Below are 133435 nucleotides of genomic sequence, written 5' to 3'. Positions count from 1 at the left end.
CACAGAACCCAGCAAGGTCCACCCTCTGGCTACTGGACTCCGTAGTAATAGCTGGCACTTCCTATGTGCCATACGCTGTTTCGAGGGCTTTCCGTGTATCAGTCCATCATGTAGGTTTTCAGACAATATTGCCAACGTCAGTCTCCTGTCTCCCATGATGCAACTCTCCTCCAAACAGACAAAACACGCCCACTCTCTCCCCAACACTAGCCATTCAAAGTCTTACCCTTCTCCAGGGAGTGTCCCTTCCATCTCTAATTCGAGCAGATACATGCACCCCAATGTTCATAGCAGCACTATTTACAAGAGCCAAGACATGGAAGCCACCCAAACGTCCATCAACTGTTAATGGATAAAGAAGATGTGGTATATATGCATATATACCATGGAATATTACTCAGCCATAAAAAAGGATGAAATAATACCATTTGTAGCAACATGGATGGACCTAGATATTGTCATACTAAGTGAAGTAAGTCAGACACAGAAAGACAAATATCATATGCCATCACTCATACGTGGAATCGTAAAAAAATGGTACAAATGAACTCATATACAAGACAGAAATAGAGTCCCAGATGTAGAAAACAAACTTATGGTTACCAGGGGGGTAAGCAGGGGCGGGGGGCGGGGAGGGATAAACTGGGAGATTGGGATTGACAGATACACACTACTATATATAAAATAGATAACTAGTAAGGACCTACTGTATAGCACAGGCAACTCTACTGAATACTCTGTAATGACCTATTTGGGAAAAGAATCTAAAATGAGTAGATATATGTATATGTATAACTGATTCACTTTGCTGTACACCTGAAACTAACGCAACATTGTAAATCAGCTATACTCCAATAACAATTGTTTGAAAAAACCATCATCGGACGTATCATTTGCAAATATTTTCTTCCATTCAGTAGGTGGCCTTTTTGTTTTGTTGATGGTTTTCTTTGCTGTGGAAAATCTTTTAAGTTTGAGTAGGTCTCATTTGTTTATTTTTGCTTTTATTTCCATTTCCTGAGGTGTCTCAGGGCACCTGTCCTGTTCAGGATGCCTTGTGTTACTGAGTGCTTGGTTGTTTTTGAACTGTCTACTGCCCATTGTCCTTAAGAAGGACTATTCTACTCTCTGTTTCTATAGGTTCCACCTTTTTACATTCCACATATAAGTGAGATTATACGGTACAGTACTTGCCCCTCTCTGTCTGACTTATTTCTGTTAGCATAATGCCCTGACGATTCATCCATGTTGTAGCAAATGGCACAATTTCCTTCCATTTTATGGCTGAATAATATTCCATTGTGTGTGTGTATGTGTGTGTGTGTGTGTGTGTGTGTGTGTGTGTGTGTGTGTGTGTGTGTGTATGTGTGTGTGTGTGTATCACATCTTCTAATTGATTCAGTCTTCTTACTGTTACCGGTCTTTTCATATTTTCTATTTCTTCATGATTCAGTCTTGGTAAGTTGTATGTTTCTAGGAATTTATTCATTTCCTCTAGGTTATCCAATTTGTTGGCATATAGTCGTTTCCAGCAGTCTCTTATGACCCTATGGATTTCTGTGGTATCAGTTGTAATGTCTCCTCTTTCACTCATAATTTGATTTGAGTCTTATCTCTTTCCTTATGGTTAGGCCAGCCAAAAGTTTTTCAATTTGGTTTCCCATATTTTATGTAGGCTTTCTTCAAGCTTTTTCGTTCTTTGTTTCTTTGTTCTCTTCTGACTGGATAACCTCAAGTGACCTGGCTTCTACTTCACAGACTCTTTCTTTTGCTTGATAAAGTTTGCTGTTGACATTCTGTATTGCATTTTTCATTTCATTCATTGTATTCGTCAGCTCCAGGATTTCTGTTTGGTTCTTTTTTTATGATTTCTATCTCTCTGTTAAACTTCTCATTTTGTTCATGTATTTTTCTCCTGATTTTGTTGAATTGTCTTTCTGTGTTTCCTGGCAACTCACTGAGCTTCCTGAAAACAACTGTTTTGAATTCTTTATTGGGCAAATTGCAGGTCTCCATGCTTTGGCGTCAGTTATTGGAAGATTATTGTGTTCCTTTGGTGGTGTCATGTTTCCTTGGTTCTTCATGCCTTGCACCGATGTCTTCACATTTGAAGAAGTAGTCACCTCCTTCAGTCTTTACTGACTGGCTTCAGGAGAGAAATACATTTCATCAACCCTGTTAGGGATTCTGAGGTTTTCTCAAACCTTTTCTGTAGATACTCCTGATCCACACCTCTTGTTTCCTCTTGGGGGGAATTACTAAGATTGATGACTTCTCACAAAAGCCACACTGGGTGCTGACACTCTTTTGTTTGTTTTCCCTAGGGCAATGCTAAATGCTCAATCTTGCATGCTTTCCCTCAATCCCACAGAGCCTGGCCAGCTTTCTGTGCATGCTCCCTAGCTGTCTACAAAGGCTCACACTTGCTGCCCTCAGGTGCATGCCCAGGGAGCTAAACACGGGGTGGGATGTGTGTGGGTGAGGTCAGCAGAGCATTGGGGGTGCCCATGGGTCACTTGGGGGTGTCCACAAGTGAGGCATCCCTAGAGGCTCACGGGCTGGCTTCCTGATTGAGTCTCTGATGTGTTGAGTAGGTTCCACATCCCTATTATGCCTTCCAAGAACCCTGGGTACTGTTGCTCCCTGCTCCCCAGTCATGCGGCACACTCCGTATTCTGGACGGGATGAGAAAGAAGTGGGGCTCTTTGGCAGTGTCACACACAGCTGGAGAAGCCAGGTCCTCACTCACACGTTCCCACTTTTCCCTGTGGGAGAAATCACTGGCTGACATGGTTTCTCATGGCACCGAGCTGTGCTGCCTTGGGAGAGGAGAGACACAGGCAAAGTGAAAGGTTCCTCTTACCCTCGTCAGTGCATCCAATCTTGGATTTCTTTTGCTCCAACAGCATGCTGAAACGTCTCTGCTGGACTCCAGGACTTCTGCAAAGGTATTCTTGCCTGTGGATGCATGTCAAAATGTATGTTCTTAAGGCGGGGAGACAGTAGAAAACTCCTATTTCACCATTTTCATGACATCACTCCCTTCGTTTCTGATCTTACAGGAAAAACATTCTGTTTTTCACTCTTAAATATGATGCTAGGGCTTCCCTGGTGGCGCAGTGGTTAAGAATCCGCCTGCCAATGCAGGGGACACGGGTTCGAGCCCTGGTCCGGGAAGATCCCACATGCCGCGGAGCAACGAAGCCCGCACGCCGCAACTACTGAGCCCGTGTGCTACAACTACTGAAGCCCACGCACCTAGAGCCCATGCTCTGCAACAAAAGAAGCCACCGCAATGAGAAGCCCACACACCGCAACAAAGAGTAGCCCCCGCTCGCCGCAACTAGAGGAAGCCCACGTGCAGCAACGAAGACCCAACGCAGCCAAAAATAAATAAATTAAAGAAATAAATTTATTAAAAAAAATATGATGCTAGCTATAGTGTTGGGAAAGCAGTCTCATGCATGCAGCCTTTTGACCCCCACTCAGCTGCATAATAATGGGCCTTTGTCCTGGAACACTTTCTTAGCAGATGAGATGGGGAAGATGATGTAGGGCACACTTGGGTGGATAGAAGTAAAAGGAGATCATTTTCTAGGAGTCTGCCTGAATGCTTTTACCAAAACAAATTTAATGAGGCAGGATGCAGAGGGAACAAGTTGCCTAAAACTGTCCAACGTAGTTGGAGAGTTCTCTGAACCTTGAGGCTGCTCTTAGCACAGCAGAGTCTACAGACGGAACTGGGTGCTAAAAGTGTCCCCAGTTCAAACAGTGGGACACCCTGTGAGGAACTCTGCATTTTGGAGGGTCTCTGGGGCTAATCTCAACTTCACAGTGTCATCAGCTTTTTCACTCTCAGGTCTTTATCTGACAGAGCGGCAGGCACGTTTGCCAAAGAGTATATGCACCCTGGGAGGTGCAGCTTGGAGTAGGAGGGTTCAGGATAGGGACACTAACATCACAGCTTACCTTAACCCATTTCTGGCTCCCAGTGAGGAGGAACTCCTGGCTTGAATTATGCCATAGACTGAGTGTTTGTGTCCCCTCAAAATTCATGTGTTGAAATCCTAACCTGCAAAATGGGGCCTTTGGGAGATGATTTAGGTCATGAAGGTGGAGCCCTCATGAATGGGATTAGTGCCCTTACAAAAGAGACCCCAAAGAGCTCATCACCCCTTCTGCCATGTGAGGACACAGTGAGAAGATGGCTGTCTACAAAGCACAAGTGGGCCCTCACCAGACACCAAATCTGCCGGTACCTTGATCTTGGACTTCCAACCTGTATGTTGGCAGCAGCCGTTCATCCACGTGGTTCTGAGAAATCAGTCCCCACCTCGCCCCCAGACCCACAATGCTCAGAACCAATGGAACCAGTGGAATTCACAGAACCGTTCCATCCCTGGGTCTCCCTCCTTCCAGACCCGCCAGGACCTACCACACTTGCCCTGCGCTTTGCTCCACCAAGGATGTGGTAGCATCAGCTGCTGCTTGCCCACCCCCAACATGCACACCCCCCTCTGTGGGGGGTTCACCTCTGAATGACTCTAGAGAAAGCAGCCTCTAGGGAAAGGACAGAGTGGGGTCACCTGCATCATGAGACCAAGGCAGACAGTCCCCTGTTCTCTTCCGCCCTGTGGTTAGTGCACATGGCACCACCTGTCCAATGGTCATCTGTCAAACAGAGCTTTGGGAAAGGTGTAAATATTTTTCTGTATCTTCATTTGCATTTTCAAAGGAGCTTATAGGATGCTGCACAGGGCTCTTGGACAACATTTTTTATAACGGCTTTATTGAGATAAACTCACACACCATACAATCCAGCCGTCTAAAGTGCACAGTCAAGCGGGTTTTAGTATATTCATAGACTTTTGCAGCCATCACCACAACCAATTTCCGAATCTTCTTATCATCCCTGTACCCACTAGCAGTCACTTCCCAATTCCCCCAGCTCCTGCAGCCTAGCAGCCGCCAAGTGACTTTCCTTAAAATTTCCTTAAAATTTATATTCACAATAGTTATAATCTAAAGGAAAATCCAGTTTTTTGGCATGGCCTGAACTGGAATTGCCTTCATGGTTTTCCCTTCTACCTTTGGTTTTTTTGTTGTTGTTTTGTTTTGTTCTGTTTTTTTGGCTGCGTTGGGTCTTCGTTGCTCTGCGCGGGCTTTCTCTAGTTGCGGTGAGCAGGGGTTATTCTTCGTTGCGGTGCGCGGGCTTCTCATTGCGGTGGCTTCTCTTGTTGCGGAGCACAGGCTCTAGGTGCACGAGCTTCAGTAGTTGCAGCTCGTGGGCTCAGTAGTTGTGGCTTGCGGGCTCTAGAGCACAGGCTCAGTCGTTGTGGCGCACGGGCTTAGTTGCTCCGCGGCATGTGGGATCCTCCCGGACCAGGGCTCGAACCTGTGTCCCGTGTATTGGCAGGTGGATTCTTAACCACTGCGCCACCAGGGAAATCCCTTGCCTTCTACCTTTGGTTGGGCACTACTCTAAGTGTGTTGCATGCATCATCTCATTAGTAACTCTGAAGTAACCAGGTGGCATTCTGCCCTTTTTACAAATGGGGAAACTACAGCTCAGAGAGATTAAATAAGGGGCAGATGGGCTTCCCTGGTGGCGCAGTGGTTGAGAATCCGCCTGCCAATGCAGGGGACACTGGTTCGAGCCCTGGTCTGGGAAGATCCCACATGCCGCGGAGCAACTAGGCCCATGAGCCACAACTACTGAGCCTGCGCGTCTGGAGCTTGTGCTCCGCAACAAGAGAGGCCGCGATAGTGAGAGGCCCGCGCACCGCGATGAGGAGTGGCCCCCGCTTGCCACAACTAGAGAAAGCCCTCGCACAGAAATGAACACCCAACACAGCCAAAAATAAATATAAAAATAAATTAAAAAATAAAAGATTACTATAAAATAAAATAAGGGGCAGTGCTGTGACTTGTCCAGGTGACCCCAGGGTCTGTGTTCCTGCCTGTACATGGCCAACATGATCTACCCATTCGTGTTCCAGAAAAATATCAATAAAAAATACAGATGCTTATAAGAGGCCCACCCAAGTTAAGTCACATGCTCCCTAAAAGAGGTTTTCTGTGTGATCATCTCTAGCACATTAATACACATTTCTGTCAAGTACCATTTATCGGGATGGGGTGATGTCTGCAAAAATATGGACAGAGGGATACTGATGGGGCTTCAAGGCAAGCTCACGCCTTCTATATGCACACTGTTCCAGGGGATTCTGCCCTCTAGTGGAGAGAGATGGAAAACAAACCAGAAAAGATGGGGAATTCAAACAGGGCAATGGATTTAGGATGGAGACTATAGATGAAGGAGGTGATGTTTCAACTTCAAGCTGAACAACAAAAGAGAAACCAGCCATGCAAAGATTTGGAAAAGGGCATTCCCCGCGAGGGGGTGGGGAGGCCAGCAGGGACAAAGGCCTAAAGACACAGTTGAGGAAGGGGAAGAGGGTGACGTTGAGAACTACAAGAACTCTTGGCAGGAACATTCCATTCAACCCCTGGCACTCAGGGGTGGCAAACACTGTCTGGCTTCTTGCAGCCTAAGCTCACGACCCTGGGCCGGCCCAGCCCCCTTTTGAGTTCCTGTCTGAGAAAAGAGGGCTGGCAAAAGAATGTACTGTTTGTTCCAGCCAACACCTGACCTAGCCCCCCACCATCCTCAGAGCCTTTCCTAAGAGGGCTCCCAACTTGTGAATCCTTCCTCTGTCCCTTTGAGACAACCCAGGAGTCTTTCTCGGGGACCTGAGAGCCATTCCTCTGAAACGGAATCCTCAGGAAGGATAGGGCCTCGGTCTGCCCGTGTCTGCGCGGGATGGAATGCTAACTTCCAGAACTGACTGCCGGGGTGGATGCCGCTGACCTCACCGCACTGGCACTGAGCCACCCCACGTGGGTTTTCACTTGAGCCCCTGCTCGCTGCCCCCACCTCACTCTCCCTTCAAATCGCCAGCACCTCTGTGCCCATCAGAAGGGTGCTCGGCACCTTCCCCTGCTGTCGGTAGTTACCAAACAAAACCTGTTTTTACCCCTTTACCTAACGGCCGGCTGAGCCACTCTTTGCATGTCCTACGCTGCTGACACAGGAGAGAGATGAGGACTGAGAGGGTGGGAGATGGGGTTAGTGTCTAACGGGGAGAGAGCTGCAGTTTGGGAGAATGAAAAAGTTCCGGGGATGGATGGTGGGGATGGTTGCACAACGCTGTGCAGGTGCTTCATGCCACTGAACTGTGCACTTAAAAATGGTTAAGATGGTAAATCTTACGTGTATTTTACTACAACTTATAAAAACACCCACATCACGAAGTGTTTGGAGAACACCTTTGAAAATAAAATTTTAAAATCAGCTTTTTAAGTTTTCGACAAAATTCAACACCCATTTATGATAAAAACCCTCCAGAAAGTCGGCATAGAGGGAACTTACCTCAACATAATAAAGGCCATATATGACAAACCCACAGCCAACATCGTTCTCAATGGTAAAAAACTGAAACCATTTCCTCTAAGATCAGGAAGAAGACAAGGATGTCCACTCTCACCACTATTACTCAACCTAGTTTTGGAAGTTTTAGCTACAGCAATTAGAGAAGAAAAAGAAATAAAAGTAATCCAAATAGGAAAAGAAGAAATAAAGCTGTCACTGTTTGCAGATGACATGATACTATACATAAAGAATCCTAAAGATGCTACCAGAAAACTACTAGAGCTAATCAATGAATTTGGTAAAGTAGTGGGATACAAAATTAATGCACAGAAATCTCTTGCATTCCTATACACTCATGATGAAAAATCTGAGAGAAATTAAGGAAACCCTCCCATTTACCTTTGCAACAGAAAGAATAAAATACCTAGGAATAAACCTACCTAAGGAGACAAAAGACCTGTATGCAGAAAACTATAAGACTCTGATAAAAGAAATTAAAGTTGATACAAACAGATGGAGAGATATACCATGTTCTTGGATTGGAAGAATCAACATTGTGAAAATGACTATACTACCCAAAGCAATCTACAGATTCAATGCAATCCCTATCAAACTACCAATGGCATTCTTCACAGAACTAGAACAAAAAATTTCACAATTTGTATGGAAACACAAAAGACCCCGAATAACCAAAGCAATCTTGAGAAAGAAAAACGGAGCTGGGGGAATCAGGCGCCCTGACTTCAGACTATACTACAAAGCAACAGTCATCAAGACAGTATGCTACTGGCACAAAAACAGACATATAGATGAATGGAACAGGATAGAAAGCCCAGAGATAAACCCACACACTTATGGTCACCTTATCTTTGATAAAGGAGGCAAGAACATACAATGGAGAAAAGACAGCCTCTTCAATAAGTGGTGCTGGGAACACTGGACAGCTACATGTAAAAGAATGAAATTAGAACACTCCCTAACACCATACACAAAAATAAACTCAAAGTGGATTAAAGACCTAAATGTAATGCCAGACACTATAAAACTCTTAGAGGAAAACATAGGCAGAACACTCCATGACATAAATCACAGCAAGATCCTTTTTGACCCACCTCCTAGAGAAATGGAAGTAAAAACAAAAATAAACAAACGGGACTTAATGAAACTTAAAAGCTTTTGCACAACAAAGGAAACCATAAACAAGATGAGAAGACAACCCTCAGAATGGGAGAAAATATCTGCAAATGAAGCAACGGACAAAGGATTAATCTCCAAAATATACAAGCAGCTCATGCAGCTCAATATCAAAAAAACAAACAACCCAATCCAAAAATGGGCAGAAGCCCTAAATAGACATTTCTCTGATGAAAATATACAGATTTCCAACAAACACATGAAAGGATGCTCAACATCACTAATCATTAGAGAAATCCAAATCAAAACTGCAATGAGGTATCACCTCACACCAGTCAGAATGGCCATCATCAAAATATCTACAAACAATAAATGCTGGAGAGGGTGTGGAGAAAAGGGAACCTTCTTGCACTGTTGGTGGGAATGTAAATTGATACAGCCACTATGGAGAACAGTATGGAGGTTCCTCAAAAAACTAAAAATAAAACTACCATATGACCCAGCAATCTCACTACTGGGCATATACCCTGAGAAAACCATAATTCAAAAAGAGTCATGTACCACAATGTTCACTGCAGGTCTATTCACAATAGCCAGGACATGGAAGCAACCTAAGTGTCCATCGACAGATGAATGGATAAAGAAGATGTGTCACATATATACAATGGAATATTAGTCAGCCATAAAAAGAAATGAAATTGAGTTATTTGTAGTGAGGTACCTAGAGTCTGCCATACAGAGTGAAGTAAGTCAGAAAGAGAAAAACAAATACCATATGCTAACACATATATATGGAATCTAAAAAGAAAAATGGTTCTGAAGAACCTAGGGGCAGGACAGGAATAAAGACGCAGGACTAGAGAATGGGCTTGAGGACACAGGGAGGGGGAAGGGTAAGCTGGGACAAAGTGAGAGAGTGGCATGGATATATATACACTACCAAATGTAAAATAGCTAGCTAGTGGGAAGCAGCCGCATAGCACAGGGAGATCAGCTCGGTGCTTTGTGACCACCTAGAGGGGTGGGGTAGGGAGGGTGGGAGGGAGACGCAAGAGGGAGGGGATATGGGGATATATGTATATGTATAACTGATTCAGTTTGTTATACAGCAGAAACTAACACAACAATGTAAAGCGATTATACTCCAATAAAGATGTTTTAAAAAATCAGCTTTTTAAAAATGCATTACCAGTTTGGAATTCTGTGCTCTTAGGTTTCCATTATGTTTGAAGTTGCTTTGGGAGCACAAGTGGACAGCAGTGCAGACACCTCGATGTCTCACTTGGGCAGGCCAGGGATCAACGAAGAGTTAGCAGTCAGTGTGTTTGTGTGTGTGTGTGTGTGTGTGTGTGTGTGTGTCTGGTTTGTTGTGAGCAACACCATGCAGTTGCTGGGGATGTGCTCAGAGAAGCCCAGCTGTTAGGAAGTCAGTGCTTGCCAGCAACTGGGTAACAGAAGCACTTATGTAACAAACCCCCGGGTCTGTCAGCAGTTCATAAGCTGTGTTACCACACTCGAGAATCAGGCTTAGATGCGCTGTTTACTTCTTCCTGATTTCCTAAAGCAGCAGCTCCTCATGCCTGAGTGAAACACGGGCTTGGCCACCCCTGTGGTTAGCAGAGCAGCTAATCCAACCAAGAACACCGGAACCTCTGCCGTGGAGCACCGCGTTTACAACAACTGTGTCAGCCCAACAGTCCCGCTATGTTCTTATGAAATCAGTTTTGCTTCCCACCCTATGTTCAGTTGGTTGCACTTAACTGCTCTCAGATGTCAGGGTCAGCGGGAAAGGTACAAGCACGGGTCAGTGTGCAGCTATCTGTCCGAGCACGTTTTCTCATTCCATTTCTGAATATCTACACACTGGTTACCTTGATGGGGCTAGAGAGGTCTTTTGCAAATAAATGAGGAAACACAGTGAAGGCTCACGACCGTGCCCACCCAGCTGACCTCACAGATGCGGCAGTAGCATGCTCCCCATTTTACACAACGGATTTGGGGACATTCCGCCACCCACCCACCCATGGTGCAGTGCGCAGTTTGACTGTAGGTTGAGATGTCCGCTTCGGAGGCTTGTGGTTTGTACCTGAGCCACAGTTCAGCTCTGCCTTGGCCAAGGTTGTTCAAGAGCCGCCCTTGCCATGGCTTCACCACCACTAAGGCATGAGACTCTCCAATAAGTAAGGGATGAGGTCGCAGACACCATGAAGCAGCCACACCCCACACTGCCCACCCGCAAAGTGCTGCTACTGCAGTGCTATTTCGTTTCCTCTTCTCCATCCACCATGCACGAACAGTGTGCGAAGGACAACCTGCTCAAATGGAAGTCAGTACTTGGATGGTCCCATTTTATGGATGAGGAGCCTGAGGCTCAGAGAGGTAAAATCACCAGGCCACCATCAAACAGCAGACGGGCCCAGGGAGACGTCGTCCGGGCCCGTCTCCTCCCCAAGGAGCCGCTGCTGCTCTCTGCTCCTCAGCAAAGCCCGCACAGGGGCGCGTCAGCTCTGTCCGTTCAGACGGGCAACATCCTGCTGCGGCCAAGGGAACCTGCTCAGCCCCGTCCCCTTTCTAACGTGTCAGTGGTCGGCTGGCAACCAAAGGCATCCAACTCGCAATGCAGGCAGAGCTGCATTTTCTAACAGAAAATAGCAGACTCGTTGCTGTCTCGGGCCTCCTATAAAACACGGCTGGGTGCCCCACGTGCTATGGGTTGAAATGTGTCCCCCCAAAGAAGATACATGGGCGCCCTCACCCGCAGGACATGAGAATGCCACTGCATTTGGAGACAGGGTCTTTACAGAGGTGATCGAGTTAAAGTGAGGTCACTGGGGTGGGTCCTCATCCAATGGGACTGGTGTCCTTATAAAAAGGGGACATTTGGAGACACACACACGCACAGAGGAGAGACGACGTGAAGACACAAGGAGCAGACGGCAACTCCAAGCCCGGGAGAGAGGCCTGGAACAGACCCTCCCTCACGGTCCCCAGAAGGAACTGCCCCTGCCCACGCCCCTGGATCTTGGCCTCCCGGCCTGCACAACTGGGAGACGATACGTCTCTGCCGTTTGCCCCATCCAGTGTGTGCAGCATGGAAGCGTCAAGTCGGCCCTCACACCATCTGCTGCCAGCCACCTGCAGTCAAACCTCCCTGCTGCACCCGCCCCAGGGCAGTAACGTACATCCTCTATGTATCAAACTCATACATGCAAATGATAGGCATCTAGAAAATACATACATAAGGAAAACTTAATCACTGGTAATCCTACCACCACATCCATCCAAATGGTAGCCGGGTGTGCACGGCAGCTTTTACTCTTTTATTGGGGGTCGCACTTTATACGTAATTGTGTCTATGGGCTTTTTCACACCAAGGTGCTACAGAGCATGTTCCAGGTGATGAGGGGTCCGCAGCGCTGGCTGCACAGGCCCAAGTCGTCACCCCGCCTGACTGGCCCCCACGGAAGGGGGTCCCTGCGCCTTGTCAGCAGGGCACTGGAAGTCTTCGTTTGCTGCTATTTTGACATCACGTTTTGTGGTCTGAGTCTGTGTTGTTTTAGTCTCTCGTGACGGAGAAAACCTTAGTTTATGGCTCATCTGCATTCCTCTTGAGCAGGCAACAAAGTGGGGCGTGTGGGAATGACAACAGGGATGTGCTTCTGTCTGTCTGTCTGTCTGTCTCTACCTCCCGAACCCAGGGTCATGAGTATCAAGGGGCCACAGCTAATCCTACAGGCGGGCTGCTTCCCTCACGGGAGGAATCCAGCCACTTGTTCCGGAAGCCAGAGAGTGGAAGCCCTGGTTTAAAACCCTCGGTCTCTCAGGTCCAGTCAGCCCTACAGGAGGAATCAGGCTCCCTAACTATATTCCAAAGTTACAGTAATCAAGACAGCCTCCAGGAAGAGAAGATTCCGAAGAGCAGTGGTTCCCGGCCGGCGCCTGGTCCCATCCCAGCCCCGACTCAGCCGGTCCGGGGCGCAGGCAGCACGTGTGTCAAGCTCTCGCCGCTGCCGCCGTGCAGCCTGCATGGGGGTCACCACCGAGCCGCAGGCGCACTCCTGGGGGGGAGAACGTCCGCCTCGCGCCACTCCAGGGTCTCCCCTTCTTCCAACCCCCTTTCAGAAAAGGGAGCTGATCAGAGAAGGGCTCCTGTGCGCCCCTGTCACCCTGTTAGAAGCACGAAGCCAATCCCTACACAGCCAGGAGCCAGCACAGGTTGCAGGTGGTCCAACGGCGCTGCCCCCTTTTCCCGGCCACGTCCGTCGGCCCCAGCAGCGGTGTCCAGCTGGAGACAAGACGTCCTAAGGATCGACACTCCCCAAGCCTGCAAGGGCCCACCCACCCCCAACTCCAGCTTTCCTCACCACCATCACCCTGGGGAACAAGCCCTCCGACAGAGCTGCAGCTCCTGGAGACGCCTGCCTTTGACTGCGTTTGTCCTAATCTGTGGGCTCCAGAAGACGGCCCTGTGCTGGGCTGAATGGTGGCCAAGAGAGATATACGTGTCCTGACCCCCAGAACTTGCGACTGTGATCTTATTTGGAAAAAGGGTCTTTGGTGATGTGATGAAAGTAAGGATCTACAGATGAGGTCATCCTGGATGACACAGGTGGGCCCCAAGTCCAATGACAAGTAGCCTTAGAAGAAAGAGGACACAGACAGAAGCGGAGAAGACTAAGCCACCAAGTTTGTAGCCATTTGTTACAGCAGCAACAGGAAACTAACAAACACATTCCCCCCAAAACAGAAAGTGCTCTTGTAGAAAAATTGCAGGATGTGGACTGAAACGCAGCACCCATGAGCAGAGAACCTATCTGTGCCTTTAACGTGTTCCCGAAGGACCATCTGCGACCACATACTTGGGCTTCAGGAAGTGGGTCAGCCCCTCCCACCCCTGCAGATGCCAAGAAAGCCCCCAGCCAAGGCTTGTTTTTGGAACAGGATGCTGGCTGGGCCGTCTCCCAGCAGGAGACTTATACGCTGATCCTAGCCCACCCTGTCACTGCCACACAGCAGCGAGGCCTGGACAAAACCCAGGGACGGATCTGTGACATCCCATTCCCAACCAGGGCAGCCCACGGGGTGCAGGAAGAGGCTGGGCACTGAGGAATAAACCACAGTTGCAGGGGTAGTGCCCACAGCTTTGACATCCTCGGAAATATCCAGAATCTTGCAAAACAACAAGGAAGAGTCCTCTGGTGCTGGTAATCTGCCCAAGATTGCTGAGTGGCTTCTGCTGGCCAGGCCGGGGCATTTGCGGCTGGCGTGGGGAACGGCATCACTAACTTTTGGAACGTGACGACATACGGCCGCCACTCCTCACGCTGGGTGGCAACGCGCTTGGGGAGGACAAGTACGCACTGCAGTGTCAGGGCAAGGACTGGGAAAGTGTACGTGTGGGACGCGCCCCTCACCAGACCAACAAGTGGTCACAACAACTCCAAACCCAAAGCCGTGAAGGAGCAGTGGATAAACGTGACTACAAAGATGACAAGCTCCAGTCCAAACACACCGGTACCAAGCCAGGAGGAAAAGATAACCGAAATTTCTATCACACACAAGAGCTGATCCCACTAATGACCAAAGAGCTCCTGTAAGTCAAGGAACAAAAGACTTACAGCCCAATAGAAAAATGGGCAAAAAATACAAACAAGCTGTGTACACCAGAAGAACTGAAAAGGACCCTTCAAGCTCTGAAGAGATGCTCAAGCTCTCTCTTAACAGAGAACGGCTCGCCTGGTGGATGGCAGAAGCCCACGGGTTGGACACCCGTCATCTGCGGCAGGGCTATGGGGAGTGAGGGGGAAGCGGGAAAGCACGCCCAGGGGAGGGGAGCGCCGGCACTGTCTACCCCCTGCTCGATGGTGCCGCTCCTGCGGGATCCAACCCAAAGGTACATATGATGGATGCACAAGGATTTTCACCGTGGTGTTGTTTATGACAGTAAAAAGACCAGTAACAGCCCAAACGTCCATTAGCAGCAGACAAGTTCGATCCACAGTGGTGCAGCCGCCAGTGGAACAGCACACAGCCCATGAGAGCAGTGCCGCACTGTGCCAGGCAGCTGGGACGAAAGGTTCTGCCTGTCTCAGCCTGGGAAGCAGTTGTCTGGGAGCCCTGGCCTTGGCTCTTGACTTCCCCAGCACAGGTGGAAGAAGAGCGAACTCCGGAGACAAGCAGTTCAAGCAGACAGAACGAACAAAAAAAGCAGAGCATCGGGCCTATCTGGGGTTCCGTGTGCCCTAAAAGAGGTGAACCAGCGGACGGGGGCACAGAAGCGTAAGGCCCTGTGGCTAGCTCTCGGGGCTCAGAGAAGGGGCCCACCCTCTGTCACCCAGCCCCTAATTCAGGACCAGGCAGACAGGAGAGGAAAGCAACAGATTGCACTGTCCTGGGCTGGGTGTCGGCAGGCAGCCCTACTCGATGCACTCCATGACGTGTATCTGCAGGGTGTCCATGTCAGGAGCCTGATACTGGCACTTGGGGCAGCAGAAGTTGGGCGGCTCCTCGGGGGGGCTTCTCCTCTGGCTGGGCAGGGCCAGGTGAAAGGAGTGATGAGCTGGGGAAAGAGAATAGGCACCAGTGGGGGCGGGCTTCTTGTGTGTCCCCTTGCACAAACTGCAGGGAAGGGCCAAGGCAGAAAGTGCTGAGACACCTTGGTTCCAGTGACCTGGGTCCCCACCGCTAGCGCCTCCCCTTTAGCCCCGCCCCCAGGGGCGGTACCGCTGGAGAAGAGGGGCCAGGGGCTGGTGCGAGCTCCCTGGAGCTCCCTCCGCTGGGCTCCACGGTCCTCAGCACCTCCTCCCAGCACCCTGCCCTCCCCAGCCCTCCCCCTGCAGCTCCCTCACCTGGGGCAGGGGCTAAGGGGGGCTGGGAGACCTCTACATGCCGCTTCCTCATGTCTTCGATCCTTTGAGAAAAGAAAGCGTCCAATCAATACGTATGAGTCAATCTCCAGCACGTAGAAAGCTGGTGGAAGGGCGGGGCGCGAGGCGGGGAGCGGGAGGCCAGCTCCCCCTGACCTGACGGGCCCAGTGCCCGGTGCCACCCCCCGCGGGCCCCGCGCCACAAGGCCCACCTGGCCGACTCCTGACAGCTGCTCTTCAGCCTGCTGTACTCCCGCTGCAGCTGCTCTAGCTGCTCCTGCACGAGCTCCTTCTTCTCAGCCAGCTTCTCCCGGGCCTGCCTCTCGGCCTGGAAATCCGCCTTGTAGATGTCCGCCTGGCAAAGCCAAGACAGGGGCAGTGCCCACACTCCGTCAGCCACGCACTGGACACTCCATGCCAGCCACGGGGGGCCGGGGGAAGGCAGAGCCCGCTCCTGCTCTCCCAGAGCCCACGGCATGAGGACGGTCACCCCAAAGGCATTGAGAGTTCAAGGAACATGGCGAGGGACTCAAAGAGCTTCCGAGAAGCCACTGCAAGATGACGCCAGAGACCTGCCAGGCCCCGGCGCCCGTGGCCCGATCTGCTCACCCACACGCAGGCCACAGAGGAGAGCCCTCACCTGGGCTTTCAGCACCGGAACCGTCTCCATCACAATCTTGTGCTGCTCAGCCTCTTCCTTCAGTTTGTCGATCAGTTCCTGTTTGGCCACCAGGGCCTCCTCGGCCTGCTTGAGCTGCTGCTTGAGCTCTTCCAGCTGCAATCCCTAGATGTGGGCGACGGGGAGCTGACGGAGCCCGATCTGGCTCAGCCTTGGGGTCAGGCTGCCCCCAGGCCGGCTGCTGCTCCAGGAAAGCAGAACCAAGAGGAACGAGAGATCGGGCCCAGCCAGCCCATGCTGTGCAGGGCCCAGGAAAGGCGGAGGCTGGAGGGGACCTCTGAGGTCATCTGGCACGACCGCCCCCCAGGCTGACATTCCCTTCCCAACTGGACAGTCCTCCAACCCCTCAAAGGACAGGGGCCACACTCCCTCCTGAGGCCATGTGCTCCACACTGAGCCAGTCTCATTCACTAATGCTCCACCACGTGCCCGCTAAGCCGAGGCCCATCGGTCCTTCCGCTCTGCCACCTGGTCGAGGGTCTGCTGGTCCCTCACGGATGCCCCGCCCCCCCCACCCCACCCCCACACACAGACGCACACACACACCACCAAGCCTTCCCTCTGGAGATCAAAGGGCCACGCTGTCATAACTAACTCTTCCTCATGTGACCCACTTTCAGGCTTTACCCTTAAAAGTCTCTTCCAGGTATGTTCAGGTTTGACTACATCCTTCTTAAAATGTGATCACTAGAAACTGCACTCAGTATAAGTCTGATGAGGACAAACTAGAAAAGGGGTATCGGCCACCTTCAACACTGGTATGGAAACATTCCCAAGGAAATCTGCGGACGCCTGGCAGGGGGGACCAGCTGCGGAGACAAGCGTGGTCCTGCCCGCAGGCGGAGCATCTGGAGGCGCCGCCCAGTCCAACATGGGCTGCAGACAACACAGCCCAAGCGTCCCCGTCTCCCCACTGCCTGTCCTGAGCCATCACCCCACAGCCGTGACAAAGCTCTAGGTCGAATCGAGTGTCCGTCTCCAAAGCCAACTCTGTGAGTCTGTTAAGGTAGGGCCTTGAGTTCCAATATCCCTGAACTGAGGGGAGCCAGCCCCAGGCTGACGGCCCAGAAGACGCCTCCACCACACTCACTCGGCTCCGCTCGCTGCTCACCACGCTGCTCTTGATGTGGCTGTCGTACTCCTGGAAGAGCTGGTGATAGGCCACCTGCAGCTGGGCCAGCTTCCTCCTAAGGAAAAGGAGCTTAGGCTGCAGAAAGCACCTCGTCCTGACCCAGCCACAGCTCTTACTGCTTCCAACTCCACCCTCTTCCTTCTCGTCACGGCCACAGACCAGAATGTGGCTTTCAGGGCGCCTGTGTGCCTTGAAGGCCGTCAGCTCTGAGGCAGGCTTTGCTACCTATTTCATATCATTTTCCATCAATCTGGCATTTCAAAATGTACACAAAGAAATGTTTATAATAAAACGGAGCTGTCCTGTACTGTTCAAAAAAGTCAAGTTCAAGAAAAACAGAGAAAAGCAGGAGGACTGTTCTAGATTAAAGAAGACTCAAAAGACACGCCAGCAAGGAGAAGGTAGGATCCCAGATGGGACGCTGTTAACATGTGGACCGGAGAGCGAATAACGTCACCCGCTGAAAGCCGGATTGTTGGGGTGTGACAACGGTAAGGGACAGCTTTGGGCCCTCCCCCACGGCCGGCCCCTGGAAGGGCTCCCAGCAGGCAGCGGGCCACTCACTTCTCCTCCGAGGCAGCCTGGCGCTCCATGCGCAGGGCGGCGTCCACGCTCTGGTTCTGCAGGCGCAGCTGGTCCACCTGCACGCTGTGCTGCTGCTGCAGCGCTTCGCGCTCATTCTCCAGCTGCCGGGCCTGCTCGCTGGCGGCCCGGACCCTGGCGAGGGCATGGGAGGTCACGGAGGGCCCACAGCAGGACCCTCCTGTGCTCCCAGCATCCCTGCCACGCTGCGCAGAGGCAGGGACAAGTCACAGAGCAGTGGGACCAAGGGCGTCCTCCAGGCGTCACGGTGGACGCACTATCACTGGAAACAGGGACAACTGCAGGGCAGCCGAATGGGGGCAGGTTTGGGCTGATGGCGGCCCCCACAGAAGCCCTTTTGAAGGTGAAGGAGGTGGTCCCAGGGGAGAGGAGCCCCAGGGAACTGCCCATTGGGTTGGGACACGTGGGTGCTGGGGCCCCTGGCCAGAGCCATCTCAGTGGATGGGTTGGGAGGGACTGGGAGGAAAGCAGGTGGAGACAGCCAGCAAAGACAGCCTTTCTGGAAGCCGGAGAGGGAGAAGGTGAGAAATGGGGCAGGGCGGGGGGAGGGGGAGGGCAGGCAGGGGCAGTGCTCAGAGGCTCTTTGCCGACCAGTCACTGCTCCAGAAGTGGCGAGGAGGCGCAGGCCCGTCTGGACCCCGGGGTCCACACCTGCACGAAGAGCCTCGCACCTGCCCACCCAGGAGATAGCAGCAGCCTCAGCAGAGAATTCCCGGTGCCCTGCGCCATGGCGCCGTGACGGCTCGGCTCTCCTCAGCTACATCCGCCCCAGCCCGCGATCTCCCGACTCGACATCCCTATGTCCACACAGCTCCCTGCGGGGCGACAGCGGCTGCTTCTCAGTGGGGGAGGATACTGGGGATGGTCTCTGGTCTCACCGTGTGCGCGCGCCTCTGTGCACGCACCTATCCAAATCTACTGAACACAGCTCCCCATCTGTGAGCCGACAAAATTTAGCGGCTGCCACTGTCATCAGCATGTGACAGGCCAGGGCTCAAAGGGCAGCCACGTGCATTAAGTCTGAGGCCACTTAAATGGCCACGCTGAATGATGCGAGATGCAGGCAGGCTTCCTGCCCCGAGCCGTCCAGCTCAGCACGTACATGCTCAGCCACGGAGACGGGGGCGGGGGACAGGAAAGGAGGGTGCCCAAGAGCCTACAGTTGCTGGAGTAACGCCCCTGCAGGGTCATTAAGTGACCAAAGTCGGCTTCTTTCATGTGCATAGAAAAAAGATAGGCGGGGAAGACCCAAAAGTGCCCTAAAAATTACACGTGCCTTTTCGAAGCCCGGAGGGACAGAAGCGTGTACGGGAAACAGCAGAATGCGAAGAGCCCGGGGTCAGCAGGCTCAGCCTTCTGCGGCCTCCCTTTCGCCGTCTTCTTTCTAGAGGGCAGCGCGCTCACACGCTGTCACCCCTGCCTGCTCCTCCAGCCTCCTTCACAAAGGCGCCCCCGACACCGCCCAGGGCACCCCGATCACCTCCCGTGCTGGGAGAGCTGGGGCCACCTCTGTCGCCTGGACCCGTCTTTCTGGACGGCAGCGGCCCGGCGGCTTGAGAACCACTGAAACATCCGTGCCCTTTGACCCAATGACACCACTTACAGGAACCTCCCTCTGCAGGAGAGAGCGACTGGCGGGCCTGAGGCTGCCAGCTTCGGAAGGGCCAGCTGGCAAGGCTGCCCCTGGGGTGGTGCCCGGGCAGTGGGCTGGTGCGAGTGCCCTGCATCGACGAGACACTTTCCCTACTGATAAGGGTGGTCCCTGTGCCTGGACTCTGGCACCACAGGGTGGTTTATGGGGCACACCTGCTTTCCCCTGGGAACCGGGAAGTTTGGCACGTGCCGGGCTGCGACCAGCCCTCAATGAAACCCGGGGCGCTGAGTCTCGAGTGGGCTCCCTGGGTCCCCAGGGCGGCATCTGTGACTGCCGGGGAAGGGAGAGTGCTCGGCTGGCCCCTCACGGGAGGGAGAGAGGAAGCCGAAGGGGTGGGGCTCTCCACCCCCGACCCGTGTCTTCTGTCCTTGGGGGTGCTGGCGTGTGCCCTTTCCCTGCCATCAACCTCAGCCAGGAGGGCACCGGAGTGCTTTCCTGCAGATCACGGGGGTGCTCTTCCCCGCTGCCCGGCAAATGCCCCCTCAGGAAATAATCCAAACTCCAGCAAAAGGTCAGAGAGGCCAGAAGTGCCGCTGGGACTCAGGTCCTGGACACCCAGTCCGCAGCCCCACCACACACCTGCCCCACGACCGTGTGCTCCCGTCCATCCCGTCACAGAGGAACTCTCTGGAAGCCCCTGAATGGCCTCATTCTTCTCGGGCACCCTGACAACGGCCTCCAGGCTGGTTTTCCCTCCCTACTCACCTGCCCTCCAAAGCCTGCCGCTCCTTGGTGGCGGCCTCCAAGCGACTCTGGCTCTCCTGCAGCTCCCCCAGCAAGGATGTCACCTGGGCTTTCACTGAGGCCTTGTCCTCGGCCATCTGCTGCATGAAAAAAAGCCACTTCCTGTCGGCGATGCTTCCTTACCAGCTGCTCACCCCTGGCAGCCCCAAGCCCCAGGGCAGCTGAAAGCACTGAGACGGGTCCCCCGAGGGTCTCCCCTCGAGCCCTCAGCACCCTCACTCATCTCACCTCTCACCTCTGGAAGCTTCCCCCCCCCCCAGCGAGGCAACTGAAGTGGTGGAAAGGGATCGAGTCCCATGAGCCCCCACTCCCAGCCCCTCCTCATCCCTGCAGATGGGGCAACAGGAGACCCAGGGACACGGGAGCACAGAGGTGCCTCGAGTCTCACAAGGCTGACAACCAGGCCACGAGGGCTGAGCCCAGCAGGAGTCTGTGTGCCTCCGTCATCAAACTGTCCAGATCCCGGTCCCCTGAGACCTCAGGCTGCTCAAGCCCAGGGTGCAGCGCCGGTCCTCTGCATACCCGGCCCCTCCGCAGTAACCCCTCGGTAGTAACCAGCACCCCTGTGCTCCCGGCCACACACACGGCCCCGCCCACCATCCTTCTCAAGGGCAGTCTCAGGGCCGCGTCTCCTCTCCAGCTACGCGCGCACGACGATGACCTGCTCCGTCTCAAGGCTTTCAGTACCCTCCACGGGCTGAGGGCTTCCAGATTCCTCCCTCCAGGACAGACTTCTCTCCGGCACCCCAGCTTAGCTACCCAACTGCCTGCCCAGCTTCTCCACATCGAGGCCCGGAGGCTGCAATAAGCTTTCCCCAAAAGGACCACAAAGCAGGGGGCTTAAGACAACAGAAACGGATTGCCTTCTAGAGGCCGGGAGTCCAAGAGTAAGGTGTCGGCGGGGCTGGTTCCTCCTGAGGGCCCTTGGCTGTAGCAGCCTCCATCGTCACGTGACCATCTTCCCTGGGTGTCTGTTTCTCTTCTTTTAAAGATACCAGTCATTGGATTTAGGCCCGTCCTAAGCCAGTGTGACCTCATCTTAACTTGATTACAGCTGCAAACACCCCATTTCTAAATAAGGTCACATTCTGAGGTACCAGGGGTTAGGATACGGGCATTTCTTTTGGGGGAACATAATTCAACCCATAACACCCCCTACACTAGACAGGAATCCAGATAATGTCTCACACTAGCACAGCACCCTCCCACGGCTCCTGTCACACTCAGGATCAAAGCCCAAATCCTTCACTGGCTTACTAATCCCACATGATTAGCCCCACCATGACTCTGCCCTCCTCAGCGCCTATCCACTCTGCCCCAGCCATGTCTGCCTCTTCGGTCTTCCCTGAACATCACAGGCATGCTCCTGCCTCAGGACCTTTGCACATGCTTTCCCCACCTCTAAAACAGTCTTTCCCCAGATACCCACATGTATTCCAGTCCTGACTAGATGGCACCCCAGTGAGGCCTTCCCCATCTAATCCATCCTCCAGTTAGCAGCACAAAACCTTGCAGTCTTCTCTGCCTCTCACAGCTCACGTCGGATCCACCAGGAAATCCTGTCAAAATGTATCTTAGAATCTATTTGATGACACTAAGCAGGTAACGGTAACTACTTCAGGTGTGATGGTGGTATTGTTCCTATGTTTCTTAGAGATGCACACTGAAATATTTACAGATGAAATTATACGGTGTCTGGAATTTGGTTCAAAATAATGGGGGAACTCCTAGGTATCTACCTGAAAGAAATGAAAACCCATGTCCACACAGGAATGTTCACAGCAGCATTACTCCTAACAGCCAGAGTGGAAACGACCCAAATGTCCATCAAATGACGACTGGATAAACAAAACGTAGTCTCTCCATACACTGGAATATCATCCAGCCATAAAGTGAAATGAGGTACTTGGACAGACTACAGCATGGATGAACCTCAAAAATATGATGCTGGGACTTCCCTGGTAGCGCAGTGGTTAGGACTCTGAGGTCCCAATGCAGGGAGCTCAGGTTCGATCCCTGGTCAGGGAACTAGATCCCACAGGCATGTTGCAAGTAAGAATTCGCATGCCAATAGGGAGGGTGGGAGGGAGGGAGATTCAAGAGGGAAGAGATATGGGGACGTATGTATATGTATAACTGATTCACTTTGTTATACAGTAGAAACCAACACACCATTGTAAAGCAATTATACTCCAATAAAGATGTTTAAAAAAAAAAAAGAATTCGCATGCCATGACTAAGGAGCCCACCTGCCACAACTAAGACCTGGTGCAACCAAATAAATAAACAAATAAATATTATTTAAAAAAAACAAAAAACGTGATGCTGAGTGAAAGCAGCCAGACATGAGAGCCACACGGTGGATTCCACTCACAGGAGATGCCCAGAACAGGCCAACACAGCCAGGAAGATGAGCGTGCGCCCGGGGCTGGGGGGGGCGGGACTGGGGAGTGACTGCTCGTGGGGACGGGGTTTCTCCTTGGGATGGTGACAATGTTTTGGAAGCAGATGGAGGTGATGGTTGGACAACTCTATGACTATACTAAAAACTACTGAATTCTACACTTTCAAGGGGTGAATTTCATGGTATGTTGAGTTTTATCCCGGAAAAGCTGTTGGAAAAAACTCCAGCCTGTGGCTCTACCACTTTCTCCAGGGACGGGCACTCAGCTATGCCCAGGTTTTTGCTGGGGTCACCGTCTTATCCCCATCACCTGTTGTCCGTGTGCAAGAGTTTCTCTTACGTATACCTGGGGTGCAACTGATGAGTTGGGGGTGACCTAAATTTTCAACTTGAAGAGAAAATGCCAAATAGTTTTTCAAAGCAGTGGCACCAACTGATGCTGCCACCAGCAACATGAAGCCATGGCCCCTCCAATACCCGCTACTGTCAGACTTGTCAGCTAGAAATCGGGCTTTGGCAGTGGCTCTGATCGCTACCGTGAAGCCAGCATCCCATCACATGAGCACGGGGCAAGCGGATGCTCTGAAGGCAGCCTGAGAACAGCAGCCTTCTCCTTCTCACTTCTGCGCCGAGTTCAGGATTGCAGTGGCTTTACCGATGGCCCCAAAGTGACGTGGCCACGGCCTAACCCCCAGTACCTGTAAATGGGACCTGATTTAGAGACAGGGTCTCTCCAGATGTGACCAACTTAAGATGAGATCGTTCTGGAGGAGGGTGGGCCCCTGATCCAGTGCCTGCTGAGAACTACAAAAGACTCGGACACTCGAGCAAACTCTAGAGTGGCTTCTTGCAGCCTAAGCTCACGACCCTGGGCCGGCCCAGCCCCCTTTTGAGTTCCTGTCTGAGAAAAGAGGGCTGGCAAAAGAATGTACTGTTTGTTCCAGCCAACACCTGACCTAGCCCCCCACCATCCTCAGAGCCTTTCCTAAGAGGGCTCCCAACTTGTGAATCCTTCCTCTGTCCCTTTGAGACAACCCAGGAGTCTTTCTCGGGGACCTGAGAGCCATTCCTCTGAAACGGAATCCTCAGGAAGGATAGGGCCTCGGTCTGCCCGTGTCTGCGCGGGATGGAATGCTAACTTCCAGAACTGACTGCCGGGGTGGATGCCGCTGACCTCACCGCACTGGCACTGAGCCACCCCACGTGGGTTTTCACTTGAGCCCCTGCTCGCTGCCCCCACCTCACTCTCCCTTCAAATCGCCAGCACCTCTGTGCCCATCAGAAGGGTGCTCGGCGCCTTCCCCTGCTGTCGGTAGTTACCAAACAAAACCTGTTTTTACCCCTTTACCTAACGGCCGGCTGAGCCACTCTCTGACACCAGTGTCTTCATAAGAGGAGGAGAGATGCCCAGACACACAGGGAGAAGGCCACATGACAGTGTGCTTGCAAACCAAGGAACGCCAAGTCCTGCCAGCCAGCACCCAAGGCTGGGGGAGAGGCCTTGACCAGATCCTGCCCTCACAGTCCTCAGAAGGAACCAACCCTGCCCTCACCTTGATCTTGGACTTCCGGCCTCTAGAACTGGGAGACAATACGTTTCTGTGGCTTAAAACTACCTGGTTTGTGGTACTTTGTTACAGCAGTTCCAGGAACCTAACACACCTCCCCAAGGGCCCCCACCAGGCAGTCTATGCCACCAGGGTGATTTGGGGCGGGGCCCCAGGCCACATGTACCAGCTTGACCTGCGGGGCGCAGAGACCCAGTAACTAAGGTCAGTCACGTGGGCGCCCCAGGCCTCCAGGACTGACCCCCACTCAAGTCCCCAGACCGCACCACTCAGGGGAGCTTCCCTGGTGGTGGTACCCGTGCGTGTCATCACACGTGGCCCAGCCTCTCCTGGACCCGCCCTCTGTTCCTTTTACCTTTGCTGATTTCAACCCGCATCCCTCCTGGGTGACTAAGCCATGACCACGAGGACAATGGCTTTTCCCAACTCCGGGAGCCCCCCCCCCGCCCCGGCGACCCCGAGCGCAGTCCCTGCGGGTCCGGGGCGGGCGGCGGTGGCCCGCTACCTGCTGGTATGTCTTGAGGCGCTCCACCTCCTGCAGGGCCTGCTCCCTCTGCCGGTGCAGCTCCCACTTCTCCAGGCTCAGCCTCTCCACCAGGTCCCGGGCCTCCTGGAACTTCTGCATGAGGAAGGCCTTCTCCTCCCTCTGGCTGCCCTGGAAACGCTGCAGCTCCTCGCAGCGTTCCCGCAGCATCTGGTTGCTCTGGCGGATGGCATCTGCAGAGGTGGCAGGGGGCAGGTGAGCCCGGCGGCCGCGGCCTCCACCACCCCGCGGTCTCTCCCACCCTGACAGCTTCCAAACACTCCCTTCACTTCGCCAAGCGCTTTCGAAGTCAACTACGCAAATGACGTGCCCCCAGTGTCTCCAAGATGTTAACCACGTCAGCTTCACTTAAAAGCATGTGTCCGGGAGTTCCCTGGTGGCCTAATGGTTAGGATTCCAGGCTTTCACTGTCAGGGCGTGGGTTCAATCCCTGGTCGGGGAACTGAGATCCCACAAGCCGCACGGGGCAGCCAAAAGAAAAAAAGAAAAAAGCACATGTCAAATGCTACTCTCTTTGCAAGTGACTCTGGAACTCATCTGTCCTCTGCATGGGTCAGAGGTGGGCCGCCCTGGGGCCCTGGGTCACTGCCTTCGGGATCAGACTCGGGGGCACAGCCACCAGAACAAACTTGCCCGTGGCACTGCTGGCCACAGACCTGGGGGGCGGGCGAGAAGCCGTGGAGCAGGCCACTTAGCCACCTCTCTGAGCCTCACCATCCCCATACATGTTCAATGGGGACAAGCGTACCCATCTCACAGGATGAGGAAGGGTAAACAAAACAGCAGCCAAGTGCCTGGTTTTCAAGACAACCTCAAGAACCAGCCCATCCTCCTTTCCCCGGGCAGTCAGCAGGACCTAAGGAAAGGACAGCCACACACCCGGGGACACCCCAGGCAGCAGAAATCCGTTGGGGGTGACAGAACGGATGCATGGCATGCAAAGGTTCTAGCCAGCGCAGAGCTGGACAAGAGGGGGGCAGGCAGTAGCTTCAGGCCCCCCTCTGGTCAAAACCCCCAAAGAGCTAACTGGTGCCTGCTGACGGAACATTCTTTCGCTGGAACCACAGTGGCTCCTGAGCCACCTTCTGCACCCCACTGTCCCCTGCCTCAGGTTCCTCACCAGCCCCCACCAAGGCTCGGCTCAGCTCACACGCGACTTCTGTTGTTAACTGAGGTGCAATTCACAGAACACCAAATTCACTATTTTAACGATTTTAAAGTATACAGTCACTCAGCGGCTATAGTATATTCAGCAAGCTGTGCACCCATCACCTCTATCTAGCTCCAGAACATTTCCATCCTCCAAAAGAAACCTCATACCCACTGGCAGTCACTTCCCCTCTGGCCCCGGACCCTGGCGCCCACTTACGCTTCTCTCTCTACACTCACCTCTCCCGGACACACCACATCAATGGACTCCTACACCAGGTAGAAGCGACTTCTTCCATGAAGCTTCCCCACAAATACTCCAAGCAAATCCTACGTCCTCCCTCCTGCCCCCTCCTCCATGGACACGATCACAAGCATCACACGGGCAGACACCTCGGGCCCCGGGACTTTGGACCAGGGCCTGATACACCGCAGCCATAGAAGCAGAAACGTGCAGTGCCCGAGCTCCCTGGGGGGCAGCTGGGGGTCCACAGGCCCCGTCTGGCCAGCCTGCCACACTCTCACCCCCGAGTCCCCTTTGCCAGAGCGCTGTCCTGGGGATGAGCAGAGACTATGCACGTAGCTATGGAGGAGGAGCTGTCCCCCCGCCCCTCAACCTGGCTGCCAGCTCTATGTGGCCCCAACACACTAAGACATTTGATGACATCTGGGGATATTGCTGGCTGTCTTAACTGAAGGGGTGCTATTGGCACCTCGTGGGTAGAGGCCAGGGATGCTGCCCGAAACCCCGCAGTGCCCAGAACAGCCTCCAGACGTCTGAGCGCTGAGGGGGAGGACCCTGTCCTCAAGCAGGTAGGTCCCGGCCCTCTGTGCGCGCGTCAGGGCTGTCTCCAAAGCAGCCCCCAAGTGGCCGGCTGACCACGCTGGACCCTTTCCATCCTGCAAGAGAAGGCGACTCATCTTCACAGAAGAAGAGACACATATTCTAGGCACAAGTTTGGTCCCTGCCTGGAGGGCCTCAGCCAACACCAGTCTCTGAGGCCTACAGGGCACGTGACTCATCAGCACAGGGCCCCACATGACATCCCATCACACCAGAGGATGCACTGTCCAGCAGCGGGGTGAGGGAGTGGCCCCATGACTGTGGCCTCCACTGCTTATGTCACATGCCAACCTGCCCGCCAGCTTGGACAGTGGACGGCTGAGTGAAAACAACCCAGGCCCCGTCCTCTGGGATATGGTGTACACAAAGGCTGCGACCTTTATAAGCCCTGAGTTGCCAAGAGGAACCAGGATGAAGCAAAAGTGGCCATGTGCCCCATCACTCCCCGTGACCCACCCGGGGAGTCTGTGCCGCCCATCCCCACCTGTAGCTCTGGGCTCGGCAGTGCAGAAGGTCCTCACAGCACAAAACACAAGAGTCTCACTGAGTGAGAAGCCAGGGGCGCCGCCTGGGCAACTGGGGCTACCGTACCCAAGGAGCGGCACGCCAGACGAGGAGCCCCCGGGGCACGACCACCAAGGGGGGAGGGCCGTCCCACGCGAAGCGGGCAGGAGTGGGTCACACCCCAGGGCAGCCACACCAGCTGAGGGGCGCGATGCGACGGCCCCTGGGGCCTGGAGAAGCTGCCCCCGATGCAGGTGAGGACATGGAGGGTGAGTGAGTGGGGCTGTGATGGAGATGGGGAGGGGGCGGCCCGGGAAGTACTCGAACCCGGCCACCTGGGGGGTGGCTGCTGCTGGAGGACAGCCCTCAGCTCCAGTATCTTCGGGGAGCGGCCCGCCGGGCTCATGCCCCGCGCACAGGGCCTGGACGCCCCTTTTCCAAAGCAGCCCACTGGCCCTTCTCAGGGAGGCCACGCCCATCCCCAGAGCAGACCACAGCCCCTTTCTGGAGCAGGTCACGCCCCCTTCCCAGGAGAGCCACGCCCCTTCCCAGGAGAGCCAGTGCTTAATGACTGATCAGTACGGAGACAGAGGGGGCCTGGCCGCGTTGGCCCAAGCGGGACAACGAAGAAGGGTCATTCCCGTTCCAGAGCTCCTTGTAGGGCTGGCCTGCACTGCGGCCCGGCTTCTCCCTCCGCCCTCCCCTGCTTCTTCACTGCCCTGCCCTGCCCTTCCCCTCCCCAGTGTTACTCCTAAGAGGACTGTAAATAAACGTCCTGCACGCCACTCTGTATCTCAAAGTCCACTTCCAGGGAATCCCACCTGAAACAAAGAGGAAGGGCGGCTGAGCTTGAGTCAATGCAGAGGCGCAGGTGAGTGGGATAGCCCTTGCCCCAGCAGTGCCGCGTCCCCGGACATTTTACTCCACACACCCGCCGCCTCCCTCACCTCGGAGCTCTTGATTCTCCTCCAGACAGCGCTGGAAGGTCTCAGGAGCGCCCTGCTCTGAAGGCAGGTGGAGCATGGCCGGCTTCCCCAGAGAAGACTCTTCCCCCAGCACGTCCTGGTCCCCTGCCGGGCCGCCGCTAGGCTGCACCATCTCACACAGCGGACTCTTCCAGGGGGGCCTGCTCATCCAACACGTCAGGGTCTGAAACAGAGAGCCAGCAGAGGCGTCACATGAGGAGGCCCATGCAGCATTCTCCTACCCGGCAGGCCGGCGAGGAGTTCGGGCGCCACACTTTGACGACCACTGTGCCAAGCGGAAAAGGGTGCTGAGAGGTGGCACCCACTCTCATTCCAAAGGGAGGTACGGGCGTTTACGCGGCGCTTCGCAAGGTCACGGTTCAGCACTAGTTGTAAACTGTGCCTAGCACTATCTCCAGGCTGTAACCTGAAGAACTTCACCAGAGAGGAGAAATCACAGAGAAGATTATTTTTGGAGGGAGGTGTCAGTGTGCCGGGAATCCTACCCCGACACATACATCTCCAAGCACGAGTGGAGGGTGCTGGCCCCTCACCTAGTGTACTGAGTGGAATGATGGCCCCCAATAAGGTATGTCCACGCCCTGAGCCCCAGAACCTGTGACTGTGACCTGACTTGGCAAAAGCGGCTTTGCAGATGTAATAAAGTTAAGGATCTGGAGATGAGATCATCCTGGATGAGAGTGGCCCTAAATCCAATGGCAGTGTCCTTATAAGACACAGAAGAGCAGAGACACAGACGCAGAGGAGGAGCCACGTGAAGATGGAGGCAGAGACAGGAGGGATGCGGCCACAAGCCAAGCGGCACCTGGAGCCCCCAGAAGCTGGAAGAGACAGGAAGAACCCTCCCCTGGAACCTCCAAAGGAAGCACGGCCCTGCCAACACCTTGATCTCAGGCTTCTGGTCTCCAGAGCTGGGAGAAGAGAAATTTCTGTTGTTTTAAGCCCCCTGGCTTGTGGACATCTCCTACAGCAGCCCTAGGAAATCCATACACCAAGTAAGAGGGGCTTCACTCAGAGTCTGATGAGTGTTCCCTGGACCTGAGGGGCCGAGGCGGACATCTAGCATCTGACATGTACTGAAGCATCTGAAAGTGGGAGCTGGGCTCACAGCCGAAGAGAGAGTGGCAGACACAGGCTGAGCTCTTTGCGTTCTCTTGTGAACTAGAGTACAGAGAGGGAGGCTATGCCAGACAGCACCAGCCCGGAGCCCTTTTAAGTCCTGACCGAGAAGACTGACTACGTGGAGGAGGAGGCCAATCCCAACAGAAGTTTCCAGGAGTAGGGCCTGAGCTTCAGCCAGAGACTTGAACACCGAATGAGCCTGGACGTTTCACTATTACACTGATACTTACCTGAACACCCTCCTGACCCATCAGCAGTATCTGACGGATCGCTGGTCCCTGATTCCGGAACAGCCCACTCTCCGGGTCTTCCTCCTACCTCACTGGCTGCTCCTGCTCAGGCTCTTTCACTGGACCATCCTCATCAGCCCAGCCCTTCACGTGGTGGTGCCCAGGGCTCTGTTCTGGGATCGTTTCTCTAACTCCAGTCACTCCAATACTAATTCCACCCGTACTTAAAGCTGTAACCCTCATCTTAATGCTGATGATGCCCCGAATCAGAACTCTTTCCTGAACTCCAAACTAACACATCAAACTCAACATCTCCACTTGGGTATCTAGTCATCCTCTCAAAACTAACGTCTCTAAAACTGCACTCCTGACAGTCCCCAGAAGCCAGCTCACCCACGGCCTTCCTTATTACCAGTTGATGGCAAATCCATCCTCCAGTTAGCAGAACAAAACCTAGGAGTCCTTCTTGAGTCCTCTCTGCCTCTCACAGCTCACATCGGATCCATCAGGAAATCCTGTCAAAATGCATCTTAGAATTTATCTGATGATGCTAAGCAAATAATGGTAATTATTTTAGGTGTGATAGTGGTGTCGTGGTTATGTTTCTTTCAAAGTCATTTCTTAGAGATGCACACTGAAATATTTACGGACGAAATTACACGGTGTCTGGAATTTGGTTCAAAATAATGGGGGAACTCCTAGGTATCTACCTGAAAGAAATGAAAACCCATGTCCACACAGGGATGTTCACAGCAGCATTACTCCTAACAGCCAAAGAGTGGAAATGACCCAAATGTCCATCAACTGATGAATAAACAAAATCTAGTATGTTCCCACACTACAACATTATGCTAAGAGAAAGAAACAAGTCACAAAAGATCACATATTATATGATTCCATTTATGTGAAATGTCCAGAATAGGCAAATACATAGAGACTAGTGGATGCTTAGAGCTGGGGTAGATGGGGTGATGGGGGTGATGGCTGAAGTTTATGGGGTTTCTTTTTGGAGTGATGAAAATGTTCTGGAATTAATGGTGATGGTTGTGCAAGTCTGTGAATATACCAGCGAACTGTACACTTTAAATGGGTGAATTGTAAGGTATGTGAATTATATGTCAATAAAGCTATTTTTGAAAATAACAGAATACTGTGAGGGATATAAATTAAACAAAAGTAGCCACGAGTTGGTAACTGTTGAAGCTGGGAAGTGGGTATATTGGATTTACTAGACTATTCTTTCTACTTTCGAACATCTTTGAAATTTTACATAATAAAATGATCAGAGCACCATCGTCTCTCACCTGGATTACTACAGTCACCTCCTAACAGGTCACCCTGCTCCTACCCTTGCCCCCTACAGTCTGTTCTCCCCACCGCGCCAGAACAATCAGCCTAAAAGGTGATTCTGATCACATCCTCTTCTACTCGGATCCCTACCATGGTTCCTCATTGCCCATCGCATAAAACTCAAAGTCCCTACAACCCGCCTACAAGGCTGTGCACTATCTGGTCCCCCATGGCTTCCACTCTAAGTACTTTCCCCTCGCTCACTCTACTCCAGGTATAGTGGCCTCCTTAATGAGTTCCTCGAACATGCCAGGATGGCCCATTCATCCTCAAGTCACAGAAATGATATGAGGTCCGGGAGACAATCACCTTTTGCAAAGGGAGCAAAATGAGGCACATGAGTTAAGATACTTCGCTGCCAAGTTATATTTGAGACCTTTTTAAAGAACTTAACCTCAAATGCAGTCAAGTTTGATGAACAGAAAATGTCTCCGAACTAGAAGAGTCATTCACAAACTAGGGGTGTGGTCAGACTCCGCTGTGGTGGAGGAAGAAGAGGCAGAAACAGTCCCGCTCGCCGCCAAAGTAACCTGAGTCCTAAATCGGCCGGCCTCGGCCCCTGGTCTAGAAGCTGGCGGCAGAACCCGGCCGGGGCCCAACAGGAGGGGGAAGCCTGGTCGTCCGGGGCGGGGGGGGGGGGTCTCGGAGGCGGCGGAACGCCCACCAATGGTACCCTGTCTTCAGAGAAGAGGACCACACCTGTCAGCAGAGTCGGTCCGACGTGAGAAAGGCGGGAGTGGCGGGCCCCGAGCGCTCCTCGGACCCCGATGCTCCGAGAAAGTCCGGGTTCCGCGGTAGCCCTCCTTTCTCCCGCTGCCAAATTCCCACTTCCGGCTTCCGGTGTCGTAGCTGTGGGATCCGGAAGTAAAACACTCAGGCCCCGACCCCGGCCGGCCAGCGAGAGGTGTGAGGGAGGCTGCCTCAGACCGAAACCCGAGCCCGCCAGCCTCGGCTGGCCCTCAGGACGCTCCCCAGTAATATGCGTCGCGACCCGCATTCCCCCTTCTCTCTCCGTCGGTGGCATCCAGCCACAGGGCGCTTGGCCGCCCCGCCCCCGTTAGGGGAGGAGCCACGACGAGGCTATCATCTAATAGGGCCGGTTTGATCTGAGCCGGCGACCGGTCCGGCGAGGGGACGGGGCTGCTGAAGGCCCCGCCCACAAACAAGGTCGAGGGGCGTGACCACGCGGCCGGCGGAAGTGGAGTCCTTAGCGAGGGCGCGGGACCTCCCAGGGCCCGCGAGAAAGCCGGACTATAGGGGCGGGGTCGGGCCGGGGATGGGCACGCGGGCGAGCAGTGGAGAGCAGCACGCGGACTCTCGAAGCATCGGGGACACGGTGCAGCGGCGGCGGGTAAAGGAGGCGGCTCGCGGCCCGGCGGCCAGCGCAGGTGCTCAAAGGGCAGGGCGGGCCAGGGCTCGGCCCTCGCACGGGGTCTGCTGGTGGGGGGCGGGGGGGGGGGGGGTTGGGGTCGGCCTGGGATGCGCGCGCACCTGTCCGCGCCCTCGGCCCTTCCCGCCCCTCGAGGGAGGGGCCTGCAGAGGCCCCACCCGCGCGTCTCGCCTGAGGCTGGTCAGCTCAGACCAGGTGCCCGCCCCCGCCGGTTAAATGGGCCGGCGGGGAGCAGCCCCCGGAAACTGCCGGGAACTCCGGGGCTGCGAGCGCGACGGGCGGCAGCGTCGAAGCACAGGTAACTGAGTGGGCGGTCGCGGCGCTGCGAGGCACTTTGATTTCCCATACTTGGGAACAGGGCAAAAATCGAGAGGGTCTTAGCCGATCTCACAGTCCCCTGCATCCCCGCTTCCCCGCCACACTGGACACGGGACTTGCCGGTGTCTCGCAGCGTGGCAGGAGGAGGGCTGGAGCTACACTCCATCAGCTGCACAATCTAGCATGCTCCAGCTCATTGTGGAGTTTCCGCCTGAATCCCGGGTGAGATAGTCTTAAGCAGGTCGTACGATGCTCCAGCAAGGTTTTACTCAGTCCCCCAGAGCGGAGGCCCTAGTAGGAATTCACTAATGCTTTGGGTAATTTTGTAACATACACCATGAAAGAAGGTTGCCCAGAGAGTATGGCCAGAGCCCAGGGCCAGCAGTTTCTAACCTCCCAAACATCCTGCTCCCCAGCCATTCACAGTGAGTGGTTTCAATAATCAGGCACCAGCTGGGTGAGAGCCCAAAGGACCCCTCCAGAAAGGGGCCAGCTTCTCAATGCTCTTCTGTTCCCCTGCCTTGTTAACGAGTTTTTCTTCCACCAGAGAGCATCATGGCAGGGCAGGTGGCTCTGAGCCGGACCCAGGTGTGCGGGATCCTGCGGGAAGAGCTGTACCAGGGCGATGCCTTCCATCAGGCTGATACGCATATCTTTATCATCATGGGTGCATCGGTGAGTCTCCCCCAGGCCCCGCATCGTAGAAGCAGCAGACTTAGAGCATGATGTTGCTTCGGGTCCCTTCCCTTTAGGTACCTGGGCTTTCCCAACTGATTGTTGTCGGGTCCCCCGGGCTCTGCTCGGTTGGGCTCTCGCTGTTGCTCTTGCTCATGTGCCACTCCTCCTGCCACCACCCAGTATACACACACCGCGAGGCATTTCTGAAGTCCGTGTGCAGCCATTGACTGTAGACCTATGTCCTGGAGCTGGGAGGTCCTTAGAGACTGTCTGGTTGGACTTCCTCCTCCACAGGGAAAACTGAGATGCAAACAGGGGAAGCGATTCATTCTGGGAGTATGTTTTCCAAACCTGTTTCTAACTTGACAGATGTCACACAGTTAGATCCAGAGGTAGGATTCGAGGCCGAATCTCTACCTTATCTCTCTACCGTCAAGTTCCCTGAGGAAAAACACTCGACCTTTCTTGAAACGCCATCTCTTTGCCCCAGCTTCCAAGGCCTGCTGAGGAACTGAGACCAGCCCCATTGTCTAGCCAGTGGAACTGCCACTTTGCTCTGATCAGAAAGGCCAAAGAGTAGAAGCAAAGGCAGAAGTAAAGCACACTGACCATACGTGATGGGGGTGGGGGAACAGGAGAGGGAGGGTGGGTCCTCGGAGAGCCATGACCCCTGACTGAAGCACTCTCCCCGCGTGCCATGTGGAAACAAGATCTCCCCGGTGGTAAGACGTGAGCAAGGGCTGGGGAGCTGTCAGGGTTTCATCTCAAAGTGAAAGTGGTCTCTTTTCACTTTTCACCATGGACTTGACCAAGAATCTGCTACCCATGATATGAGCATCTTTGCTGGTAACTTACTACATAAACCTCAAGCAAGAGTTCTACCCAAACTAGTCAGCTCTTGATGGGGCAGACGTTGTCTCTCTGTGACTTCCACACCCCTGTCCCCTCAGCTCTGGAGGAACTTGGTTCTTCGTTCATGTGTCGTAACACGCCACCGTGCTTTGCACAGCCTGCTTCCTGCCAGTTTTGTGATTCTGTTCAGAACTTGGGAAAGCGAGCCAGAATGCAGGGCTCTGTCAGTGGGAGGGAAGGAAGGTCACCCCAAACACTGTCCCCTGACCCCCTGTCACCCAAGACTGGGGGGTGCCCAGGACGAGCACACGGAGCAGGCCTAGCCCCCACCCTGGCCCCAGCCTCATCCCCTTAGAGGAGCCAGAAACCTTCACACCTGGGACTGTGTCCAAGAAATAGGTTGGGGGAGAAAGTAACTCAGGACTATTTTTCCTCCTTCCCCCCGTCGCCATACCGGCCTGTCACGGGATGCTCCAACAGAGGGTCCCAGGCCTCAGTAAATGGCATATGGCCCCAGGCCCTCAACACTTAGATACCTCATTGAGAGCACCCAGGTTTGCTCTGTGGCCTGGGGCAGGTGTCTTTCCTTCTCTGAACCTCATTGTCTGCACTTAGCACCTGAGGACTTTGGAAACAAGTGCAGAGGGCCCTGGGCTCTGCGGAGCTGACTCTGTGACTTCACTGCCTTCCTGTGGGGCGGGCTTGGGCTTAGGCAACTTTGTTTCTTTGCCAACAGTAGGGTTCCCCTTTGCTCTCCTCTGCTCTGGGAGCAATAACCAGAGGCTTCTAGAGCAGAAGTGGGGAGTGCCGCTCCAGCAGGGCAGAGTGGGGGAGGAGGAGGGTCCTTGAGAAAGAGCCCTTGTGTATTTCTCCCTCCTCCTGTTCCTGGTGCGGGGGCGGGGGTGTCCCTGCATGGGCAGCACCTAGAACAGCTCCCACCTAGCCCAGCTGGGAGGCTTGCCCCCTCCCTCTCCCTCCTCCTCCTCCTCGTGGGAACTGTGCTGGGGGCCGGGACCGAAGGTGAGTGCATGTGACAGCAGACACTGCCAGGCCTTCGTGTTCCCAGGGCTCACGAGGAGGGCCACGGAACAGAGCCTTCCTTTCAGAAGGATGAGCGGACGCAGAGCCCCTGGGGCAGGCTGGGCTGCAGGGCTGTCCTCTGCCGCCTCTCCTCCCTGGCCCGCTTACCCAGCCGTCGCCCACGTGCCCAGCTTCCTTCCTGGGGGCGTCCTGAAGCTGGCTCGTGGCCTTACCGATGGACTTCCAGCCACTCTCTTCTCCCTGCTCTGAGACCGCTGTCCCCCTTCTCAGGACCCCCACCCTCGGTCGGGAAGGGAGTGGAGGTACTTACTGTCCCAGTTCAGAGAGCTTTGGAATGAAGGAGCTCAGTTTCTCCTTATAGACCAGCACTGGGAGAGGAACCTGGGGCCTGGCACATCGTATGTGTCCTCTCCCAGGCTGGAGCCACTTTCCCCCCCAGTGGGCGGAGAGAGCATTCGGGGCAAGAGAAGGAGAACAGGACTGGGAGCCCCCTCGGGCAGGATTGGCTCACTGCACGGTCCTCAGCACGTCCCTCGCCTCTCTGGGCCTCGGTTTCCCCACCTGGACCACGAGGGCCGTGCGCTCGATGGGTGCTCAGGTCCCATCCCAGTGATGGGCCCGTGCATGGCATGACCTGGCAGCCTCAGCCCTCCCTCTCCTCGGGGTGTTTCTGGGCTGCCTCCCCTCTTAGGGCGATAAGATTCTTGCTGTGTCATGATGACTCTGGCACTCCCCCAAAGGCCTGATGATTCATGAGCCCCAGGGAGTAGGAGGGAGGCCCTTTTGTTGGTTTTGCGGCCCAGCCTGCCTCAGCAGCCCCAGGGTCTCACCCCAGTGGCTGAGATCCAGCTGGGCCCCAGCAGAGCTGCGCTCCACCCTGGGACCTGGGCAATCCTTGACCCGGGTGGCCCTAGGGGGACAGGGATAGCCCACCCATGCCTGGCCTCCAGCTGGCAGCCAGCCTCTGCATTCTCTGCCGCGCCCCTCCACCCTAAAAGCCTCCGAGACCGAGACCAAGGGTTTATAAAACTGGAGACTGAGGTCAGACCTGGGCGGTGACAGGCAGGTGGGGGCCCACGGCCGTTTGCTGACAGCTGGAAACCTGAATCAGGTACTGCTTCTCCTACTACGTCACCATGTGTCCCCAGGCACGTCCCTCCCCGCTGTGGTCCTCGGGAGCCCCATCATCGCCCCCACCATGCACAGCGTGGTCTCTTCCCACAGTGGTTCTGGCAGAGGAGTCCAGCCCAGGCTGGTGGGGAGGGTGGGCCTCCCCGGGCCCCTGCCCCGCACTGTCCTGGGTCCTACCTCGTCTTTCCGTCGGGTGACTCAGAGCCCGACAGGCCACTGGTCGCAGGGCTGAGCTGAACAAGGCGAGCAGGTTCTATCGCTAGTTAATCCCAAAGGGACCGGCGAGAGCAGTGGGGTGTGGGGCGCCGTGAGTCAGCAGGCAGGACGCTGGGCCCGGCGGGCAGCCTGCTGGAATTTGATCGGAAGCAAACATTCCACTTGGCCAGGAAGGCGGAAGGTGGCTGTGGGCCGTGGTACTGGTCGTTTCTCCCGGCCAGTCCCCGACAAGCCCGGGAGCAGGCGGGGCCCACTGAGCCCCGGGGACTGGAGTGGAGTCTCCCACCGGCCCAGTCCCAGTGATGGGGAAGCAGGAAGCAGGCGCCGATGGGCCCTGGCCGGAGGGGCCCGCAGTTGGGGGCTACTGGGCTCGGGAGCAGCTCGAGGCCGCGGCTGGGGGTCGGAGCCGGACCTTGATGCGCTGCTGTGTCCGTGGCTCCTGTGGAATGTGGCAGGCACGTGGGGGATCAGTTCTGAGCAGTTGGCAAGACATGGGCAGGGGCGGCAGCAGGGAGAACCCTGGCTTGGGAACCGCCCACTTCGGGCCGTCGGGGTCCCGGTGGAGCCTGGAGGTGGTGACCTGGGGTGGAACACACCTGGGCTTGTCTGCATGCAGAGGTCGGCTCAGCCTGGGAGTTGGAGGCCGAAGCGAAGGACAGGAGGAACGCGAACGTTTGAGTCTCATAAGTGGCCCGCCCCGACCTCCACCGCCACCCAGGAGCCCCCCAAGTGCCTTCCTAACTGCCTGTCTAGGGGGCAGGGATTTTAATCAGGTTGGAATTGCTTCGCTTCTGGTCACGTGGCTTCTGTTCTGCAGTGGTTCATAGACGTGAACCCGTCCAGTGGTTACGTGGCTCCTAAGGTCATTTTGCCGTGAAGATTTGGGTCCTTATCCCTGGAGGTGGTTTTCCTGCCTAGGGTGAGTCCAGCGCCTCCGCCCAGCGGCCCTCCCTGATTACAGGGCGGGCGCATGAAAGGGTGGCCTGCTGTGCCCCGCAGGCTTCCTCTGCCCCCCAGGCCATGCCCTCACTCGAAGCCTCTTCCACCGAGTGGAGAATTCCTTTGTCAGGTCAGCAAATTAACGCATGTTGCCATGGCTATGGCGACTGAACTGGAGTGGAGAGAAGGGACTTGGTGACTTTTTAGTGAGTCTTCTGTCGCCCCCGTGGGATGGCCATATTGTTGCCCACAGTTGCTGTGTGTTCATACCCTTGCTCTCACTTTGGAAAGTCTCACGCGGACACAAGTCAACAGACGAGCGCGAGGAGCAGCCACCTCAGGTTACCTGGGCCCCACCCTCTGCGTTTAGCAAGGTTGCTAGATTGAAAAATCAAAAGGAGTGGACAGATTTCTTACAGCTTTTTTTCCTTTAATCTGTTAATGTGGTGAATTTCAGTGATTTTTTTTTTTTTTTTTTTTTTTTTTTTTTTTGCTTTTCAGCATCAAACCAACCTTTCGTTTGCAGGATGACCCCAACTTGGTTCTGACATATTCCATTTTTGACGTTCCAGAATTGGGTTTGCTGGTATCTTCTGCAGAAATTTTGCATCTGCATCTGTGTACATGGACAAGATGGGCTTGGGGCCTCCTGTGTGCATTTCTCAGAGGTTCCAGCCACAGGGTTCTGGGGCCCCATCACGTGGCTCAGCAGGTGCTTCCCAGGCAGGGTTTGCCTCAGACCGGCGTTCTCTCTTCCTGAGAGACCCGCTGGCAGAGCTTTCTGTGCCAGGATCAGGGCCAGGCTTGTCTTGGTGGGAAGGCTGTGGCTGCAATCCTGTCTCCTTAATAACCATTGCCTGCTCAGGTCCCTTGCTCCGTTTTGGTATATTGGATTTTTCTAGAAATGTGTCCGTTTCACGTAAGTTGCCAGCCATGGAGTAAGGTTGTTCATAAACCCCTCTTCTGTCTTTCCCGTCGGTAGTTTTGTCCCACTGCACTCCTAATTCTTGGTGCCTGTTTAAAAAGCAGTCTTGGGACTTCCCTGGTGGTGCAGTGTTTAAGAATCCACCTGCCAATGCAGGGGACACGGGTTTGAGCCCTGGTCCAGGAAGGTCCCACATGCCATGGAGCAATTAAGCCCGTGCGCCACAACTACTGAGCCCGCGAGCCACAACTGCTGAAGCCTGTGCTCTGCAACAAGAGAAGCCACCGCAATGAGAAGCCCGCGCACAGCAACCAAGAGTAGCCCCCGCTCGCTGCAACTAGAGGAAGCCCGTGCGCAGCGACGAAGACCCAACACAGCCAATAATTAATTAATTAATTAATTAATTAATTTAAAAAACCAGTCTTGCCAGAGGGCTGTCTGTTTTGATTAGTCTTTTTCAAACACCAACTTTTGGCTTTGTTGATCTTTTCTTTTGGTTTGTTTTCCATTTTATTCATTTTTATTTTTCATTGTTCCCTGCCTTGTAATTTGTTTGGCTTTAAAATTCTGCTGTCCTTTTTCTAACTTCTTCAATTGAATTTGGAGCTCATCAGCTTCCAGCTGTTCTTTTTTGCTAACCTAAGCATTTAAGGTCACGTCTCAGTTTTGATGTGTGCTACTTCCATTGCCATTCAGTTCCAGGGAATTTAGGGTTTTCTTTAGCCCGTGAGCTGTTTAGAAGCGGGCATCTTGTGTTGGCTTTGGTTCTGCCTGCTCGACCAGAGACTGGGGTCTGTGGATCGTGGAACCAGCGGGTTGGTGGTTGCCTCCTGGCCAGCACGAGGTCTGTTTGCCTCGAAGTGCCCCCGGCAGTGTGCGAGCACTATCGGGTCAGGGTCAAGGGCTAGGCTGGGCTCTGGTTCAAGCTGCTCAGGCTATACACAGGGGCAGGACAAGGGTACCCGGGTGTCCTGGGGGGAGATGATCTAGGGCATGTCCTCAGCTCCTAACCATGCCTGTTTTCTCTGCCACAGGGTGACCTGGCCAAGAAGAAGATCTACCCCACCATCTGGTAAGCTTGTTCCCCCACTGCTCACTGCCCCCTGGGCCCTCTTGCCCTCGCCCTCGCCACAGCCGTGCTCTGCCCTCAGGTGGCTGTTCCGGGATGGCCTTTTGCCCGAAGACACCTACATCGTGGGCTATGCCCGCTCCCGCCTCACAGTGGCTGACATCCGCGAGCAGAGCGAGCCCTTCTTCAAAGTGAGTGGCTTCTGGGGTCTCCATGCCCCCCTCCCATCACAGATGCCCTTCCCCCCTGCCCCCAGGCCCAGCCTGTCCCCCCGTGCCGGGGCCACTCCCTCCCTAGGGATCCTCAGCCTGGCACTCCTCCCCACCTGCTCCCACCGCTTCCTTGATGCCAGCCTGAGACCCCTGTTTCCCAGCCCCGTCTGACTTGGGCTCGCCAGTTCCTCCCCACTGTACCCTGCGGCCCCTCCACCGTGGAAATGCTGCAAGCCTGACTTTTCTCAACATACCGTACTTTGGTGGAATGACTTTGGAGAGAGATCTTTCTCCAGGTCAAAGTTTCCTGAACTCTGGCTTCCGTCTTAGGTTATGCGGCCTCCGCCCCCATGGGTGTGCAAAGCCGACGAGATGGGAGTGAACCCAGTGCCGGGCTAGGATGGCTGACTGCTCAGGAAGCCCACCCTGCCTATGGGATCAGGGAGGGAGGGAGGGGCCGGGCCGACATCCTTGTGTCCATATTTTCTAGGCTGCCCCGGAGGAGAAGCCCAAACTGGAGGAGTTCTTTGCCCGCAATTCCTACGTGGCCGGCCAGTACGACGATGCGGCCTCCTATGAGCGCCTCAACAGCCACATGAACGCTCTCCACCAGGGGCCACAGGCCAACCGCCTCTTCTACCTGGCCTTGCCCCCCACTGTCTATGAGGCTGTCACCAAGAACATCCACGAAACCTGCATGAGCCAGACGTAAGGCTGCTCTTTCACCCTCCCTTCCTGCCTCCTGGGCCGACCGATCTAGGGAGTCTGAAAAAGATAGATGTCCCGTGTTTGTTCTTGCCATGAATTAGCTCTCCAAAGAAGGGAATAGGAGTAAGAGTAGTTCTCTAACAGCCTTTACTGAAAATACTACCACCCGTGTTTACCTTCCAAATGCCCCATATGAAATCCCGTTGTCCCTGGCAGCAGTCCCGGCTAGCACCACAAGGTGGCAGCGTTGCTCCACGGAACTCTGGCTGCCGATCGCTTACTCTAGCTTTCGGCGTTTCCCAGGGTCCCCTCGACCACCACCAGAGGGCGGCGTTGGTCCACGGGAACCCTGCTGCCTGTGCCGCAGCAGCTCAGCACTCTGTTGTTTTCCCAAAGCCACGGCCATGTCGGTTTCACTTTGTCCTACATTAACTCTTCTGAGGAATAAGGGGTCTTTCCCCACATTAAAAGCCACGGAGGTGGCTCTGCTTTTGGCATCCCCTCCCCGTTTTCTCACTAGCTCGGGGCCACTTCTGACCCCCGGGGACCAGGAGGGAGCAGAGCCAGCCAGTCAGCCCAGAAGGCTTCTGAGGAGGCTTGGAGCGTGGCGCTGAGGGCTGGGAAGGAGGGGAGGTGCTCTCCGCGCTGAGGCTGCGGGAGGGCCAGCCCGGCAGAGCTCCGCTGGCTCATCTCACCGCAGAGCGGCCGCAGGGAGGCTCTGCCCTCACTCCCTGGGGAAGGGGCTGTGGAGGAGGAGGAGGGTCTCAGCCCTGTTCCCCAGCGAGGGTGCGGGAGTGACGCAGCTCCGGCCTCCCGCAGAGGCTGGAATCGCATCATTGTGGAGAAGCCCTTCGGGAGGGACCTGCAGAGCTCCGACCGGCTGTCCAACCACATCGCATCCCTGTTCCGCGAGGACCAGATCTACCGCATCGACCACTACCTGGGCAAGGAGATGGTCCAGAACCTTATGGTGCTGAGGTGCGACTGGGGCCAGGGCTGGGCGCTGGGGGGCCCTGCTGCTGCCCCCTTGGACGCCCACCAGCCTTCACCCTGCCCCTCCTGCAGGTTTGCCAACAGGATCTTCGGCCCCATCTGGAACCGGGACAACATCGCCTGCATCATTCTCACCTTCAAAGAGCCCTTTGGCACTGAGGGTCGTGGGGGCTACTTCGATGAATTTGGGATCATCCGGTGAGAGCCTGGTTCCCCTTCCTGGGAGGTGGGCGGGGGGCCATCCCGCCACCCTGCAGGGTCGCCTCTTCCTGTTTTGGCAGCAGGAGTGTCTGAGCAGTCAGGAGTGGTCACGGCCTTCTTCCTTGCCTTAAGGGGACCTGGCAGACACTGGGGACCAGGAAACAAGCCCAGTTTAAGGCCCTGAGCCCCCAGAACCTGGCCAACAAGGAGGGGCCTTAGCTCACTGTCCGCTCCTTCCTCCCGCCAGGGATGTGATGCAGAACCACCTCCTGCAGATGCTGTGTCTGGTGGCCATGGAGAAGCCCGCCTCCACCCACTCGGATGACGTCCGCGATGAGAAGGTGGGTGGAGCTTCGCCCTCCCAGGCCCCGCCCCTTTCCGCAGCAACCAGTCCTGAGCCCGAGGTGTCCTGTCCCAGAACTGACCTTCTAGGCCTCAGCTTCTCCTTCAGAAACGGTGAGGGTGGGCTGAGGTGGCCCCAGAGGGCCCTTGCGTGGCAGAGCCTCCTCCTGACTATCCAGGCCACTCACCCGTCCAGGAAGGCCACCCCTCGGGGTCACATGGTTCCTGGCACCCGCTGTTCTTGTTACCCAAGGGGCCCCTCTCCCTGGCTCTTCTCCAGGTCAAGGTGTTGAAATGTATCTCAGAGGTGCAGGCGAGCAACGTGGTCCTGGGCCAGTATGTGGGGAACCCCAACGGAGAGGGAGAGGCCACCAAAGGGTACCTGGATGACCCCACGGTGCCCCGTGGGTCCACCACGGCCACCTTTGCGGCCGTCGTCCTCTACGTGGAGAACGAGAGGTGGGACGGTAGGTGATGCCGCCGGGCCCGCGGTGGTGGGACCTGGCCCCTTCATCCACCCGAACGGCCCCCCAAGGCTGGCCTTGTCCCCCCAGGGGTGCCCTTCATCCTGCGCTGCGGCAAAGCCCTGAACGAACGCAAGGCCGAGGTGCGCCTGCAGTTCCGCGACGTGGCCGGGGACATCTTCCGACAGCAGTGCAAGCGCAACGAGCTGGTGATCCGTGTGCAGCCCAATGAGGCCGTGTACACCAAGATGATGACCAAGAAGCCTGGCATGTTCTTCAACCCCGAGGAGTCGGAGCTGGACCTGACCTACGGCAACAGATACAAGGTGGGTGCCCGCCTGCAGGGAGGGGGTGGCGGCCAGGGCTCCAAGGGGCGCGCGCCTCGGTGACTCCCTCCCGCCTGTCCACCGGCAGAACGTGAAGCTCCCTGACGCCTATGAGCGCCTCATCCTGGACGTCTTCTGTGGGAGCCAGATGCACTTCGTGCGCAGGTGAGGGGCGGCCCCTCCCTCCCTCCTTCCCCACCTCCTTCCCTCTGGGCCGCCACCCACCCCATCTCCGCCCCCTGTCCCCTCAGTGACGAGCTGCGGGAGGCCTGGCGGATCTTCACTCCTCTGCTGCACCAGATCGAACGCGAGAAGGCCCAGCCCATCCCCTACGTCTATGGCAGGTGCGGGGGGCGGCCGGGGAGGTGATGGGGGTGATGGGGGAGGGGGACCCTGGGGCTCAGGGTTTCCTCACCTCTCCCCCCATCTGTCCCCCTCCCAGCCGCGGCCCTGTGGAGGCGGACGAGCTGATGAAGAGAGTGGGCTTCCAGTACGAGGGCACCTACAAGTGGGTGAACCCGCACAAGCTCTGACCCTGTGCCGGGCCCACCCCCGCCCCACCTCTCCGTGCTCCCCTGCTGCCCCTCCCCCCCCCCCCCCCCGCCTGACCCACCTCGGGAGGACCCGCCTCTGGAGGACTCGGGACCACAGCCCTCAGCCTCACATTCCTGCCCGAGCTCGGGCCACGCCACCCGCCCCTGGGCCCAGTCTCATTCCTCTGCCACCCAGCACTGTGACCGTCCCCGCCTGAGCCAGCCTCTGCCCCCCGGACTGAGCCCCGCTGGAGGAAGGAGAAGGAGGGCTGCAGCTGTGGGCAGCAGGGGGGCAAGGTCCTCGGAGCGCAGGGGAAGGGGGCAGGCGCGGCCCAGTCTCAGCACCACTTGACATTCCTGGCTCCCCACTGGAAGGGACCTCTGTGCTGCCCAGCAGCGTGCCTGTGTCGGGCCTCCCGAGTGGCCCTCTGACCCCCCCAGCTCCCGCGGCCACCCTAACTCAGCACTCCACGGCCGCCCCATCTCACCCCACCCTCAGGTGGTGCCCTCGCCACTGGAAAAGCAGAAACGGCAGGTGGGATGCCCCCGCCCAGTTCCCTGCCATTAAATCCGCAGACGGGCCTGCCTGTCCCCTGGTTGTTTGTTTCCTGCCACCTGCGACCACGGGCCCCAGCCCTCGCCTCTCCCCGCCACCCACTTCCCTCCGCCGCTGGCTCGGGCGGGAACGTGGGTATCCTTCAGTCCTGACCAAGCCTGGCCTTCCCCTCCTCTCTGCCCCGCACCCTAGAACTTTGTCACGACACCACCTTGGGCACAAGAACAGGTCACGTTCATTTCCCCTTCCCTCCCCAGGCAGTGCCCCTGCCCCAGCCAGGGCACTCAGGGGGCACTGCCGGCCCACTGAGGCGACAAGTATTTAGGAAGGAGTGGCTAAGGGACTTGGGAACAGATGCCAAGGGGGAGGGGCAAGTCCAGGGCGCACCCTGGGCACCGCGGAGAGGTGCACAGCTGGCCTTCTCACCAGCCTCCCTTGCCTGTGTTTCCTGGGACCCCCGTAACAAAGCGCCACACGCAGGGAAGCTTAAGGCAACAGAAAGGTATCCTCTCCCAGTGCCAGAGGCCGGAAGGCTGAGCTCCAGGGCCAGCGCCCTCCAGGGGCTCAGCTGGCCACGTAGACCCGTCACTCCGGTCTCTCTGTGTCTTCATATGACATCCTCCTCCGTGTGTCTGTCTCGCTCTGTTTTCCCTTTACGAGAACACCAGTCATATTAGATTTGGGGCCCAGCCTCCTCCAGGATGACCTCACCTTAACCTGATTACGTCTGCACACAGCCCACTTGTGAATAGGAGCACGCTCCCTGGGCGTCTGTCCTGCCCTCCCCCCGGCTCCGCTCTCACCGAGCACCGGGGACAGCAGCAGCTGGCTGTGGAGTCCCTGCCCTCAGCCTGGGTTCTGGTAGGCGCGGCTGACCCGAACCAGACGAACAGACGAAAGACTCAGGTGCTGCTACGTCCTACGGAGGGAACGAGCCAGCAGCCCGATGCGTGCCCCGGGCAGGCGGACTCCACGCCCCAGGGCCTCACAGCTGGCAGGGCTCAGGGCTCCCGGGACGGGACGCTCTGCGGCAGCGGGGCCAGGCCCTCAGGCCATTGGCAAGAACCTGGCCAGTGGCCCCTCCCTTCAGCTGGGCCTGTGGCCCGCCTGTCCCCACCCCCACTGTTGAAGGCAACTGTCTAGGGCTTTTCGCTCCCATCACGGAGGCCTCTCCTCAGCCTGACGCTGACAACCAGCTCTCCTTAACCCCTGCACGGCCCCTGGGGCTGGGGGCAGAGCGGCGGCTCCCACCCAGGACTCTGCAGGAGCAGTAAGTAGATGAGAAGGAACTCGAGTGGGGGCTGGCCGCCTCCTGTGCCGTGAGCTAGGGTGGTGCGTCCCACCCTGCACACCGGCTGCATCCCCAGGTGCCATCCCCGCTCTCCCCGACCCCTCCTGTAACCAGAGGACGTGCCGCTTCCAGCTTGTGCAGGAGGGAGACCACAGAGTTCACGTAGACCTAGGTGAACGGGGAAGGGAGGGGCTTTCTGGGACAGGGGCGGCTGGAATCCGGATCCCGCAGTGCCTCCTGGCCCAGGTCCACGCAGAGCAGCTGAGAAGGCCCCACGTGGACAGGACTACAGGCCAGGCTTCAGCCTGGGGGCGGGGGGGCAGTGGCCTTGGTCCTCCCGATGCCTGTGGCCTGGGGAAGGGGCCGTAAGTCGCCCAGGTTCGCCGGGAGCTGATGGTGTGGGCCTAGGGACTCACGCGACCCCCTGTAACGCTTTGGCTCCAGCGTGGCTACAGAGGGTCCTGCCCTTGACTCTCTGTGGTGGAGCCACGTGCCCGTGAGGGGCAGATGAGGCTTTGCAAAAGGCCCAGGATGGCACGAGAGCGCGAGACCCCGAGATGGTGGCCCGGAACGCGATGGAGCGGGTCCTAGGAGCCGCAGCCGGGCCTTCTGCTCACCGCCAGGGGGCGCTGTGCTGCTCCCGGGGAAGGGGCAGCCGAGTCCCTGGCCCAGTCCTGGGACCTCAAACCCTCAAAATCCGGGCCTGAGGATGACCTCAAACCTTCGGGATAAAAACCAAATGAACGGAGGTGCAGGGGGCCCTTCCTGACCCCGCTGGGGTCTTGGTGCTCAGAGCCCCCTCACAGAGCCCCACAGATGCTCTACAGTAGAGCTGTGTGCTGGGGATGGTCCTCCCAGGCCCCAGGCCCCTTGGGGAACCTTCTGGCATGGCGTCACCGAGGGGGACTCAGCAGCACAGAAGATCCATGTAGGGGCAGGAGCCTGAAGTGGAGGAGGGACCCAGCTCCTCCTGGGCCCCCAAAATGTGATAACCGCCTGTGAGAAGGGAGAGGGGGAGGGAGGGGTGGGGACCCTCCCCATCTGTCTGAGTGTCCCCACCATGACAGAGGGCCCAGGCCAGGGCAATCAGCGGACACCTCCGATCTGGGTGCTACCCTGTGGCAGTGACGGGAGGGCCCTGGTGAGGATGCCCCGCTGTCACCTGACACCGGGTGCCTGTGATGACAGAGATGAGAGACCTGAGAGGGACAGTAGCTGTGACCTCAGCTCTAGGAGCCTGAAATGAGGAAGAAGCATGAGGTCCCGGGTAAGGACGTTCAGCTGTCACCTCTATTCTGGAGCCACAAGCATGAGGGACCCCGTGAGGACAGTCACCGGTCCCTTCATCTCTGACATAGTCCTTAGGGCCTCGCTGAATTGAGACAAATGTCACAGCTCTGGGGCCCTAGGATGGGGAACAGACACGACGCACTGGTGAGGAAAGACACCTGTCACCTAAGCTCTGGGTGGCAATATTGGCGCTGAGGGCTTTCAACTGGCACTGAATCTCTACAGTGGGACAGAGCAGGAGGGCCCAGGCGAGGACAGCCAACAGTCCCCTTAGCTCTGGGTGCCTACACTGGGTGAGAGGCATTGGGCCCAGGTTTCGACGTTCAACTCACATTTAACTGTGGGATGCCTGGACCAGGGCGAGGCTTAGAGGCCCAACCTCAGGTAAAGGCATGAGGGGCAGGTGAGGGCACACAGGTAGCACTTCAGCGATGGCAGCCACCCTGGGGCAGAGACATGAGGCCCAGCAGGGGGCACTCAAATGCCACTTCACCTCCGCACAGCTCCACGCCGCAGAGACGTGAGGGCCCAGGTGAGGTGAGTCGACTACAAGCACAAGTCTTGGTAGCTACGCTGGAACGGAGAGTGAGGGACCATGGAGGTCATTTAACTGTCACCTCGGCTCTGGGTTCCTACACTGTGGCAGAGGTGGCCTCAGGTGAGGGCATTCAGCTGTCACTGGAGATCCGATTGCCTAATCTAAGGTATAGGCAAGAGGTCCCGTGATAGGACAGTCGCCCGTCACCTCAGCTCTGGGTGCCTACTCGGGGTAGAGGCGGGAGGTGCCGGCACAGGGGCGTGAGCATGCAGGCCCACGTGAGCACTGTCAAGTGACAACTCCGTGCTCGGTGTCTACACTGAGAGGGGAACAAGGGATCAGCTGAGCGCGCGGGCTCTGGGTGCCTACACTCAGGCAGGGACACAAGGAGCCAAGGAAACACAGTGAACTGGCGCCGCAGCTGTGGGAACTACATTCTCTGCCATCTCCCGCTGGGTGCCCGCACTGGGGCAGGGCCATGAGGGTCTATGACAGGCGGGTCTCATGCGCTCCAAGTCCCCATCGAAAAACATTCCTGGAGAAACAAAGCTGCCCCTTGAGGCACAGAAGGCTTGGGATGAATCCCAGGCCCCTGGCCCTCTCGAGGGTGGTGCCCCTGGGGTTGGTGAATGTGCCTCTGGGCCCTCAGGGGGGCTCATTAAACCAGTCTTTCCAAAATGCCTGCTCTGAGCAAGATGTAAACACTGTCCTCTAAGAACTAGCCGTCTGGCCGCTGCCCTGTGCCTGGCAGGAGCTTCGCCTACTGGGCACCACAACTGCCAGCATTACAGGGAAGAGCACTAAGGAGGGCACGGTGCCCAGGGCTTGGTACTCACAGATATGTGAGAGTTTGGCAAATGGTCAGCACTGTTTCTGGTCCCAAATTCCATGACAAAACTCAAATACCAACCCGTGACAGCAGCACAGGGGCCTGAAACTTATCACCTTGATCTTGTTAGGGAGAACGAGAGAGTGTTGTGAATGCCAGTGTAGAAGCTCCTGGGGGCTAACCAGAGCTCCGTCACTGCCTGGCTCTATCGACTTTCTCTGTATTCTGGGTTCTTTCCTTAGGAAGGTTTCCCGAAAGTGGTGTCATTGGGTCAAAGGGCACGGATGTTTCAGTGGTTCTCAAGCCGCCGGGCCGCTGCCGTCCAGAAAGACGGGTCCAGGCGACAGAGGTGGCCCCAGCTCTCCCAGCGCGGGAGGTGATCGGGGTGCCCTGGGCGGTGTCGGGGGCGCCTTTGTGAAGGAGGCTGGAGGAGCAGGCAGGGGTGACAGCGTGTGAGCGCGCTGCCCTCTAGAAAGAAGACGGCGAAAGGGAGGCCGCAGAAGGCTGAGCCTGCTGACCCCGGGCTCTTCGCATTCTGCTGTTTCCCGTACACGCTTCTGTCCCTCCGGGCTTCGAAAAGGCACACATTTGAACTTTGAAACAATGTCTAATTACGCCCCCAGATCCATCCACCCCTTCCTAAACTTCAGAAATCCGAGCTTAGGGCACGAGCATAGCCCTGCCCTCAAAGCCTGGGAACGCTCGGCTCTCCCGCGTGAACGAAGTCTCAGAGGAGACCTCGGGGGCGGGGCTGAGTAGGGCCCCTCCCCTTGGCAGCCTGGCAGGCCGACCCCGCGGCTCCGCCGGAGCGTGCGTCGGGGGCGGGGCCGGCTCGGGCCCCTCCCACCCGGTGGCCGGTCGCCCAGCCCCAACCGATGGCGGGGGTGGCGCCTGCGGGCCGTGCTACCGCCCTGGGCCGCCATTGCCAGGCCTCTCGCTCCGCGCCGCGGAGCTCCCTCGCCTCGCCTCGCCGAGCAGAGCGGGGCAGCCGGGCTGACGGGGCTGCCCCTGACCGAGCTCGCATCCCCCCCACCGCCAGGCAAGTCTCTGGCCGGCCCGGCCCGCGTCGCCGACCTCCAGGCCCGGGGGCCCGGGGGGGGGCCTGAGCTGGGGCCTCCCACGCCCGCGTCCGGGAGAACCACTTCCACTTCCCAGGCCCAGAGGCTCCCGTGGGCACGATCGTGAGCCTCCAGGTTTCCGAGGCCCCTCTGGTCCCAGCCGGGCTTCTCTCCGCCTTCCCGAGGAGCCTGGCCAGGTAGTTGGACGAGCAAGTCGGTGCACCGATCGCGCCCGCCCCACAGCTGGGACCCAGCACGGGCTCATCATCCCTGACCCCCACCCAAACCTGCTCTTCTGCTTTGTTGCCCCCCAGAGCGCACGGTCCACAAACGCTGCACCTGACGGCTGCCCCACCCCAGCAGGAGAAGTGGACATGAGGTTGGCAGGTGGGTGGCTTCCACAGTGAACCGGAGAGAGTTGGAAAGGAGACTTGGCTGGAGGCCCAGGTGTCCAGAGGTCTGTCTGGAAGGGCCGGGGGTGGTGGGACCACTGGGTTTGGGGTTTGGGGGTTTTTTAAATATACATTTATTTATTTTTTATTTATTTATTTTTGGGTATGTTGGGTCTTCCCTGCGGTGCGCGGGCTTCTCATTGCGGTGGCTTCTCTTGTTGCAGAGCACAGGCTCTAGGTGCGCGGGCTTCAGGAGTTGTGGCACGTGGGCTCAGTAGTTGTGGCTCACAGGCTCTAGAGCAGAGGCTCAGTAGCTGTGGCACACAGGCTTAGTTGCTCCTCGTCATGTGGGATCTCGCCGGACCAGGGCTCGAACCCGTGCCCCCTGCATTGGCAGGCAGATTCTTAACCACTGCACCACCAGGGAAGTCCCTGGGTTTGGTTTTTGAAACAGAGGACTCTGCAGAAACACTCATTCTATGACCTGGAGCAAATTCTTTCACATCTGAGGACTTCAGCTCCCAGCTCTCTCTTTTCAGCTGTGAGATGAGGGTTATGATAATAGATTTCTCCCAAATGGGATAACTGGCCGCTGTTTGGAAACAGAGCTGTGGGAGAGAGCTCCAGGGAGCACGGCGGCTGGGCGGACAGGGCGAGGCTGTGGTCTCAGACGAGAAGCTGACCACGGTGGCCCTGCAGTTGGATGTGAACCCAGTGCCAGCCCTGCTGTCGCCTGGACAGCTAAGATGAAGGGGGCTTGGGGACGGATAGGTTGGGGGGTGGACTTCATACCTGCTAAAGTTGAAGCATTATGAATGTATCCCGGGGAAGCTGACCCATGAGGAACTGGCTGGGAGAGTGGGGCCTCAAGAGTGGTCAGGGCTGGAGTGGTAACGTACAGTCAGTGCTCGTGAGGGTTAGTTCAAGGCTGGGAGCAGAGCAGGGCACCTCTAGGTAGAGTCGAGGCAGGAGAGGAGGCGGAGAGTAGGGTAAAGGCAGAGAGGACACTGTGGGACAGGAGCTGGGGAAAGTCCAGCTTTTCAGGGGAGGGTCAAGGAGGACGATCTAAGCAAGAAGGATGAGGAGCATCCAGGTGGGGTTCAAGGGTGCTGCTGCCCCAGAAGCCAGCCGAGAAGGGTTTCCGCGGGAGGGCTTCAGCCTGCGCAGCCACCTGAGAGTCAAGGGACGTTAGGGCCAACAGGTAACCCGGGGCGATGGCACCAAGAAGGCCCCAGGCGGCCTTGGCCACAAGCCGTCCTGTGGGGGTAATGGAGGCAAGGGCAGAGCGGGGCAGGTTGCGAGACGGGGAGGGAAGCCTATGGAAGGAGCCGGCGCACAGGACTTTGGAGAAGCTGGCAGGGAGAGGAAGGGAGGGCGCAGAGCCCCGCCGCTGGCTGCGGATGTGATTCCGAAGGAGGCCTCTCCTCCCGCGTTTTCTGAGGATGGGAGGTGTTGAAAATAGAGGGGAAAGAGGGAGACAAAGTGACCGCTACGCTAAGAAAAGCCGAGCAGGGCGGAGAGCCTCGCGCCCAGCTCACAGCAGGGGAAGGGAGGATCTGCCTGGCCTTGCAAAGGAGTAGGAACCGCCTCCGTCACCGTCACAGGAGAAAGGGGGGCAGGATGGCAGGGACTCAAAGACATTGGTAGCCTCAGAAGCAGGAGGTTAGGGGGCCCCTCCACACCGCCAGGGAGAGCCAAGCTGAGCCTTGGAGTTGGAGCTCAGCTTCCTCCTTCGCCCGCCAGGAGCTCCCACCTTCCTGTTCTCCCGTCACTTCTTCCCAAGCGCCTGGGGAGATCCGATCATGAGAGGCCCTCGGGTCGTTCGGGAGCTCGCTGGCACCCGAGGAGGCCTTGCCCGTGTCTGTCATGCCTCTAGGTCCCCTCCGCATCGTGGCCCTGGTCATCACCGTGGGCCTCACCTGGCTCGTAGCCAGCATCCTCCTCGGTGGGCCTGGCGGTGGCTTTCCTCGCATCCAGCAACTCTTCGCCGGTGAGTGTGGGACTCTCCCTCGCCCCGCTACGAGGTCCCCGGCGCGGCCGCCTGGGCCTGCAGCCTGAGGCTCGGGGTGGGGGTGGCGGTGGCCTGGGTTTGCTGTCTCTTCCTGGCAGGGCGCCTGTAGCTGCCCTCGGTCCGCCTCCTGGCATCCGGCACAGCCTTCCCCCTGCCACCCAGTTGCTTTGGCTGGAAACGCCAATCCCCGCTAATTAGAATCCTTTGTTCACTGGGGCCCGTGTGAGGGGCAGGGGGGCTTCTGCTGAACGCTGGGGACGACTCCCGAGTTGTTCCCTGCAGGCTTTCCGCTGGGTTCTGAGATGGGGAGGGGACTCGACACCTCGTTACTGGTGACACATCACCTAAGTACTTTTTGCAATTCCGATCTACCCTTTTCCTGGAGCAGAGAGCTTTGCATCTGAACATCATTTAGACTTGAGCAGGGACGTACGTGCCAAGGTCAGCCTGGCTTAGCCCTTGGCCCCTGAACCTGACTGCCCCTCCACCTTGACGTCACAGTGTAGGAGCTGCCCTGCTGCGGGCCCTGGGCAAGGTCCACACTAACAGAAACACCTCTCTGTACCCACAGGCCCAGAGAGCTCAGTGACTGCAGGTAAGGCTCCTGTCACCTCCCTGCTCCTCCCCTGCGCCCACCCCGCTTACCACTTTTGTGACACGCGTGCCTGTCCCCAGCCCTCCAGGGTTTCTCTTCTCCATTCATCCCTCCCCAAACTAGCCGTCACAGCCCACTGGAGCTGCTTGCATGCTGTGAGCCTAGAAAACAAGTTACCTCCTTCCAGAATACACTAGGGGAACAGGCATAGGATAGATATTCCCATTCCAAAAGGAAGAAATTGGAAGGAATAAAGGGGTCATCAGTCTCAAGCAAGTCCCAAACCCAGCAGGGCAGATCCATTCGATTTCAAAACATAAGAATCCCTGGGCCTTTGGTGGGGGTAGGGGGAATCTGGAACGTAGGGGACGATCCTACCCTCCCTCTGGGCCTGAGCCAACTCTGGCCTCTGCAGCCATTGCTCTGCCCTTGGAATCATCCTTCCTCCCTTCTGTCCTTTCTCTGTCCCTTTCAGTCCAGGCTGGCAGTGTTTCTACTGGTATAAAATTCTCAAAAACTCTGTTGATCTCCTGCGCAATTCATGAGGGTCTAAGCTGTAAGACAAGAGAGTCCTCCAGATCTTTCCTGGATAACCTCATCTCTCCATTCCTGGCTTCCGCTGACATGGTTGAGTTGGTCCACAGGTCACACGGCCCAGCTCTTTACCAACAGTTGTCCAGCCACACCCTTGGTGTTCTCTCCCGAGCCTGCTTTCTCATTTTTTGCAATATGATTAGCCTGAGAATTTTCTAGATCTTCACATTCTGGTTCCTTCATACTTAACAATTACATCCTCAATTTATCTCTCTTCCCTTACATGTTACTGTGAGCAGCAAGGAGAAACCCTCAACACTTTGCTTGGAAATCTCCTCAGCTCAATCCCCAAGTTCAGCATTTACAAGCTCTACCTTCCACAAAACAGTAGAAAACAATTTGGTCAAGTTCTTTGCCACTTTATGACAAGGATGGCCTTTCCTCCAGTGTCCCATAACATGTTCCTCATTTCTGTCTGAGAGCTCACCAGAAGCACTTTTAGCATTCACATTTCCATCGACAGCCTGGTCACGATGGTACGTGCGTGATCCCAGACCGTAGGAGCTCTTTCTACTGCTCCTCTCTCTTCTTTCTGAGCCCTCACCAGAATCACCTATAATGTCCATATTTCTACCAACAGTCTCTTCAAGGCAATCTAGGCCTTTCCTAATATGCACCTCAAAATTCTACAGCCTCTACCCATTACCCAATTGCAAAGCCATTTCCACATTTTTAGGGATTTATTATGGCAGCACCCCACTTCTTGGTATCAGAATCTGTATCAGTTTCCTGGGGCTGCCATAACAAAGTAGCACAAACCGGGTGGCTTAAACAACAGAAGTGTATTCTCTCACAGTTCCGGAAGGTAGAAGTCTGAAATCTAGGTGTTGGAAGGCTACACTCCCTCCAGAGGCTCCAGGGGAGGACCCTTACTCACCTCTGCCAGCTTCTGGTGGCCTCAGGTGTCCCTGGACTTGTGGCCGCCTCCGTCCCATCTCCACCTCCATCTTCACAAGGACTTCTCCTCCATGTCTGTGTCTTCTCTTCTGTCTTTTGTAAGAACACGTGTCATTAGATTTAGGTCCCACTCTATTCCAGGATGATCTCGTCTTAACGAATTATAACTTCAATGACCCTATTTCCACAGAGGATCACGTTCTGAGGTCCTGGGAGTTGGGACTTGAGAACCTCTTTTGTGGGGACACAGGTCACCTCGTAATAGAGACCAACCTCCTCGTGCCCTCTCCACGGGGTCCTTGCACCTGCCCTCCCAGCGGCTTTCCTTCCCTCCTGTCCTCTGTTCCCGGTGGGGCCACAGCCGAGGCCAGCCCTCCTGCCTCCTTTCTCTTCTCCCACCAGTGGCCGAAGAGCCTCCCTGGGGTCCCTGTCACCTTGCCCTGAGGCCAGCCCCGGTGGGATACAGTGTCCATGGAAGTGTCCCTTCCTTGGCCTGAGCCACGTCCCCACCCCACGCCAGTCCCCTGGTCTGTGGTCACTCATTCCTCCCTATGGGCTGGTCCTGACCTCCCCCTCTCAGGTCTCGGGTGCCCCCAGGGCCAGGCCCATGGGTCACCCCTGTTGTCCCTACCCAGAGCCGAGGGCCAGGAAGTACAAATGCGGCCTGCCTCAGCCGTGTCCCGAGGAGCACCTGGCCTTCCGCATGGTCAGCGGGGCTGCCAACGTCATTGGACCCAAGATCTGCCTGGAGGACAGGATGTGAGCTCCTCAGGCGGGCGGGGGTGGGGAGGGGAGCTGGGTCTGCGAGGACCGGAGTCGAGCAGGGTAGACGTGCCGCTGGAAGGCTCTGTCCCCCTGCTAGGCTCATGAGCAGTGTCAAGGACAACGTGGGCCGGGGACTGAACATCGCCCTGGTGAATGGTGAGTTGCCCACGGAGCAGAGAGGCAAAGCTGAGCCGTGACCTGCCGCCCTCCTCCCACCCTGCCGCCAGGGATTCCCAGGGGGCCTGGGAAGGGGTCTGTGCGAGCTGAAGGCTCCACAGAAGAGGTGACCCAGTGGACGAGGGCGCGGCAGCAGTGGAGAACTGGAAGTTTCCAGGAGGTGGGAGGCTGCTTCATGGGGAGCCCCTGGAGGGCCCCCAGTGCTGAGCAGAAGCTCCACAGCCTCGGGTGGGTCCCAGCAGTCTGAACGAGGGGCACGGTGGGCATGAATATGGGGGGAGGTGAGAAGCTTCCAGCAGCACCCATCCTTCCCTCCGACCAGGGGTAAGCGGAGAGCTCATCGAGGCCCGCGCCTTCGACATGTGGGCGGGAGGTGAGTCAAGCCGCGGCCTCCGCCTTCTGACTGTGGGCAGAAAGACGGCATCTTCTCCCTGAAAGCTGCTCCCTCTGTCCGCTCGCTGGGGCGTCTTGAGCACTTCCTTGGGTTCAGAAAAGCCGGGGAGAAGGCCAGGTGTACGGTCAGGGCTTCGGCCCTGGCTTCTTGTACCATTTGGTCCCTGCACTCACTCAGCAGCCCTGGCCGGGCCGTGTCCCTGGCTTGATCACTACTTCAGTTTCCCCATCTGGAGAACAGGGCTTGGTGAGGGAGGGGTGCTCAGTGGTGCCTGATGCTCCACGGGAACTGTCCCCCCAGATGTCAATGATCTACTGAAGTTTATCCGGCCGCTGCATGAAGGCACCCTGGTGTTTGTGGCTTCCTACGATGACCCAGCCACCAAGTAAGTAATGGCCGAGGCTGGCCGAGGCCTCACCCTTCTGTGGTCACGGCTCATATCTCTTCCTTCTGTGGGGCAGGATGAATGAAGAGACCAGGAAGCTTTTCAGCGATCTGGGCAGCAAGAATGTCAAGGACCTGGCCTTCCGGGACAGCTGGGTGTTTGTAGGGGCCAAGGGTGTGCAGAACAAGAGCCCCTTTGAGCAGGTATGGGCGCAGGCCCTGGGGCCCCCACTGCCCGGCACAGGCCAGTCTGCCCTCCCCTCCTGCCTGCATCCTCTGAGGTCCCCTCTGTTCACGCCCAGCACCCACACACACAGCGGCCCACACGTCTGTAAGCTGCTCCTGGGGCTTCCCCGGCGGTCCAGTGTTTGGGGCTCCGCGCTTCCACTGCAAGGGGCACGGGTTCAGTCCCTGGTCGGGGAACTAAGATCCTGCATGCCGTCCCATCCCCCCGAAACCCAGCACCCCAGTTCACCCTGCACACCCTGCTCCCCACAGCAGGACAAGGCAAACAGGCTGTTCGGCCAGTTTCTGGAAGGCTCTGGCTGCCAAAAGGGCAGCTCAGCCCCCAGAGGAGAAACGCCCCCTGTGGCCTTGCTCCTCCCGCAGCTTCCAGCGGCTCCCTGAGGGCTGGTGAGGGCAGGGACACAACCCCCTGCTTCCCTTCCCATCGCGCGCCAGGCCCACCTACGCTCAAAGAAGGTGACCCCCCCCACCTGCGAGGGGGCAGGCCAGGGCAGCTGCTGCCGTCTTTAGATGAGAACGCTGAGGCGATGGGACAGCCAGGTGGCGGGTGCCCGAGGCTGCACGCTTGGTTGACCCCAGCACAGGGGGACAGAGAGTTCTGTCTGGCCCTGGTGCCCGAGGGCTGAGCCCGTGCCTTCCTGCCCCCACCGACCCGCAGCACGTGAAGAACAGTAAGCACACCAATAAGTACGAAGGCTGGCCTGAGGCACTGGAGATGGAAGGCTGCATCCCCAGGAGGACCACGGCCAGCTAGCGGCCAAGCTCGAGGACCAGACTAAGTGAGGCTGTGTGTACCCAGCCGGAGGAGGCGCCGGCACAGCGCTGAGGCCCGACCCCACGCCCAGCCAGGAGCGCTCCGCCCCAGCACATCAGGGCTCCGAGGCGGTGACCAGTGACCAGACCAGGCCCAGCGGTGGGGCTGCGCTGCGGCCCCGTGGCGCTTTGTCTGGGGACCCCAGGTACCCGTCTCCTTTTCCTAAAGCTGCTCTGCTGGCCAACACCCACCCAAGTCCCAAGCGCCTGCGGCCCCAAGTCTGATAGCAGCTGCCTGGCAGGTCGGGGCATCTTCCGGAACCTCTCCGTCCCAGAGTGGCTCGCTGCTCTGCAGGCCAGTCCTGTTTCCAGTGTGATTCGTTCTGCTGAGCCGAATGTGGTGGCCACTCCTGGCGCCTGGCTGCCTCCTGCCTTGCTCTCGCGGGAAGGGGTGACCGCCTGGGAACCAGGCCGGCCGGGCAGTGAGGTCGCCAGCCCGATGGCAGTTCCTAGCGCGGCGGGTGGCAGCTCCTGCGGTTTGTCTGTCAGAGGGCCCGCTTTCTAAATGACGTCTTAATAAACTGGTGGCCCCCGATGGAATGAGGTGCATTCAGAGGGGAGTTGGGGGGTGGTGTCCTTGAGATGTGACTCAGGTGGTGAGCAGAGGGGCTCCCCCGCGGGCATCCCTGTAGCGTTGCCCTTAGACACGGCACAGGCCTATAGGGACCGGGATGGGGATTAAAGCCAACCCAGGAGCTTCCCCCTCCCCCCGGCCTCCCGCAGGAGCTCGTGTGTCTCCCCCGCAGTGCTCAGTGTTAGATGCCTTTGAAATCAGGCCAGCAAGAGGCCGAGTCACGAGGGCTATTTGGCATTTCTCGCAGATTGCAGTTATATTTCCCTGCAAGGGGTGAGAACCAGCAAGAAACTGTAAGGAGTTTTCTGGAAAAGCACATGAGGGTGCAGAAATGGTCTGGGGTCACAAAAAGGAGAGAAGGTGGTTGGGACTTCCCAGACAGAGGAATCGGGGCGCCAGCCAGGTAGGCTCAAGGGGGCCGTGGCGGGGGCGGTGGACTCGCAGGTCCCCCCTCTAGGGCTTAGGTGCTGCGAGAGTGTGAACACGGCATCAGGAAATGAAAGTATTTAAGGAGGTGGCAGAAGAGGAGAGAGAGGCGAGGGGCGGCCCAGGAGGAGAAGCTGTGGTTGTGAGGCCATAGCCATGGCTGCGAAGGATCAGGAAGTGGAGACGTGAGGAGGGCCCGGATTGCTTACCTGGGAGACGGTGTTCACAGAAGCTGAAACGCAGCCTGACCCTGTGCCGAGAGCTTTACGTGTCTTCATTTTTAAATAGACTTCCTGTTTTAGAGCAGTTTTAGGTTCCCAGCAAAGTTGAGCAGAAAGTCCAGAGCTCCCGCATACCCAGCCTCCACTGACACGCCATCAGCACCCGCAGCCCAGGGTGGGCACCAGGGCCGCCTCTTGGCGTCGTACAGTCTGTGCGTTTGGCAGTGTTTATAATGACGAGTACTTACCACTATAGTATCATACATGTATTCATTTTTTAAACCTTCTATTATGGACATTTTCAACATCCTCCAAAGTAGAGACTAGTCTGATGAATCTAGATGTACCCAGTGGGGCTGCCACAGTGATCAGCCCTAGTGAGCAAGTGCTGCTGGTTGCTGGTGAGCCCCGTTTACGGAAGATAAATGGTCCCTGGTGTGCTCAGGAAAGTTCCCTGGAGCTGGGAGGTTAGAAGCCAGATGAATAGGGCCCCGCAAGGTTAGTCGCTCGCCCCAAATGAAACGCATCTCAGCGAAGGGCCGCACCGCAAGGCTGGGAGGTGCCTCTTATACAACTGCTGAGCCAGCTGACCTGCCCCAGACCTTCACTGCATGCGCCAGAGTCACACAGATGGAAACGGCAGGCCAGCTTTATCCCCCACGTGGCCCAACGCAGGTAGGATGCTGGCAGTGGTGTGGAACGCAGCCCGCCCGACCTCCCAAAGCAGAGGTACGTCTTTCTACATCCTGCAGTCCCCTTCCGCCAGGGTTTTGTCCCCCAGGCCTACCCTTAGGAGTTAAGACACCGTCAGTTACAAGTGACAGGGTCCCAACTCAACTGGCATATGCAAAAATAAATACAGAATGACAGGGGAGGGAGGCTTAATGTTCCTGTAACAGACCCCAACGCCTACGGGTGATTCCAGCTCCAGTAATGTCCTTGGGATACGGGCTCTCCATCTCTTGGCTCCGCTTTTCTTTGTGTTTGCATCCTTTTCAAACATGCAGTCTTCCCCAGGCAGGGGGAGCAACAGTAGATGTCCCAGGTTAGCAACCCCAGCAAGAAAAGAGCCCCCACCTTGCCAGTCGTTCCAGCCCAAGTCCCCTGGAACTACCTCTCATCGGTCCAGATTGGATTATGGGTTTATCCTTGTCTCAGTCTGTGTGGCTCTGATTGGCTACCTCTGGGCCTGTGCCCACCCCAGAGGCCAGTGTTGGGGTCATCCTCATGCAAACCTTGTGTACCGAGAATGGAGGAGGGATGGCCCCACAAAGAAAACTCGGGGGCCGTGACCTGTTGCTGGGCATGCAAAAACGCCAGTTGTCACTACATTTCCCGGTAAATACCAAACGCATCCCGTACTTGTGCTTGTATAGAATATGCCTTCCATGCGTGCTGATTTATCACACGGTCTACTTGGAGGCCCCTGCCTGGAGAGCAGGAGGTAGGCACACTTTTCAGGGTCATCACTGTGACCCTGTTAGCAGGACGGTGGCAGGTCTCCCATCTGAAGTGCACGGATGTTGTTTTAGCTGTCACTATCATTTGTGCCATCTATTCTGTCTGTCCAGATGACTTTTCTTTTGGAACTAGATATCCTTGACTGATTCGTAGAGACCTTCCTTCTCTTCTGGGGTAAATTATGAATCCCCTAAACTAACTACAAACATTCTCTTGTCTTTAATTTAGCCACCCCTTTTTTCCTGCAGGGAAGGCCTCTAAATTCCCTCATGTCGGACAGCCCACCCGCCCACTCTGGCTTTTCAGGGAAGACTGAAGGAACTGATGATAGTGGGGAGCAGCCTTCTAACTACATTTGCTCCCCTTGACCCCTGGCACCAATTCCTGTCCAGTTGGAATATAAAAACGCAGGTTTCCTCAAGAGCGAACACATCTTTTAGGTTTTCCATCCCCAGTTCTTCCAGCTGACCCATCCCCCTTCTCCCTGTGGCCAGTTTTACCCCATCCTCAGACAGCGACAGCACCACTGCTCTTTTGCAAACTGCAGTCTTCAACACAGCATGTGCCAAGCTCAGCCCTCTCACCTGTGCCAGCCTGCTTCCATCAGGACACCTCAACCCATTTGAGAGGGACAGTACAGACTTTCTGGGACACAAAGTCCACACACACAAATGGCTTATGAACTGAGACTAAAGAACAGCCTAGAGCTATGGCCTCTGAATGTTTCTGGATCACTGACATAAGTCAAACCCTGAGTGTGTACCCTCACCATGTGTGTGCTTACATGTCACACGCATGTACTAATCTGAACTTTATAGCACACATACACAACTAGAATTTTTAAATAAGTAAAATGTATTTAAATAAGGCTAAATTAAAATTAATAGGTTTTTAATTAAATGATTACAATTATTATTTATTGGAAAAATTAAATAGAAGAGATGCTACGGGTCTCTTTGGACATTCTCTACGATGTGTCTTATGACCCTCCTGGGGGCAAGAACCTGCAAGTTTGGGCACCACTGGCCTCCATCACAGCCCAACAAGAGGTCTTCCAGAGCAGTGGGTAGCCATCGTCCCGCTGCCTGACTGCGGTTGCCCAGCAGCCTCTGGGAACATGCAAATCCCCGTGATTCTACACTTGCTTGCTTACTGTCTTCCCATGTCCACATTCTACATCCTCACCACCTTTTTGCCCTTCCTTATGCCATGTGTGTGCATTCCTTTTCCGTGAAGCCTCCGGACCTTGCTGATGGCCCCAAATAGTTTTGAGAGGTTGAAAAGTTCACTGATATTACACAGTGTGGAAATAGGCGCTCGGTCGACGCTTGGACGAAGGAAGGTGGAACAAGGCCGAGCCTGGGCCCCGGAGTCTGAGTCGGTCGGACTCGGCTCTCGGGCTACAGGGCTGGGCGCCCTGAGCAGGAACGTGGCCGAAACCCTGACCCCCGTCTCCCGCCACTAGCAGCAGCCCTCGGGCGTCCGAGCTCGGCTAACGTCTAAGCCTGTGTCCCAGCGCCCCCAGAGGTCGCAGCGTGTTTGGGAATGACTGGGGTGCCTACCCGGGGCGAGTCGCCCCGGCGGCGACCACAGAAGGCTGGGACCCGCGGCTCGGTGGCCACACGAGTCCGCACCCAGCGCCGCCCAACCGCCACCCGAAGGCTGCCAAGCCGGCGCGCGCGCGCGCGCCGCCTTGTCGCTCCCAGACACGCCACTTCCGGTCGGGACGCGCCCCGGCCGCCAGAGGTGAGGAGGCCGCCGCGGGGTAGGCGGGGCGGGGGCTCGTCGGCTCGGGGCGGGGGCTCGTCGGCTCGGGGCGGGGCCCCGGCGGGCCGAGCTCGGAGGCGTCCGCCCGCCCGGCAGCCGCTGGCGCCGGCGCCCAGCTTCGGGGCCGCGGAGGCAGGTGAGAGCCTCGGTCCGGGAAGGGCGGTTGGAAGGCGGCTTCTGGCCCCGGCCCGGGAAGGGCCGCCACCGCGCGTTCGTGAGGCCTGGCGCGGCCGCGGGGACCGGGAGTGGCGTGAGAGACCCCGGGACCGCCCGGGCGGGTCGCCGGCTTGCCGGCTGCGGGGCTGCAGCGCGAACCCGGCGGCGGCGCGCTCCTCCTCCCCTCCCTCCCCGATTCCTGCCCGAGCTCTGATTGTGCCCAATCCGACAACTTCTGGACTCCCAGGTAGGGAGGCGACCCGGGTCAGCACTGCCAACTGCCCCGACACCGAACGCTTGGCCCGTATGGAAAAAGCCGCCGGCCCGGGGTTCCGTCGCCTGCCTAGGGGCGCATCTGCCCAAACTCTAACGATACCTCAAGCAGAAATAGTGGGGATCCGGGCCAGACCCCTCACGCAGTGACTCAGTGACTCAAAGCCGCCAGCGGTACTGGAAGGACGGGGTGGATGGCCCATCGCCTCCTCTCCCTTCTGAACTGGTTCACAGCACCCCGGTGGCTTCAGTACTGGGTGCCTTCATCTTTTCCCTGTGACTCCCTCTGGTTTTCCTGCCTCCCTCTTCAGTGGTGGGACTCGAGGCCGGATCAAGGCCTCCAGAGTAAGTGACGCAAACCCCAAGCCAGGAGAGGCCATGGCATCGCAGGGTGGCACAGCGGAATTTAACCACCTACTTCCCCTGCTCCCCCGGCATCGGTGGGGGGCGGGGGGGCGGCCAGGACCCAACCCTGATAGGATCTAGAGAAGCAGGGGCCTCTTCCGAGACTGGGACAGCGCAGGATGTGAGTCAATCAACAGTAATGATGAAGAAGCACTGTGTCCTCATCCTGGTTGCTCCGGTTCCTGCAGGTGATGTGGCAATAGGCTGCTGGCTGCCCAAACTGAGAAGTGGAAGGAGACAGACGTCCTCCTTTCCCCCTGAGGCGCCCTGTCCCCCCTAGAAACACTCCTCCTCTCACTGGTAGTTCCAGGCTCTGCTAGGGGCACACGTGGGCAGGGGAGGAGTCCCTGGACTTCGAGCAGAGCCCCTCAGATGTGGCACAGTGGCTCTAGGAGCGCAAATTCTGGGACTGCCAGGGGAGTGGGAGCTCTGACAGAAGGAGGAGAAACCCCCCAGTGGACACGTGGCCCTATCTGATCCCTTCCTGCTGCCCCTTCCGGCAACTCCCCTGGGGAGAGGGGACCTGTTCCCTCCCAGAACCCCCATCTCACCCCTGTCAGCAGGAAGGGTAGGCCAGGTGGCCATGCACAGCAACGCCGTTCACATGTCAATGGTGAACATCAGCCCCTGGGGCCTTTGGCCTGGTGGTCACCCACTGCCTCACCCTTTGCCGGCTGCTCTCTGCCTGGCAGATGACACTCAAATGCCCTAACCTGCTCTCAGTGGGCCTGCTTCCTTGGCATCCCTGGGCAGTCCTTCAGAGATTTCGTCCCGGTTCTGGTACTGCTGCAGCTGCGTCTCAAAGCAGGTGGGGCACAGGCTAGTGGTGACAGGATTGAGGGTGGCTCTCCCAGGTCCTCTGGTATCGGGACATCTCCAGATGGTCACTGTGGTGGGCAAACCCAGGGAAATCAGCGCGTATCAGCGGGCTGAAGGCGAACTCCGACCTGTAGGTGGCCCCTCTGGGTGAGGGATGGGAAGCTTGAGGCAGTTGTGACTGGGGAGGGGACAGCCGAATGGCACTCAAGGGCCAGCACTAGGCCTTCCGTTTCCACCCCCAGGCTTGCAGCAAGGGGCCCTGGCGAGTCTCCCAGCAGTGGGCTTCCAGATCCTGCGCTCCTGGGCTCGCAGCTGCTCACCTTCACCAGCCACCTACCTCTCTACGTCCCTTCTCTCCTCAGGAAGAGCTCTGCCATCAAGAAGGGCAGCACAGGGCCAGGCCTTGCCCATGGACCCTTCTCAGGACAACCTGACGGCACCCGCACAGCTGCTCTCCTAAGCCGCAGGGGGCCCGGGCTCCCCATCTTTCGGGAGGAGCCATGGTGTTTAGGAGGGGCAGGTGCAGCTCCCTGAGGTGGCCGGGCCCGGGAGGGGGCAGTGTTTGCACAGGCCCCCTAGGCATGCTCAGGGCCAGCCTGCTGCTTGTCAGCCTGCTCTGGGGAGCGCGGGGCACAGCCAGCGCCAGTCTTAGCACGGCTGTGGGCCGTACCGTGCCCCTGACAGGGCGCCGCTACTTGAGCATTGGGGATGGCTCCGTGACGGAGTTTGAGTTCCCAGAGGAGAGCGAGGGCATCATCGTGGTCTCAAGCCAGTACCCGGGCCAGGGCAACGGGACGGGGCCCAGCCCCGTGCTGAGGGTCACCTCCCTGGACACAGAGGTGCTGACCATCAAGAACGTGAGTGCCGTAGCCTGGGCTGGTGGGGGTGGCTTCGTGGTGAGCATCCACTCGGGCCTGCCTGGGCTAGCGCCACTCCACCTCCAGCTCCTGGACCCCCGTGAGGCCCCGCCCGCGCTGGTTGAGGAGCGGAGGGATTTCTGCATCAAGGTCTCACCTGCTGAAGACACCCCTGCCACCCTTGGCACTGACTTGGTCCACTTCTCAGAGAACCCAGTACTCTACTTGCTCCTGCCTCTTATCTTTGTCAACAAGTGTTCATTTGGGTGCCAAGTAGAGCTCGAGGTTCTGAAGGGGCTCCTGCAGAGCCCCCAGCCCATGCTGCTGGGCCTCCTGGGCCAGTTTCTGGTTATGCCCTTCTACGCTTTTCTGATGGCTAAGGTCTTCATGCTGCCCAAGGCCCTGGCTCTGGGCCTCATCATCACCTGCTCGTCGCCCGGCGGCGGGGGGAGCTACCTCTTCAGCCTCCTCCTCGGGGGGGATGTCACCCTGGCCATCTCCATGACTTTCATCTCAACAGTGGCTGCCACTGGTTTCCTGCCGCTGTCCTCGGCCATCTACAGCCGCCTGCTCAGCACCCACGAGACACTCCACGTGCCCATTTCCAAGATCCTGGGGACCCTGCTGTTCATCGCCATCCCCATAGCAGCGGGCGTGGTGATCAAGTCCAAGCTCCCCAAGTTCTCGCAGCTGCTGCTGCAGGTCATCAAGCCCTTCAGCTTCGTGCTGCTCCTGGGCGGCCTCTTCCTGGCCTACCACATGGGGGTCTTCATCCTGGCGGGTGTCAGGCTGCCCATCGTGCTGGTGGGCCTCACAGTGCCCCCGGTTGGCCTCCTGGTGGGTTACTGCCTGGCCACGTGCCTGAAGCTGCCAGTGGCCCAGCGTCGGACCGTCAGCATCGAGGTCGGGGTGCAGAACAGCCTGCTGGCCTTGGCCATGCTGCAGCTGTCCCTCCGCCGCCTGCAGGCTGACTATGCCTCCCAGGCCCCCTTCCTTGTGGCACTGAGTGGCACCTCAGAGATGCTGGCCTTAGTTACTGGCCACTTCATCTATAGCAGTGTGTGTGCAGTTCCCTGAGGCCCCCCGGGGCAAGCTTTCGCCACCCCTAGCCCCCAGCCTCCACCCACGGTCCCCACAGTTCCTGTGTACCAAAGGCCTTTAGTTCTCATGCACTATGCACTCAGAAAAATCCAGGCTTATTTTTTTTACTCGTTTTTTATTCTCCAGCTTGCAGTGCCAAAGAGGCCACGCTGATTTCAGTAGGTGGGCACTGCCTAGAAAATATATTTCAATAAAAGAGAGAAGCAAGCTTGGGTCCCTTCCAGTCTTTGCCTTCTGAGGCCTGCGGGTGGGGGAAGGAAGGGTGTGGCTGGGTAAGTGTGGGCCAGGGTGGAGGGCTGGCTTGGGTGACACGGTGACCTCTGCCCAGGCCTTCTCTCTCAGCCCTCCTTCCCCATGCATCCTCTCTTGAGAGTGGGGTCTCTCTGTTCTAGAAGGAGCGGTGGGAAGATGAGAGCAGAGGACTATTTCCCCAGCCCGCTCCCAAGCTCAGCTGGTTTTCCGCAGGCCGACTAGAAAAGAGGCGGCAGGAGGCCCGCGGGTCGCGGGTTGAGCTCTGCAGGGCCGGGTCATCAGCGGACTCCTGAGAGGCAGGGAATCGGCCTCGGCGCTGACCTGTTCCGCCCGCGGGCAGTGAGCGGGGGGCGAGCGAACCCCTGGCCCGCCTTCTCCCCCGAGTCCCAGCTACCCGACTCCGCCGACCGGGCCCGACTAGTTCCTCCGCCCCTTCCCATCCCCGCGGGCTTCCCGGCTCAGTCGCCGCGGGGCCCGGGTCCGGGCCGGTCCCCGAGCGCCGGGGTGGGGGGGGGGCCAGGGGGGCGGGGGAACGCGACACGGGGGGCGGGGCCGCGACGCCGGGCGCGCCCCTCGCGCGACTTCCGGCAGCGGCGGTTGGGTCTGGCGCGCGCCCGGGGCGGCTGCGCGCGGCGGGGGGCTGTAGGGCTTCGCGCCGGCCGGAGTGGACGCCGCCGCGGCCGCCATGCAGCTAACAGTGAAGGCGCTCCAGGGCCGCGAGTGCGATCTGCAGGTAGCGTCGCCGGGCCCCGCCGCCGTGCCGGCTCACGCGGTTGGCCCCCGGGCGCAGGGCCGGGCCGAGGGCGGGGACGGACCGGGCGGGCCGGCTGCGCCGGGGAAGCCAGGAGAGCCGCCCTCCGCGGGGGCTGCGGCCTCACCGCCTGTCTCTCACCCTCGGCCTGGCCAGGTGTCGGAGGACGAGCTGGTGTCCACGCTGAAACATCTGGTCTCCGAGAGGCTGAACATCCCTGTCCGCCAGCAGCGGCTGCTGTTCAAGGGCAAGGCCCTAGCAGGTAACCGGGGAGAGGAGACGCCCGGGGAGCCCCGAGGGAAGTCAGGGGACGCGGCGTCCGGGCGGAGCCTGGGCAGCAGTGGAGTGGAGGGGGCTCTGGCCACTTGACCCCTGGGGAGGCTGCATCCTCAGCCGGATGCCGCGGCGCTCCGCCTGGCCTCCCCGGGGCCTTTCCCACCACCGTGGGCCACAGCTCCATCAATCTCTCTCGGGCAGATGGGAAAAGACTCTCCGATTACAGCATTGGGCCCAATTCCAAGCTCAACCTAGTGGTCAAACCTCTGGAGAAGGTGTTACTGGAAGAAAGCAGCGAGCGGACAGTGGCCGAGGCCCCGCCCCCACCCCCAGCCGCCTGGCCTCTAATCTCCAAAGTCCTGGCCCGTCACTTCAGCGCCGCAGATGCCAGCAGAGTCCTGGACCAACTCCAGAGGGTGAGCAGCGTGGCCCGGGACTTCCACGTCCCACCCAGCCGCTCGCAGCCCCTGCCCTTATCCCAGTGTGCCCCCCGACCCGCGCCGCTGAATCCTCCTGGCCTTCTCTCCTCAGGATTATGAGAGGTCCCTGAGCCGCCTGACGCTGGATGACATCGAACGCTTGGCTGGCCGTTTCTTGCACCCTGAAGTGACTGAAGCTATGGAAAAGGGGTTCTCCAAGTAGGATTCTCGGAGTGTGGGGAGGAGCCGGGCCAGGCCACAAGCTGCATGTAGCATTAAATGTGTTCTCATGTTGCAATTCGGCTCATAATACTAGCTGGCGGGTACGCGGGTACCTGTATCCGGCTCTTGACCTGGGTTTGCTCCCACGTTTGGCGCTAGTGCTGAAGTGGGAGAGCCACAATCTGAGTCCAGCCAGCTTCTAGAAGTGCCTCAGGGTGAGAGGGTTGTTTAGAAGGGTTCTGAGGGGTGGGCTTTGGCATTCCGTGTTCAGCCCACTGAGGATAAACCCTCGAGCAATACCTGGCCCCTGCTGCCCAGTCCTGTCACCTCGCCTCTGGCAGGTCCGGCACTGGCAGGTCAAGTGACAGCCAGCCTTGGGCCCCCTCAGGCTGCTGTCACCAGTGTGCACTCGATGAAGGGAAAGCGTGTTGGGGGTCTGGGACGTCACCCAGCTCTGGGGTGTTACCTTAGGCAAGTCCCTGTGCCATGTTGGTCCCCAGCCATTGACTCTGCACAGTGAGGGCCACTCCTTAAACCTCAGTTTCCTTTACCCCCAACCCCCCGGGGTCGGGAGTCTGCAGCCATCCTCCCTCTTGTGTCCCAGATACAAAGTGAGGCCAAAAGCTGAGTGATGGCCAAGCGTGGCCCAGAGATGGGGTGCCCTGGCCCTTAGTGTCACAGCTTTTCTCTGGGCACCCCCTCTGCTCGTCTCCTCCTGGACACGGGCGGTCCTCGACCCTTAGAGATGACAGGTGATGGGCTCGAGGTTACTCAGCCAGGCCCCTACACCCTGCGCTCACCCACAGTGTGAAAGTAGACCCTTCCCCTGCTGCGTGTGTACAGGGACTTTCGCTGTGCACGCCGCTCACTGCCTGACAAGGAACCTCGAGGGGCCAGGGAGGGGCAGAAGCCGCTGGCGGGTGGGCCCTAGAGATCATCGAGGCACCTGCTCCTCGGAGGAGGGTGCCTGGGCCGCCCTCCCGCCTGGGCCTCGTGGGGTAAGCGCCGGGTCCCCGGGCTGGGAGGACGGACAGAGGCCTGACGGGCAAAGGCTTTGAAGAACAGATGGAAGGCCCCGGCCCCGCCCAGCAGCAGGGCCTGTGTGATAGACTTGCCTACACTCTCATTTCTCTTCAGTCAGGAAGGTTTATACTGACACTTCCAGTCGCACTAGAGGTGAATGTGAGACTTTGATCTGAAAGGAACTGTATTAGCTGGGCGGCTTTTGGTTTCCAGTAATTGATTTAACCGTAGAGGAAGGTGGTTTAAAGCAATAAAGGAAATGTACTGGTTTACGAAACTGAGAAGTCCAGGGGTATTGGCAGCAGATAAACAGTTTCACCAAATACCCAGTTTCTTCCTACCTCCCCTCTGCACTCTGCAGCGTCTGCTTCATCCCAGGCCTCTGCCTCAGGATCAGAAGATGGTTGCCTGCAGCTTCCACCAAATCCCTCCATCACAGCCAGCAAGGAGCACCTTCCCGACCTGTAGCATAGCTTCTTTCTCAGATGCCCCCAGCAAATAAACGCTGTCCTTTCGTTGGTCAGAACCGGGTGGTGCCTCCATCATTTTGGCAGGGGGTGGGGTGGGCTTGGGCGGGAGAGGGAGATTCTCAGCGGAAGCCAGGTCCTCGGGGAGGGCTGACCGGTGCAGTGCAGGGCAGTGACACCCGCAGACGCATGCTGCAGACAGACCCTAGAGGCGGTTGTTGAGTCCCTTGTGCCAGTGCCTCCCGGCTTGGGGGTGACAAAGCCATCTGCTGGGCAGTTGGACCGGGGGGTCAGGAAGTCGGCGGCGGGGAGATCAGGCTAGACAGGGAGACAGGAGTGGCGTCTTCAGGGTGCACGGTAGGCGCCTCGCTGACAGAACTGACTGCAATCCGGACCTGGTCTGATTCCACAGCCCCGTGCAGCCTTCCATGACGTTTGGGAGCGGCCTGTGGACACGGTGTCCTAGATGCCGTAAGGACGGATGAGACGGCTTCCCTGGGAGCATGGCGTAAAAAGAGAGGAGAGGACTGGGCCGTGCGGGACTTCACCAACTGGAGACGCTATGGAGGCCGCAGAGAGAGCTCGGTGTCAGAGGCCAAGAACGCCCCTCCAGGAAGGGGGGGGGTGTTGGCTAGTGGTGCCGAGAAGCACAGGGAGGGCAGGGCAGAGCCTCCTCTCGCCTTGGTAGCAAGAAGGTCGTCGGCAGCGCCGTGGGGAAGAGGCCGTGACGGTGACCGCGGAGCCCTGCTTCCGGAAGCCTGTCTGCGCAGCAGGGTGTAGCTGCGGAGGGGCAGGGCCGGGGAGGGAAGATGGAGAGGGAGGAGATGCTGCCGGCGTGAGAGGTGGGAGGCCCAGGTGGGAAGGGGCCAGGGAGGCTCCGGTCCAGGCCCGTGCCATCGTGAGAGGAGACGGGCGACCGCACGTGAAGATGGAATGGCCGCAGGCTGCACCCTGCCTTTGCCCTTAGATTCTCGGGGTGGCCCCATGTACACCGGAGGCTCCAAATGCTGAGATCCTTCCACAGGGGCTGGAATGTTTATCGCGGGCACTGTACCCCTTGGGCCAAGTGTCCGCCCCGGAGGTGGGTGCTGACCCACCTGTTACCCCCTGGCCCCTGGCCGCTGTAGGGCCCCGAGACCCGCTGTCTGCTCCTCGCGGAGGGGCCTCGAGACAGTCGCTGATCCCCAGGGCCCTGGTGCAGCTCGCAGTCCCTGTGGTGATCGCAATGCCGCTGGGAGACGGCAGGATGAGTGAAGGGCCCAGCTGAAGTGGCCTCTCAGACAGAAATGGTCTGGCACCTGGAATGAGATGCCTGTGGTGCCATTTCCCACGGGCACACAGGAGGAGGGGCAGACTCAGAGGAAAGCAGCGTTTCTTTTGGGGTGGGGCTCATGGAGTTGGAAGCGCCCAGGCGACAGATCGGCTGTGCCCACAATTTGCTGGCGCCTTGCAGGCTTTCCCCGCCAGCCTGGACGAGACCGGGCCTCACCAGCTCCAGTAGGTGGGACAGGTGCTGCTCAGCCGTGCCAGGCCCTGCCAGCAGCAGATGCGACAGCCGTGGCGGCCTCAGCCCTCCGGGCCTTGAAAAGCCTGCAGGAGAGACGGTCGCCCCTGTCCCTCTCCAGGACCCAGCCAGAGCAGCCTCCCCGAGTTCCTGGGGACCTGGCCCTGGCCACCTCTGCTGCCGCCCTCTCCGCTTTTCCTTCCACTTGGTGGCTCACTCCTCTGGCTCCTTTGCTGGTTCTCCCCCCAAACCCCCATCTCTTACTGTCGGGGGGCCCCGAGACTCCGTCCCCGGATCCCTTCTCCATGTCGCTCCCTGGGGAGCCTGTGCACCTTCATCGCCGTTTCTGTGTTTTGCACCCATGTCTGTGGCTCATCCCAGCCCTGTCTCTGAGCTTCAGACCACAGCTCTGGGCTGTGACTCTGAGGCCATGCCCGGCTCCCCTGCACAAGCCTCCTGTCATTCTTTTAGTGCATGTCCCAGTTGCTGGCGGCACGGGGAGTTCCCTCCCGCCTGGCACCTGCGTCCGCACTTGTGCCCGGCACTGAAGGGCAACGCCATCGGCCAGGCTTTTAACGACAGGAAGTGGGAGGCTGACTTTGCTTCTCCCAACCCTCCCTTCTCCACGGGCAATCAGGCAACAGTATTTTTGGAAGAGTCCAGGGGGCTCGCCTTGTAGAAAGTCCCAGTCTGGATTTGCCCGCTTCCTTCCTGGTTAGATTCAGCTTAGGTGTTTTGAGGACAGCACGGCCCAGGGCAGGCTCTGTCCTTCTCCCTCCCCGCACAGGGCGAGGAGGGGCAGGGGGCCGGGCTGCCCACTGTTAGGGAGGCTCGGTTTGGTCACCTGGTGTCTCCCTTGTAAAGTTGCGTTTTCCCTCCCTAATGCACAAGTAATCTGGGTGACACCTTGAGACCCAGTGACTATCTTTTCCCCAGCAACCTTTATCTAATGGTTTTACCATCCAAGGATGACCCCCAACTGGATGAATTGCATTGGTGGCTGCAAAGTGGTGGTTTTCTCATGCTTTCTTTCTTTCTACAATTATTAGTTGGCATTTCTCTATAAAGAGCTTTCCCTTTTCACAATTGTCATGGTGGACACATTGTTTCTTTGTTTGTTTTTTAAATCAATCAATCAATCAATTTACTGATTTATTTATTTTTGGCTGCGTTGGGTCTTTGTTGCTGCGCGCGGGCTTTCTCTAGCTGTGGCGAGTGGTGGCTATTCTTCACTGTGGTGCGTGGCCTTCTCACTGCAGTGGCTTCTCTTGTTGCGGAGCACGGGCTCTAGGAGCGCGGGCTTCAGTAGTTGCAGTGTGCGGCCCCAGTAGTTGTGGCGCACAGGCTTAGTTGCTCCACGGCATGTGGGATCTTCCCGGACCAGGGCTCGAACCCATGTGCCCTGCATTGGCAGACGGATTCTTAACCACTGTGCCACCAGGGAAGTCCCCGCATTGTTTTTTTTTTATTCAACAACTTAGGATCCAAGAGTGTCATTTTGAGGGGGAGTTTTATTGGACTATAGCATGCATAGAGTAATGTGCATAAATCGTCAATGTACAGCTCAATGGAATTTTAAAGTGAATACATATATGTTACCTTCCCTGGTGCCTCCTCCAAAAGGTTTAATAGCCTTTTGGATGCTCAAATGTTCTAGCTTTGGTTCTTTCTGGTTGGCTCCCATGTCCCTTTGACATGCCTCATCCTTTTGCTTTTCAAGCATGTCCTTACTTTCTGGCACCACAAGGTGCTCCAGGCTCATCTTGTATTTTTTCCTGCCCCATACCTAGAATCTTCCACCTCTCCAAGGACCTCTGGTTCCTTTTAGTGGAGAATGGTATTGAGAAACCAAGGTCTGGGTACAGGGTGTGTTCATTGCTACTGGAGTTTCAATGCTTCTAGACTCTTTCACTGGACAAAACTAGGAAATCTATTTTTTAAGAGTTCATACTGCAGTCCTCAATTCCAATCTGGCAGTACAGTTCTTTCTCACCTTCCCTCATTCCACAGTGATGTTCCTGACAACATCCATATATGGATATATTTACTCATGTCCTCTACCAGATAGAGTCTACCTTAGACTCTAGCTTCACAATCACCTCAGCACTATCATTGCCAACAACATACATACTGAGAATAGAGTGGAGTCTTTCTGTCCTTAGAATGTATCCCATGAAGGGAGCACAGTCAGAGGGCTGAATTTGGAAGCTCCCTGACTTATTTTCTCTGTGTGGTTCTGTTATCAATTGGATATGCAGTTAGGCTTATTTGTTTTTTTTTGTTTTGTTTTGTTTTGTTTGCTTTTGTTTATATTCAATTTTAGCTTTTTTTCACTCTTTCAAATATATATATATATATATATATATATATATAATTTTATTTATTTATTTATTTATTTGGCTGCGCTGGGTCTCATCTGCAGTATGCAGGATCTAGTTCCCTGACCAGGGATCGAACCCTGGTTCCCTGCATTGGGAGCACAGAGTCTTAACCACTGGACCACCAGAGAAGTCCCTCAAATGTATTTTTGAACATATAAAATATTTGCATGGTTCAAAGTCAAAACTACACAAAAGGGTATATTACAAGAAATCTCATAGCCATCTCAACCCCCTATAGGTGATAATTTTCACTAGTTTCAGGGTTTTCCATCCTCCTTATTTTTTTTCCCCAATAAGCATGTGTGTCTGTGAGCGTGTGTGCAGTTGTCATTTGCACCCTGCTTTTCTCATATTTTCATATAACAATACATCCTGGAAATCATTTCATTTTTCATTAGAGATTTTCATTCTTTTTACTGCTGCTTAGGACTATTGTATGAATGAACCACAATTGATTTCACCAGTTCCCTGCTGATGGATATGTGTGTTGTGTCCAATAGTTTTCTATTACCAGTTATGTTACAATGAGTAATTTTATAAATATGTTGTTTCATATTTGTGAAGTAACTTCCTACATGTGGCATTGCTAGGCCCAAGACACTGAGTTTTGTACTTGCTTAATACTCTGTTTCATCCGACAAGCAACAAACCACCTACTGCATAAACTGCAGTGAAAGTGTACCAGAGACAGTACATCAACGGAAGTGAACGAAACAAAGTTACAATTTCAGATTATTAGAAACGCAGCAAACTGAAATGGGCAAATGTGATGAAGGGCGCCTGGGGGTAGTATGTTAGATTGGTGATCCCGAAGGCCTCTCAGAGGTGACACTGGAGCCAAGATCTTAACGACACGAAGGAGCCAGCCACGGAGTCTGGGGACAGAGGCTTCCAAAGAGGAAGAGTAAGTGCAAAGGGGGACGGGGGCAGGCCACCCTTGGTCAGGAGCAGAGAAAAGACCCTAGAGGCTGCACAGAGTGAGGAAGCAGGCAGGTGGGGGCAGAGAGCGGAGGAGCCGGGAGCCAGGTCACACAGGAAGGAGTTTGGTTTTGATTCCAAAGGCAAAGGGAAACTGTTTTTAGGATTTTAAGCAAGGACATGATATGATGTGATTTATATCAAAAATTAAGAACTGATTCTACTGTGTGGAGAGAAGTGGGGTGATTTAGGATTTATTTTCGGGGAGATCCAACAGGCTTCGGTGACCCAGTTCAGCTTTTTGCCCTTCCTTATGATTACAAAGTAGGAAAACAGAAAACTAACAGGACTATCACCATCGGAAATTTCACGGCAGTTTAAAAACTTATTTTTGATTAAAAATGTCGTATAAGGTCACTGTCAAAAACTTGCAGGAAAACAGAAAAAGGAAGTTAAAACCGCGTCACACAGTTTGCGAAGGGCCAGGGCTTTCGGAGGGAGCCTCAGTTTCTCTGCGGCCAAGGGCGTCTTGGAGAACCCCCCCACCCCAGCCGCGGGCCGGCTCCGCGGTAACCCACCGCGCACCCCTTCGGCCTCAGCGGGGCCTGTTTGCGCAGGCGCACGGGGCGGAGTCAGCGCGAGGGGGCGGAGCTTCAGGAAGGAGCCGTCGTCTCTCAGCCGACCGCGGAGAGAGCGGATGGGGAGACCGGCGGCCCGAAGACGGAGTCGGAGGCGGAGCGCTGCGGCCATGCAGGCGGCAGAGGCGGACGCAGGCGCAGGCAGGATGGCGGGCGGCGCTGAAGGCCTGGGCAGCCAGGGGGGCAGGGGGGGTCGGGGCGGCCCTCGCAGCGCGGGTGCTGCCGCCGCTGCAAACGACGGAGCTCTGTGTGTCGCGCCGGCACAGCACTCTCCGGGGCCGGGCGGACACCCCGCGTCCACGGCCAGAAGGCCGGGAAGCCGGCCGCACGTATTGTATCCTACCCGAGGGCGGAGTGGGGAATGGGCTGCAGGCTGCCTGCGGTGGGAGGTGGGACAGAGGGACGGACGAGTCAGGGGCAGCCTGGGAGCGAAGGGGAGAAGGGGGAGTCAGGGGCTGCTGGCGGGTGGTCTTGAGGGGGAGAAATAAGGGCAGAAGGAAACCCGGGGCGCCTGGGGGCGAAGAAATGAGAGCACGGGGCAGCGGGGTGGCTGGGGTGGATTAGGGCCAGGAGTGGTCTGGGAGGGTGCTGGAAGCAGTCCTGAAAGGGGTGAGACTGGCCAGGGTGCCCTGAGACAGGGCCCAAAGCACCAAATCCGTGTGGATGGTGCCTTAACCGAATCTCCATCAGCGCCCTAAGTGTGCCTTTCCCGTCCACCTTGGAGGCGGAGATCGCCCGTGGGTCCCTGGCCCCAGATGCCGAACTGCACCATGGGGCTGTTGGGAAGGAGCTCACAGTAAGCGGCAGCGTCCTGGCGGTGTAAGTTCTAGAAAGGGCTGCTTGGGAGTGGCAGCAGGTGGCCGGGCCAGTCTCCCCCAAGGGCGCTCTATTGGAGACTCGGAGACACTCCAGGGTTGGATCTAGGGAGGTGACGCGGTGCACTGGACCCATCTCCGCCCCAGCGGGCACTCCAGTGGAGATGGCAGCGGCTTCGGTGTCATAGAGGGGCAGAGCCAGGGACTGGAGGGGTTGCTACCATCACCTTGATTTTCTTTTTCCGTCACTTTTAGCCACTGGAGAGCTGAAGATTCCCACCTCCTCCAAATTTCCATCGTCAACTTTCTTGACCAGCTTTCTCTGGTGATACGGACCATGCAGCGCTTTGGGCCCCCTGTTGCACGCTAAGCCAGGGCTAGAGAAAGGGATTAAGGTCTAAACTTGTGTCCCTTCCTAGACAGTGCATCCCTCCTAGGGCAGTGATTCCTGTAGTAGTTGCCACTTTATTATGGGGGCCTCACCTTTTGCCTCTACTGGCCCTTGGGTGCTGAGGGTTCACTTGCTTTGTTTGGTGCTTAAATGTTTCTTAACTACTGAAAATAAAACTGAGCTACGATGCTATGTCTGACTTTATTTTCAACTACAGCACCTTTAAATATTCTTGCCTTTGTCCTTAGATTGGAGGGGAGGTTCTGTGATTCAGATATTCAAGTAGTACAACGTAACTGAAGACAGTTTAAGAAATGGAAGAGGATAGGTCCTGTCTGTCGTTCAGTATTAACTACTGTCAACATTTTGGAATATTTTCTTAGTTTTATAGTGGTATTTATGTAGTAAATGTGTAACAGTAATAATATTTTGCAAGCGTAGCATTTTTCCTGATATTTTTCATCTAACATGAACCTTTTTCTAGAAATTCTTCAAAAGCATTATTGAATGGATACATAAAAAGATACATTATTGAATGTTAAATTATTTTCAATTTTTGCCATATTATAGGTAATGATTCAGTGGAATGCTTGTATGTAGAGCTTTGCCTGAATGATTGTTTTCTTAAGATAGACTACAAGAGGTAGAATTGGTTAAATACGTAAAGCTCTCACGCTGCAGTGTGTGAAATTGCTCTCCAAATTGTGCAGAAAATGTACCCTCCCACCAGAACGCTGGTTTCGCACGTCCTCGTCACTACTGGGTCTCCTCGGTAAAATTTTTTTAAAAACTGGGTTTGTATGACAAGAGCAAACAACCAAGAAACACTCGAATAGGAGCTTTGTGGCTTACTGGCCTTGTCTCAGATCAGTGAAGAAAAAGTGCTAGGACAGTCATTTAAGCCTTTAGTTAGAAGGAGTTAGCTTCCTGTAAAAGGTGTTGTATCCTGCAGCCTTTCTAAACTCACTTATTCTAGTAGCTCTTTGGTAGATGCCATTGGATTTCCATCATTGATCACGTTTTCTCAGAATAAAGGCAGTTTTGCTTCTTCCTTTCCAATCTGCGTGCCCTTCAGTGATGAATTTTTCTCCTGGTTAAGGATTAGATTTGGCTGCTTTGTATCCCTGGTAGTTTTTTCTTCAGTGTCAGATATTGAGCCTTTTCCCCTGGATGCTGGGTATCTTTGTATTCCTAGACATATTTTTTGAGCTTTGTTCTGGGATGCTGTTAGATTACTGGGGACAGATCGTTTTGAGTCTTGCTTTGAAGATTTGCTGTGTGGGACCAGAGCAGCTTTCAGTGTAGGGTTCACTTTTTTTTTTTTTTTTTTAGTTTTTGGCCGCACCCCGTGGCATGTGGAATCTCAGTTCCCCGACCAGGGATCGAACCCGCACCTCCTGCATTGGAAGTGCGGAGTCCTAACCACTGGACCGCCGGGGAAGTCCCATAGGATTCATTTTTTTCCCACACTACTGAGGCACGAGCCTTCTGAGCCCCCTTCCGGATGCCTCCCCAGTTATGAGGTTTGCATTGTGGCCGGTGGGGACGGCCCCCAGCCCCTGTCCTGCTCGAGCACTGGGCAGAGTCACCTTCCATCCTTTCGGGTGGCCCTGTCCCCCGCCTCGCAGAGTTTCCTTCCACGCTGGTGCCGCTCAGGGGTCCTCAGCGCACTCCAATGGACCCTCCGCCCTTGGGCACGGTTCTCCCCCTGTGCCGCTGTGTCCTCTCCGGTCCTCCACCCGCCAGCTCCGGCTGCCTGCGCTCTGCGATCCACCCCCGAGACCCGGGGAGGTGGCTGGACTCGGTCCGGACAGTCCGTGTAGACAGCAAGCTGGGGCAGCTGCACGGCTCACCTCTTCAGGGTCTCAGCTCCCAGAGGTCAGTGAGGGTCCTCCCTCGCCTGAGGCCCAGTTTCTTCACAGCCTGTGTTTCATATCTTGTGGCTGCATTTAGGGGATTCTTGCCAGCCAGTGGCGGGGAGATCCGGTCCCTGTTCCTGCATGTGCGTGAGCGGAGTCTGCCGGGACAGAACCCAGAGAGCTCTGGCCGCGTGGGCTGGAGGGAGGGGGACGCTGGTGCTGGGGATGGTGGCGGTGGGCATGGCGATGACGGTGATGAAGGAGCATCTCCCCCGCCGGCACGCAGCAGCTCTGGTGGCTACAGCAAGGGTCTTTTTCTTTCTTCCCTTTTTAGAAACCATTTTTAAGACTTTAGTTATCGATGGGGAGATGAGAATTGAGCACTTTCACGCCACTGTCCCTCTGCCTCCTCCCCAAATGGTTCTATTCTACTCACTCCAGAAACTGTGCCCTCCCACCACAATTCTGGTTTCCCCACATCTATGTCACCATTAGGTTAGTGTCCCGCAAAAATAAAAAACAGTGTGTGAGAAGAGCAAGCAACCCAGAAACACTAGGCTAGGAATTTTGTAGTTCACTGGCTTTGTTTCAGATCAGTGAAGAAAACTGCTGGCACACCTGGCTCAGGATCTGGGCAGGGGGAGTTAGCTCCCTCTAAAATATCCTGCGATCTTGGAAGTTTTACTTCTTCCTTTCCAATCTGGTTGCCTTTTATTGATTGCTCTATCTATCTCCCTCTAATGGGCTGGTCTTTACTTACTATTTTCATGCCAAGTGTTTTTGCTTGGATAGCAGACCTTGTATGTTTTCCCTTGGGTCCTGGGTATTTTTGTATCCCTAAACATACTCGAACTTTGTTCTCAGGTGCTGTGGTTACTTGGAGACAGTTTGATTCTTTAGAATCTTGCTTCTAAGATTTGCTACATGGCGCTAGAGCAGCTTCTAGTGTAGAATTAATTATTTTCCCGCTACTGAGGCAAGACCCGTCTGAGTGCCCTCCCTCAGGCCTCTTGAATTCCGAGGTTTCCATTCTGGCCAGTGGGGACAGGTGCTCATCCAGGTCCTGCTTGAGCCCTGAGCATAGTTACCTTTAATCCTTCCTGGCAGCCCTTTCCCAGGCCCGGGGCGTGATCAGCACCCCCTGATACTCCAGGGGGACCCTCTGCAGTTCCCCAGGCTCCTCTCTGCCAGCAACTCCCGAGCTACAGTACCCCAGGCTCTAGGGCCCGATGTCAATCTGATTCTCCCTCCCTCACCCAGCAAAGCCCAGAATCAGCCTACTACCTTGGCCTGACAGATGAACTGGTGAAGCTGCCAGGTTGCTTTAAAACATAAGTCGGATTGCATCACTCTTCTGTTAAAAATAATCTCCAAAAGGGACTCTTAGGGACAAAGCCAAAGAACTTACAGTGGCCTGAAAAGCGAGATGTGAGGGACTTCCTTGGTGGCGCAGTGGTTGAGAATCCACCTGCCAATGCAGGGGACACGGGTTCGAGCCCTGGTCCGGGAACATCCCACATGCCGCGGAGCAGCTAAGCCCATGTGCCACAACTACTGAAGTCTGCGCGCCTAGAGCCCGAGCTCTGCAAGAGAAGCCACTGCAGTGAAAAGCCTGTGCACTGCAACGAAGAGTAGCCCCCTCTTGCCGCAACTAGAGAAAGCCCACGCGCAGCAATGAGGACCCGGTGCAGCCGAAAAAAAAAAAGCCAGATGTGATCCAGCCCGTTTCCTCTCCGATCTTCTCCACTCCCACCCTTTCGCTTGCTCATCCTGATTCAGCCGCACTGGCTTCCTTAGCCGTTCAAAAATGCCAGGCCAGGGGCTTCCCTGGTGGCTCAATGGTAAAGAATCCGCCTGCCAATGCCGGCGACATGGGTTAGAGCCCTGGTCCGGGAAGATCGCACGTGCTGTGGAGCAACTAAGCCCGTGTGCCACAGCTACTGAGCCTGAGCTCTAGAGCCCACGAGCCACAACTACTGAAGCCCGCGTGCCACAACTACCGAAGCCCGCACACCTAGAGCCCATGCTCCGCAACAAGAGAAGCCACCGCAATGAGAAGCCCACACACCGCAAGGAAGAGTAGCCCCTGCTCGCTGCAACTAGAGAAAGCCCATGCGCAGCAACGAAGACCCAACACAGCCAAAAATATAAATAAATAAATAAGTTTATTAAAAAAAAACATGCCAGGATGGCTCCTGCCTCAAGGCCTTTGCACTGGTTCTCTTCAGTCTGGAACGCTCTTCCTCTGGGGATCCCCCTGGCTCACCTGAAAATCATTCCCGGCCGCTCTATTTAAAATCGCATCCCGCTTTCTCCCCACCTGGATTACTTGAACAGGCGTGTGGCGTAAGAGGGTGAGAGGCAGGAGGTAGGTAGGAGCACAATGATTGCAGTGCACTTGGGACAGTAAAGAGTTGTCAGATATGAAGGCGTTTGCAGCCATGAAGCCCTGGATGGTTTTGAACAGAGTGGGGACAAGGTCCACTGTGTATGTTACCAGGGTCCCAGTGCCTCCCATGGTGAGAAAAGGCTGAGGGCGGCCAGGGCAGAAATGGGGACCCTGGCATCCAGGCAAGCGACAAGGGCGGCTTGGACCAGTTGGGGGCAGTGGAGGTGGGGAGAAGGGGGCGGATTCTGCATGTGTCTTGAAGGTGGAGCCACCAGGACTCACTGATGGATTGGACGTGGCCCTGGAGCTCCTCAAGTCCTCAGAAACCCTGCAACGTGTCACCCTTCCCCCGCGTCAAGGGCGAGCAGCTCATGCAGAGTCCGACAGCCTCCCCACCTGCTTCCACGTTCGCTCGGGGAGCAGCCGCCTGCCCTGAGGACAAAGCCACACACTGCGTCCATTTCTCAACATTTAATTAGGAAAAAAAATTACGAGGACAAAGAAAACCTCATGCAAAAAAGAGAAAAAGGGGCCAAGTGGGTTTCCAGGAGCGCGGGCCGGGGCCAGATTCCTCCAAGGAGGCAGAAGGACGAAGGAGTAAGGCACTGCCGCCTCTGCCCCTCGGGGCGGGTGCAGGACAGGGCAGCGGAGGATGAGGGGTCTGGACACGCAGACCACACCGAGGGGGTTTGGCAGCAGGGCCCGGAGAAGGGGAGTTCGGTGCCCCCAGGCCCAGCTCACGCCCTGGCAGGAGCCTGGTTCAAGCTCTCCAGGCGCTGAGAGAGATCGGGGCCCCGGGAGGGGGTACAGTCCCGGCCCGAGAAGTCTGGAGGGGCTGCTGCGGTGGCCGCAGGGGGACCCCTTGGCCGAGCCACCGTCCGAGGGCAACTTCGGTGCCTCACCCGCCCCAAGGGCTGCTGGTGCCGAGGCCCCGTCCTCGGCATGGGTGGGGCCAGCCAGGGCAAGGGGGCGGGGCCAGAGGCTAGGCCAAGGCTGACCCTGTCACAAGGGAGCCGGGAGGACTCAAGGAGAGAAGGTGAGTGAGGCTGGCAACCTCCGGGGGGCGGGGGAGTAGGGGGCGCGTATTTACAGATGGAGACGACGGTGAGGTGGAGTTAAATGAAATAAGTAGGTGTTTGGAGGAATAAATAGCAAGGAGGGCAGGGGCGATCACAACCCCCGGCACGAGGGTGGGAGGGCGGGGGTATTGCTGCTGCCGGGTCGGGGGGCTTGGTCCGGTCACCCCCTCCCCACGCAGGGCCCAAAGCAAGGCACTAATGATGGGGGCCCGGCTGTGCCCAGGGCATCTTGGCCCGGTGACCTCATGCCACCCGATCCAGGGCTCAGCCCCGGGACCCAGGCGGGAGACGCCCCTCTGCACGGGAGGACGGCTCAGGACTGAGAAGCCCCCTCCTCACGGGGTCCGCCTCCCTTAGCTGTTGCTGGACGCGAGGCCGATGATCTGTTCCAGCTTCTGGCGCAGCTTCTGCTTCCGGCAAGAGGCATCTCGGTCCAGAGCGGTGAGAACCTGCAGGAAGAGGCCCCGAGCTGGGCTCTTGAGGGGCGGGCTCCTCCTGGCCAAGCCCCCCCCCGCTGCCCCCCCCTTCCCCGGCGTGGGCTCGCCCCTCCCTCGGGCCTCAGCGTACCCCTCCCCGCCGGGGCCCTGGGCACATGGGAGGGGCCCAGCCTCTGGCCTCCGAAAGGGCCTCCAGCTCCTCCTTGACCCCAACCCCTCCTCCGACTGCACAGCCCTCTTCCCCTCCTTTCCACGGCCGGCACACAGCGCCTCCCAAAGGGTGGTCTGGACTGGAGGCCCCCATTTCCCATCCCCTCCTAACCCCCACCTCCACCCCAGACCTCTCTCACCCAGGTCTCCGCGATCTCGGGCCTCACCTCCCTTAACCATGGGCAGCACCTGACAGAGCCCATCGCTCCCTCCTCCCTGACGCCCAGGGTGGGGGTGGGGGGGTCCTCACGCGTGTTCCAGGACCCGTCTGGCACTCGGGGGCCCCACCCGAGCCTCCTCAGACTCTGCAGCCGGTCCCCCCTCTTCTCTGCCACCTCTTGAGTGTCCCAGGGCTCAGTGCTTGGGCCACGTCTCCCTCTCCAGCTGCCCGTGGCCCCCCTTGGGGAGCTCATCCAGGCTCGGGGCCCTGTCCGGGCCCACCCATTCTTATCTCCAGCCAGGAATCCAACCCTGGAACGGGCGCATCTGTCTTCCCCGACTCTCCAGCCACAAACCAGGCAGGTGGGCTGACCCCGCCCATCTCTGGCCCCAGCCCACCGGCAACCCAGCCCTCCGTGTGCTCCCGGCCCCTAACTTCTGCCGGACCAGAGCTTTGCGCTCCAGCCAGTGGCTTCTCTAGTGGGTCCCTCAAATCCCAGCATCTACAGAGTGTCACCTGTGCCACCTTAAGGGCCTGGCTGGGGGAGGAACTGTGAGGAATCCAAGAGCTGGGCTCGCTGACCCCCACCACGCCCCTGCCTCTGCCACCAGCAGTACCCTCAGAGCCAACGAGCAGGGGCCGGAGGGGGCGGCACGCACCTCCTGGCGGTACTTGGCAACGTAGAAGTAGAGCTCACTGAGCGCGCTCAGGACGTTGAAGTCACTGGCGTGGAGACGGGACTGCTCCACCAGGTACGCGTCCATGTCCTGGTCGCTGATGGACGCCATCTTGCCTATGTCCCGGTAGTACCTGTTGGGACCCCGAGGAGGTCGTGCCAGCAGGCGCCACAAAAGCCAAAGCCCCTGCCCTGGCTGCCAGGCCAGCCTCCGGGCCTTCTTCCCGAAGCCAGCCCTTCCCGAAGAGGAGCCAGCCCGTGGCGGCGCAGCTCCTGCCCCCTCGCCCAGCAGCCGCGTCCCCTGGGGTCCCGGCCCCGCCTCCCCCCACACACTGGGGCCCACCTCTCCACCCAGCTCTTGTAGTTGGGGATGTCCTTGGCGTAGAGCAGCTTGTTGGAGGGTGAGTCCTTGCCCAGGCGGTGCTCGGACGTGGAGCAGGAGTCCATGAAGGTCTGGGCCACCACCGACAGGCAGGCGTCCGTGATGCTGCTCTTGTGGATGTCGAAGACGAACTGCGGGTTCTTGATCACATTCACCCAGAAGCGCAGGGGCAGGCTGGACAGAGGGACAAAGGCCCGCAGCTCCCCGATCTCCCCGCGCACACCCTCCCGTCCGCGCCCACCTCCGCAGGCCCACAGGCAGCAAGACTGACGCACTGAGAGGTAGCAGCCTTTTCTTTAACTTTCTGCCTGACTTCAAGCGGTGAGAAGTCAGAGTGAACGGTCTTCTGTCCTCAGTGGGTTTCAACGCGCCCCCCTCGCACGGCTAAGCCCTGGACCGGGCTTCCGGTTATCTCTGCCCTGTGTCAGCAGTACCACCAGCTGAGCAGCAAGGCCCTGAGGGCCAAGGGCACCTCTGGGTGCTGGCCACACTACCCACATCCCAGCCGCCTGAAGCCCCGGCAGAGCCCGCCTGCGGAATCACAGGCACTTGCTCTCTGTGCTCGGCAGCACCGCCAGTGCCAGGCCGCTGTCCTCTCCTGCCAGGGTGACCAGCCAAGCCCCCGCTGGCGTCCTGACCGTGGTCCCCGAGCCCCAGCCAAGCCTCCTCACGCCCCCGCCCGAGGGCCGGTGCACGGCAGTACCAGTTGCTCTTCCAGGTGTGGCGCACGTCGGGATCGCTGATCTGCCGCTGGTCGGCCTGCTCGTCCAGGAAGTCGAACATGTACTTGATGGCCAGAGGCAGGGCCGAGCCCCGGTGCGCCGTGCTGAACACGGTCTCGAAGAGGTCATCCACGAACTTCTGCAGTGTGCCCTGCAGGGGCGCAGCAAGGACACCAGCTGACGGGGAGCCAGGGCGGGACGTCCCCACGGCAGGACAGACGGGGACGGAGAGGCTTGACAACGAGCAAGGCTTCCCTGCTCGGCCAGCACCCTTCAGGCAAGCTTGGCCTCGACCTCAGGGTGGCAGTTCCCGTAGCAAAGGCGTTGAGCAAGTCCCTTGGGATTGGAACAATCCAGTGGCCCCTTCCCCAGGCAGCCCGGGCCAACCCCAGGGCCAAGGCCGGGCTAGAAGGCACGTGCACTAAGGCCAGGGTGGCGCGGGGCAGGCCCACACCTTGGTGGCCAGCAGCCGCGTCAGGTAGATCTCCGAGACCATCTTGCTGCCTCGGTCTCCCTCTCGGTGGTCAGCGTGGTCATGGTTCTTCACCAGGTGCCACAGCTTGGTGCCCGTCTCCTGGTCGGGCGTGATCATGGGTGCCCGAGAGCGGAGGCTGTCAGGGCTGCTGGCGGTGCGGAGCAAGCTCTCTGGGGCAGAGGGTGGTGCCCCTTAGGCCAGTGGGGCCACACCAGCCATCGCCGTGGCTCTCGCTCCCCTCCATCTCGGGAGCCCTGCAGGCCGAGGGGGCCCGTCTGCTCTCACGGGCCCACCGCATTCTAGGCTCTAAGGAACTAGAGACCTCCTGAGAGCAGGGTCCAGGGGGGCCGCCAGAGCCAAGCTGGCTGCTCAGACGGGGTGGGGCTGGGGGTTCCCCGCGACGGCCGACACAGCCTCGCAGGGCATGGGGCCAGCAGAGACCCCACACTGAGGACGCCTACCATAACGGCTGAGAGAGCGGGTGAAGGTGAAGGAGTTGGCCATGTTGTAGGCTGACACTTGTTTGGGCACCAGTGCCACCAAGGAACCGTCTGTCACCTGCAGATCCCAGAGACAGAGAGGGGGGCAATGCAGGAGGCCGAGAAGCCAAGGGGCCTGAGCCACCGCCTACCCTGGCCCGGCAGGGCACGTGTGGGGCAGCTCCCACGGCTCCCCAAGGGGGGCCTGTGATGCGGGGGCCAGAGAGGGGAGGGGCAGGGCCATGGCTCCCAGGGGCCCTGGGCGTGAGTGGACCTCCGGCTCCTCACCTGGTAGTGGGCCAGTGAGTTGACCCTCTTCCAGTCACACTCGATTTTGGTGGTGACATCCTCGTCCTGGAGAATGATGCGGGCCATGCGGCCCTGGCGCCATTCTGCGGGCCACAGGCAGCTCTGAGGTCCTGCTCCGCGTCCCCTGGGACCCTGGGCCCACTGCCCTCAGAGGACAGAGCTCAGGTGGGGAGAGTGAACGCCAGCCAAGGTAACGCGGCCACAGGAGGTATGGGGGGGCCAGGAGGAGAGGGCAGGGGCCTCACCTAGGTCCATGTCCTCAGCTCTGGGGCGCTGAGAGTAGGGGATGCCCTTGTACACAGCATCTAGCAGCTTGTCTTTGGCCTGGGTGATACTGTCACAATTGAGAACCTTCACCGGGACCTGAGCGCTGCCCTCGCTCTCCGGGCACACACAGTGCAGGGTCTGAGGGCGAGGGGGACCACAGGGTGGGTCCTGGGTGAGGCGTCCCCTCAGGCCCAATACCCTGCCCACCTGGCCCCCCGCTCACCAGCGTCTTGTAGTCGATCTGCTGCCGGATGAGCTTGTCCTCGCTCAGGGAGTAGCGCGCCTCGCCCGTGATGGCGTCGATGGGGCCCTTCTCCATCTGCTGCTTGATGGCGCAGTAGAGCAGGAAGAGCGGCTCCCCGGCGCACTCCTGCAGCCAGGGCCGGGACACAGCTTGCCGCCGCCTGCGGCCGGCTGCCCCCGCACACCCCCTCGCCCCCGCCTGCCCCTCGAGCGCACGCACCTTCAGAAACTTATGCAGCAGGAAGGTGAACCAGTTGGTGAGCATCTTCTCAGCCACCGACTCGGTCCTAGGGTGAAAGGGGTGCTGGGGCCCTGGCCGGGCAGGGCTGGGCCTCCCAGGGGAGGGGCAGGGCTGGCAGAGGGGGCCCCAAGTACCTGCGCAGGAGCAGCTTTGGGTGGTTCTTGCTCTCGAGGTTCTTCTCGATGAGGTCCGCCAGCAGTTGCTTGAGCAGCCCCGTGGCATAATCGAGGCGGCTCTGCAGGGCCACCATAGTGAGCGAGGCCACAGTGCCACGGTCGCGCATGGAGAAGCTGCTCTGAGCCTCCAGAGTGTGGATAAAGGTGAGCACGAAGGCGCGGCTGTGCAGCAGCTGCCCAAAGAGACGCAGGGCCTTCTCGACATTGGGGGGTGTCTGGGGGCGGGGTGGGGGACAGGGCATCTCAGAGGGTGCAGGTGGCCCTGGGGGTGACAGGGCATGGGCAGGCAACAGGGGGCACTCACATCCAGCTCCTTGAGCACTGGGTGGGCCTCGATGCCCGGGAAGAGCACACGCACGGCGTAGGTCCGGTAGTCCAGGAAGGGGATCTGCACGCCATCCATGTGGTTTGTCAGCTCGTTGATGTCTGTCTGCAGCTCAGCGAAGGCTGGGGAGGGCCGGTGAGGGAGAGTGAGCGGCGAGGGAGGAGGGAGCCCCTGCCGCCTGCCCCACCCCCCACCCCCGTGCAGGCACCTTCCTTGCATTCCAGGGCCACCCGGGACTCCAAGTTGTCCATCTGGAGCTGGAGGCGCTTGAGCGTGCGGTCGGCATGCTGAGTCTTGCGTTTGTAGGCGACCAGCACGGCGGTGATGGCCAGCAGCAGCAGCCCGCCCCCCGCCGCCAGCCCCACCACAGCCGGCAGGGTCAGCGCCCGATCGGCCGTGATGTGCAGGGTGCCCAGCCAGAACTCCAGGCCACCCACCAGCACCTGCAGGGACAGGCGCCGTAAGCTGACCCCCACCCCCCGCCCCAGGCTGCTCTGGCGGCCTCCCTGCCCCCTACCCACCATGACCGGCTGCCGGCCCGTCTGGCTGGGGGAGTCACACAGGAGTTGCGTGTCTGAGACGGTGAGCGTGCACGGCTGGCCCCCGATCAGCACCGTGTAGTTGAGGCGGGAGCTGCCAGCCGCCGCAGGGATCAGATTCTTGCCCTGCAGATGAAGAGCGCTGCTGGCCAGGGCTCCCCACCGCCCCGCCCCTCCCGCCCTAGGCACCCACCACACCGGCACCTTCAGCACTACGTGGGAGCCAGGTTTGACATCCAGGACCCCAGAGGGCCCGAGTGGCTCGAAGCTGGGGTCGGGGTAGTAGGTGAAGGAGGACCGGTTGAGGGAACGGGCCGTCTGCACGTGGTCCAGCAGGAAGCCGAACTCGTCAGGGTGCTCACCCTGGGCCTGCGGCTGGGGCCGCCCCAGGAAGATGCCGGGGGCCTTACACAGCATGGCGGTGTCGTTGATCACCTGGCACGTCTGTGGGGACAAAGGTGGGCAGCCCAGCACGTGAGGCCACAACGGGCAAGGGGTCAGGGGTGGGACGGCGGCAGCTGGCACTCACGTTGGTGGTCTCGATGCCTCGGTACTTGGCCCGGACCCGGGGCTCCTGGACCGTCAGCAGGTGGGTCCCACTCACGGTGATGGCGGTGCTTCCACTAGGGATGGGGGTGAGGGGCCTCAGGCTTCCTCCTCACCGCCCTGAGCCCAGCCCTGGAGCGTTATCGAGGCTGCCATGGGAGCCCAGGGCCCCCCCGACCCTGGGTCACCCGGTCACCAGGCGAGGCCCAGGCCGGGCACTCAAGGACCTGGCCCCCAGCCTCCCCTCTGCCAGCCAGGCCCCATTCTCCCGAGGGCCTTACTTGATGATGCTCCAGGTGGGCTCGAGGCGAGTGACGGTGGGGTCCTGGGTGTAGGTGTAGAGGACGCCGGGACTGGAGATGTTGGCGCGGTCGATGGCCAGGGTGATGGGGGCCTGGCTCGGGCCCAGGGTGGAGACAGGCGAGATGCACACGATCACTTCAGGATCCCTCCTATGTCAGCAAGCGGGGACTTGGAGCGGGCCGCCCAGGGCTGCCACCTGCCGGCCCCGCGGCCCCCATCTGCGACACTCACCTCACGAACTGGCACTCGCTGTCTCTCATGGTCACTGTGACTCTGCTGCCGGCGTCCAGAGAATGACCGGAAATGGTGATTCGCGTGCCCCCCGAGGCTGGGCCCCGACTGGGACTCACGCGGTCGAACGTGGGCGTCTACGGGAGAAGCAGCCCTGAGGGGAGCGGGGAGACAGCAGGCGCCCAGCAGGGCCGGGCCACAGCCCCCGCCAGGAAGGAGCGGGAGAGGGAAGGGGGCAGGCAGCCCACGTACCACGAAGCTGTAGAGCTGCTCAGACTGCGTGCGGAAGTCAGCCGAGCAGTCGCTGACGCAGAGCTCCGCGGGCCCCGGTGGCGGGCTGGGCACCAGAGACTCCTCCATCTCACACACGATCCTAGGGGTCGGGTCGGGTCGGGTCGGAGGTCAGGCCTGGGCGCCCGGCCACAGGCCGGGGGGAGGCCCAGCGCCCGCACAGCCGCACTCACCTCTCGGCACTGACGTACTCGGCGGGGATGGAGTTGCAGCGCACGCCGGCCACCCGCACGCCCACGTCTCGGGAGGTGAGGCCCAGGTTCTCGCCCACGATGGTGATCCGGGTGCCTCCCTCCTTGGGCCCCATGAGCGGGTGGATCTGCGGAGCAGGAGGGGAGGCGGGAGGGTGAGCCGAGGCAGTGGGTACCCAGAGGGCAGCGGGTGGTGGGGAGGCCGACCTGGGCAATGCGGGGGTGGCTGCAGCGAGCGCCCTTCTGGTTCGGGTGCATCCAGTTGGTCTTGGGGGCCGGGCAGTGGGCCCGCAGCTGGCACCTATGCTCCGAGATGCACCAGCCACAGTTGAAGCGAGGGTCAGCCTTGAGGCAGAGGCCACAGCTGGGCCGCTGCGCCCAGCACTTGTACAGGAGGGCTGTGGGCACAGAGGGCACCACTGGGGAGCAGCTACGAAGGGTCCCGCTGTGGGCCCGGCCCCAGCACGTGCCTTCTCCACCCCAGGAGGCGAGCTCCTCAGCCCCATCCCGCCGCTCACCTCGGAAGGTAGCGGGCTTATCGATGGGGAAATCTCCATCCCAGACCACGGAGAAGTCCAGCTCGGTGTCACCATACTCATCACCTTCATAGGAATACTGGGGGAGAGGGACCCGCGTGACTCCAGTGAAGGTGCGCACACCGCCCCTCCCCCAGCTCAGAAATCCCCAGCAGAAGACTCAGAAGGTCCCTCGCCACGGTCAGCTGAGGCTTCTAGAACAGTCTGCTGGGCACAGATCTGCACCACGCCCAGCCCTGCACAGCCTGGACCCCCGAGGGAGGCGGGGCGGGTGGGCCTCACCGAGGCGTTCTGGCATTGCACACTGCTGCTGTTGAAGCGCACGGCAGGCACCCGCTGCTGCCGCCCCTGCACCCGGACCACGCACTCGTAGTTCTTCTGGCCCGACTGGGGCTGCGGCAGGTTCTTGGCCCGCAGAGTGAGAGGCTGCATGACGCCTACTGGGATCAGGAGGTCCCCACTGGGCAGGATCTCAGGGCAGCCCTGAGGGGAGAACGCCCATCAGCCAGCTGGGCTGGCCCCCGGTTAAGGGGGCTCCAAGAAAACCCCAAGACCGAAGGCAGAAAAGCCAGGGACCGGCCCGCGCAGAGCCCGGCCCCCTCGCGTGTGGCGCCCGCCTCACCTCGGTGCTGTGGACCCTGCCCTCCTGGAAGGAGCACTCATGGGGGTGGCTGGTACACACGTGGCGGTACTTACACCAGTGGCAGGGGTAAGGGCTGCCAACGCAGGACATGCACCTGGAGGGGAGAGGCTTCAGAAATCACGGAGAAGACCGGGCCTGGCCCCTCACCGTCCCTCCTGTGGGACACACGGGGAACCAAAGGCAAAAGGCACCGGGGCCCGCCTGAGGCCCACACGACACCGCGAGCAACAGAGACACGGGGACGGGGGTCGGGAGGGCCAGTACTCACGAGTGGAGGACGCTGCAGTTGTAGAAGACAAAGTCGGCCCCGGCAAACCTCACGCCGCTCTCCTTGGAGAGCAGCTGCAGCTGCACGGTGCGCGTGGCCCCTGCAGCGAGCCCAGGGGAGCGACGCGTGAGCCGCGGACAGAGAGCACCCCTGCCCCCAGCAGCCCATCCACTGACCGTGCCCCCGGGTGAGAGCCCGGAGCTCCTGCAGGGAAGGCGATGGACAGCGTAACTCTCCAGAGGGCAGCAGGATGGCCTCGCTCTCGGTCACCTCCTCGAAGGCGCAGCTCACGCCCGCACTGAGGTCCGGCACGTTGCTTATGGCCACGGTCAGCTGGGGGAAGCAGAGGGCTCAGAGCTGCGCGCACCCCTGACACGTGTGCACGGGCCTCTACACCCGCACCCCCCACACCACTCACCTGCACCCCAGGCGATGTCACCGACACATTGTTGGGCCGGACCCGCACCTGGACGCACTTGCTCAGCTCCTTGGCGAAGCCATGCAGGGCCGAGGCGCCTGGACAGGCCCCGTGGCGGCAGCATCTGTGCGGGGTCAGGCCAGGCCCATCCCACAGCTGCCCCAGCAAGGCCCGGAGCGGGAGTGCAGCGGGGGCCTGGGGGGGACGAAGGGGACGGCCAGCCCAGCCCACGGCACCAGGCAACCGCATGCCTCGGCCTCATCCCCTGGGGTCCGAGCGAGGGATGTCACTTGGGATAGAGGTTCCACTCGTTAGCTGGAGAAAGTAGAAGGGCAGGGAGGGGGAGGCCACAGGGGCGCAGCTGGGGGGAGTGGGCACTTGGGCGGCTCCTCACCTGTGCTGCAGCACGCACCACCCGCAGTGCGGGTCCCCCGAGCCCAGGCAGGCTGCACAGCTTGGGTACTGCTCGCAGGTCTCCACTGGGAGCTGGCTCACCTGGGGGCAGCCGTGTCAGCACCCGCCCCGCCCCTGTCCCGCCCCCGCCCCCCGGCCTGCCGCGGGCCCACCTGCTTCTCGCTCAGGAGGTAGACGTGCCGGTGGTCGGGGCTGAAGAGCAGGTCACGGAGTATGGGGCTGCCGTCCACCACAGGCACCGTCTCATACAGGTGGGCCTCCTGAGAGCCGTCGACCCGTACCTGGGCCACGAGACCAGCCACCTGACGCCACAGCAGCACCCCACGCACCCGGGCATCCTATTCTCGAGCCAGGGACCCAGCCTGCCCGCCGCCCCCTTGTCCCACAGACCAGGGAAGGAGGACGCCAAGGCTGCCCCCTGGAGGCCCTTGGGGGTGACACAGCCAGTCCAAAAAGCCTCCCAAGACATAGAGACAGAGATGAGCGTTGCCTAGAGTTGGGGGACAGGGAAAGCGTGAGCGCTAAAAGGGAAGGGATTTTTAGGATGATGGCAACATCCCAGAATGAGATAGCGGTTATGCTTGAGTAACTCCGCAAACTTACTGAAATCACTGAGATGTATGCTTTAAACGGGGGGGGGGGGGCAGTGTGACACGGCAGTTACACCCCAATAAAGCTGTGACAAATGCAAAACGGGGACCAGGAGGGAAGCAGACCAGGCCCCAAGAGCTCAGTGGCTCCCTTCACAAACCTTCCCCCGGCCACCCCCGACCTCCCCCAGGGACAGCCCCGCATCCCCCGGGTGAGCAGGAGAATGTGGCAGTTGTCCTGACTCCTGTCCCTTCAGAACACCCTGGAACAGGAACAGCTGCGGCCCTGCCGGCACTGCAGCCCCCGTGCCCACGAGGGGACAAGAGGGCAAAGAGGGTTAGGTCCACATTTGTCTCCTCGTTCATTCGACTGAGGACCCAGCAACGGCGGCTCCGGCTCTCCCGGCAGGGAGGCCCGGAGATAGGCCCGCTCTGCCCCCAGAGCCACAGGAAGCAGCGATTCAGGCCACGGCGGGCGGTGGCACTCAAGCATGTGCGTGGAGCACAGCTGGGCTCCTGGGGCCCAGCCTGGGAAGGCCCCGTCCCCCAGCGGCCAGGCCCCGTCCAAGGTGCTGCAGGGCTCATCCGCACGCTCTGGACCCACATGCCGAGCGTTCCGGGGCTCACCTTCTTCAGACTGCCGCCGCGGGTGCCAATGAAGACCACAGAGTGCTGCTGGTACGTGTAGGCGGCCACACTGGCCATGCCATCGGTACTGTCGGCTAGCAGGGGCAGCCCCTCGATCACGTGCAGCCCGCCCAGCGGCTGGTTCAACACCAGCCCGCAGAAGTTTCCATTTATCTGCATGGGCTGGTGAAACAGGAGAAGGACGCACGAGTCAGAGCTGGGGGGCACCAGCCGGACAGAGGCAATGAGACCCCACGTCCTAGGGGGGACCCCACGGGAAATCGGGGGCTGAGGAGGGAGGCGGAGGATGGAGAGCAGGCAGGAGCAGGCCGGGGTGGGGAGGGTCGGGAAGAAGAAGGGGGTGGTCCACACAGAGAGCACACCCACCAAGAGAGGCGGGGGGAAGGCAGGCCGGGGAGGAAAGAGAAGCAGCAGAGGCAAGGAGGGGTGACAGGGGGCGGGGGACCCCGGGCGAAGCTGTCGTTCCCAAGACCGAGCCCCGCAGACCCAGGAAGGGGCAGAGGGCCCAGCCCGCGGGCAGGGGCGGGGGCGGGTGAGGGCTCACGGTGTTGATGCAGGGCAGCTCCTTGTTCAGCAGCCAAGGCAGGGCCAGCGTGCCCTCCCCACGGTAGCAGGACTGGATGCGGCGCCGGATGTGGGCATTGATGCTGCTGAGGGTGAAGAGGCAGAGGACGGTCTGCCGCGGTGGGCTGGCCCGGTTCTTCTGGCCCTGAGAGAAGATGGTGAAGAGGACGTCCTCGTCGGCCGGCACACCCAGGGCCTGGGCCAGCAGCAGGCCGGGCTTGGCCAGGTGGGCGCTCTGCACCAGGCGGTACTCCACGCCGCGCCAAGAGCAGCCGATGGGGAACTCCACGTACGAGTAGAACTCCGAGTCCCCCGAGCACATGCGCACGATCTTGGACGTGAAGAATTTCTCGCCTGCCGTGTCCAGCAGTGTCTGCTGGGTATCCAGCTGCAGTGTCAGGAAGTACACGAAGGAGGCGCTCACAAAGCCGTAGACGTAGTAGATGTCGAAGGCTGGGTACAAGGACAGCGTGTCTGAGGGGATCTTGATCTGAGAGGAGACGAACTCGTCCTGGTACACCTGGGGAGCGGGTGGAGGACAGAGCCTGGGACGAGGCCTAGGTCCACCCTCGACCTCCCCAACCATGGCCCCTGGGCCCCCGCCACCCAGCCTGGCCCTGTGCCCACATGGCCCCCGGGGGGCTTCCCCCACAACCTCCCTGCCCCCGACCCGCGCGGTCACAGGACCCCAGGCCAGAAAGGCTCCAGAGGGCAGGCTGAGCAGCCCCGTCCCAGGACCCGGCCTGCCCTCCCGTCCTCAGCAGCCTGCCCCCTCTGGGACCAGGGCTCTTCCCGACGCAGAGCCAGGACAGAGTGAAGGCAGGAGGGCACGGGAGCTGGCTCTTCAGAGGGGCGAGAAGGGAGGGGAGGGGAGGGGAGGGCAGGGGTCGGGGGCCGGCCGAGCAGGTGGGCAGGCTCACCCACCAGACTGAACATGTCGGCGCCGTCCTCGTCGCCGATGAGCTTTCGGGAGCTCAGGGTGGGGAAGTACTCAGACTTGCCATCCACGGCGGTGCCCACGAACAGCTTGCTGGGCCCCTGGCCCTGCTCCACGATGACACCCGCCATGGAGTCAGGCTCCTGGGCCCCCGACAGGTAGTGCTCCTTGCGGTGGTGCGGCTCGCCCAGCTTGAAGAGGTCATCCAGGCGCAGGAACTGGCAGATGCCCTGCCAGATGCTGCCGCAGGCCAGCAGGCGGCGGGCTGCGTAGTCTATGAGCAGCAGTTTGTTCACGTTGTCCACAGGCGCCAGGCGGTGGGCACAGACACGCATGCTGGGGGGTGGGTAGCAGCGAGCATTGTCCTCGACGGGCCCCGTGACGTGGACCCGCAGCTCGGTCAGGTTGGGGGCCAGCTTGAAGACGCGATTCACCGCGCCCACAAACACCTCCCCGGTCACCCGGTGCACGGCCAGGTGGGTGAGCGAGGTGTCCGTCACTGAGAAGGCAGGGAAGGGCGTGCTGCCTCCCAGGGCCCGCCCCACGGCAAGGAGGAACAGCAGGAGGAGGCCGACGGCGGGCATGGCCGGCGGCTGCCCTGGGGTGGGGGGGGGGGCCTGAGGAGAGACAGGGAGTGCCGGTCAGAGGCCCCCGGCCCAGGGCGCCCAGCCGCCTCCGGCCCTGCCTGGCCTAGGGCCCCCAGTAGGCCAAGAGCCACGCCACAGAGGGTGGAGGCCAGTCGCCCACCACCATGCCAGAGCCCCAGATGGCGACCACGGCTGGGAGAGAGGAGGGGCCTCCGCCAGGGCGCACGAGTGAGCAGCGAGTGCAGGCAGGCTTGGGGGCCATCAATCATCCCCCACCCACTGCTGGAAAGGAGCCAGGAGGCCTCGCCTCAGCTGGGCCACACCCAAGGGGGCAGCAGAGCCAGATGCTAGGAAAGGCAGGGTGGGAGGCCCTCCAGAAAGGAGAAGCCAAACACCAGATCCCAGAGTTGAGGGTGGCCAGCCGCACACAAGAGCAACCCAACCGTGGGCAAGCCAAGGCCACAGACGTGCCTCCCACCCTAGCTGGGGAAAGGAGAAAAGGTAGGGAGAGAACAATCGCAAATTGGTGGGGGTTGTCAGGACACCACCCCAGGACAGAGGTCTGAGGCGTCAAAGCCTGAGACCAGATGGGAACCAGGGCTGCCACTTCCACCTTCCTGGCCCCGGCTGCCTCCTCGCCCCAGGGGCCTCCGTCTGCTGGCCGTCCAGGAGGAGCCTGCCATCTAGCCTACCGGCTGCAACACAAAGCCGAGTCGCCTGCCCCCAGAGCAAAGCACAGAGACAGACATAAGTCAGGCTCTGCTCAGGCACAGCCAGACGGATGCCCAGGCAGCCCTGCGCGGCTCTCCCTCCAAATCCACACGTTAGCTGGGGAAGGGGAGACGCAGGGGGGCCCAAGGAGCCCTATGGAAGGGGAGCAACATGCTGAAATACAGCTGAGACTTTGGGGAGATGGGGTGGGGGACCACAGGAGCAGTACTGGGCTTGGCTGGGTCTTCACCCCCAGGCCACACCCAGCCCTCGGCCAGCTCCAGGCAGCAAAGACAGCAGAGAAGTGTCGTGGCAGCCAAGGGGGCAGGGCTCAGCGATACCCTCTCAGTGCCCAAGCCCCAAGGGAGACACAAGTTACCCAGCTTGGGGAGGGTGCGGGGAACCAAACCAAGGCAGCAACCAAGGAAAAGGGAAAAAATGCATTTGCTAGAACAAGGAGAAGACCCGGCTTGGAACTGCAAAGTTTCAGCTCAGGCTGATCATCTCTGGGGCTCTTTTGTCAGGTCCGCATCCTGGATCCTTAATGCAAGAGCCAGAGAAGAAAGGAAGACGGAGAAGGGAGGCCTCATGCCACCCTCACCTCCTCCACACCGCACAGGAATACAGGCCTAAGAATGGGGATGGGACAGGTCGGGAGGGAGACCTGGAAAGGCAGAATTTGCAGCCCAAGTGCCCATCCCAAACCTCAGCCTGTAACCGGGAGCCTCGGGCATCACAGGCACACCCAGCCTCTCTGCTACGGCCCTGCCAGCAGAGCCCGAGGGTGGGGACAGACCCTCGCAGAGACCCAGCTCTAGCGCCCGCTCCCCAACGCCCCGCGCGGTGCTGCCTGCCCGGCTCGCCCCGCCCCCACCAGGGACCCCCCCCCCCCCGGCAGACCCACGGGGATCCTAGTGGATGGAGGCGCCGCAACAGTCCTTGCAGGGGCCGCTCCTCCGCCACAAAGGGTCCCCATCGGGCCGGGGGGCTAGCCGCGGACGGACGGTCCCTACCGGCGCCGGGCACGAAGGACCAGTCAGGCCGGCGCCCGAGAGGCAGGGACAGGGCCCGACCCCTTAAAGGCCGAGACGAACCCCCGCGCTGCCGGAGCCCAGGGCCGCCGAGCAGGCTGGCCCCGCACGGGCGGCGGGGGATGGAGGCCACCTACCTGTCCCTCCGCCGCCGCTGGCTCCGGGTGGCCGCCCGCCGGCCACGTGGACGCGCCCTCGAGCCCCACACCGCCCCGCTCGCGCGCCCCCGCCGCCGCACCCCTCGCCCTACGCCCCGCGCGCCCGCGCCGCCGCCGCCGCCCACACACTGGGCCGGCCCGCGGCCGCCAGGGCCTTTTAAACCCGGACCGTACCACCGCGCCGGGCGGGGGCGCCCAGGGAGGGCCGAGCGGCGGGGCTCGCGGGCGGGGGCCGCCCCTCCGTGGGGCCGGGAGAGGCCCAGTGCTTAGCCCGGGACCCCGTGAGCGGCCCGGGTCCCCACCCAGCGAGCCGACCCCCCTCGCGCAATGGCCGCGTCCGCGGCGCGCGCCTCTCCCCCGCCACCCCCCGCCCCGGCCCGCCGCCTCCCGCAACCCTGGGACCCGCGCGCGCCCGCGCCACACCCCCACTAGGGCCCGGGGCGCGCGCAGACCCCGCCCCGGCGCTCGGAGGCGCGCCCGGGGCCACCTGCCGCCGGTGCGCGGCCTCCCCTGTCCCAACCCTTAGGGCGCACACCAGCCGGGGACTCGCGGTCCTGGCTCAGGACACTCTCCCCCGACGGTCCTTAATCCGGAGGGTCCGCAGCTAATAACATGCAGATGCCCGGCACGAGGACTCAAGGCTGTCGGCCATTTACACCTGGCCCCTTCCCCAGCCAGCCACCCTGGCCCTGAATCGGAGGGAGGTTTTCATACCCTTGGTTTCCTTTTCCTTTTCTTTTTAAACAGCTTTATTGAGCTATAATTCATCTGTCATGTAAGTCACTCATGTAAAGTGTAACATTCAATGACTTTTAGTATATTCACAAAGTTGTGCAGCCATCCCCACTACCAGATTCCAAAACGTTCTCATGACCCCTGAAGCAAGCCCCCATATACCCCTTAGCAGTCCTCCCAGTCTGCCCCATGTGAATTTTAGGATGAGCTTGTCAGTTTCTGCAAAAAAGCCAGCAAGAGTTTGATAGGGATTGAATTGAATCTGTAAATCAATTGGAGAGTGTTGCCATCTTAACAAGATTCTTTCCATCCATGAGCATGGGATGTGATGATTAACTTTATGTGTATTAATTTCAACTTGGCTAGGCTGTAGTCTGCAGTTATTTAATCAAACTCTCATGTAAGTGTTGCTGTGAAGGAATTTTGTAGGTGTGGTCAACATCGACAATCGGTTGACTTTAAGTAAAGATCACCCTCCATAATGTGGGTGAGTCTTGTCCACTCAATTGAAGGCCTTAAAAGCAAAAACTGAGGTTTCCAGGAGAAATAGATATTCTGCCTCAAGACTGTAATGTAGAAGTCCTGCTTGAGGTTGCAGCTTGCCGACCTGCCCTACAAATTTTAGACTTGCCACCTTGCCAGCCCTCACAATCTCATGAGATAATTCCTCAAAATAAATCGTGTGTGTGTGTGTATCCTGTTCTGTTACTCTGGAGAACCTTAACTAAATAAATATTTTTCCATTTATTCAGGTTTTCTTTATTGTCTTTCAATGACATTGTCCAGTTTACAGTGTACAAGTCTTGCATTTCTATTGTTAAATTCATTCCTAAGTATTTTATTCTTTATAATGCTATTATAAACAAAATTGTTTATTGCTACGGTATAGAAGTACAATTGATTTTTGTGTAATGATCTTTCATCCTACAACTTTGCTGAACTCATTTATTAGCTCTAATATATTTTTTAGAAGATTTATTAGGATTTTGCATATGCAAGATTATGTCATCTGAGAATAGAGATAGTTTTACTTCTTCCTTTCCAATCTGGATGCCTTTTATTTCATTGTGTTGCCTAATTGCCCTGGCTACACCCTCCAGTCAATGTTGGATAGAAGCGGTAGCTTTCTTTTTAACTTTATAATTTGAAATTATTTCAGACTTAGAAAAAAGCTGTAAGACTAGTACAGAAAGCTCCCATGTACCCTTATCCCACATTCACCAAGAGTTCATATTTTGTTCCATTTGCTTTCTCATTCTCTCTCTCTCCCTCTCACTTGTGGGTGCATATGTATTTATTATATATAAAAATAATATTTTTATCAACTATGTCTAAGTAAGTTGCATACAGCTTACCCCTTTACCCCTAAATACTTCATTCTGTATTTCATAACCACAGCATAATTACTGTATAATTATTATAGACTCTTACATAACCAAAGTATAACTATCAACATCAGAAATGTTAATGTTAATACGATAATATTATTTTATCTAAGGTCTTATTCGAATTTCACCAGTTGTCCTCATGACGTTTTTTTCTGATCCAGGATCCAGTCTAGGATCCCACGTGGCATTCGTTCTCATGTCTCTTTGGTTCCCTTTAATCTGGAACATTCCTCTGCTTTTCTTGGCCTTTCATGACATGGACATTTTTGAAGAGTGCAGGCCAGGTGTTTGGCGGAACGTCCTCAGGTTGGATTTGTCCGATGTTTTCTCAGGGTGCGATTTGGGTTATGTGGTATTGGGAGGCTACCAGGCCCTCTCTGTGCTTCTTATCAGGAGGCAAGTGTTCTTGTTTTGTCCCTTCACTGTGATGTTAACTTTAAGCATTTGGTTAAGGTGGTGACTGCCAGTTTCTCAAGTGGACAGTTATTATTTTTCCCTTTGTAACTAAAAAGTAGCTTGTAGGAAGATACCTTGAAACTAGGTAAATATTCTGTTCCTTATCAAAATGTCACCAAGTCATTGATAATTCTTGCCTAAATCAATGATTACTCTGATGGTTACAAAACAGTGATTCTTCTCCCTCCATGATCCCTCCTACACTCATTCATGGCATTCTCCTGTCAGGAAGAGCCCTTCTGTTCATCTATCTGTATATTCATTATCAGTGTGGACTCGGGGATGTGGATTTTATTCGATGGACTGTAATCCATTATTGTTTTTTTGTTTTGTTTTTGTTTTTTTGGCCGCGCCACGCATGGGATCTTAGTTCCCAGACCAGGGATCGAACCCGCATCCCCTACATTGGACGATGGATTCTTAACCACTGAACCACCAGGGAAGTCCCTTGGGTAGCTTTTAAAAAAAATTTCCCTTTATGGGAGTTCCCTGGTGGCCTAGTGGTTAGGCTTTCACTGCCGTGACCCGGGTTCAATCCCTGATCAGGGAACTGAGATCCCACAAGCCAAGCAGAGCACGGCCAAAAAAGAAAAATCTTTCCTTTTAATATAGCTATGTTATTCATTTGAAATACACTTGGGAGAATTTGTTTGTATTCAGTTTTAGCTTTTCACCCCATCCTGTTGATTTTTTTTTTTAGTATGTAAAATAGCAACATGTGTCCAGAAGTCAAAACTACATCAGAAGAGACATCCAGAGGAGCGTCACTCCCTCTCGTATCCCTATCACCCAGTTCCCTCCTACCCCTTTAGGTAACCAGTTTCATTAGTTGCCTTCTCTTCCTTTTTTCTTTTAAAATGAGCTTTATTGGGGTATAATTTACAGACAATAAGTGACCCCACTTTAAGGGTACAGTTCAATGAGTTTTGACAAATGCATACCCCTTATAACCACCCTCCAGTCAAGATACAGGCCGTTTCCATCAGCCCAGAGGCCCCTCTGGGTTTCCTCTGCAGCCGGTGCCCCTCGCCCAGCCCCAGGTGACTGCCCACCTGCTTGCTGTCACCATGAAGACGGTGAGCATCTTTTCACTTGCTATTGCCGTTTTTTTTTCCTTTTTAAAAAAATTTTTATTGGAGTATAATTGATTTACAATGTTGTGTTGCTATTGCCATTCTTATTCGTCTTTTGTGACATTGTGTATTCAAATCTTTTTTTAAAATTTAATTTATTAATGGCTGTGTTGGGTCTTCGTTTCTGTGCAAGGGCTTTCTCCAGTTGCGGCAAGGGGGGGCCACTCTTCATCGCGGTGCGCAGGCCTCTCACTATCGCTGCCTCTCTTGTTGCGGAGAACAGGCTCCAGACGCGCAGGCTCAGTAATTGTGGCTCACGGGCCCAGTTGCTCCGCGGCATGTGGGATCTTCCCAGACCAGGGCTCGAACCCGTGTCCCCTGGATTGGCAGGCAGATTCTTAACCACTGCGCCACCAGGGAAGCCCCTGGATTTTTGATGAAGTCTAATTTATCAATTTTTCCTTTTATGATTGTTTTTTGTCTCCTGTCCAAGAAAACTTTGCATAGACCAAGGTCACAAAGGTTTTCCCCCATGTTTTATTTATATATAGTTTTAGTTTTAGCTTTTACTTTTAGGTCTACAACCCATGTCAAGTTCATTTTTCTGTGTGGTCTAAGTAAGGCGTATAAGTTTCCTGTGGCTGCTGTAACAAAGTTCCACAAACTGAGTGGCTAAAACAATAGACATTTCTTCTCGCCTTTTAAGATGATAAAAATATTCTGGGAGTAGATAGAGGTGATGGTTGCACAACATTGCGAATATACTCAATGCCACTGAAATGTGCATTTTTAAATGGTTAATGGTTATTTTTATGTTATGTGAATTTTTCCTCAGCTGAAAAAAAAATTGAAAATAAAAAACAAAATCCCACATTGAGAGACCACACGTGCCATCTCAGGTTGCATATGTCCCCCAGCCCCTTGAGGAGTGACAGTGCGCTGTGCGCGAAGCCTGGGAGCCAGGACTCTCACCTGGTGGTGGTGCTGCAAAATGGGAGGGGCCTGGGGGGGGAGTCTGCCACTGTCTGGAAAATTAATTATGCCTTCCCTGGCGGTCCAGTGGTTAGGACTTGGCACTTCCACTGCAGCGGCACGGGTTCCATCCCTGGCTGGGGAACTAAGATCCCGCAGGCCGCATGGCCGGCCAAAAAATTTTAAAAAGATTTAAAACGGAGGAGGCTCTGTATGCACAGATCTGGAGAGACACGTAGGCTGCTGGGGGATGTATTGTTAAGCGACAAACGCGGATGCTTTGTTGGGGCAACTGGACCCGAGGGTGAAGAGCTGGCCCTGCCCCTCCCGCTCATTCCCGGCACTTGCCTCTCTGACCTTTCCTCCCTTCCCCGCCTTCCCCTCTCTCCTTCCCTCCCTTCCACCCCACTCACCTCCAGCCTGCCTGCCTGTGTCGCCACACCTGCTCTTCTCACCGCCTAGCCCACCCCCACCCCGCAAACACTAGTCCCCAGAAGCCTTGGTGACCACTCAATGGACTTGGTGACCTCGTGTAGTTCTAAAGCATCAGATAATACCTGTCCCAGCAGCCCCCAACTTTCCTCTGCGGCCCCCAGACCCCTCCCCTACACGCCACACTCACACGAGTTCAAGGTCCCGAGGAGAGGGCCCCCAGCACGACAGTGCCCCTCCTGGCAGGAGTGCTGGCCTGCGCTGGCCTGCAGGCAGAAGTAGGGAGCCCAAGACTGCCCAGCAGAAAGCTGGCCCCGCCGCAGCCCTTTCTTAGGATAAGGGGCTCCTCCCTTGGGCCCCGCCAACCATGGTGTCTTTTCCATCCCTCCAATGGCCACAGGGAAGGGGGTCTCCTCCCCTGACAGTCTCCCTGCCCCCTTGACCCTGACCCCAGACGTCTCCCTTCTTCCCAGCCTGACTTCCCAGCAACTTAGGGCTGTTTCTAAAAACCAGCTCCTTCCCTGACAGGACCCAAGATTGGGTCCTGCCGGGCCAAAGGCGGCTCCCTCAAATCATCCAGTCCTGGGTGAGCTGGCTGAGGGGCTCCGTCTCCCGAGGAAGCCTCCTCTTCTGGTGGCTTCCCAAACAGGGCAGGAGGGGGTTGGCGCAGGCCAGAGGATCCCCTCCCCAGGGTTCCTGGAACCCAACAAAAAGCCCCATCGACTTCCTCAGAGTTGTTCCCCACATCCAGGACTGAGGGTCAGGCCTGGCCACCCCTCCCTGCTGTGCCCCAGGTGCCCAGGCCTAGTCTACCCTCCTCCCTCCTCCAAGTGACCCTGGACGGCCCCGCCCCAGACACAGGGTAAGGAAGCCCAAGTGACAGCTCCTAGCTGCCAGATGGGCCTCCCCAGGCCACAGCTGAACAGGACAGAGGGCCCTGCCGCAGAGGAGGAAGGCACAAGAGCCTGTGCACCCGGCAAAGCCCGCCACCACCGTCAGATCTGCACACTGGCCAGGGAGGTGGGCCGGACCCAGAGCTGAGACGCTCCCTGCCGGCTGGGGTCTGTCCCGTCCCCTCTGCCAGGTCTCAGGCAAGGGGAATAAGGGGGGAGCAGGGGTGGTGAGCTTACCTTCCTCAGCCTCCCGGAGCCGGGCCCAGGGGAACCAGGGGAGCTGGCCGCCAAGGCGGGGCAGGAAGCAGGAGCACGCGCCCCCAAGCTAGGTTCACCCCCTTGGGGCCGCGACAGCGGCCAGCCCCAGGGCAGCCTGAGCAGAGCTGGCCGTGGGTGGGGTGGGCAGGCCGTGAGTACAGGCATCCACAGCGGCCCTCCCGTGTCCAGACTGGGGAGAGATGCTGCGACAGGGACACAGGGTGGCTGGGAGCCGCAGGACAGCCGTGTCCCTTATAGAACGGGCAGCTAGGAGACACAAAGGAGCCCAAAGTCCTGGGCGGGAAGCACGGGGGGGAATGCCCTTCCTACCCATGTAGGTGCCGCGGTGGGGACGAGATGGCTGCAGGGACAGCTGGGCCTGCTGAGGCCCCAGTGGATCCCAAATATCCCTTCCACCCTCCCACCCCTGCCAAACACACACTTTCTTGCAAGACACAGAGAGCAGAGATATTGTATAGTTCCACTTATGTGAAACTTCCAGAATTGGCAAATCCATACAGACAGAAAGTAAACTAGGGGGTGCGAGGGGCTGGGGGGCGGCTGCTAATGGACGTGGGGTCTCCTTTCGGGGTGATTCACATTATGAACGTACAAAGTACCCCTGGATGGTACGCTTTCAAATGGTCACAATGGTGAATTTTATGTTATGTGAATTTTACCTCAACAGCAAAAAAGTCTTTAAAATAAAACGCACAACAGGTGCTCCAGCTCTGACGCGTGTATCTCTTTGTCGTAAAAGAAAAAGGCGGTAAACAACAGCGCCAGGGGCAGGGGCTGAGCAGGCCCCGTCACGTCTTGGGAGCGGGGAGCCGGGCGCCCGGAATCCTGGGGACGTAGGGAGGGGGCCGCAGGAAGCCAGAGGAGCTGGGGCCGCGCTGCTGCCCCATCACCGGATCTGGTGCAGGACCAGGGCACAGAGAAGGAAAAGCGAGCTGAGCAGGGCTGGGCGGGCCTCCTGCCAGGCAGCCAGGCCAGCTCCCACTCAGCGCTCGAGGGCTTCTGTACCGTGTACTTGTCCCACTTCTTCTCAGGGTCGTAGGGCTCCCAGCGGCTGGCAGGGAAGATGTGCTTGTTCTTCTCGTACCAGCTCCGCAGCACCACCTTGCCCGCATGCGACTGAGGACGGGAGGAGGGCCGGGCGCTGCAGCTCAGGGCTCAGGGCCACACGGCTGGCCCCCTCCTACCCGCACGGCGCCCCCGCCCACCGTACCTCATCCTTCTCCACGGTGGCGTCGCTGAGCAGCCGCACGTCATCGTGAACGTCGAAATTGAAGAGGGGCCCTGCAGGGACAAGGAGACAAGAGGCCAGGCCCCCTCAGCTGCCGCCCTGTGACACGGGCAAGTGGCTGGGGGGCGGGGCCGGGCACACTCACCGCTCTTCCCTCGCGCCTTGGTGACGATGAAGTCATAGAAGCTGTGGTGCTAGGAGCAGAGGGCAGGAAAGCGACGGCAGGTGAGCCATCTCGGCCGCCTGCAAGCTGGGCTCCAGCCCTGCCCACCTGAGCCGAAGACCCAGAGCAGGCGAAGACCCAGAGCAGGCGGGGCCCCCCTCGAAGCCCCCGGGTGTGCCACAGCCCGAGACCCTCCCCGCAACCCGGGCGGGGCTGCGGGGACAGAGAAGGGACTCACGTGGGGTATGATTAGGTCCTCCTTGATGTACATGAGCTGCTCCACCCCTGCCGACCTGAGGGAGAAAGGACCAGGAAGCAGGTGGCCAAGGACACCGGGGCACCAGAGCCAGGAGGCAGAGGCCCGCGATGCTGGGAGGGGGATGGGAAAGGGGGCCCGGCCCCCTTCTCAGGAGTGCGGCGCCCAGCGTGCCGCGAGCAGCAGCTGCCACCTGGGGTCCCGAGCGCCAGGGCTGAGGCTGCAGACTCCGGTGCACCCCGTCGCACGCCCGCGCAGCCCCACCTGAGCTCGCTGAAGTCTTTGCGCAGGATCTCGAGGGCCTTCTGCAGGAACTGCTGCATCGTGTTGCCCTTTTTCATCTGTGTGAGTGACCCGAGAAGAGGCGAGCGGGAAACCGTGTGGGGAAACCAACCGAGGAGTTGGGAAGGGAGGACGGAAGCCCGGAACCCTCCTCCCTGCTCCCCCCGAACCCCCAGGGGCCACCCACACCAAGGGGCCTGAGGGCTCTGTCGGGATTGACAGCTCCTTCCCACCGAGTCCAAAGGAGGCTGGGCCCGAAGGGCGAGGGGCATGGGGCACAGGGCGCAGGCCCCGCAGCGTCACCTTGACTGTGCGCCGGTGCCCAGAGCCATCCCAGTAACTGAAGGTGATCTCGATCTCCTCGCCTACAAAACAGAATTGCCTCTTGGCCTCCAGACCCCGGTGTCCCCACTCCCTGCCAGCTCCCTGGGGCTCGGGGCACTGCCCAGAGCAGCGTTGGCAGGAGAGCGGGCGTGGCTCCCAGCCCCGGGCCACGTGCATCCCGCTCCAGGAGCCCTCACTCTTGATCTTCTCCTGCTTGGCTTCCCACTCCTGCCGTAGCTCCTCCCGGAGCCGATTCTCCTCCTCCTAGAAGAGAAAGAGGCAAAGGAGGGAGGCCCAGGGCTGCCCAGGGGGGCACGCAGGGCCCCACTTCCTGAGCAAAAGCCTCTGTCAGGGTCGGGGTCAGGCCGCCTTTACCTCCCGGTCTCGGTCAGGCAAGAAGCTCGTGTCCACATCTGGGTTCTTCCCCAGTTTCCTCTTCTTTGCGGTGATCTCTGGAGCAAAAGGAAACACAAGGGTTTCTGTGGTGGCCTCAGCCTTCCCGAGTCGCTCCTGTGGCCCCTTGTTCCCTTGGGCAAGGCCTGCACTGTCCAGCGAGCAGCCGCTTACTTTCTGTGGCTGGGTCAATTTACACTGAAATTATTCAAACAGAATTAAGTTTGGTGCCCAGCCACACGAGCCCCACACACCTGCCCAGGGACCGCACAGCTGGTTCCCACTCAGTCGGCCACCGAAAGCGAGCCCCCCACTCAACTTTGCCGTGGTGAAGACTTGGCCCTTTCCCTCCTGCCCCAACTTGTGAGGTCCGGGACCCCGAATGCGGCGGGCCGTCGAGGCTGTTGGTAGATGTGCTTCTCCACTTGAGAGCCAGAAGCCAGGACAGAGCTCTGCCAGTGGGACCGCACCCCGTCCGCAGCCTGCCCTCACCTTCCCTCTCCAGCTCCTCCTCGTCTATGGTCGCCTCCTCCTCCTCCTCGCCTGCCTCGTCTTCTTCCTCCAGGGTGAAGGACAGGCTGGAGATCTTCCGCTTGGCCTCCTTCTTGCGCTCCTTCTCGCGCAGCTTCTCCAGCTTCCTGCCAAGGCATGGGTGGCCGTCATGCATGTCCCCACCCCTGAGGCCCCTTCCCCGACCCAGAGCCACCTGTGTGCTCAGTGCGGGTCCCACTCAGCGCAGGCCCAGAGGAGTCCTATTGGCCCAGGGCACTTCAAGTTCACGGGCAGGGCTCTGATGATGACGAAGGGTCTCCCTCCCCTTCCACATGCAGCACCAGCCTGACCCGCCCCCAAGCACGAGCCCCGCCCCCCGCCCGGAGCGGGAGGCCGCCGGGCTGGGAGGAGGCGACCCACAGCTGCAGCTCCTTCGACTGCTCCTTCTTCGCCAGCTGCTTCTCCCGCTCCTTCACCAGGGCCTCCTGCTTCGCCTTCATGTCGTTCAGCGTCACAAGACCTGCGAGGTGAGGAGACGCGGGGGCAAGAGGCGGTCACCCAGAGTCAGCCACGCAGCCGGCCTCAGCCCGGGAGCGGGGACATGCGCGCCTTGCTCACCCACGGTGCTGGACTTGAGCTCCGCCTCCACGGCATCGTAGTGCGCAGAGAACTTCTTGTCAATGTTGGATTTCATTATGTTCTCCTGTCCGGGAGGGAAGGCAGCAGTGAGGGCCACCTGCCACCCCACCATGCAAGTGGGGACCTGGGTTCTAGTCCCAGGTGTGTCCCTAGACTCACTATGATGTGACCTTGGGAGAGACGTGTCCCCTTCCCTTGACTGATGGAAGGCTCCACGGGGCTGTGAGAGGCTCTTCCAGTGCCAAGGGGACCAAGTGGGGCCGTTTCCCCGCGCCATCTGCGCTGCTCCGGCCCCTCCACAGGTCCCGCTGGGAACCAGAGCTCACTCAGTGGTCTGGAGCCGTGGGTCCTCCCTGCCGTTGGTGTTCTTCACGCCCAGCTCTTAAGCTGAAGCTCTGGAGACCCAAGGCAAGGAGTGACAAGGGGAGCAGAGAGTGGCTGACGGCCGAGCCCCTCACCGAGCAATGCTGCTCCCTCTTGGCCCCAGGTGTTGCCAACAGCTTCCCACGAGGCCTCCTCACTCCAGCCCAGTCCCATCCCACTTGGTACCAAGCAGGTCCCTCTCTGGCCAGCAGCCTCCACAGGAGGTGGCCAGCAGAGAAATGTACCTCCGTCCCGCCACTGAGTTCGCACTGAGACGGTGGGGCTGGGGCATGAGTGTAAACCGAGGCAGCACCAGGCCTCGGCATGCAGCCGCTTCCTTGGGCCCGGCTGCCACAGCACCTAAGGCCTGCTCTCCCCTTGCGCCGAGTCCCTCCTCTTCCACCGAGTCGCCCCCAAAGGCCTAAGTGGAGGGCGCCTTCCTTCCTGACGGCCCACTGCCATTGGCCACTCACTGAAGCCCTTAGTGAACCGCGAGCACCCCAGACCTTCCTGCCTGTCTTTGTCCCGTGGAAAGGGCTCCAGAATGAGTCCGGTGCATTGGCTGGGGCCCACCCTTCCTGATATCCATTGAGTCTGGGCCTGACTCTCAGGGCTGAAGGGCCAGAGAAAGAATGCTCGGTGCCCTCAACGGTCGCCCCAATGCCAAAAATGTAACCACTGAGTGTGGCTCCTTCCTGCTGGAGGCTTGTCACAACCTACCTCCTCTCAGCCTTCTGCGTCCATTTTACAGATGAACAGACTGTCGCCGGCTCATTTCCGCCCCTTGCTAGAGATCGGCGAGCAACGGTCCCAACCCCACCTCGCCGCCCGCGCTCTGCTCCCGCTCCCCGGGGCCCCGCGAGACCCCGGGCGGCGGGAGCAGAGCACGGGCGGCGGGCCGCGCGCATGCGCCGAGGCGCCCCGGCCCGGCCCGCACCTCCGCGATCCTCTGCTTCATCTGCTCCATCTGCTCGCGCTGCTTCTCCCGCTTCTTCATCAGGTGCATGGCGCGGCCCGCCTCGCTCGCGGCACCCTTGTACTGAGCCATGGCGGCGGCGACAGCGGTCCGGCCGAGTCTCAGGGGCTGCGCCGGCTGCAGAGGCGGCCTTTTAGTCAACTAACCTCAGCGCCCTGACGTCCGCCTCCAGGAGAAGCGCGGCCACCGCGCCCCGCCCCCGGCACGTGACTTCCCACCGCCCCGCCCCGCTAGCGGCCCCGCCCCGCCGGCTGCCGGAAGCTGGACGCCGGTCCCTCTCTTTATAGGTTCCCCATCAGTTCCTCAACAATAACCGCCGGTACGAGGCTGGGTCCCCAGTCCTGCTTCCCTCTGTTGACCCCAAGGCTGGGCCCCCGGGCCCTTCACGTCCTCGATGTTGATCCCAGTCTAAGGGCAGATCCCCCCAATCCCCTCGCTGCCTCCCTGCCTGAGGGCGCCCTGGTTCCCCCTGCTTCCTTGGCTTTGACTCCCCTCCCAAGACGGGGCCCCAGTCCCGCGTTTCCCCAGGCCACGAGGCTGGGCCTGCGCTTCTGCTTCCTCCACTTCAGCCCCCACCCCAGGCCAAACCCCTCTCCCTCGAGTCCTCTCACATTAACCCCTTGGGCAGGGTGATGTGACCTGTTTCCTCTATAGGCCCTTTCAGTTCAGGGGCTCTGCGATTTTCTGATGAAGAAAGTCACCTCTTATAGCCATCAGGAGCAAAGCTAAGCCACACGCAGTCCCAAGCCTGGGTAGGAGAGCAGGACAGCCCAGGGAGCCAAGGCCCCGCCCCAGATGCAGCTTTGGGGAAATAAAACTAACGATATGGGCTCAGGTTTCAACACAGTTTTATTGGGAGGTTTTGTTTTCTGTGAAATACACTAGAGGCTGGGGAAGGGGACACATTCACTTTGCGAGATAAGGGTCTCCCACCACTAAGGGGAAGGAATAGGGCAGGGCACACGGGGTTTGGATCCATTTTCCCACCTCCTTCTGCTTTGCTCACATGTCTTTTCTCTCTCAGCAAGTACCAGCAAACACAAAGACAAGAAACAAAAACCAAATCAACCTCCAACGGGGCCACACCCAAGCCCTCTTCCTTCCCAGGCTGCACCAGGGTCGCCAGGGTTAGGAAGGCCAGGCCAGGGTAGCTGCTCCACAGCCCCAGGCCGCACCGTGAGGCCGCGGGGCACAGTGCCCCCTTCTCACACAGGGTGGGCCCAAGTTAATAAATTAGAATAAATTACGGGAGTGGGGTAGGGAAAGGACTGCAACTTTGTGCTGGGAGGGCCCCTTCTCTCCAACACACAAGAGCTGGTGGGGGGAGGCAGGGGGCATCTCCAAAGGCCACTAGAGCGGGGGTAAGAGCGGTGGGGGCAGAAGTCAGCTTTTCCTCCACGTTCCTCCCGAACAGAGCAGAAGACTTAGGGGTGGGGGGAGAGACACACACAAGGAGAGGAACCCCCTTCTCCCAGAATAAGGAAGGGCCAAGAAAGAGGATACTAACCAACCCCCACCCCCCCGCCGTCTCCCAAACCATCACTAAGGTTAAGGATTTGGTCAGTGAATCAATGAGGTGGGTGACAGGAATGTGGTGGGGGAAGCAGAGGATGCTGGAAACGGGGGTGCCCAGCCACGCCCATCTCCCCAGCCCTTGAGGAGAACAGGCTCAGGTTGGGGCAGAGGGCACCAGGGGCTGGGGCGGGGGTCGGCAATCACTGGTCAGCTTCTCCAAAGACATCATTCTGTTTGCGCTTCATGTTCTCAAAATCAAAAGCGGAGCCTGCCATGCGCTTGTAGATGTCTTTGATGTCGTTGCAGGTTGTCTCAAAGTGTGTGGTGGCATCATAGGAGCAGGAACAGAACACCTGGAAAGAGCCAGCGCCCGGGGCCCAAGATGAGTTGGGCAGGGGCCCTGGGCGGGCAGCCAGGAGCCGGGGCCGGGACAGGCTGCTTACCTGGCTCTCGGAACCATCGTCGATGGGCTCATACAAGTCACTGATGGCCACAAACCTGACAGGCAGATGGAAGGGACGAGACAGGTCTCACAACCAGCCTTGCCCTCCCTGATGCCCACCCTCCGGCTCCTTGGCTCCCTTCCTCCCCCCAGCTTCAGCCCCAGCCCCCCAGCCCCTCACTTCTGGTCAATGGGCTCCAGCAGCTCCAGGGCCGGCTCAACCTCCTTTTCGGGCTCTGCGGTCTCCACCGTGGTGCTGGCGATGGCAATGTACTTGCCCTGCGCGGCCACGTTGTGTGCGTAGGAGATCATGCACACGTAGATGTCTGCCCGCAGGAAGGGCTCGGTTAACGCGGGCATGTGGGGGACCGAGCTCAGTTTCCGCCCGCCCGCCCGCCCTCCCTCCCCAGCCCTGCAGAGCAGGCAGCACCCACGCTGCCGCCCTCCCAGAGGAGAAGAGGCCAAGCCAGCCAATCCCTAGAACCTCAGGTCATGGGGACTGCAGTGTGGGTCCCCGTTCTTCCATGGAGGGATCTGGCAGAGAGCCAGCCCCCAGGCTGAGGGGGACAGGCCTGAGCCACACCAAAGAGAACACGCTGGGGGAAGTCACATGGGGCTTGGCCTACCTGACTTCCTGTTGACCTGGTTCTGGGGGATGATGATTTGGCAGGAGTTGGCATCGTTGGTGTTCTTGATGGGGTGGCTGAGGATACAGATGATACGGATAACCTGGCCAGCCTTCCGCACGCGGTCTGGAACGTAGCTGGGGTCACAGATCAGCTGCTTGCAGCGGGCCACCTATGAAAGCACCAAAAGGCCTTGTCCCTATCTACTCACACCCCTCGGTGTTTCAGGGCCCGGACTCACGATGAGGGTTGGCAGCTCCGGCAGGCGGGACACTCCCACAACGTGCAGCTTCCTCCTGCACCTCGGGGAGGGGGGCCCTGATACGCAGATGTCTGCCAACAGGATCGGCTACATAGTCTTCTTCTGGAGCCCCGGTCCCCAGCCTGAGGCCCTCAGAGCCGAGCAGCAGCAGACCCAGCAGAGCCAGGGTCACTGGGAAGAGCGCCTCTAAGGAGGGGGCGAACCCCGCCCAGACCAGCGTGCCTGCGCGGCGGGGACGGCTCACCTCTCCCTCGGACTTCACGCCCACCACCTTGCCATTCTCCATGATGATGTCATCCACGGGTTTGTTCAGCATGTAGGTCCCCCCGTAGATGGCACTCAACCTGTGGTGGGGAGAGTGATGGTGAGGGCGCCCTCCCAGGACAAACGGGGACCAGTGCTATTGCACCACCTGCCCCTACCAGCACGAGGGTGCAGAGAAGGCGGCCCCAGGCAGGCAGAGCTCAGGAGACCTGGTGGTCCTTCCCAACTCTGTCACCACCACAAACTCAGGACTGAACCTGGAGTGCTCCTTCTTCTCTGGAGCTTAACGCCAGAGTGTTCTGCAAAGGGCTAGCGTGAGGGTGGCTCCTCACGGAAATGTTCTGGGGGACAGAACGAAGGGCTCTGGAGAATCCGACTCGAGGTTTCCAGGCCCAGCGCACAGTCCTAGCACTGCCTGACTCAGGCCAGGAGCCAAGCAAGCCCCCACTTGTGGTCCTTCAACTCTGCACGTCAATACCCCACCATAGTGCCATCACCCAAGGATGGTGTGAAATGAACTAGGACCACAGTGGGAAAGTACAAAATGCTGTGGAGATACCCAAGGGGGCCGTTTCCATCGCTGGCCTCAGTCCTTCTTGGGACCGCCAACCGACCAAAGCCACGCCCTTACCTTGCAAAGCCCTGGGGCAGCTCGCCAAGGCCATAGAGTGGGTACAGATACGGGCTCTTGCCATACCGGGCCAGGGACTCGCTGTACAACTTGATGCGGTTGATGGTCTCAAGACAGGGCTGGTCCAGGTAGCTGGGGGGATGGGGTCAGAAGAGGCTCCAACAGCAGGACCCCCAGTGCACCCCACCCAGGCACCAGGCCAGCCTTCCCACCACCCTCAATGGCCCGGGGAAGACCACGGGTCAAATGTAGGGAAGAGACAGAAAAGGCGACAGGCAAGCGAGCACGAGGCTGAGTACGAGAGGCCAGCAGGCAGGAGCAGGGAGGGCAGGGTGCGGGCCGGACGAGGGGTGCTCTGCCATGCCGGTTTCCCCTCACTCATCGGTGCGGTAGAGCGCCAGGGCGTGGCCGGTGAAGTCGATGACATCCTGGCCCAAGTCAAACTTCCGGTAGACGTCACGCATGCTGGTGTTCTGGGGGTCGACGCCCTCAAAGGTCTTGGCGTCATTCTCATCAAAGTTTGCCACAAACACAAGGAACTTGCGGAAGCGCCGTTTCTCAAACATGCCCATCAGATCTACGCAGGCAACGTGAAAACAATCATTGCACCACAGACAATGAAACTCTCCATCCCACCAAGCAGGCAGAGCAAGCGGGCACCCTAGCTCCCAGCTGAGTTCTCTTGCTGACCCCCATGTGACCTCAGATTAACCCCTCTGTGCTTCTTGGCCTCAGTTTCCCCATATGTACGAAGAGCGAGTCGGGCTGGACAGGCTCTGAGGGCCCTCCCGGCTCCGACACCTGGGGATGTTTCACTAATCAGATGGAGCCCCTGTCAAAACCTGAAGTCTGTCAAGGACCCCACATCCCTTCCGCACGCGGACTCTCCTCCTGGCAACCAGTGGGAGGCATGGCCCAGGGCACAGAGGGACGACAGAGCAAGGGGCTTCTGGTATGGCGTGAGGAACGTGACCTTGGGCAAGGGGCGCCCTGCTCTGGACAGCTGCCCCCCCCTACGATTCCCTGGCTCAGGGGACCCGCACTCACTAGAAGCCAAGGCTTCGGTCTCGGTGGACGGTACTTTGTAGATCTTGCCCCCCTTGTAGACAAAGCTGCCCTCCACCACCTTGAAGTCCAGATAGCGTGTCACCTCTGTATACAGTAGCATCTTCACCAGCTGTCCTGCGGGGTGGTGTGGGCAAGGCAACAGAGTCAGCGTGGCTCACTCCAGAAGCTCTAGCTGGTCTGGCTGCCCTTCTCTGGAGTCTGACCCTCCTCTGGTCATCCCAATCACCCCCCATAATACCTCCTTCATCTCCCTCACCGTTGGCCATGAGGAATTTGGGGATCAAGTCAACGTTCCAGTCTCGGCCCCGGCCCATCGTCTCAGGGGGCCCCTCCAGCAATTGAAAACGCTTATACAGCTGCAGGCAGGAGAGAGAGACAGAGATGCACCTCAAGGACCCCCCCTCCCGCCCCCACCCCCCGCCCAGAAAACCTGGGGAGCTGCTTCGTTCTGCACCCCACGCGCGAGGTTAACAAGGGATGGGCCTGGGCCCCAAGCATCCTACCTCCTCCAGGGGGGTGATGGAGGAGCTCTCGCCCCCATAGTAGGGGTTCCGGTCCATATGCAGCACCTTCTTCCCGTTCACGGACATGATACCCGACAGGATACATTCCTGGGCGAGGGGCGACGTTCACTGCACTCCTACCTGCCCACATTCCCACCAGCAGCGCTGATGTATTCCCCACCCCAACCCTGAGAGGAGAGCAAAGCTGGAAGGACTGTGCCCCAACGGACAGCTCCTTCCATCCGTGGCTGGTCGCCTTGCCTAAAATTGGCGGTGGTGCTTCATTTGACCACGGTTTCCTTTCATAACCTTGCTGGGCAAAAAGGTGAACAAGGAAGAGAGTATCCAGCAGACACACGCACGGTCTTCCAGCAACCCAGATACCAAGCAAATCATCTACCTATGTAGAGCCCCACAGAAAAGCAGATAAAACACAATGAACCACAGGGAAGACCTAGCTGCACAGCCAAAGGGACCCAAAAGGGAAGCGAAGAAAGGCTTAGTTAGCATGGTACTGAAATCCCAGGCCCCACCCTGGGCTGCTCTTTCCTCAAAGAGGAGAGCCCCTGACCGTGAGCCTTCCCAGCCACGGGAGGGGCTTCTGCGCCCGACTGAAGGGGATGCATCTCTCAAGGCAGCAGTCCGAGGGGGTCTGGGGGAGGGTAAACACCCTCACCAGTCACTGTCACCAGCCCAAGGACAAAGGCTGCAAATACGACTCAGCCTGAGGTCTCCACGGGAAACCGGGGTGGGGTAACGGGAATGTGGTCACTGCCCCCACTGCTGCTCCTTCTGGAACATTCCATGGGTCCCCGGGCCCCGAGGCGGGATGAGGGCCCATCCTGGTGAGGTCCCCCGACCTGACCGGCGGTCCTTGTACTACTACATCCCCACCAGAATTAGCGCAAGATGGTAGGTGATGCTGGGCTGGCCTTGGGTGGGGGCCGGGTGGGCGGGGTCAGGGAGCAACAGGAGACATCGGGGCGAGCGGGGGTGCGTTTTCCGGCCCTGCCGGCCGGAATAGGGAGGACGGGAGGGGCCAGGGGTCGGGGCCCGGGGAGTTGGGGGGGGGGGCGGCCAGAAGAGGGGCCGCTTCTTGGAGATGGGCCATGGCAGTGGGTAGAAGCAACGTCGAGGGGGGATGGGCATGGGGCTGTCTTTTCGGGGACACGAACGCCGGGGGCGGCAGCGCCGCGATGGCAATGATGGGAGGATGGGGCCGAGGGCTGCAGCATCCCGGGGAGGAGAGGGCGATGCGGAGCCCCGGACGCCAGAGGCCGCACTTACGGTAAGGCCGGTCCCCAGCACGATCACATCATATTCCTCGTCCATGGTCAGGCCTCGGTGTCAGCGCCCGTCGGCTCCTCCTCCTCCTCCTCCTTCACCGCCGCCGCCGCCGCCGCCGCCGCACTGGACCAAAGATGGCGGCGCTTTGGCCGTAGCCCGACCCCTCCGCCGCATCAAAGAGTCCCGGCCCCTCCCCGCCCCCGCCGCGCCGACCGGGGCCACCGCCTCCCCGGGTTGTCTCCCGTGAGGGTTGCTGGGGCCCGGGCCCCAGCACCAGCGCGGCTCTGCGGGCAGCGCCCGCTCGCCAACGGCCCTGAGGGGAGAGCTGCGGGGCGGGGCGGGGCGGGGCGGGCGGGGCGGCCCGGCAGCCGGTGCTGAGGTCCGCGAGGGATCCGTGCGCGGGAGCCGCACGCGCCCCGCCCCCCGGGAAGCTCAGCGCGGCCCCGCGGGTTGGGTGCGCGCCGCTGCGGCAGCCCGAGGCGGCCCCCTAGGGACGTGGGGGCGGCCATTGTCGCGGCCGTCTCCAGCCCCTTCCCGGGCGCTGACCGCCCCCGCCCTCCTTTAGTCGGTTAGGGACGCAGCTTGCTAACAACCCTCCCGGCCTCCCCTGGCCCCCGGAAAAGCAGCCCGCAGGACGGACCCGTGCGAGACCTTCCCGCCTCCCTCTTGGTCGCGCTAGGCTGCGGGTACATTCGCACGCCTCCTCCGGCAGCCCTCAGCCAAGCGCATCCTCCCTTGTGCCCAGCGCAGAAATGAGTAACGAGGCCCAAGCATGGCGACCCGTCTTTATTTTATTAGGAAGGAAACCGCGAGCACCCCAGGCTCCTGCCAGGCACCCAGTGATCACACCCAGCCCCCCTGCCATGGAGGTCCCTTCCTTCTCAGACCAAAAAAAAAAAAAAACCCCAGTGCACTGCTTATCCTTAGCACAACATCACCAAAAAACAATAACACCAGCCAAGCAGGACAGACAGTTAAATAGTACTTCCACACCCCCCAAACTCAGGGAACTTCCAGCTCCTGGCTGCTACAAGGAGCCCCATAGAGCCTGGGGAGGGAGCACCGGCTACACAAAAGCACTATAAACAGCAAGGGGCGAAGGCAGAGAGATGAGAATAAATAAGGAGAAAGGGGGAGGAGGACGGGCCCTAGAACTCACAGCCCCTTCCTTCACAATGACCAAGCCTGGGAAATGTGCCTACTATCTACGCAGAATACATACAGCTTGGTGATAGAGGTGGGGAGTGGGCAGCCCAGGGAAGACCCTCAGCAGGTGGAACAGAGAGCCAGACAGGCTGAGGGGAGCCAGGAGTCATGCTACCGTAGGAAGAGGGGAAGCCCTCCTGCCCAGCATGCCTCTGGTGGGAACGCGACGACCTGGACACCAGCACGCCCTCAACCCCCCACAGGCGCAGGGTCACACGATCTGGGTCAAAGCTATGGTGGGGCCCTTGTGGTCGTCAAAGCGGTCCATGGTCTTGAGGCTGAGGATCATGTGCAGGCCGTAGGTGAAGATGAAGAGCATGAACAGGGAGGTGAGCAGCCCCATCCAGATGCCCGGGGAGAAGAAGCCTGCACAGTCACTGGCGTAGGAGAACTGCTCACCCGTCACGTTGAAGGCCTGGATCTGGGGGGCAGAAAGCACCGAGTGGCCCCACACAGGGAGGCCCAGTAAGGGTGTGGGAGCACCAAGGGGACAGGACTCTCAACTACATTCCCAAGCCCTAACCCCAACCCAAAGGACACTGAGACTCTTCAGGCCTCTGCTCCCCCAGCCCCTCCCAGTACTGGGCTACCTCCAACCTGGGCTCCCCACCTCCAGGCGCGGTCCCTCCCCCTTCCTACCTGGAAGTCCTGAAAAGTCATCTGCCAGAGAGAGGGCTGTGTGCCGGGCACGAGGAGATTGCCATTCTGGTTCAGACTGCTGACGTACTCGCAGTGGAAGGAATAGATGCTGGGCCCTGTGACCTGGGACGCATTGAAGTAGGCGACGGAGCCGTTGCTGTGGATTTCAAGGCGCTCCAGGGTAAACCAGTGTCGGGCGGACACCGGGTAGAAGCGGTTAGCCAGAATGAACCTGGGGGAGGCCGTGGAGGTGTCAGGCAGCTGGAGAGGCCGGAGCCGCACGAGCCCACCCGCACCTGCCTCTCGGACTCACCTGAATGTCACCGTGGTACCAAAGAGCTGTTCGTAGGTCAGCACAAGCCTGCGGAGTCAGAGGAAGAGGTGAGTTATCAGGCTCTGGGATGGCCTTGAGCATCTTAGAGCAAGTTCCTCAGGTATCCTTCTACCTAAGCTGTACGGGGTCCTCACAGCCACCTGAAGAGGCAGTGCCTCCACTTGACAGATAGGAAAACTGAGGCCCCATCACACCCTAAGTCAGGAACCAGCCAGCACACAGGTTCCCTACCTCCAGCTGAGAGCTCCTCCCTCTGGTTCCCCTGAACCCACGGCCACTCCCTTCAGCTCCCCCTTGCGATTGCTGAGGCTGCTCAAGGGGGAAGCAGCAGGAGCCAAGGTGTTAAGCCCCGAGGTCGGGCCAAGGACGAGAAGGCGTGAGGAGGCAGGACTCTGAACAACGCCCACTCCGGAGCTCTCCGCCAGCCCCCCCCGCCACAATGCCACCTGCATCCCCACGGCGAACAGCCCCCAACACATACCCCCCAGTGGCATGTACTTCGCCCCTACCTGGCAACGGAGTCATTCCAGAAGGAGCCGGTCAGGTTGAGGCGGTCCTGATCCCCAAAGGTGAGGGAGGTCAGGTCCTTCCAGTGGTCCCTATATGCCACCGAGAAGTTTTGGGCCCAGAACAGGATCCGGGGAGCAGTGTCGTTGTAACTCACAGGGGAAAAGATCATAGGCGATGCCGACTGTCTTTGCAGCAGCTGGCGACCCAGACCCCCAGCCACCAAGGCTACATCGCGGGCCACCTGCAGAAAGAGCCCACAAGCCTTCTCTCAACAGCCCTGGTTCTCTCAGCAGGCCCTGAGCCAAGCGGCCTGCCCTCGCGGTCCCCGCGGGGCACTCTCTCCACCATCGCAAGTCCCACCAGCCACGCTCACACTCAAAGCTTCCTTTGGGAAGCTTTCCCCTGGTGGCCCCTAAGCCTGTGTGAGGTTTCTCGTCTCTGCACCTTAGGAACACTTGGACTTATGGTCCGAATACGCCAGCCAGTAAGGCTGTTGGGGTGAGATGGGCAGCGGCCGCCTGGAAGGAGGAAGCAGGACTTCACGGCTCATCCACGCCCCCCGCCCCGACATCTGCCCAGAGGACAAGCCAGCCCCCCTCCAGGCCCCCGGCCACACCTCCCGGAGCCCCGGGCAAGGGCACGTACCCTAGGAGGGCGGACTGCCGTGAGGGCCGCCGTGTACGGAACGTCTTCCGACTTGAGCATGCTCAGCACCTGCCCGATGACCTCATCTGAGGAGCAACGGGGAGAGCAGAGAAGCAAGTCGCAGGCGGCCACTCACGGCCACGCTCCCCCTGCCCACGACAACCCATCTGACTGTGGCGCGGCAGAGGCAAGGCTGGGCCCTTCCATGCACCCTCTCGGCGCCACCTCTGCACGGTGCTCAGTGGGGTCGCCATGTCGAGGTGGGGCGCACCGGACGTCTGCCCTGCGCAGTCCCCACACACCAGCACCCGGCACGTCCTCTGGTGGGATGCTGAGACCCTCGCAACCTTCACTAGTGTTCGCTGTTTCCAGCAGCCGCTTCTCACCATCCCCCCAGCCCCAGCCTCCCCCAGCCACCATGGCCCCAGTCACTGAGTCCCTAATGCCACACCCTAACTCAGCGGAAGGAGGAGAGACAGACAGACACAGAAAACTCCAACTCCACCCCCGGAAAGTGTCCAGTGACTTTGCCAGGAGGAATGACTGTCCTTTACGGACAAAGGAAGACCAGTCCTCGGAACTGTTTTTTGAAACGTTGCTGGTATATTCAAGCCCAAACCCTAGGATTCAGGCCGCCTGAGTGGAAACTGGCTCCAGGCGGCACGCAGAAGGGCCCTGGACATCCAACAGCTCTGCCAGGCTGGGCCCAGCCAGAGAGGGCCGAGGCCTGGGGACCGGCGGGGCCCTGCTCAGCTGGCCGGTTGCTGCCAAGAAGCAGGGGGGCCACCCTGGGAGGGCGGAGGGGCTGAGGAGCGCGGGCTCCTTGCGGCCGAGGGTGGGATGAGGACAGAAGGCGCGCCCCGCCCCGCCCCCGCTCACCATTGCCTGTGAGCACTTCCTTCGGCGCCATCAGACCCGAGCTAGGGAAGAGACAGAACGTTAGAGGCGCCCAAATCCAAATGGCCGCCGCCGACCTGGGCCGCCGTCCTTGCCTGGCAGCCCCGCCACCTAGCACGCTCGAGCTGGGGGGGCTCACTCCCACCACCGGCACCTTTGCTCACCTCACAGCCCTGCCTGGAAGCCCCCGGCCCTCCTCCCCCAGCTTCGGAGTCCCGCTCAAGTCCCTGCCACCTGCCCCGTGTATGGTGTATGGTCTCCGCTAGGCGGGCCGGCTCCCCGCCAGCAAGGCCCACGTCCGCCTCGTCCGGCCACACAGGCACCTTCTGGGAGGGCCTCAAGGTGCTAACGGGAGGACTGCTCCCCTTGGCTGAGCTGCGCCACCGGAGCCTGGGCCCTGAGGCTAGAGGCCGGGCCGTACCTGGCCGTGTAGGGCAGGCGGAGGAGCAGCAAGGCCGGGAGGCTGGCGTTGAGCTTCAGCTCCCGAAGCGTGGCCAGGTCCACGTGCAGGGGGCTGGCCCCGAGCTTCTCCTGCAGGTAAGTGGTCAGAGTGCTGACCGCGTACCAGTCGACAGCCGGAAGCACCAGAGAGGAGGGGGCCAGGTCCAGGGCATTCTGGGGACAGAGGGGCAGGCGAGAGGATGAGTTAGCAAGGGGCCAGGGGACCCGGGCCAGCCTCCCAGACCTCTCTGGGAAGCCACGCCCACACCCACACCAGCTCTCATTCCAGGTGGCAAAGAAAACACGCCACACCCCTGGCCCTGACACTAAGGCCTTTCTACCTTCAGCCAGCATCTCTGGCTCCTGAGGGGACGGTTCTTACTGTGCTGGGAGAGGGGGCGCAGGATGGCCTCCAGGGCCTGCAGCTGGGAGAGGACCCTTACCTCCAGGTTAGAGAAGGCACTGTCCTGCTTGTTTCCAAACACGCCACCGTATGCTGTGAAGTCCTCGATGCTCAGCTAGTAGGGAAGCAGGGAGACGGCCTCAGAACGCTGGGCTAGGGCCAGGGCAGGGGGCAGACACCTTCCCTGTGCATTTGCAAGGCCAGCAAAATCTCATTTAGAGTCAAATTTGATCTGTTCCGAAGAGTGAGCGAGGGTACATTTTAGGGGTGGGGTGGGGCGGTGGAAGGTTCTCTTTTCTCCGGCACCCTCTTGGCAGGGTGAGGGAACAAGGAAGGTGGTCACGGGGTTGGAAGGAAGTCTGTGGGCAGCTGATTCACGGTAACCTCGGGAGTAAGAGTCAGCCGCCCCCCGCGAGCAGACAGGAGGAGCTGCGGAGGGAAGAGGGAAGCTGTGGGGAGGAGCTGGGGGGCAGCCAGGAGCACTGACTGCACGCCCCCCAGGGCAGAAGTCAGAGACAAGGAGAGCCTGCGCGCCAGCTGCCACAGGTAGAGCCGCATCCGTCCGGTCTGGATGAGACCCTTTGCAAAGGAGGGGGAGAAGTGCCCCTCCCTGCCTGGTTTTGGTGGAAGGCGAGAGAGAGGTGAGGATCTCATAACGTGCTGGAGAAAGCACTGCAGTCTTCTGAGCTCTCTGGACCACAGTAACCCCAAGCCCGTCCCTCTTCCTCTGCAACCTAGAGGTGTCCTTCAACCTCTGCCCCTCCATCCCAACTCCCAGCTTCCTCTGGCTTTTCCCAGTTAGGCCCAGAGGAGATCTTAATCAGCTTCCCTAACCTCATCCTGTTTAGTATACATACTTGCCCGGCCTCCTCTCCCTTCTGGGCAGGAATCTTGACCCTGTCTGGCCACCTAAGCTCTCATTCTGAAAGCCCAGGAACCACCGCTGTGTCCTCATGGCACTCCCTGCTCGAAATCACCCAAGGCTTCCTGCCACATTTAGAACTGCAACCAACGTCTTCCCCCCTTGTCTCCTGGTTCCTTGGCTGACCATCTCCTACCCCTTTCTCTCACTCACTATTCTCCAGCCACACCAGCTCTTCCACGGGCTCACCAGAAGCGCTCCTTGCCCAGGGCCTTTGCACCTGCTGTTACCTCTGTCAGGAATGCCCTTCCCCCACAGCCACACGGCTCCATCCCTCCCTCCACTTAGGTCTCTGCTCAGATATCACCTCCCCAGCGAGTGCTTGCCTGGTCACCCTTATCTTAAACAGCATTGCCAGTCACTCTGTCCCCTTAGTCTGCTTCCTTCTCTAAGGACTACAGAACTGACATTGTATCATACACCAACTTAGCATTTACCTGTCACCCTCACGAGAGTGTCAGCTTCTCCAGGGTAGGGGCTTGGGTTATTCTCACTGCTGTGTCCCCAACACTTAATACCTGGTACACAGTAGGTAGTCCATATTTGACAAATGAATGAATTGAAGGAATGCCACAAGACGGGGTGGGGATGCCAGCTAAACGTTTTACATGGCCTATGAGGAATGCTCCTCACAGCCCTCTGATGTCAGTGGTGTCTTCATTTTACAGATGCGGAAAGGGGCATTTGCAGAGTATTTCACGTGTCCAAAGGCCGGTAAGTAGTAGAACTAGAACTGAGTTCCAGTCTGACTACATTATTTACCACCTCCTGGAAGGACTACAGGCCAGCACAGCCACCACCACCTGCCCACAGAACGACAGAGCAAGACCAAAAGGGGAATGAGCCATAGAGGCCACCAATGAGGAGCAGACAAGCAGAAGCTCGATAACCTCCCAAACGACAATCCTACACTGCCCTCGAACCTTCTTGTGGTCTACAGGCCTGCTTTGGGAGCATAAAGACCCAGATGGGAGGGTAAACAGTGTGCTGGATATGAGCACAAACCTGGGGTGGAGGGGTGTCCAACAGACTCAGGCTGGAACCAGCTGTGGCTTACACAAGCCACACAACTTCAGCCAATCCTTCCTTGGCAGTAAAACCAAGATAATGACATCAGCTCAGCATAGTGCGAATGAAGCACTCAGTAAGTGATCATTCTTCGATTCTCTCCCTCACGATGATTACAGTTAGAATCACGACTCTGCCACCCATTAGCTGTGTGACCTTGGGTAAGTCATTTGCCATCCTTGGGCATCACTCTTCTGATCTGTAAAGAGGGTTCATCATCCCCACCATGTAGAGTAGATCAGATAAGGGTCTGGCACTCACTGGGCATCTGGCCTCTGACCCTTTACTTCCCCCAATCAAGTGGGTGCCATTTCAAGGCCCTCACCATTCCCACTGAACGTTCTCCTACATGCCTTCCCAAGGGAGGAACCACACCTCCCTAGAGTTGGGACAAGGTCACTGAAGCTTCTCTTGAGGAATGGGCCTCAGTGTCCTGGCGGGGGGGGGGCTGCCTGCCTCCTGATGACCGAGAGAGGGCTGTGGCAGGCGCACCTTGTCCTGAAGGAAAAGCAGCACGTTGCGGGGGCCCAGCTCCAGGGCGGGGTCTAAGTAGGTAGAGAGCTGCATGTCGCTGGTGATATGGCCCTCGTGGGTGTCGGCCGCAGGAGCCCAGAGGTCTCTGGCAGGGGATAGAAGAGGTGCTGTCAAGCGGGGGCTCATGGCTTGAGATCGGAAACCCACGGGCTCCCAGCTTGATGCGTGGGGCCCAGAGCTCAGACCCAGCCCACTCGCTATGGAGCCGCCGAGCAAGGGACAGTCCCCCTCTGGGCCCCGCCGCCCCTCGCCAAGGACAGCCCCGGAGTCGGGCGAGGGCACCTCAGCCGCCGCGGCGCGCAGCGCAGCCCGCCCCGGCCCGCCCCGCTCACCGGTCACTCGACCACAGCACCAGCGGCACCTGCTGCTCCGACGCCGCCGCCGCCACCATCACCAGCGGCAGCCATGGCATCTGCCAGAGCGGCGGGGCCCGCCGCATCCCCGCCCGCACTCGATCCACCGCGGTCGCCGCCATCATAACCTCTCAGCCTCCACTGCCTGGACCCGCCGCGGCCGCCGCACATCAGGTGACCGTCGCCCCCGCCCGAGCTCCGCCTCGAGCCGCCATTGGCCCGGGCGCAAGACCGCTTTCCATACCCTCAGGTGATTGGACGAAGTGGATGCCACTCACAGCCGCTCCTTTTCACTGGTTGGCTGTACGTGTCTCCAGGCGCGCACGCTCCAAGTAGGAAAGGGGGCGGAACCGAGCTCCGCCAGCTCCCACAGCCTCCTGCACCTCTGCGGACGCCGCGGGTTCCAACCCTGCAGAAGGAACGGAGCGGAGTGGGCTCTGCTGGTTTCCACAAGCACAGCTTCCCCTTTCCCTGTTTTAATCTTCTTAATGCTTAAAGTAGCAAGAGTGGTTTCTTTCTCCTGCAGATGGACCTTCTCCTGCAGATGGACCCTCCTTTATACAGGTAAGGAGAGAAGAGGACGCCCAGGATAGCGTCCAGAGGAACACCAGCACTTACTACGGGCAGGGAGGAGGAGGATCCAGAAGAGAGCTCGGAGAAGGGGCATCACAGAGAAGGGGAAAACCCAGGGAAGTTTCAAGCACACCATGGTTAACAACGTCATTCTCGACTGCTGCCAGGAAGCAGGTAAGATGAGGACAGAAAACTTTCTTGTACTTAGCAACACCAGTTTGGTGAGAGCGATGTCAGTGTGAGGAAGTGGAGACACGGTATAGATTGTCCTTTCTCGAAGTTTGCCTTAAAGAGAGGAAAGAGACAGAGTGACAGCTAGAGTCAGAAGATGAGAGACACCACCTCAAATAAATTGGGAGACTTTCATCTTTTTCTGTGCCATTTTAAAAGATTTATTTATTTATTTGGTTGCGCCAGGCCTTAGTTGCAACAGGCGTGCTCCTTAGCTGCGGCATGTGAACTCTTAGTTGCGGCATGCATGTGGGATCTAGTTCCCTGACCAGGGATCGAACCCCAGCCCCCTGCATTGGGAGCATGGAGTCTTACCCACTGCACCACCAGGGAAGTCCCTTTCTGTGCCATTTTTTGTTTCTCATATTAGTGACCATTGAAATCTCGCGGGTGAGTATATGGGTGTTCACTGTAAGCTTTTTTTGACCTTGATACATGTACTGGGTTGAAGAGTATCCCCCTAAAATTCATGTGTATCCAGAATTTGTAAATGTCACTTTATTTGGAAACAGGATCTTTGCAGATGTGATCAAAATAAGGTCGTGCTGGATTAGGGTGGGCCCTAAATCCAGTGACTAGTGTCCTTACAAGAAGAGAGAAATTTAGACACAGACACACAGGGAAGAAGGCCAACTGATGATGGAGACAGAGTTTTGCAGCTGCCAACTGAGGAACTCCTGGAGCCACCAGAAGCTGGAAGAGGCAAGGAAAGATTCTTCCCTAGAGCTTTCAGAGAGAGCACAGCCCTGTTGACTTTGGACTTCTAGCTTCCAGAACTGGGAGAGAATAAATTTCTGTTGGTTTAAGCCTGCCAGTTTGTGGTAATCTGTATGGCAGCCCTGGGAAACTAACACACTATATGTTTGATATTTTTCATAATAAAACATATAGGGAGGGACTTCCCTGGTGGCGCAGTGGTTAGGAATCCGCCTGTCAATGCAGGGGACACGGGTTCGAGCCCTGGTTCGGGAAGATCCTACATGCCGCAGAGCAACTTAGCCCGTGCGCCACAACTACTGAGCCTGCGCTCTAGAGCCCACAAGCCACAACTACCGAGCCCACGTGCCACAGCTACTGAAGCCCACGCACCTAGAGCCTGTGCTCCGCAACAAGAGAAGCCACCGCAATGAGAAGCATGCGCACCACAACGAAGAGTAGCCCCCGCTTGCCACAACTAGAGAAAGCCCACGCGTAGCAACAAAGACCCAACGCAGCCAAAGATAGATAAATAAATAAATAAATGTATTAAAATATATATATATAGAGAGAGAGAGAGATGAAAGTTTAATCAGGCCCATTGCTGGCAAGGATGTTAGGAAATAGAGTCTCACCTACACAGTGGTGAGAGTATCAATTGGTAGAACTTTTTTGGAGGATAATTTGGCAGCATCTAACAAACTAAAACGTGTATGACCTTTAACCAAGCAGTCTCCCTCTTAGGGATCCATTCAGCAGAAATACTCAGCCAAGCACAAGATGCACATACAAAGAGATCCATTGCAGCGCCATTTGTAGTTGCAAAGATGTGGGCACTTGTGACTAGACACCGGGACACTGTGCCCCGCCACTGCTGCTGCCGCCCCTGCCCCTCAAACACCATCTCCTTGGCAGGATTCGATCTGTGTGCGGAACCCTCAATGCAGCACAGGAAAGCACACCAGAAGGGGGACTAGATGCTGGGAGCCGCCACACCGTGTACACAATGACTCCCACCCAGCCCCACGGAGCTGACAGACCATTGATCACCTGCACTTGTCTGAGAAACTGCTTATGAGATTGTAGTCATGGTTGTCACACATGTGGCTCGGACTAAGACAGTGGCAGTTGAGCTGAAGACAGGAGGTGGGCTTGCCATGGTCGGGGAGGACAGTGGCTGAAGGTGGCTCTTGGATGTCTCTGAGTTGGGGACTGGGAGATGAGGTCAGTTGGGGACAGTTAAGTTTGGGTTGTTTGTGGGGCCCCCAACTGGCCATGTCCGGGCCAGCTGAGGGGAGAGGTTTGTGCTGGAGCTTGCTGTGTCCCCAGAACCCTGGGAGAGGTTGGAAGTCCTAGTGCCACGATCTGATTTGTATTTGAAAAGGCGGATCTGGCTGTGGGAGCAGAGCAGATTATAGGGATGGGAGTGCCAGCAGAAACCAGGAGGAGGCTGTCGCCATGGTCTGGGAGAAAGATGATGGGGGCCTGGCCAGGGTAATGGAGGGGCAGAGAGGGAAGGCGAAAGAGACTGCAGAGGTCGCTGCCTCAGTGTTGGTGCGGGACTGAGGTTCGACCAGGTGGCATGATGGTGGGGCAAGGGCCCCAGGAGCATCTGAAGTGAGAGGTCGAAGCCAGGGCAGCCAGCGGGGGGTGGGGAAACCAGATCCCCGCATGCTCAAGTCCTTCCCTGGCCTTGCTCTTGCTCTCACGCGCTGCCCTGGGGGTCAGTTGCATCCCCTCGGTCTGTCATTCCGTCACTCACCAAAGTCCTAGAAATCTTGCTCGGCCCAGCGCCTGGGGGGGAAAAAAATGAGGACCCCCAATTGGGGCATCACAGTAAAGTCAAAGTCCTCCAGGCCCAGGACAGACCCGGCAAGGGACACATTTTGAGAGGAAAGTTCTATAATGATGCCACAGGAGTGAAAGCTGTCGAGGGAAGGGACAGAGGCCCCAGGGATCAGAACAGTGACACAGGGTGACAAGAGGGGCTGATGGGACTTCTGTGGTGGTCCAGTAGCTAAGGCTCTGCGCTCCCAATGCAGGGGGCCCAGGTTCGACCCCGGTCAGGGAACTCGATCCCACATGCCACAACTAAAGACCCCACATGCTGCAACTAAAGATCCCACATGCTGCAACTAAGACCCGATGCAGCCAAATAAATAAATAAATATTAAAAAAAAAAGAGGAGCCAATGGCCATGGGCAGACTTAGGAACACAAAGGGCACCATTTAAATAAAGTTTCAAGGCAAAGACTTTCTCAAAAGTGTGACCTTGGTGGCCAGCAGTCTCTTGCTCACCATCCTTAAGGGAGAAAGTCCCGTGGCTACTTTTCTTCTTCCCTCAGTTCCCGGAGGTCCCTGGAGTGGTGACCCTCGAGGCTTCCTGAAGCGGTTGCTATGGGCCAGGCACTGAGTCAGACTCGGACCCTGCCCCTGAAGTTCACAATCTGATCTGGAGGAGATGCAGAATAGTGGGTCACAACCCAGGGTGATGGATGTTCAAAAGGGGGAGACACAGGGCTGGGAGGGAGGCACAAAGAGGGGCACCACCTGAGTCTGCTTTGACCACAAGGTGACATCTAAGCTGAGTCACTCACTAAATGTTGATAGCGCCCACAAGCACCTTCTGTCCGGTGCTTCATTTTTAGGGTGAAAGCATTTCTTCATTAAAACCTTTCTGGGCCCTCATCATCTCCATGTCTTCTTAAATTGTTTTAATATAATATTGGACACACCCCAAAATATGTGTAATATCTGTGTGCTACATAGATTACATATGTTACATAGACACGTGTGGCCTGTGTCTTACACACGTTACACATGATACGTTATTGTATGTGAAATATACAACAAAAGGAGCCCTCATCACCCACCCCAGACTTCACAGAGCGCTGCCGGTTCCTGGGCAAGAATCTGTCTCCCCCAATCCCTTTTTCCTGCCCCACGCCCAGAAGTAATGGCTACCCTGAATTTGCTGTTTATCATTCTCTCTTTATTTCTCTTACAGGTTGACCACTAAACAGTCTAGTGCTCAGTCTGCTCATACTTGAGCTTGACGAAATGGCATCGTCCTGCTCGTAGTCCTGCGCAGGGGATGCGGGTGGCATCGTGCCATCCTTGCTAGTCTGGTGGTGAGCCTTCCGCGACCCCTGGTTTCACTCTCCCCTTGGCAGATGGTGGTGCTCCCTACTGGCCCTGTTTGCCAGGAGGCTTTTCATGACCTATGACCTACGAACGCAAGATGTCTCAGGGGCCGTGGCAAACGGCACCGTCGTTCACAGTGATTCAGTCTCCCCCTTCCCTTAGGAGCACCCCTCCTTGCCCATCGCCAGCCAGGAGACACACTGGAAGAGGCAGGTTCCAGGGCACCCCACCGTAGCTGGGATCCGGGGATCAGGAGACCACCAGGGGCCCTGTGTTACAACACCTGCACAGCAAGTGACTAGGCACTGGAACGTTGCTGCTGAAACCCTGAACTCCATGCTATGCTGGGTTTGAGACAGGTGAAGGGGCGGGAAGGGCGCCACCTCCTCACCCCTGCATCCCACATCATCTTGAGTGTGTCCCCAGGCAAGGTGGAGTCCACACCCTGAGCCTGCTCACCCTCCCAGGCTTGCCTTCCCCACACACTCCTTGCCCCCCACCCCTACGCTGGCCAAAAAAAGAAAAGTTGCAAAATCCAGGTGTAGGGCGCAATGACTTAGCAAGGCAAACACTCCCTTGGCATCACCCAAGTCAAGAACTCAAATGTCTACCTCCCCAAACCCCGTCATCCCCCTCCCATCACTTCCTTCTCCCTTCCACCAAAGTGACCACAAACCTGATTTTTGTGGTAATCTCTTTGGTTTTTATAATTTTACCAATTGTGTCAGTCCGTCCAGGATGCTATGACAAAGTACCACAGACTGTGGTGTTTATAAACAGCAGAAGTTTATTGCTCACAGTTCCTGAGACTGGAAGTCAGAAATTAGGGTGCCATCCGGGTGGGGGAAGGCCCTTTTCCGGGTTGCAGACTTCTCATTGTATCCTCACTGGTGGAAGGGGTGAGGGAACTCTCTGGAGCTTCTTTTATAAGGGCACTAATCCCATCATGAGGACCTCACCCCCATGACCTCATGACCTAAGCACCTCCCACAGGCCCCACCTCCTAATACCATTAGGGGATTAGGTTTCAGTGAATTTGGAGGGGACACAAACATCCAGGCCATCGCACGAGATAAGCAGGCATCCCTCAATATGATGATTTTGTTTTGTCTGTTTTCGGACTTTATATAAATGGAATTATTCAGTATTACATTTTGTGTCTAGATTCTGTGCTCAAAATTGGGAGGTTAGGGACTTCCCTGGCGGCCCAGTGGGTAAGACTCCGCGTTCCCAGTGCAGGGGGCCCGGGTTTGATCCCTGGTCGGGAAACTAGATCCCGCAAGCCGCAACTAAGAAGTCCGCATGCCACAACGAAGATCCTGCATGCTGCAACTGAGACCTGGTGCAGCCAAAATAAATAAATATTAAAAAAAAAATTGGGAGGTTAATGTGAGTCATTGCATAACAGTGACATGACGGCTATTCCCCTAGAAAGATATTCTGCCAGTCATTGAGCCCTTCTAGTGTTGAGAGACATTTGAGTGGTTTCCCACTTTAGCTAGCATGGCTAGTGGTGCTGCCAATACTTACGTATGTGGTGCACATATACGTGCATTTCAATGGGTATATGTATCAGGTCATAGAGTGTATGTACTGGGTTGAATAGTGTCCCCCCAAATTCATGTCCACCTGGAACCTCAGAATGTGACTTTATTTGGAAAAAGGATCTTTGTGAGTATAATTAGTTAAGATGAGGTCACAGTGGAGTAGCGAGCCCTAATCCAGCGAATGGTGTCCTTATAAGAAGAGAAAAAGAGACACACAGACACAGAGAAGAGGCCATACGAAGCTGGAAGCAGAGATTGGAGTGAACTTGTGTCTTCAAGCCAAGGAACACCAAGGATTGCTGGCCACCACTGGAAGCTAGGAGAGAGGCAGATCCCTCTTCAGAGCCCCCAGAAGGAGCCAACCCTGCCGTTACCCTGACCTTGGACTTCTGACCTCCAGAATTGTGAGAGAATAAATCTTTTGTTGTCTTAACCCTACCGGTTTAGGGTGCTTTGTTACTGCAGTTACAGCAAACTCATACAGTACATGTATTTTCAGCTCTGCCATTGTGTTTCCTCTTCTATGAAATGCCTGCTCACATCAGTCTTCCCGTTTTTCTATCCGATTGTTTATCCTTTTACTGATTTATAGGAGTTATTTATTTATGCTGGGTGTGAGCCCTGCATTGGTTACATGTATTACAAATCTTTGGGTTTTGAAGCAAGTCCATTAACCTCGCTCTGCATCCTTTGCAGAATGAGATTAATCCCTACTTTTGCAAGGTTGTATGGGGATTATAGACAATGACGGAAGTCTTAGGTGACTGGTACACACTGAGAGCCCATCTGGTCAAGTGCTCTTGATGTGCCCAGAGCTCTAAGGTCCAGCCTTCCTGTCCAGAGGGTCACCTCCCACCCCCACCCCTACAGAGAGGCCAGATGTAAAAGAGCACAACACAGATGCTTTATTGTTTATAAAACATGAAAACCCAGGCCCCAGGGGATTCAAGTGACGGCAGGGAGGTGGAAAGGACGGAGAAGTCGGTGGGCCCCAGCATGGGGGCAAGGGGCCGGGTCTTGGGCCCTTGCTGCAGGCTCCACTTGGCTGGGCTCCACTTCTGGGAAAGGGCAGCTCTTCTACCTGCAGCCCAGGGCTGGGCCCTGCCCGAGGGTCCCACGCCTGTGGGGAGCGCGGGCAGAAGGAAGACGTGGCTGACAGCCATCCCTGAGGAAGTGGTGAGCAGCTCCTGGATCAGGGCAGGCGGGTAGAAGCCAGGCCTGGCCACCGCCCCACTTCTACTGCCCTCCTCCAGTGCCCGGCCCTGGGAGAGAACACCTTGAAGGCAAGAAGGAAGGAGGCCCCTGCCTAAATGTCTTCCTCCCTGCGTGGCCAAGTGGGAGGAGCAGCTGAGACCCTTCTTTCAGCTGAAGAACCACAGAGGAGCTGGAACGCTCACCAACTAGGAGAGGGCACCCGTTAAGGGTTCTGTACAAATCTGTCTAAAAAACCGTATCTGAGCTCAAAGCATCAGTCCATCCCCCAGCCCAGCCCTGTGTAGGGCGAGAACCCAAAGGCGGCACCGATCGCCCGGCAGCTGGGACTCGGGTCCCAGAGCTGCCTCTGTCCCAGGCCTCGCCGCCCCTCCCCGCTCCCGCTCCAGTCCAAGAGGAAGCCGGGGCAGGGTCTGGGCGGGGTGGTGCCTATCTCCCGGCCTGCAGGTGGTTGTGGAGCTGCTCGGCCTGGCTCTTCAGGCGCTGGAATTCCTCCTGGATGAAGTCCGTCAGGGCTTTGCGAATCTCCACCTGAGGGGAAGGACTGGGGCTGGCCTGCAGCCCTCAGGGAGCTTCGCCCAGGGTCCCTGGGAGGCCAAGGGCACTGGGATGGGCTAGGACAGCTCTGGGATGGCCTGGGGGAGAAACTCACAGCTGACTTGTTCTCTGCCCGGAGCCGCTCAAGCACAGGCAGGGCACTGAAGGGCTTCCCAATCAGCACGGTGATTTTCTGTGGGGAGACGGGCCACTGGTGGGTGACAGGAGCGGGGGGTGCCCACAGCCCCAGCACCCTGGGGAGCCAGAGGCCAAATCCTGTCCCCACCTTGCTGAGCACTCCCTCGGGTCCACTCTAACCTCTCTAAAATGAGGTAGTTGGGCTCAGTGACATCCAAGGGCCATCGCAGTGCCGGGGTCCATGCCCTAGTCATCCCATCCTGTCCTGTCCCAATCCCAAGGCCTGCCCCTGCCCCGGCCTTGGTGCCAGGAAGCCCCCCACCCCACTTCACTCCGTTCCCCCTGCTGCAGCCTCCTGAATCTGGCCTCAGTGGTGCTGAGTGGGAGTCACGGGGCAGATGGCAGACAGACAGACAGACAGACAAGGTCAGCAGCCCTACCCACCTGTCCAAAGCGGGGGAAGTAGGGCGGGCTGTTAGGAAGGACGTCGTTCATTCCTGTAGCACAGCAGACAGAAGGCTGGGAAGCAGGTGTGGGGTGGAGCAGGGCAGCCCGGGCACCCCCTCTCTGCCACCCAGAGGAGACCCACCCGCCAACACCACCGAGCGAAGCCCCTCTCCCTGGGCCGCAGCCTTGGCTCACCGACATGCCACAGCGGCAGAATGACAGGATTGAGGTGACATTCGGCGATCAGGCGTCCGATTCCTACCCCAGGGAGAGGCAGGAATGGTGGCATGAGCGGAGCTTCAGTGCCAGCCTACGGCCGGGGCCACGCCTGCCCTCCCCCAGCAGCTGCCCCGGGCCAGCACGTCTGCAAGGCAAGCCCTCGTCTCGGCGCCTGCCCTTCCCGCTGCCCACAACGTGCTCCTCTGCCCCAGCTGCCACAGTCCAACCCAGCCGGGGAGGGCCAGTGGCTCTTACCCCACTTGAAGCGCAGGAACTCGGAGCTCATGTTCACTTTCCCTGTTGAGAGACAGGATGGAGGTGAGGCTTGGGGACTGCCGGGCGGTGGCGGGGGGGCAGTCCCACCCGTATTCTTGAGGGTCACGGCCCTGCCAGCCCCACTGACCTTCCGGGAAGATGTGCACCCAGTCCCCGTGGTTGAGCTTCTCCAAAATGAAATCCATTCCCTTCTGGTAGACGCCATCTCCTGCCAAGAGGCAGTCCCTCCCTTCAGTCTCCATCCTCCAGGGCCCCTCCTCCGCCCTCCCTGGGCGCAAAGCAGCAGCTCCCCATCCCCCAGCGGGCGGCCCACACGAACACCTTCCAAGGCCGGTCCCTCTCGGGCCTGCTCAGCCGCCTCCCTGATTGGGCTCTTGGAGCTTTAAGATGAGCCACCCCTGGGGCGAGCCTACCATTTGCTGCCTCTGGCCCAGTCTGTTCGTGATTTCCAGCCTCACGTGGGCCCCAGATTCTGGACAGCGACCCTTTCCCCGGGGTCTCTGCCAGGCCAGTTCCCGCAGCCGCTCCTCACAGGCTCCCCAGCCCTTCCTGAGCCCTCAGCCTCTGCTGGCCCTGCCTCCTGCTGACCCCTTCCTTGAAGGGCTCCCCGTGAAAAGTAGACTCACCCTCAGCCAGGCCTCTCGGGCACGGGAGAACATTTGACGGAACACAGTGTCACTGAGAGCTGGGGAAAACTCAAACCTGCTACATGGAAAACAGCAGGGTTGAGCCGCCCCCAATGCTAGCAACACTCGCCTTGGAGTTGCCCTGAGACCATGACACTGGACCCAGGTGGCCCGGCGGTCAGCAACAACACAGACATGAACGCCTAATGCTGCATGCTGGCTCTTGACTTGGAGGCACGTGGGGGCAATCTGTACCCACGCGCAGTAAGAGCCTCACTCGTCAACCTTGTCCGTAGAGTGGACGGAGACAGAGGAGGGGGGAGGTTGAAGAAGCGGGGTAAATATCCTTATGTTATCAAGCAAGGAGTAGAGAGCCGCATCACAAAGAGGGAGACAGACAGACAGACTGACACCGGGACTATTTGGGCCAATGCACTATGAAATGGACTTTCAACCTGTTCTGTGCAAGGCGGAGTCTTTGGAAGGTGCTAGATAGGGATCCAGGAGTCTCAACCCAACCCAAATGGGAACCCGGCCCGGCAGCTCCCTCGGGGGCTGGAGCTGGGGAGCAGTCACCCACTGCAGTTTCTCAGGGCGTCGCGGCTGAGAGCAGCAGTTTCGCTACCTGGGCTCGCATTAGCCGGTAGGGGTGGGCTGCAGGGGCGCAGGCTCCCGCTCTACAAAACCCCACTGGTGCAACCGAGCCATCCAGCTTGGAATCAAAATTTACAAATACCGTGCTTTGGGAGCAACACTTCATAATGTTTAGCTTTTGCAAATGCTACTTCTACTCACTTGTATAGCTTGTGCAAGATCACTCTGACACTTCACGTCCTATCACAAGGCCTATGCTTGGGGGGAAAGGGGAATTTTCTGGAACACAGAAGCAACATATGCCAGATACTTCCTTTGCTTCAATACGTGTTGTTAGATCTTTGCTGCATGTCAAATGCATTTGAGAAACAGCTTGTCCCTGCCCACTTTCTCTCACCAGAAGGTGCTTAGGATTAAGATTTCACGTGCTGCTTTTATTGTGCAGTAAAACTTAGATGCGGGTCAAAAAGAAGAATGAGACTAGAAGTGGACATGGAAGGCCTCTGAGGTCGCAGAAAGGAGGAACTGAGACTCAGGGATGGGGTACACGAGCAGAGTCGCCACCTCTCAGAGCAGTGCATGATAAACAACGCCACGGTCGCTTGCCGTGACGTTGTAGCCTCTGCTTGTGTTTTAGTGAAAGGAGGCAGCCTCCAAAAGCAGCAAAAAGAGAAAGTGTTCCAGGTGGCTATCTCTGGGGAGTAACCAGGTCTGCAGATCTGGAGGGTGGGCGCTGCAGCTTTTCGTTAAAGAACCTTGTTTATTATTTGAGGTTACTTTATTGGATTTTACCATGTTTTACTTCCATCTACTAGAAGTAAGATTTCTCTGACCTCCAACGCCCTTTGGTTACTTCCTCTTCACAATCCAACCTCTGGGAGGAGTGGCCAGCCCGCTGTCCACCCCGCGCCCCGCCCCGAAGCTCCTGTGGCCGTCAGTCCAGAGAAATGGCTTCTCCAGGGTCACCGGAGGCTTCCACAGTACCGAGGGGCCCTGCTTTGCTTCTTTCCTCTCTGGCCACTGCTCTCTGCTGTCTTGGTGGCTCGTGTCTCCTTCTGTGCTGAGGTGCTGTCCTGGGCCCCTGCTCTCTCCGTGCTCTCCCCGTCTACGATCTCAGTTGTATGTTTGTGACTTTGTTTGCGGTTGAGTTCCGGTATCTTTATTCCCAAGCGTTCTTTTGAGTTCCAGAGCTGCGCATCTCACTGTCTCTGGACCGCTCGCCTCCTCAGGTGACAGGCCCCTCTCAAGCGCCATGCTGCCTTCCCCTAGTCCCATCCTCCCAGTGGCTCACCGTTTCCAGACATCACCTAGTGTCATCTTTGCATTTCCTTTTCCTCGCCCCCTCCTACACCCAACCTATCAAGTCCTGTCCACTCCGCCTCCAGAGCGTATCCCAAAGCCGCCTCATCTCTGCTCTCCGTGGTGACCGCCAGAGGCCCAGCTACAATCCTCGACCCCGCTTCTGCCCTCCAGGCACACTGCAGCTGGGGACTCTCTCTCTAACCACACTCGAAAGCCCCGTCACTACCCTGATGAGAAAACGGAGCCCAAATTCTTCACATGATTGTTCCAGAACCTTCACTTTCAGCCTGCAATGCACATTTTCTACCTTTATCACGTACCTCTCCAGTGTCTGCTACATGCTTCCCGTGTCTAGGATGCCTTTCCTTTCATATTCTCCCTGGAAAAACCCTGCTTCCCCAGAGGAAAAAGCAACCTGGATTTGAATCCTGGCTTTGCCACCTCTTGCCCTGTGACCTTGGGCCAGCACCTTTGTCCCTCTGAGCCCCTTTGTCTGGAGAAGGGGGATGAAAATGGGCCCTACCTCCGGAAGCTGAGAGGTGCTGAGTAATCACTCAACGTCACACCCCTCACCCTACAGCACAGGCCACCACCATCACACACTGATGACACCACACTGCCATCAGTGAGTCTCTCTCAGCAACGTCCTCAAGAGAAGGAACCGGGGATAACGCCTCGTCCACTTCTAACACCGGAGCCGGGGGCACACAATCCTCAGGCAGTCGCAGGGAATGGAGTGCTCTCCAGGAAGCCACCGCCACCCCTCCCGCCGCAGGATGAAGCTGGGCCTCACGCGAGTGAGGCAGCGGCGCCCGGCTCCCTGTCCCAGCAGGGTCCCTCTACTCCCAGCACTGCCAAGCCAGAGGCACGGGCCACCAGTCTCCCGGCCCCAAGGGAGGCCAGAGAAGTCCCCAGAAGCACCTCACCTCGGCACACGGGCACGCACTTGCCCAAGCTGAAGAAGTGGGAGTGCAGCTCCTTGGTGAAGCAGATGTCTGCGGCCGCGGGGGTCCTGGAGCGGGGACAGACGCGGTCACCGTGGCCTCCCCTGCACCTTGCTTCTCTGCCCTGCTCCCAGCATGAGGCCTGACATCGTGGGCAGTGCAGAATGGAGGCACAGGGGGGCCTGCGGGGCCCCACCCCGTGCCCTGCCTGGACTGCTGGAGGCTCCTCCTGGGCACAGTAGGGGGAGGGCAGACCTGGGCAGAGACGGGTGAAGCCTGCCAGCCCACCACGAGGGGCCCACTGCTCCTCACCAACGCATCAACTTCAGGTTCCAGATGTGGCGGAGTTTCAGGATCCCTGGAGAAGGAGAGGAAAGGCTTCATGCCCCAACTTACCTTGTGCCTAGGGGGCGCCGATTTCTGTCACCCTGTTTCGGGGAAGGAGGGACATGGACAGCAGCACTACCATTTCCCTACGGCCCAAAGTGGCATCTTCCCGACCCTTGGGCTGGACCCCCAAGTTCTCCCTGGCCCCTCCCTCTCTCACCCCCTATGTCTTATTAGTCACCACAGCTGGTCTGCCTACCTCCCCGATACATTCTGACGCTGCCTATTCTTCTACCCATTCCCCCATTGTCACTGCCACGCCCCTGGTCCAGGTTACTGGATGGCTCTAGAGCCTCCTTCCTGGTCTCCTGGAATCTGCCTGTGGCACCCTGTGGGCCATGCTCTGCCCGGCGGCAAGGGTGAGCTATGAAAGGCTCTGATTTGACCAAATGGCTCCCCACGA

General features: G+C 58.1%; 11 protein-coding genes across 35 annotated transcripts in view; 5 read left to right on the top strand and 6 right to left on the bottom strand.

The window, feature by feature from the left end:
• Positions 1–14477: 14477 nt before the first annotated feature.
• On the bottom strand, positions 14478–36682 carry IKBKG (inhibitor of nuclear factor kappa B kinase regulatory subunit gamma). Of its 7 annotated transcripts, none has more exons than XM_036840633.1 (10): positions 31610–32111; positions 28205–28406; positions 24722–24933; positions 20206–20321; positions 17808–17960; positions 17223–17298; positions 16073–16216; positions 15645–15787; positions 15415–15476; positions 14478–15125 (listed from the first exon to the last, which is right to left on the bottom strand). In XM_036840633.1, exons 1-10 carry the CDS (start codon positions 31967–31969, stop codon positions 14983–14985), a joined length of 1611 nt encoding a protein of 536 aa, XP_036696528.1. In that variant the 5' UTR covers positions 31970–32111; the 3' UTR covers positions 14478–14982. The 7 variants fall into 7 exon arrangements, with proteins under 7 accessions (XP_036696528.1, XP_036696526.1, XP_036696527.1 ...); XM_036840631.1 differs by having other exon boundaries at positions 14479–15125; positions 17202–17298; XM_036840632.1 differs by having other exon boundaries at positions 14482–15125; positions 20206–20324.
• G6PD (glucose-6-phosphate dehydrogenase) lies at positions 32179–43865 on the top strand. 2 transcript variants are annotated; one of them, XM_036840627.1, is made up of 13 exons: positions 32179–32333; positions 33201–33328; positions 39470–39507; positions 39587–39695; positions 40207–40424; positions 41244–41402; positions 41490–41615; positions 41866–41959; positions 42241–42427; positions 42515–42750; positions 42839–42915; positions 43002–43094; positions 43193–43865. In XM_036840627.1, the coding sequence occupies exons 1-13, from the start codon at positions 32222–32224 to the stop codon at positions 43281–43283; spliced, it is 1668 nt and encodes a 555-aa protein (XP_036696522.1). In that variant the 5' UTR covers positions 32179–32221; the 3' UTR covers positions 43284–43865. The 2 variants fall into 2 exon arrangements, with proteins under 2 accessions (XP_036696522.1, XP_036696524.1); XM_036840629.1 differs by lacking the exon at positions 32179–32333 and adding an exon at positions 32482–32633.
• Positions 43866–45001: 1136 nt separating this feature from the next.
• On the top strand, positions 45002–57587 carry FAM3A (FAM3 metabolism regulating signaling molecule A). Of its 6 annotated transcripts, none has more exons than XM_036840640.1 (10): positions 45002–45109; positions 49160–49232; positions 51021–51227; positions 51820–51843; positions 53970–54093; positions 54197–54255; positions 54599–54649; positions 54971–55055; positions 55132–55258; positions 55959–57587. In XM_036840640.1, exons 3-10 carry the CDS (start codon positions 51104–51106, stop codon positions 56052–56054), a joined length of 690 nt encoding a protein of 229 aa, XP_036696535.1. In that variant the 5' UTR covers positions 45002–45109; positions 49160–49232; positions 51021–51103; the 3' UTR covers positions 56055–57587. The 6 variants fall into 6 exon arrangements, with proteins under 6 accessions (XP_036696535.1, XP_036696534.1, XP_036696537.1 ...); XM_036840639.1 differs by having other exon boundaries at positions 45004–45109; positions 51114–51227; XM_036840637.1 differs by lacking the exon at positions 45002–45109 and adding an exon at positions 48648–48826 and having other exon boundaries at positions 51114–51227.
• Positions 57588–60561: 2974 nt separating this feature from the next.
• On the top strand, positions 60562–64387 carry SLC10A3 (solute carrier family 10 member 3). Of its 3 annotated transcripts, none has more exons than XM_036840674.1 (2): positions 60562–60698; positions 62578–64387. In XM_036840674.1, the coding sequence occupies exon 2, from the start codon at positions 62716–62718 to the stop codon at positions 64147–64149; it is 1434 nt and encodes a 477-aa protein (XP_036696569.1). In that variant the 5' UTR covers positions 60562–60698; positions 62578–62715; the 3' UTR covers positions 64150–64387. The 3 variants fall into 3 exon arrangements, with proteins under 3 accessions (XP_036696569.1, XP_036696571.1, XP_036696570.1); XM_036840676.1 differs by having other exon boundaries at positions 60631–60965; XM_036840675.1 differs by having other exon boundaries at positions 60631–61336.
• Positions 64388–64997: 610 nt separating this feature from the next.
• On the top strand, positions 64998–67639 carry UBL4A (ubiquitin like 4A). Of its 2 annotated transcripts, XM_036841112.1 has the most exons (5): positions 64998–65158; positions 65333–65438; positions 65654–65868; positions 65984–66090; positions 67478–67639. In XM_036841112.1, the coding sequence occupies exons 1-5, from the start codon at positions 65111–65113 to the stop codon at positions 67587–67589; spliced, it is 588 nt and encodes a 195-aa protein (XP_036697007.1). In that variant the 5' UTR covers positions 64998–65110; the 3' UTR covers positions 67590–67639. The 2 variants fall into 2 exon arrangements, with proteins under 2 accessions (XP_036697007.1, XP_036697008.1); XM_036841113.1 differs by lacking the exon at positions 67478–67639 and having other exon boundaries at positions 65984–66169.
• Positions 67640–73170: 5531 nt separating this feature from the next.
• Positions 73171–74422, top strand: LAGE3 (L antigen family member 3). The gene is made up of 3 exons (XM_036839355.1): positions 73171–73358; positions 73715–73843; positions 74095–74422. The coding sequence occupies exons 1-3, from the start codon at positions 73171–73173 to the stop codon at positions 74207–74209; spliced, it is 432 nt and encodes a 143-aa protein (XP_036695250.1). The 3' UTR covers positions 74210–74422.
• A 3894-nt stretch (positions 74423–78316) lies between these two features.
• Positions 78317–94376, bottom strand: PLXNA3 (plexin A3). Of its 5 annotated transcripts, none has more exons than XM_036840321.1 (33): positions 94245–94376; positions 91766–92395; positions 90822–91361; positions 90257–90439; positions 89192–89320; positions 89020–89120; positions 88626–88749; positions 88384–88540; positions 88208–88307; positions 87919–88033; positions 87579–87779; positions 87279–87375; positions 86968–87158; positions 86743–86888; positions 86531–86651; positions 86279–86415; positions 86026–86196; positions 85728–85821; positions 85403–85642; positions 85181–85324; positions 84868–85102; positions 84639–84781; positions 84293–84549; positions 84138–84204; positions 83898–84044; positions 83653–83812; positions 83387–83490; positions 83081–83177; positions 82599–82789; positions 82126–82295; positions 81384–81596; positions 81024–81174; positions 78317–80006 (listed from the first exon to the last, which is right to left on the bottom strand). In XM_036840321.1, exons 2-33 carry the CDS (start codon positions 92360–92362, stop codon positions 79911–79913), a joined length of 5619 nt encoding a protein of 1872 aa, XP_036696216.1. In that variant the 5' UTR covers positions 92363–92395; positions 94245–94376; the 3' UTR covers positions 78317–79910. The 5 variants fall into 5 exon arrangements, 4 of the variants coding, with proteins under 4 accessions (XP_036696216.1, XP_036696219.1, XP_036696220.1 ...); XM_036840324.1 differs by having other exon boundaries at positions 84293–84507; XR_005018373.1 differs by lacking the exons at positions 78317–80006; positions 81024–81174; positions 81384–81596 and having other exon boundaries at positions 82155–82295; positions 82599–82718.
• Positions 94377–100928: 6552 nt separating this feature from the next.
• FAM50A (family with sequence similarity 50 member A) lies at positions 100929–105806 on the bottom strand. Of its 2 annotated transcripts, none has more exons than XM_036841006.1 (13): positions 105571–105806; positions 104250–104334; positions 104052–104151; positions 103632–103777; positions 103122–103198; positions 102944–103010; positions 102726–102787; positions 102405–102481; positions 102123–102177; positions 101867–101915; positions 101704–101774; positions 101499–101609; positions 100929–101388 (listed from the first exon to the last, which is right to left on the bottom strand). In XM_036841006.1, exons 1-13 carry the CDS (start codon positions 105679–105681, stop codon positions 101380–101382), a joined length of 1020 nt encoding a protein of 339 aa, XP_036696901.1. In that variant the 5' UTR covers positions 105682–105806; the 3' UTR covers positions 100929–101379. The 2 variants fall into 2 exon arrangements, with proteins under 2 accessions (XP_036696901.1, XP_036696902.1); XM_036841007.1 differs by lacking the exon at positions 105571–105806 and adding an exon at positions 105354–105499.
• Positions 105807–106440: 634 nt separating this feature from the next.
• GDI1 (GDP dissociation inhibitor 1) lies at positions 106441–112370 on the bottom strand. The gene is made up of 11 exons (XM_036839808.1): positions 112208–112370; positions 110921–111028; positions 110674–110773; positions 110397–110531; positions 109728–109926; positions 109350–109481; positions 108699–108798; positions 108193–108364; positions 107748–107892; positions 107568–107622; positions 106441–107477 (listed from the first exon to the last, which is right to left on the bottom strand). Exons 1-11 carry the CDS (start codon positions 112250–112252, stop codon positions 107325–107327), a joined length of 1344 nt encoding a protein of 447 aa, XP_036695703.1. The 5' UTR covers positions 112253–112370; the 3' UTR covers positions 106441–107324.
• Positions 112371–112977: 607 nt separating this feature from the next.
• Positions 112978–120337, bottom strand: ATP6AP1 (ATPase H+ transporting accessory protein 1). Its single transcript, XM_036839806.1, has 10 exons — positions 120139–120337; positions 119765–119891; positions 117323–117397; positions 116860–117053; positions 116421–116461; positions 115542–115627; positions 114896–115137; positions 114366–114413; positions 114053–114284; positions 112978–113834 (listed from the first exon to the last, which is right to left on the bottom strand). Exons 1-10 carry the CDS (start codon positions 120282–120284, stop codon positions 113625–113627), a joined length of 1401 nt encoding a protein of 466 aa, XP_036695701.1. The 5' UTR covers positions 120285–120337; the 3' UTR covers positions 112978–113624.
• A 6895-nt stretch (positions 120338–127232) lies between these two features.
• Positions 127233–133435, bottom strand: part of TAZ (tafazzin) — a 7536-nt gene continuing 1333 nt past the window's right edge. Inside the window, exons 3-10 of one of the 5 annotated variants that reach the window (XM_036840209.1) lie at positions 132958–133003; positions 132628–132713; positions 129307–129387; positions 129159–129200; positions 128880–128942; positions 128682–128734; positions 128215–128292; positions 127233–127612 (exon numbers count right to left, since the gene is read on the bottom strand). In XM_036840209.1, coding sequence (XP_036696104.1) covers positions 127256–127612; positions 128215–128292; positions 128682–128734; positions 128880–128942; positions 129159–129200; positions 129307–129387; positions 132628–132713; positions 132958–133003 — 806 coding nt within the window. In that variant the 3' untranslated portion in view covers positions 127233–127255. Of the gene's footprint in view, positions 128293–128681; positions 128735–128879; positions 128943–129158; positions 129201–129306; positions 129388–132627; positions 132714–132957; positions 133004–133435 lie in introns of all 5 variants that reach the window. The other 4 variants (XM_036840211.1, XM_036840210.1, XM_036840207.1 and 1 more) reach the window with 4 other exon arrangements.

The sequence above is a fragment of the Balaenoptera musculus genome, chromosome X (genome assembly GCF_009873245.2).
Source record: "Balaenoptera musculus isolate JJ_BM4_2016_0621 chromosome X, mBalMus1.pri.v3, whole genome shotgun sequence".
Taxonomy (NCBI): domain Eukaryota; kingdom Metazoa; phylum Chordata; class Mammalia; order Artiodactyla; family Balaenopteridae; genus Balaenoptera; species Balaenoptera musculus.
The sequence above is the reverse complement of the archived record's forward strand: the minus strand, read 5'-3'. Positions and strand labels throughout refer to the sequence as shown.

Coding starts and splice junctions, on each gene's coding strand:
- IKBKG (XM_036840630.1), bottom strand. CDS start 31,969: ATGCCACCGACGGAGAGAGAAGGGGGAATGCGGGTCGCGACGCATATT. Junction 15,788..16,072: donor TTCCGGTGCTGAAAGCCCAG/GTGAGGGCTCTC, acceptor TGGCTTTGCCAG/GCGGACATCTACAAGGCGGA. Junction 15,477..15,644: donor AGCTGTCAGGAGTCGGCCAG/GTGGGCCTTGTG, acceptor CTTTTCTCAAAG/GATCGAAGACATGAGGAAGC.
- G6PD (XM_036840627.1), top strand. CDS start 32,222: ATGGGCACGCGGGCGAGCAGTGGAGAGCAGCACGCGGACTCTCGAAGC. Junction 41,403..41,489: donor CAGAACCTTATGGTGCTGAG/GTGCGACTGGGG, acceptor CCCCTCCTGCAG/GTTTGCCAACAGGATCTTCG. Junction 42,751..42,838: donor CCTACGGCAACAGATACAAG/GTGGGTGCCCGC, acceptor GTCCACCGGCAG/AACGTGAAGCTCCCTGACGC.
- FAM3A (XM_036840639.1), top strand. Junction 54,256..54,598: donor GAACATCGCCCTGGTGAATG/GTGAGTTGCCCA, acceptor CCCTCCGACCAG/GGGTAAGCGGAGAGCTCATC. Junction 54,650..54,970: donor CTTCGACATGTGGGCGGGAG/GTGAGTCAAGCC, acceptor CTGTCCCCCCAG/ATGTCAATGATCTACTGAAG.
- SLC10A3 (XM_036840674.1), top strand. CDS start 62,716: ATGGTGTTTAGGAGGGGCAGGTGCAGCTCCCTGAGGTGGCCGGGCCCG.
- UBL4A (XM_036841112.1), top strand. CDS start 65,111: ATGCAGCTAACAGTGAAGGCGCTCCAGGGCCGCGAGTGCGATCTGCAG. Junction 65,159..65,332: donor GCCGCGAGTGCGATCTGCAG/GTAGCGTCGCCG, acceptor CGGCCTGGCCAG/GTGTCGGAGGACGAGCTGGT. Junction 65,439..65,653: donor CAAGGGCAAGGCCCTAGCAG/GTAACCGGGGAG, acceptor TCTCTCGGGCAG/ATGGGAAAAGACTCTCCGAT.
- LAGE3 (XM_036839355.1), top strand. CDS start 73,171: ATGGCGGGCGGCGCTGAAGGCCTGGGCAGCCAGGGGGGCAGGGGGGGT. Junction 73,359..73,714: donor GGAAGCCGGCCGCACGTATT/GTATCCTACCCG, acceptor AATCTCCATCAG/CGCCCTAAGTGTGCCTTTCC. Junction 73,844..74,094: donor AGCGGCAGCGTCCTGGCGGT/GTAAGTTCTAGA, acceptor CGTCACTTTTAG/CCACTGGAGAGCTGAAGATT.
- PLXNA3 (XM_036840321.1), bottom strand. CDS start 92,362: ATGCCCGCCGTCGGCCTCCTCCTGCTGTTCCTCCTTGCCGTGGGGCGG. Junction 88,541..88,625: donor TGACATCGCCTGGGGTGCAG/GTGAGTGGTGTG, acceptor TGCTTCCCCCAG/CTGACCGTGGCCATAAGCAA. Junction 85,325..85,402: donor GCTCCCACGTAGTGCTGAAG/GTGCCGGTGTGG, acceptor CTTCATCTGCAG/GGCAAGAATCTGATCCCTGC.
- FAM50A (XM_036841006.1), bottom strand. CDS start 105,681: ATGGCTCAGTACAAGGGTGCCGCGAGCGAGGCGGGCCGCGCCATGCAC. Junction 103,778..104,051: donor CAGTCGAAGGAGCTGCAGCT/GTGGGTCGCCTC, acceptor ATGCCTTGGCAG/GAAGCTGGAGAAGCTGCGCG. Junction 102,788..102,943: donor CAAGCAGGAGAAGATCAAGA/GTGAGGGCTCCT, acceptor TCTGTTTTGTAG/GCGAGGAGATCGAGATCACC.
- GDI1 (XM_036839808.1), bottom strand. CDS start 112,252: ATGGACGAGGAATATGATGTGATCGTGCTGGGGACCGGCCTTACC. Junction 108,365..108,698: donor GCGTGAAGTCCGAGGGAGAG/GTGAGCCGTCCC, acceptor GTGCTTTCATAG/GTGGCCCGCTGCAAGCAGCT. Junction 107,893..108,192: donor CCAGGTCAACAGGAAGTCAG/GTAGGCCAAGCC, acceptor TCCTGCGGGCAG/ACATCTACGTGTGCATGATC.
- ATP6AP1 (XM_036839806.1), bottom strand. CDS start 120,284: ATGATGGCGGCGACCGCGGTGGATCGAGTGCGGGCGGGGATGCGGCGG. Junction 115,628..116,420: donor GGAAGTGCTCACAGGCAATG/GTGAGCGGGGGC, acceptor GTTGCTCCTCAG/ATGAGGTCATCGGGCAGGTG. Junction 114,285..114,365: donor GGTACCACGGTGACATTCAG/GTGAGTCCGAGA, acceptor GGCCTCCCCCAG/GTTCATTCTGGCTAACCGCT.